The 144,179-nt window shown below is 47.8% G+C and overlaps 1 protein-coding gene across 2 annotated transcripts; it reads left to right on the top strand.

Annotated features, from left to right (window-relative positions):
• The first annotated feature begins 62,171 nt into the window (after positions 1 to 62,171).
• Positions 62,172 to 143,894, top strand: PIGA (phosphatidylinositol glycan anchor biosynthesis class A). 2 transcript variants are annotated; one of them, XM_063955793.1, is made up of 6 exons: positions 62,172 to 62,316; positions 100,943 to 101,671; positions 110,822 to 110,954; positions 113,653 to 113,785; positions 130,300 to 130,506; positions 140,682 to 143,894. In XM_063955793.1, the coding sequence occupies exons 2-6, from the start codon at positions 100,960 to 100,962 to the stop codon at positions 140,931 to 140,933; spliced, it is 1,437 nt and encodes a 478-aa protein (XP_063811863.1). In that variant the 5' UTR covers positions 62,172 to 62,316; positions 100,943 to 100,959; the 3' UTR covers positions 140,934 to 143,894. The 2 variants fall into 2 exon arrangements, with proteins under 2 accessions (XP_063811863.1, XP_063811862.1); XM_063955792.1 differs by having other exon boundaries at positions 62,172 to 62,324.
• The last annotated feature ends 285 nt before the right edge of the window (positions 143,895 to 144,179 follow it).

Raw genomic sequence — 144,179 nt, 5'->3', positions numbered from 1 at the left:
AATCTGTTCTCAGTATTGATAATCTGCATAATTGCCTAGCCAATCCCTTCCTTGCTGCAGGTATAAATACACTGTGCCTGAGCAAGGAAGGCGTCAGTGCTTTGGTTGTCAAACCTAGTTCCTGTTTGTCTCTCTCCTGTGATTGTCTTCCAGGTTCCAGCTCCTGTCTCAAGACTTCCACCATAGAGACCCGCACCAGCATTCCACCTGCGGTGTAGCCTGACTCTCCAATCCATTGTGGATTCATCTGTTTCCAGCTACAACATTGCCTGCTTCCAGCTCAGCTTCCAGCAGAGTACAGCTTCCCTTAAAGGGCCGGTGTCCTTTCTACACTTTACCACTCTCCACCGGTATTATTATTTCTCCGCTCTCAAGTTCTACATTTCAGTTCATATTTCATCGCTCCCAAGTTCATTTATTATTTAACTGGTTCCAGCCAGTATCCACTCCGTGCTAACAACAGTCTGGTTCCAGCCAGTATCCACAGCAGCTGTTTTATCTTCAGCAACCCAGCTTTTCCTGGAACACCAGCTGGCACAATCCTGGGTTATCTCCATTGCTACAGTCGGGCCTGGTAAGGACTTTCCATCTAGAAGATCATAAGAACTATCTCACACTACCAGTGCCCTGTGGCTCCTGCCATCCTGTAGTACCCAGGAACTGTATTTATTCTTTGCTGACTTTTACGTTTTCTTTTACTGCTGCTGTGTTGCGGAGTTGTCATAATAAACATCATTGACTTTTATCCAAGTTGTCGTGGTCACGCCTTCGGGCAGTTATTATTCATGTTACTTACATGTCCAGGGGTCTGATACAACCTCCCAGGTTCCGGTACATCTCAGCCCCTACAACTGAGGCTGCCTCCCGTCAGCTCAGGCCCTCAGTTGTGACAGTAAGCACTGACCTAATGAATCCAGCCGGAGACCAGGATCAAGCGGCCAGGCCGATGCAAGAACTGGCAGCCCGACTAGAACATCAGGAGGCTGCACAGGGCCACATCATCCGCTGTCTCCAGGATCTCTCTACTCGGCTGGATGGGATTCAGACAACTCTCCGTGGATCAGGCGCGTCTGGTGCGTCAACCACAGTGACTCCAGCTATAACCCCACCCACCTTACCCATTTCTGCTCCACGTCTTCATCTTCCAACGCCAGCAAAATTTGACGGATCTCCAAGATTCTGCAGGGGATTTCTCAACCAGTGTGAGATTCAGTTTGAGCTACAACCTGGCAATTTTCCCAGTGACCGTACAAAAATTGCCTACATTATTTCTCTTCTCAGTGGCTCAGCCCTTGATTGGGCATCACCGTTATGGGAGAGGTCCGACACCCTGCTATCTTCCTACACTGCCTTCGTGTCAACATTCAGGCGCATCTTCGACGAGCCAGGCCGGGTAACCTCAGCTTCATCCGAGATTCTCCGTTTACGCCAGGGGTCACGTACTGTAGGACAATATCTGATACAGTTCCAGATCCTGGCATCCGAACTGGCATGGAACGACGAGGCCCTGTATGCTGCATTCTGGCATGGCTTATCTGAGCGTATTAAAGATGAGTTAGCTACCAGAGACTTACCTTCTAAGTTAGATGAGCTAATCTCACTCTGCACGAAAGTTGATTTACGTTTCAGAGAGAGAGCAACTGAGCGTGGAAGATCATCTGCTCCAAAATCTTCTGCTCCTCCTCCTCGTCAACTGTCACCATCTAAAGATGAGCCCATGCAACTTGGCCGTTCCCGTTTAACTCCTGCTGAGCGCCGAAGACGTCTCTCCGAGTTTCTCTGTCTCTATTGTGCAGCTCCGTCTCACACCATTAATGCCTGTCCCAAACGTCCGGGAAACTCCAAATCCTAGCTCGCCAAGGAGAGGGCCGGCTAGGAGTAATGATCTCCTCTCCATCTCCTCAAGATTGTAATCTCCAAGTCTCGCTTCAAGTTGCTCAACGTTATCGGAACGTCATTGCCCTCCTTGATTCCGGAGCAGCTGGGAACTTTATTACCGAAGCCTATGTTAAACGGTGGTCCCTACCCACCGAGAGACTTCCTTCGTCCATTTCTTTAACTGCCGTGGATGGCAGCAAAATTTTTGATGCAGTTATTTCTTTAAGGACTCTACCAGTTCGTCTGAGAGTGGGAGTTCTTCATTCCGAACTTATTTCTTTTTTAGTGATTCCAAGAGCCACACATCCTGTGGTCCTGGGCCTTCCATGGCTCCGTCTTCACAATCCTACAATTGATTAGACGACTACGCAAATCCTGGTATGGGGTTCCTCCTGTGCTGAGACATGTTTGTTTAAAGTATTGCCTGTCTGTTCTTCCTCCCCCAGGTCGTCTGATGTTCCACCTCCTCCATATCAAGATTTCACGGATGTGTTCAGTAAAGCTTCTGCTGATATCCTTCCTCCTCATAGAGAATGGGACTGTCCGATTGATCTCGTTCCAGGGAAGGTTCCACCTCGAGGCCGAACTTATCCGTTGTCTCTGCCTGAGACGCATTCTATGGAGGAATATATTAAAGAGAACCTAGCAAAGGGGTTCATTTGACCTTCTTCTTCTCCAGCCGGCGCAGGCTTCTTTTTTGTAAAAAAGAAAGATGGTGGTCTGCGGCCGTGCATCGACTACAGAGGTTTGAACGACATTACCATCAAGAACCGTTATCCTTTACCCCTGATTACTGAGCTCTTTGACAGAGTTAGCGGAGCTACCATCTTTACAAAGCTGGACTTGCGAGGTGCATACAATCTCATCCGGATCCGTGAGGGTGACGAGTGGAAGACCGCCTTTAACACCCGTGACGGACATTATGAGTACCTCGTCATGCCCTTCGGATTGAGCAATGCTCTAGCTGTCTTCCAGCATTTTGTCAATGAGATCTTCAGAGACATTCTATACCGTCATGTCGTGGTCTATCTAGACGATATCCTCATTTTTGCCAACGATTTAGAGGAACATCGTTTTTGGGTTAAAGAGGTTCTGTCCCGTCTCCGTGTCAATCATCTCTATTGCAAATTAGAAAAATGCGTCTTTGAAGTCAAGTCCATTCCGTTTCTAGGGTACATTGTGTCCGGTTCCGGACTAGAGATGGATCCTGAGAAACTACAAGCAATCCAAAATTGGCCGGTACCCTTAACCCTCAAAGGGGTCCAGAGGTTCTTAGGGTTCGCCAACTATTACCGAAAGTTTATACGAGACTTTTCCACCATTGTGGCGCCTATTACTGCTTTCACTAAGAAGGGTGCTAACCCGTCCAAGTGGTCTGAAGAAGCCATGCAAGCATTTCATCTTTTAAAACAAAGGTTCATCTCTGCGCCTGTTCTGAAACAGCCTGACATCGACTCTCCTTTCATCTTAGAGGTGGATGCCTCCTCCGTTGGAGTAGGAGCGGTGTTATCTCAGAGGGCTAAAGATGGCCATTTACACCCTTGCAGTTTCTTCTCCCGGAAGTTCTCCCCAGCTGAGCGCAACTATGCCATTGGCGACCAGGAGTTGCTAGCCATCAAGCTCGCTCTAGAAGAGTGGAGGTATCTGTTGGAGGGAGCTTCTCATTCAATCACCATACTTACAGACCACAAGAACCTTTTATACCTGAAGGGCGCACAATGTCTCAACCCTCGTCAGGCCAGATGGGCACTTTTCTTTTCCAGGTTCGACTTTAAACTCCAGTTCTGTCCGGGCTCTCAGAATCGCAAGGCCGATGCCCTTTCCCGCTCATGGGAGCAAGAAAATGAGTCAGAGTCTTCAGACAAGCATCCTATTATAAATCCGTTGGCATTCTCCACGGTAGGGATGGACTCTACGCCCCCATCAGGGAAAAGTTTTGTGAAGCCGATGCTAAGGAAGAAGCTCATGCATTGGGCCCATGCTTCCCGTTTTGCCGGACATACAGGTATCCAAAAAACCCTGGAGTTTATCTCTAGGTCCTATTGGTGGCCAACTCTGAAAAAGGACGTCTTGGAGTTTATTGCATCTTGCCCAAAGTGTGCCCAACATAAAGTATCCCGCCAGTCGCCTGCGGGGCAACTGGTTCCACTATCCGTTCCCCGTCGACCATGGACCCACTTGTCGATGGATTTCATTACAGACTTACCCATGTGCAACAAGTTCAATACCATCTGGGTGGTAGTTGACCGGTTCACCAAGATGGCACACTTCATTCCTCTCACTGGTCTTCCGTCAGCTTCCAAGTTGGCTCAAGTATTCATACAAGAGATCTTCCGACTCCACGGTCTTCCTGAAGAAATTATCTCAGATCGAGGAGTTCAATTCACAGCCAAATTCTGGCGAAGTTTATGTCAAGTCCTCCAAGTCAAGCTAAAGTTTTCCACGGCTTACCATCCTCAGACCAATGGTCAAACCGAGAGGGTGAATCAGGACTTGGAGGCCTTCCTCCGCATCTATGTGTCCTCCTCTCAAGATGACTGGGTTCAATTACTTCCCTGGGCCGAGTTCTGTCATAACAACCAGTATCATTCTTCATCTTCTTCAACACCATTCTTCACCAACTTTGGATTCCACCCTAAAGTCCCTGAGTTCCAACCGCTTCCAGCAACTTCTGTTCCCGCAGTGGATATCACCTTGCATCAGTTTGCCAATATCTGGAAGAGCGTACGATCAGCTCTGCTCAAGGCATCGTTCAGGTACAAGAAGTTTGCGGATAAGAAGCGTCGAGCAGTTCCTGCTCTCAAGGTGGGTGATCGGGTATGGTTATCCACGAAGAATTTGAGGTTAAGAGTTCCTAGTATGAAGTTTGCACCTCGCTACATCGGTCCTTTTAAAATTGATCAAGTCATCAATCCTGTTGCTTACAGACTCCAGTTGCCTCCCTTCTTAAAAATACCCAGGACATTCCATGTTTCCCTGTTGAAACCGCTGATCTTGAATCGGTTTCATTCCTCACTTCCTCCAACTCCGAAAGTCCAAACTCAACGAGGCGTTGAGTATGAAGTGGCCAAGATCCTGGACTCACGTCACCGTTACGGTCAACTACAATATCTTATTGACTGGAAGGGTTATGGTCCTGAGGAACGTTCATGGACCAATGCTTCTGATGTCCACGCTCCTGCCTTGGTCCGGAGATTCCATTCCAAGTTTCCTCAAAAGCCAAAGAAGTGTCCTGGGGCCACTCCTAAAGGGGGGGGTGCTGTCACGATCCGGGTATCTGGACGCCATTTCTTACCCATCAGATGCCTCCTAAGGCTGGCTCAGCGCTCCAGGACCGGATCCCATCTGTTATCCTGATGTGTACATTCCTGTATCCTCTCCTGTCACTCTGGGACGCTGTCACAGTAAACGCCATATTACACCTGGCATGGCGTCTCCCGCGGCCTCCGCCGCCGTCCCTGAGCTTCTGCATGCAGAGTGTCTGAGTGGCGATTACGTCAGCCGCGGCCTCCGCTGTGTCCGCGTGGTTGGATGTGCATCTGTCAGCCTGGCGCCTCCTGTCTCCGGTGGCCGGCGCCGCCATTACTGTTTTCATTACCACATGGATTACAAACCAAACTTCCCTCCAAGTGTCTGCATGGGCGCAGCCATCTTGGATTCTGTCAGCTGATCATTTCCACCAATCTGTTCTCAGTATTGATAATCTGCATAATTGCCTAGCCAATCCCTTCCTTGCTGCAGGTATAAATACACTGTGCCTGAGCAAGGAAGGCGTCAGTGCTTTGGTTGTCAAACCTAGTTCCTGTTTGTCTCTCTCCTGTGATTGTCTTCCAGGTTCCAGCTCCTGTCTCAAGACTTCCACCATAGAGACCCGCACCAGCATTCCACCTGCGGTGTAGCCTGACTCTCCAATCCATTGTGGATTCATCTGTTTCCAGCTACAACATTGCCTGCTTCCAGCTCAGCTTCCAGCAGAGTACAGCTTCCCTTAAAGGGCCGGTGTCCTTTCTACACTTTACCACTCTCCACCGGTATTATTATTTCTCCGCTCTCAAGTTCTACATTTCAGTTCATATTTCATCGCTCCCAAGTTCATTTATTATTTAACTGGTTCCAGCCAGTATCCACTCCGTGCTAACAACAGTCTGGTTCCAGCCAGTATCCACAGCAGCTGTTTTATCTTCAGCAACCCAGCTTTTCCTGGAACACCAGCTGGCACAATCCTGGGTTATCTCCATTGCTACAGTCGGGCCTGGTAAGGACTTTCCATCTAGAAGATCATAAGAACTATCTCACACTACCAGTGCCCTGTGGCTCCTGCCATCCTGTAGTACCCAGGAACTGTATTTATTCTTTGCTGACTTTTACGTTTTCTTTTACTGCTGCTGTGTTGCGGAGTTGTCATAATAAACATCATTGACTTTTATCCAAGTTGTCGTGGTCACGCCTTCGGGCAGTTATTATTCATGTTACTTACATGTCTAGGGGTCTGATACAACCTCCCAGGTTCCGGTACATCTCAGCCCCTACAACTGAGGCTGCCTCCCGTCAGCTCAGGCCCTCAGTTGTGACACCCAGGTTCCAAGGCCAGTACTATAGAGCAAAGGGTTTCCATACGGAACTTGGAAACTTTCACAAACCTGTTCAATACCTTGAGGTTGAGAACGGGCCGGGAGGACCCATTCGGTTTCGGGACCAGAAACAGCGGAGAATAGTACCCCCGGGCCCTCTGAGCAAGAGGCACCTGTATTACGACTCCTGTATCCAGTAGGGTCTGTACCACCGAATGTAGAGTGTTTGCCTTTGTCTGGTCCAACGGGACGTCTGTCCGGCAAAATCGATGAGGGGGTCGGTTTTTGAAGGCTATGGCGTAACCTCGAGTGATGACTTCCCGTACCCAGGCATCTGAAGTGGTCTTCAATCATTCCTGGGTATACCCTAGAAGCCGGCCCCCCACCCTGGGATCCCCCAGGGGGAGGCCCGCCCCATCATGCGGCAGACTTATCTGTCTTGGAAGCTGGCTGACAGGCAGCCCAGGCTCTTTTGGGCTTCTCCTTACCAGGTTTGGAAGTACGGGCCTGCTTGTTGTACGCCTGACCTTTTGCTTTACCTGAAGGACGAAAGGGGTGAAAGGAAGTACCTTTAGCCTTCGACACAGAAGGAGCGGTACTTGGCAGATAGGCAGTTTTGGCAGTAGCCAAGTCAGCCACTATCTTATTTAAGTCCTCCCCAAACAGAATATCTCCCTTGAAAGGGAGTACCTCCAGGGTTTTTCTAGAGTCCAGATCCACAGACCAGGATCTCAGCCACAATATCCGGCGAGCCAGGACTGATGTAGTAGAGGCATTGGCTGCTAGGATACCGGCATCAGAAGCCGCCTCTTTAATATAGTGAGAAGCTGTGACAATATATGACAAACATTGTCTAGCATGGTCAGAAGAGATTTCAGCTTCTAACTCCAGGGCCCATGCTTCAATAGCCTCTGCAGCCCATGTCGCTGCAATAGTGGGCCGATGTGCAGCACCCGTGAGGGTGTAAATTGCTTTCAGACAACCCTCCACACGTTTATCCGTAGGCTCTTTTAGAGACGTGACGGTAGTGACAGGTAGAGCTGAGGAAACCACCATCCTAGCCACATGCGAGTCTACTGGAGGAGGCGCGAGGGGATAGCGAGCCAGCATCTTCTTTTGAGACACAACCTTCTTTCCCGGGTTTCCCCAGGGTTCCTGACGTATATCCACTAGGTGGTCAGAGTGAGGTAAAACTTGTTTAACCACCTTCTGACGCTTGAACCTATCTGGTTTCTTAGGATGGGCGGATGGCTCGGGATCATCCGTAATCTGTAAAATTAACTTAATAGCCTCCAAAAGATCAGGAACATCCACATGTGAACTACCCTCCCCATCAGCAGTATCTGTGTCAGAATCTGTGGGGTCAGTGTAAGCGCCATCTTCATCAGACGAGGCGAGCGAGGGTCAGAATTTTTAGTAGTCAAGGACTGGTTCAACTTCTTCAATTGAGCAGATAAATTGTCCGCCCATGGCGGGTTAGCTGCGGGGACCACATACAGTTGTACCAGCATAGGAGGTCCCATAGGGGGTGTTAGTTTATTAACTAGCATATGTAGAAGCGTGGAGAAAGAAGCCCACGGTGGGTCATTATGTACCCCCGTTGCCACAGTCCCACTGGGGGGCAAGGAGCCCCCAGAACCAGAGCCCACAGCTGCTATAGTCTCCTCATAGGGATCTGTGGCTTCAGCAACACCAGCAGTGTGTTCAGCCCCAGAACCGTTACCCTCAGAAGCAGACATGATATAACTTGCAGTATCAGGTAACACAGTACAATTGGCAGCAGCACAATACCTCTTATCCAAACCCCTGCGTAGTGTGGTCAGCACAAGCAGAGATACAGGAGAGATATGGTGACTAAAATAACAGAGAAAAATACGTATTAGTGTATATCTTGTGAAAATCCTACAGTATATAATTATAAAACCTGATGCACCAAGCCCCCTCAGGTTATAGAATATAGGGATAGCAAGTTGAGTGAGAGACACGAAATGGAAACCACTCAGCAAGCTAATGCACACACATATAGTCACAGTTAAACAATGCAGAGGTTATTACTAACAATAATACTGCACTGGACCAGCTTATATAGCTATGTAGTCAATAGATATAACACTGCACAGTAAGAACTGGATGTATATCACAGGGTACTTGTACCAGAGAACCCTGACTAAATGCACTCTTTCTTAACTAACACTGTCTAATTGACATAGTAACATACATAGTAACATAGTATCTAAGGTTGAAAAAAGACAATTGTCCATCGGGTTCAACCTATTTATGGTCTCCTATGCACAATTATTTTGTATAAAATTTTGACTGAAGTTGCTGACTGCCGTTCCGATTAACCCCTCTTTTTTATAATAACCATAGTGCGTGACTATGCCCCGTAACCCTGGATATCCTTATCCATTAGGAATTTATCTAACCCATTCTTAAAGGTGTTGACTGAGTTGGCCATTACAACTCCCTCAGGCAGGGAATTCCAAACACGTATCGTCCTTACCGTAAAAAAGCCTTTACGCCGTATTGTGTGGAATCTCCTCTCCTCTAACCTGGGCGAGTGTCCACGAGTTCTCTGTGTTGATCTAACCAAAAACAGGTCCTGCGCAAGATCTGTATATTGTCCCCTTATATATTTGTAAATGTTGATCATGTCCCCTCTTAATCTCCTCTTTTCCAGTGTAAACATGCCTAGTCTTGCAAGCCTTTCCTCATATTCCAGCATCTCCATACCCTTAATTAGTTTGGTCGCGCGCCTTTGAACCTTTTCTAGCTCCAGGATATCCTGTTTGTAGTAAGGTGCCCAGAATTGTACACAGTATTCAAGGTGTGGCCTCACAAGTGATTTATATAACGGGAGTATAATACTCTCGTCCCTAGCATCAATTCCCCGTTTTATGCATGCTAATATCTTATTAGCTGCAGTCCTACTTTGGGTACTACTGCTTAGTTTGCTATCTATGAGGACACCTAAGTCCTTTTCCAGTACAGAATCCCCTAATTTTACCCCATTTAGTAGGTAGGTGTTATTTTTGTTCTTGTTACCACAGTGCATTACCTTACACTTGTCTGTATTGAAGCGCATTCTCAATTTCGCTGCCAAAGCTTCTAATTTAACTAAGTAATTCTGAAGCGACTCAGCATCCCCCTCCGCATTTATAACTTTACACAATTTGGTATCATCTGCAAAAATTGACACCATGCTCTCTAGACCTTCTGTTAGGTCGTTAATGAAAATATTGAACAATAGCGGTCCTAATACTGAGCCTTGCGGCACACCACTTAGCACTTCAGTCCAAGTTGAAAAAGATCCATTAACCACAACGCACTGCACCTTATTATCTAACCACTTTTTGACCCAAGTGCATATTGTGCTTCCTATCCCTGATTCTTGTAGCTTGTAGATAAGTCTCATGTGTGGTACAGTATCGAACGCTTTGGCAAAATCTAAAAAGATTACATCCACCTCTTTACTCTGATCTAGGTTTGCGCTTACTGTTTCATAAAAGCCAAGTAAGTTGGTTTGACAGGATCTGTCCTTCATAAACCCATGTTGATTCCTTTTAATGACCTTATTGACTTCAAGGAACTTCTGAATACTATCTCTTAGAATACCTTCCAATACTTTCCCCACTATAGATGTAAGACTAACTGGTCTATAATTACCTGGTTCAGCTTTACTTCCCTTTTTGAATATAGGCACTATTTCCGCTATACGCCAGTCTTTGGGAACCATACCTGATATTACTGAATCCATAAAGATCAAAAATAGCGGCTTTGCAAGTTCAGAATGAAGCTCCATTAGAACCCTTGGGTGAATACCATCGGGACCTGGTGACTTATTAATCTTTAAATGTTTTAATCGGTCACAGACTACTTCCTCGCTTAAATAAGTACCTATCAGTGGGATATTCTCATTATTGAGATTATATGTTAGTCCCTGAATTGGGTCCTCTCTAGTAAATACTGTTGAAAAAAACTCATTTAGTGTGTCCGCTATGTCATTATCATTTTTGCTTAAGACTCCCAACTTGTCTTTTAAAGGGCCTATACTCTCCTTCTTTAATCTCTTGCTATTAATGTATTTAAAGAATTTTTTGGGATTCGCTTTGCTTTCCTTTGCTACTAGTTTTTCAGTTTCTACTTTAGCCGCTCTTATTTCCTTTTTGCAAATTTTGTTACATTCCTTATAGTGCTGAAATTACTCTGCTTCCCCATCAGATTTGTATTTTTTAAATGCTCGCCTTTTCTTGCCCATAAGTTCCTTAATCTTTTTGTTAAGCCACATCGGTTTATGATTTTTATTCCTTTTTTTGCTGCTCATAGGAATAAATTTGAGTGTATTTTTAGCTAGCAGGAATTTTAGTACCTCCCATTTCTCCGTAGTATTTTTTCCTAAAAACAAACCTTCCCATTCAATATCCCTGAAAAATACCCTCATCTTATCAAAATTTGCTTTGCTAAAGTTTAGAGTTCTAGTTGAGCCAGTATATGGCTGTTTATGGAAACTGATATTGAATGTGACCATATTGTGGTCGCTGTTTCCTATGGGTTCCCCTACTATAATACCTGATACCAAATCCCCATTGTTTGTTAATACCAGGTCTAAGATTGCATTGTACCTAGTTGGTTCCTCAATTAGTTGAACTAAGTAGTTATCATTAAGTGTGTTTAAAAACATATTGCCCCTAGCAGTATCACATGAATTGTTTTTCCAGTTTATCTCTGGATAGTTAAAATCTCCCATCACTACTATGTCTCCTACTCCTGCTGCTCTTTCAATTTGCTTTAGTAACAATTCCTCATCAGATGCGTTGATACCAGGCGGCCTATAGCATACACCCAATACTAACTTTTTTATTCCTTTTTCCCCGCATGCAATTTCTACCCATAATGTCTCGACAGTGTCTACAGTCCCCTCCTGAATATCTTCCCGTATATCAGGTTTTAAAAACGGCTTTACGTAAAGACACACCCCTCCACCCTTTTTATTTAGTCTGTCTCTCCTAAACAGTGTATAGCCCTCTAGATTGACTGTCCAATCATAAGATTCGTCCCACCAAGTTTCAGTAATGCCTATAATATCATACTGTTTGCTTGCTGCAAGTATTTCTAGTACATCCTTTTTACCAGTAATGCTTCTGGCTTTTACATACATACAACTAAGATAAGTATTTTCCCTTGCGTTAGGGACATCTTTCACCTTATGTAGCAATGATGACCTGTAATCGTCATTGGTTAGTGCTTTGATAAAATCTCTTTTAGTACCCATGTTAGTTACCTTACCGCCTGCTCTTTCCCTCCCCCCAACTTCTCCCCCATTTCGTGTACTACCGCCATCCCCACTATTCTCACTGCATGACCCGTAGTTTCTAGCTAAACCCTCCCCCAGGCTCCTAGTTTAAAATCTCCTCCAACCTTCTAACCATCCTTCCCCCCAGCACCGCTGCCCCCTCCTCAGTCAGGTGCAATCCGTCACGACAAAAGAGAAGGCGCCTGACTGAGAAGTCCGCCCAGTGTACCAGAAACACAAACCCCTCTTTCCTGCACCAATCCCTAAGCCACACTTTTACCTCCCTAATCTCCCTCTGCCTCCCTGGACTAGCGCGTGGCACAGGTAATAATTCCGAGAATATTACCTTAGATGTCCTTGCCTTCACTTTCTTTCCTAAATCCCTATAGTCTTTCTTAAGGACATCCCAACTTCCGCTAACTTTGTCATTGGTGCCAACGTGCACCAAGACCGCCGGGTCTTTCCCAGCCCCTCCCAACAATCTATCTACCCGGTCCGCGATGTGCCGTACCAGAGCACCCGGGAGACAATAGACTGTACGGCGATCACGATCCCGGTAGCAGATTGCCCTATCTGCCTTCCTGATGATAGCATCCCCTACCACCACCATCTGACTAGGTACCTCACTATCTTTTATCCCAACCGCGCCAGAGGGACCGCTCCTCTGGATGCTAGAGGGAGCAGTCTCCTCCGGCACCGTCATTTCTTCACTATCATCCTCCGATTCCTCGTCCAGTCGGGCAAATTTGTTCGGGTTTGATAGTTCAGAGATGTCGAGCCTCCCCCTCTTTTTCTTCCTTCTAACTGTGACCCAGCTGGCTATCTGATCATCATCCTCTTCTACCAGTGACCCCTCCCGCAACTTTTCCACCGTTCTGTCTAAACTTCGCTCGAGATTGTGAATCTCCCTCAGTCGCGTAACGGTTTGCTCTAGATCAGTTACCTGGGCTTCCAGGGCAACCGTTCGCACACACCTCGTGCAGATGTAATCACACTGGGCCGGTAGCTCCAGGTGTGCATACATCTTGCACGACATGCACTGAGTGAGGTCCCCAATCACAGCCCCTCCCATATTGTTTGTAAGGTCTAACTCCCTGTTACTCTCAAAGAAAAAGCAGCAAAAATAAAAAGTAGAAGACAAACAATCTCACTTATACAATAATTATGCTGGCTTATACTTATCTATCTTTGTGCGGTTCTTGGTTCTTCACTTTTATGCAGCCGTAGTACTCTCTCCTGCGGCACCTATACTCCACTTAGCAGTTGTTCCAGCTCACTGCACCTCCTTTTCACTCAGCTTCCAGCTCCTGCTTTTTCTGTTACCAACTCACACTTACAAATCCAAGCAGCACTTTAAAATACAAGCCCTTACAAAGAATACTTAAGTGTCATGTAAAGTCACAGCGCTGACAACCAGGCGGCTTTACACAGGATGATTTGCCCAAGCAGTCCCAGGAAGTGTAGCTGAGAGAAATGGCGCCCAAACACTGACAAGTGAGGGAGAGACAGAAATGCAGCTCCAGGGCGGGAACATTTGCTGGAAATGGCGCCCCGTGGCTGGGGGAGGGGCTCCAGGTCTAAGCCGTATCCCCTCTGCTGGCAAAACCACCAGGTACTGCGGGCTACAAATAAAAAGGTTTTACGGGAAAACCTGACCTGCACCCATGCCCTGGTGATCTAGTGGGATCGCCTGTACTGCCACAGTGTCCACCGGCCGCACCGGATCGCGATAAAGTACAGGTCCCGCGAGCGGGACCCACTCACCACCTCCCGAAACGCGACCACGCGATCCCGGAGAGCCCCCGTCGTGTGTGCCTGACCAGAAGTAAACCGGAGCCTCCTGCTGTAGTTACCCAGCAACCAGGGCTCGGGAGTGTACAGCGCCGCTGGGGAGAGATGGAGCTGCAGCAGTGAATGTCACTAGACATGTACACACTGCTGTAGCCCTTGAAGTCTTCACTTTTCTTCTCAAAAAAGCTCCTCTTAGGGCTGGCCGGAGCAGCCCCTCTGTTATGTGCCTGCTATCTGCGGCACCAACTACAAAACTCCTCCTGTGCAGGGAGGCGGGGTTATAGAGGAGGCGGCGCTATGCATTCTGGGAACAGTCAAAGCTTTTGAGCCTGTTGGTGCCTCGGATCAAGATCCTACTCTACACCCCTATGTCTTTCCTTGTGGAGCCCAGTGTACCCTGCAGCAGAAATCACTGTGTATCATTTTCAGTCCTGGAATTGAATAGGAAAAAACCCAGTGCTGCAGGGTTTTTCAAATTTCCTACTGGCAATTGAATCTACCCCATAGGCAGTGGTGGCGTAACTACCGTGAGTGCAGGGGGTGCAGCTGCTATGGGGCCCGAGCTGTCTCTTGGGCCCACTGCCCCCCATGTACCCAGTCACGCATGTATCAAACAGCCTTGTATTATTTTTTATTTTTTTATTAGAAATTCATCTTTACCTTTTTATATAGAACTAGTTATTTTGCTTCCTGTCACCCCTCATATGTCAGCAGCAAGTATAAACATTTTTAATAAAAACTGTATATAAAACTTCCACTCCAGTTTAAATCCTTCCTCATACAGACAGTGCACTCTCATCAATCTACATCATAAACCTTCCTTTTCCCCTGCCTTCTTTATATCAATTATCATCTTCCTCTCACTCCTATAAAGCCCCTTCAAGTACATTCACTGTGCTCTGGTTCACATATGAAACCTCTCCACTTTTCGCCTGTGCATTGCCTAAATCTCTTTCTCCCCCATCGCCCTTTTCATCATTTTCCTCTCCTCATAATCTCCTTATTAAGGTTTCTAAAGTTTTTTTGTTTGTTTTTTAATTCATGTTGTGCCCATCATAATTTTTATCCTTGCTTACCTATCATCATCATCATCATCATCATCATCATCATCATCATCATCATCATCTTCTATTCATTAGAGCCTAATCAACAAATAGACTGAAAAGGTTTCAGCCGAGGACACTGGAACTTTTGGGAGGTGGGTGGACTGGGGTGAAATGGTGATATACTGTAGACACACCTGCCAATGTCTGATAACTGGTGGCTTGCCCCTCCGCAGGGATTAGCCACCTTCATTTTTCAAAGCATTCCAGTGGATAAAAAGTTGTTTTGTACAACATTCCTGCATACCTCAAATATATACCCAGGGGGTCAGGTAGAGTAGCTGGACCTCCATAGTGTAACTCACTATCTATGCTGAGATAGAAAGATGAATACAGTAGAAAGCGCAGGGTAGAGAAGGATTAAGAACTGCAATGGACTATGACAGAATATAATAAGTATGAAAGAGGGAAAATTAGGAGAAGCTAAGAGAATAAATTGAAAAATTAAGAGAAATATGGAAGATAAGGATTTAAGGTAATAGGAGGAGACAGTGCCGTAACTAGGCATTTTAGCGCTGTGTGCAAGAAATGGCATTGGCGCCCCCCCCCTCCAATGCAAGACAGGGGAAGTGCGCGCCGCAGGCGCGCAAAAAATATATAGGGGCATGGCTTCATGGGGAATAATACCAATTCATACTACGGTGCACAGTAGCGCCACTACACCAGGTAGAGCCCCTTTTACACATTACGGCAGACAGCGTCCCCCTTTTTACACATTACGGCAGCCAGTCCCTCTTTTTACACATTGCGTCCTACAGCACATGAGCTGCTTCCTTCTGGGACCTATTCACCTGCGTTACATATTACATACTTGTATAATGACACAGCCCAGCCGGTGCCGCCCTCACTGCCACAGCACCATGCACAGCAGCACACCAGGCAGGGACACCTTATATATTACATGCTGCCCACAGCTACCTGTATGCTGCCCTCACTGCCACAGCACACCAGGCAGGGACACGTTCGAGTCGCTGGATGTGCAAGTGGGGAGAAGTTGCCGCCCGTGCAGAGAGCATCCCGCCGCTGGTGCCCTCTCACCTTTTGCTGCCTCCGTGTCATGTTGGTGGGCTGCTTGAAGATGCAGAGCTGCAGCCGGTTCTTCCGCTCCCTCTCCTCCCGCTGCACTTGTTCCTGCTCCTCTCTGCCCTCACTGCTGGGGCTGGCGGGCAGGGCTGCCATCAGAAATTGAACTGAGACTATAGGCAGGGCCCCCCTGGGGGTGAAGCTGTGGATAAAGTACGTATGGCATCAACTGGTGTGTAGACAAGTGTAAAAAGAAAAAGGCAAAATTTTGTCTTTGCATCGTGCACTAAAATGGGGGGGGGGGGGTCAGAGTGGAAGTAGATGGAGCAGGGTACAGGGCAGAGTGGCAGGGGGAGCAGGGTACTGGGCAGAGTGGCAGCAGGGGGAGCAGGGTACAGGGCAGAGTGGCAGTAGGGGGAGCAGGGCAGAGCGGCAGTAGGGGGAGCAGGGTATATGGCAGCATGGCAGTGGGGGGGGGCAGGGTGCAGTGCAGAGTGGTAGCATCCGGGTACAAGGCAGAGTGGCAGTAGGGGAGCAGGGTACTGGGCAGAGTGGTGGCATCAGGGTACAGGGCAGAGTGACAGTAGGGGGAACAGGGTACTGGGCAGAGTGGCAGCAGGGCAGACTGGCAGCACAGCACAGGGAAGAATGGCATTACTGTACACTATGCAGCACACTGGGGGGTATAGTTTGATATGCTGCTGCATAACACTATGTACACATCTGTACATGTGCAGGCCCCTGTGCACAGTGCTCACCTCCACACGCCAGGCACAGCAGCAGCAGAGACCAGCACTTCATCATTGGAGGTCCGCCAGCCCAGCTGCAGGAGCTGCCAACTCGGAGAACGTCAGCATGATTCTGGCAGCAGCACCAGGTGCAGGGAGGACGGAGTGCCGTGATCCTGGCAGCGGCAGCCGCAGCACCGGGTGCAGGGAGGATGGAGCGCCATGAGCCTGTCAGCGGCAGCTGCAGCACCGGGTACAGGGAGGACTGAGCGCCGTAAGCCTGGTAGCGGCAGCCGCTGCACCGGGTACAGGGACCGCAGCACCGGATACAGGGAGGACGGAGCGCCGTGAGCCTGGCAGCGGCAGCCGCAGCACCGGGTACAAGGAGGATGGAGCGCTGTGATCCTGGCAGCTGCAGCCGCAGCACCGGGTGCAGGGAGGGTGATCCTGGCAGCAGCAGCACAGGGAGGGCGGAGCTCAGCTGTCTCTCCCCGATGGTATCGCGGAAGCCAGCCGGCTGTGACAGTGGGATGACAGCCCCGATGAGTGAAGGGGCAGCGACCACTGAGGGGTGAGGGGGACATACTGGGTGCATGGGGCCCTTCCTCTAGGATGCTGCATGGGCGGCTGGCGGCTGAAGTACAAGGTGCGGCGGGGGGGGGGGGAGGGGGTGCTGCCGATAGTGCGCCTTCAGTGCATGTGCGCTGTGGGCAAGGCACCATCGGCACACACCTAGTTACGGCACTGGGAGGAGAAAACGGAGAAGAACCAAATGGGGAAAAGAAAGAAGAGGATGAATGAAAAGGAGATGGATAAAGACGGACCATGCCAGGTTAAGGTCCACATGGGCCTGGAGCTGAAATGTACAAAGGGCCTAACTGTGTGCCGCCACATGGGGTGTGGCTAGTGATGTGGGGGTGTGGCCTTCCTTCAGTAACCTTAATTGCCATCTCCACTTCACATATATCAACAGTGTAAGGTGAAAGTTAACAAACAAAAGGAAACCCCCTGTAAATAGCAGTGCCGCTTATACACATAATGATGCCAACAGTAGCAGTGCCTCTTATACACACAAGAATGCCCACAGGGTAAGGTCACGGTGGCGTTGCCCCTTATACACAAAATAATTCCCCTCAGTAGCAGTGCGTCTTATACACATAATAAATGTCCGCAGTAGCAGTGCCACTTACATACATAATAACGTCCACAGTATCAGTGCCGCATATCCCCATAATGCCCACAAGGTATCAGTGCCGCTTATACACATAATAATGCCCACACAGTATCAGTGTCGCTTATACACATAATAATGCCTGCGGTATCAGTGCCTCTTATGCACATAATAATGCCCACACAGTATCAGTGTCGCTTATACACATAATAATGCCTGCGGTATTATTGCTGCTTATACACACAATAATGGCCATGGTAGCAGTGCCGCTTATATGCATAATAATGCACATATATATTGGTAGATGCTCAATTAGCTTAGTGATATCATTCAGGTGCTCGAAAGGGAGGGGTATTTCTAAGCAAGAAAAAAAGGCATTGGCTTCCCCCAGCACCCTGAATGATAACCGTAACCAGATATAAATTCCACATGATAATAGAATTCAGAGATCTTCGTTACACATATTTGCGCAAATGTGTGAATAAGCCCCAAAGCCGCATCAAGGCGTCTCTGTATATTTGGGGTCCCTAGCGCTATATCTAGGTGCAGGGTGTGGCACCCCAAAACACCAGCATAAGCCAGAAAGCCCAGCGTAGCATACCAGTGAAAAAACTATAGTGTTAATAAATTAGTATTTAGGAAGCCGAAGCTATAGAGAAAGTGAAACAAAAATGAAATGCAATTAAAATAGAGAAATAGGGGTAAATTTACTAAGATTCGTGTTTTCCCGTTTGAGGTCAAAGTTCAATCACGAATGACATCGAAAGTGTAAATATGCAACTTTTTGAATTGATTACGACTAATTTACTAAGCTGCCGTATTCTGCATTTTCGGGTTTTCCGATGTCGATGTCATTCGTTTTTTTAGGCAGTGTTTTACTTGAGTGACTTGTAAAACACTGCCGACTTTAATGCAATGAATCTTGGCCGGATCTCAGAGATCCGTGCTGGGCTTCATTGTGCACCTTGTAAAAAAAAAAAAAAAATGTTTAAACTTTAAAAAAAAATTGCGTGGGGTCCCCCCTCCTAAGCCAAACCAGCCTCGGGCTCTTTGAGCCGATCCTGGTTGCAGAAATATGGGAAAAAAATGGACAGGGGTTCCCCCATATTTAAGCAACCAGCATCGGGCTCTGCGCCTGGTCCTGGTTCCAAAAATACGGGGGACAAAAAGAGTAGGGGTCCCCCGTATTTTTTAAACCAGCACCGGGCTCCACTAGCTGGACAGATAATGCCACAGCCGGGGGTCACTTTTATACAGTGCCTTGCGGCCGTGGCATCAAATATCCAACTAGTCACCCCTGGCCGGGGTACCCTGGGGGAGTGGGGACCCCTTCAATCAAGGGGTCCCCCCCCAGCCACCCAAGGGCCAGGGGTGAAGCCCGAGGCTGTCCCCCCCATCCAATGGGCTGCGGATGGGGGGCTGATAGCCTTTGTGATAAGTGTTTGATATTGTTTTTAGTAGCAGTACTACAAGGCCCAGCAAGCCTCCCCCGCAAGCTGGTACTTGGAGAACCACAAGTACCAGCATGCGGCGGAAAAATGGGCCCGCTGGTACCTGTAGTACTACTACTAAAAAAATACCCCAATAAAGACATTACACACACACCTTGACAGTATAATTTTAATACATCCATCCACACCTCCATATACACATACTTACCTTATGTTCCCACGCAGGTCGGTCCTCTTCTCCAGTAGAATCCATGGTGTACCTGTTGAAAAAATTATACTCACATAATCCATGGTTGAAGGCTCCTCTGTAACTCCTTTTGTAATCCACGTACTTGAAAAAATAAAAAAACGGACACCCGACCACGAACTGAAAGGGGACCCATGTTTTCACATGGGCCCCCTTTCCCCGAATGCCAGAAACCCACTCTGACTGATGTCTAAGTGGGTTTCTTCAGCCAATCAGGGAGCGCCACGTTGTGGCACCCTCCTGATCGGCTGTGTGCTCCTGTACTGTCTGACAGGCGGCACACGGCAGTGTTACAATGTAGCGCCTATGCGCTCCATTGTAACCAATGGTGAGAACTTTCAGGTCAGCGGTTGACCGAAAGTGACCTCACCGCTGACCTGAAAGTTCCCACCATTGGTTACAATGGAGCGCATAGGCGCTACATTGTAACACTGCCGTGTGCCGCCTGTTATACAGTACAGGAGCACACAGCCGATCAGGAGGGTGCCACAACGTGGCGCTCCCTGATTGGCTAAAGAAACCCACTTAGACATCAGTCAGAGTGGGTTTCTGGCATTCGGGGAAAGGGGGCCCATGTGAAAACATGGGTCCCCTTTCAGTTCGTGGTCGGGAGTCCGTTTTTTTATTTTTTCAAGTACGTGGATTACAAAAGGAGTTACCGAGGAGCCTTCAACCATGGATTATGTGAGTATAATTTTTTCAACAGGTACACCATGGATTCTACTGGAGAAGAGGACCGACATGCGTGGGAACATAAGGTAAGTATGTGTATATGGAGGTGTGGATGGATGTATTAAAGTTATACTGTCAAGGTGTGTGTGTAATGTCTTTATTGGGGTATTTTTTTAGTAGTAGTACTACAGGTACCAGCGGGCCCATTTTTCCGCCGCATGCTGGTACTTGTGGTTCTCCAAGTACCAGCTTGCGGGGGAGGCTTGCTGGGCCTTGTAGTACTGCTACTAAAAACAATATCAAACACTTATTACAAAGGCTATCAGCCCCCCATCCGCAGCCCATTGGATGGGGGGGACAGCCTCAGGCTTCACCCCTGGCCCTTGGGTGGCTGGGGGGGGGACCCCTTGATTGAAGGGGTCCCCACTCCCCCAGGGTACCCCGGCCAGGGGTGACTAGCTGGATATTTGATGCCACGGCCGCAAGGCACTGTATAAAAGTGACCCCCGGCTGTGGCATTATCTGTCCAGCTAGTGGAGCCCGGTGCTGGTTTCAAAAATACGGGGGACCCCTACTCTTTTTGTCCCCCGTATTTTTGGAACCAGGACCAGGCGCAGAGCCCGATGCTGGTTGCTTAAATATGGGGGAACCCCTGTCCATTTTTTCCCCATATTTCTGCAACCAGGATCGGCTTAAAGAGCCCGAGGCTGGTTTGCCTTAGGAGGGGGGACCCCACGCAATTTTTTTTCTGAAAATTTACAACATTCCCCCCCCCTTCCCACTGAAAAACATGCACGGATCTCATGGATCCGTGCATGCCTATACAAACACGGGATAAAAAAGCAGGTCTGGTTTTTTTTAGCACTTTTTCACGATTTGTATTTTATCACGGCAGTGTTTGGCTATTGTCGGCAGTGTTTGTGTTTTGCACTTTTTAGTAAATTCCCGATTTCTAGCAAATTGCAGGCGTATTTGACCGATGGTGTATTGATTCGTGATTTTTTCCTTGGACTTCCAAAATATTACGAATGCCCTCATCACTGCCGTGATTTTTGCTTAGTAAATTACCGAGATGACACTTTGATGAAAAAACGGCATCTCGGTCAAAATCGGGACCTTAGTAAATATACCCCATAGTGTTAAAAAATTAATAAGTGAAAAGTGTTAATAGAATGTAAAGGTATGCCACACTAAGGCCATCCAGCTCAGCCAGTCCAGAGGCACCACACCTCACACCTCCATTGCCCCAATCTGGGTCTAAGATTAACCAGCAAGGAGCCACATGATAATGGCTCCTTACTACAATATGTCTAAGCTAAAAGCTACCTACCTTGGAGCAACCCCATAATGCTCCATGTGGCATGTCAGGGCCTGCACCTGCTCCTAATGCAGGAATCTCTCTGCCTCTCACAACAAACATATATATTGGTAGATGCTCAATTAGCTTAGTGATATCATTCAGGTGCTCGAAAGGGAGGGGTATTTCTAAGCAAGAAAAAAAGGCATTTGTTTCCCCCAGCACCATGAATGATAACCGTAACCAGATATAAATTCCACATGATAATAGAATTCAGAGATCCTCGTTACACATATTTGCGCAAATGTGTGAATAAGCCCCAAAGCCGCATCAAGGCATCTCTGTATATTTGGGGTCCCTAGCACTATATCTAGGTGCAGGGTGTGGCACCCCAAAACACCAGCATAAGCCAGAAAGCCCAGCGTAGCATACCAGTGAAAAAACTATAGTGTTAATAAATTAGTATTTAGGAAGCCGAAGCTATAGAGAAAGTGATACAAAAATGAAATGCAATTAAAATAGAGAAATAGTGTTAAAAAATTAATAAGTGAAAAGTGTTAATAGAATGTAAAGGTATGCCACATTAAGGCCATCCAGCTCAGCCAGTCCAGAGGCACCACACCTCACACCTCCATTGCCCCAATCTGGGTCTAAGATTAAACAGCAAGGAGCCACATGATAATGGCTCCTTACTACAATATGTCTAAGCTAAGAGCTACCTACCTTGGAGCAACCCCATAATGCTCCATGTGGCATGTGCCACTCTCTTCTCATACAAACACTACAATCCCTAGGTCTTCAGGACACAGCCCTTTCTTGGTTCTCATCCTACCTATCTAATCGATCTTTCAGTGTTCACTTCTCTGATTCTACCTCCTCTTCTCTACCTCTATAAGTTGGAGTACCGCAAGGCTCAGTCTTAGGTCCTCTGCTTTTCTCAATCTATACCTCCTCTCTTGGTAAACTAATCAGCTCCTTTGGATTTCAGTAACATTTGTATGCTGATGATACTCAAATCTACCTATCCTCCCCAGATTTGTCACCACCAGTATTGGCTTGTGTCACTGGATGCCTGTCTGCCATTTCATCTTGGATGTCATCTCGCCACCTCAAACTCAACATTTCCAAAACCGAATTAATTATTTTCCCACCAGCTAAGAGTAGTTACCAACCTGATATCTCTATAACTGTTGACAATGCAACTATCCACCCCACCCCACAAGCTCGTTGCCTAGGTGTCACCCTTGACTCTGAACTGTCCTTTGTTCCACACATTCAATCTGTCTCTAAATCATGTTACATGCACCTTAAAAACATATCCAAAATACGCCCTTATCTTACACTGCAAAAACTCTAATCCATGCACTCATCATCTCCCGCATTGATTATTGTAATAGTCTCCTTACTGGTCTTCCCAAACATAGGCTATCACCACTTCAATTTTAAATGCAGCTGCGAGGCTAATCTTCCTCGCCAGACGTTCTTCATCTGCTGATCCGCTTTGTCAGTCCCTCCATTGGTTACCGGTATTCTACCGTGTCAAATATAAAATACTTTTACTTACATACAAGGCTATTAACCAAACTACACCATCATACATCTCCTCACTCATCTCAAAATATCTCCCTACCAGACATCTCCGCTCTGCACAAGATCTGCGTCTCTCATCCACATGTATTACCTGTTCCCACTCAAAATTACAGGACTTTACCCGGGCTTCACCCACTCTGTGGAATGCACTCCCACGCACAATAAGACTCTCCTCTAGTCTCCAAACCTTTAAACGTTCTCTGAAAACTCATCTCTTCAGACAAGCCTACCAAATTTCAGACCCACACACATAACCTTCACAGCTTCCCTATCAAGTTACATCCCCTCTGTACAGTCCACATAAACTCACATTTTGTCTTCCAACATTGCTGGGTGATCATATTATATACAACCCATTAAGAACCTAGCAACCTGGGGAACCATTATGTGACAGGTAGCATCTATCCTTGTGTATCAATGCCTATTTCCCTATAGATTGTAAGCTTGCGAGCAGGGCCTTCCTACCTCTGTCTGTCTGTCTCTGCCCAGTTTTGTTCTATAATTGTTGTTCTAATTGTAAAGCGCAACGGAATATGCTGCGCTATATAAGAAACTGCTAATAGATAAATAATAAATGTCAGGGCCTGCACCTCCTCCTAATGCAGGAACAGAGGCGTAACTAGGGTTTTTGGAGCCCAGGGCAAGATGAAGAGTGGCACCCCCCCCCCCCCCCCCCCCACACACACACACACACCCCGAAAAAAAAATAAGAATTTACTCACCGGTAATTCTATTTCTCGTAGTCCGTAGTGGATGCTGGGACTCCGTAAGGACCATGGGGAATAGCGGCTCCGCAGGAGACTGGGCACAACTAAAAGAAAGCTTTAGACTAACTGGTGTGCACTGGCTCCTCCCACTATGACCCTCCTCCAGACTTCAGTTAGGATACTGTGCCCGGAAGAGCTGACACAATAAGGAAGGATTTTGAATCCTGGGTAAAACTCATACCAGCCACACCAATCACACCGTATAACTCGTGATACAATACCCAGTTAACAGTATGATAACAACTGAGCCTCTCAACAGATGGCTCAACAATAACCCTTTAGTTAAACAATAACTATATACAAGTATTGCAGACAATCCGCACTTGGGATGGGCGCCCAGCATCCACTACGGACTACGAGAAATAGAATTACCGGTGAGTAAATTCTTATTTTCTCTGACATCCTAAGTGGATGCTGGGACTCCGTAAGGACCATGGGGATTATACCAAAGCTCCCAAACGGGCGGGAGAGTGCGGATGACTCTGCAGCACCGAATGGGCAAACTCTAGGTCCTCCTCAGCCAGGGTGTCAAACTTGTAAAATTTAGCAAACGTGTTTGACCCCGACCAAGTAGCTGCTCGGCAAAGTTGTAGAGCCGAGACCCCTCGGGCAGCCGCCCAAGAAGAGCCCACCTTCCTCGTGGAATGGGCTTTTACCGATTTAGGATACGGCAGTCCAGCCGCAGAATGTGCAAGCTGAATTGTACTACAGATCCAGCGAGCAATAGTCTGCTTTGAAGCAGGTGCACCCAACTTGTGGGGCGCATACAGGATAAATAGCAAGTCAGTCTTTCTGACTCCAGCTGTCCTGGAAACATACATTTTCAGGGCCCTGACTACGTCCAACAACTTGGAAGCCTCCAAGTCTTTAGTAGCCGCAGGCACCACGATAGGCTGGTTTAGATGAAAGGCTGATACCACCTTAGGGAGAAATTGGGGACGAGTCCTCAATTCTGCCCTATCCATATGGAAAATCAGATAAGGGATTTTACATGACAAAGCTGCCAATTCTGATACACGCCTGGCCGAAGCCAAGGCCAACAACATGACCACTTTCCACGTGAGATACTTCAATTCCACGGTTTTAAGTGGCTCAAACCAATGTGACTTTAGGAAATCCAACACCACGTTGAGATCCCAAGGTGCCACTGGAGGCACAAAAGGGGGCTGAATATGCAGCACTCCCTTAACAAAAGTCTGAACTTCAGGTAGTGAAGCCAGTTCTCTCTGGAAGAAAATCGATAGAGCCGAAATCTGGACCTTAATGGAACCCAATTTTAGGCCCATAGTCACCCCTGACTGTAAGAAGTGCAGGAAACGGCCCAGCTGAAATTCCTCCGTTGGGGCCTTCCTGGCCTCACACCACGCAACATATTTTCGCCATATGCGGTGATAATGGTTCGCGGTTACTTCCTTCCTAGCTTTAATCAGCGTAGGAATGACTTCCTCCGGAATACCCTTTTCCTTCAGGATCAGGTGTTCAACCGCCATGCTGTCAAACGCAGTCGCGGTAAGTCTTGGAACAGACAGGGCCGCTGATGCAGCAGGTCCTGTCTGAGCGGCAGAGGCCATGGGTCCTCTGAGATCATTTCTTGAAGATCCGGGTACCAAGCTCTTCTTGGCCAATCCGAAACAATGAGTATAGTTCTTACTCCTCTTCTCCTTATTATCCTCAGTACCTTTGGTATGAGAGGAAGCGGAGGGAACACATAAACCGACCGGTACACCCACGGTGTCACTAGAGCGTCCACAGCTATCGCCTGCGGGTCTCTTGACCTGGCGCAATATCTTTCTAGCTTTTTGTTTAGGCGGGACGCCATCATGTCCACCTGTGGCCTTTCCCAACGGTTTACAATCAGTTGGAAGACTTCTGGATGAAGTCCCCACTCTCCCGGGTGGAGGTCGTGCCTGCTGAGGAAGTCTGCTTCCCAGTTGTCCACTCCCGGAATGAACACTGCTGACAGTGCTAACACGTGATTTTCCGCCCATCGGAGAATCCTTGTGGCTTCTGCCATCGCCGTCCTGCTTCTCGTGCCGCCCTGTCGGTTTACATGGGCGACTGCCGTGATGTTGTCTGACTGGATCAGTACCGGCTGGTTTTGAAGCAGGGGTTTTGCCTGACTTAGGGCATTGTAAATGGCCCTCAGTTCCAGAATATTTATGTGTAGGGAAGTCTCCTGACTTGACCATAGTCCTTGGAAGTTTCTTCCCTGTGTGACTGCCCCCCAGCCTCGAAGGCTGGCATCCGTGGTCACCAGGACCCAGTCCTGTATGCCGAATCTGCGGCCCTCCTGAAGATGAGCACTTTGAAGCCACCACAGCAGAGACACCCTGGTCCTTGGAGACAGGGTTATCAGCCGATGCATCTGAAGATGCGATCCGGACCACTTGTCCAACAGGTCCCACTGAAAGGTTCTTGCATGGAACCTGCCGAATGGAATTGCTTCGTAGGAAGCTACCATCTTTTCCAGGATCCGCGTGCAGTGATGCACCGACACCTGTTTTGGTTTTAGGAGGCCTCTGACTAGAGATGACAACTCCTTGGCCTTCTCCTCCGGGAGAAACATTTTTTTCTGTTCTGTGTCCAGAACCATCCCCAGGAACAGTAGACGTGTCGTAGGGACCAGCTGTGACTTTGGAATATTTAGAATCCAGCCGTGCTGTTGTAGCACCTCCCGAGATAGTGCTACCCCGACTAACAACTGCTCCCTGGACCTCGCCTTTATCAGGAGATCGTCCAAGTACGGGATAATTAAAACTCCCTTCTTCCAAAGGAGTATCATCATTTCGGCCATTACGTTGGTAAAGACCCTCGGAGCCATGGATAGACCGAACGGCAACGTCTGGAATTGGTAATGACAATCCTGTACCACAAATCTGAGGTACTCCTGGTGAGGATGGTAAATGGGGACATGCAGGTAAGCATCCTTGATGTCCAGTGATACCATGTAATCCCCCTCATCCAGGCTTGCAATAACCGCCCTGAGCGATTCCATCTTGAACTTGAATTTTTTTATATATGTGTTCAAGGATTTCAAATTTAAAATGGGTCTCACCGAACCGTCCGGTTTCGGTACCACAAACATTGTGGAATAGTAACCCCGCCCTTGTTGAAGTAGGGGCACCTTTACTATCACCTGCTCGGAATACAGCTTGTGAATTGCCTCTATCACTGCCTCCCTGCCTGAGGGAGTTGTTGGCAAGGCAGATTTGAGAAAACGGCGGGGGGGAGACGTCTCGAATTCCAGCTTGTACCCCTGAGATACTACTTGAAAGATCCAGGGATCCACCCGTGAGTGAGCCCACTGATCGCTGAAATTTTTGAGACGGGCCCCCACCGTACCTGGCTCCGCCTGTGGAGCCCCAGCGTCATGCGGTGGACTTAGAGGAAGCGGGGGAGGACATTTGCTCCTGGGAACTGGCTGTATGCTGCAGCTTTTTCCCTCTACCTCTGCCTCTGGGCAGAAAGGACGCGCCTTTAACCCGCTTGCCCTTATGGGGCCGAAAGGACTGTACCTGATAATACGGTGCTTTCTTTGGCTGTGAGGGAACATGGGGTAAAAATGCAGACTTCCCAGCAGTTGCTGTGGAAACTAGGTCCGAGAGACCATCCCCGAACAACTCCTCACCTTTATAAGGCAAAACTTCCATGTGCCTTTTTGAGTCTGCATCACCTGTCCACTGCCGAGTCCATAACCCTCTCCTGGCAGAAATGGACATTGCACTTATTTTAGATGCCAGCCGGCAAATATCCCTCTGTGCATCTCTCATGTATAAGACTGCGTCTTTAATATGCTCTACGGTTAGCAATATAGTGTCCCTGTCTAGGGTATCAATATTTTCCGACAGGGAATCTGACCACGCAGCTGCAGCACTGCACATCCATGCTGAAGCAATAGCTGGTCTCAGTATAATACCTGTGTGTGTATATACAGACTTCAGGATAGCCTCCTGCTTTCTATCAGCAGGTTCCTTTAGGGCGGCCGTATCCGGAGACGGTAGTGCCACCTTCTTTGACAAGCGTGTAAGCGCTTTATCCACCATAGGGGATGTTTCCCAACGTGACCTATCCTCTGGCGGGAAAGGGTACGTCATTAGTAACCTTTTAGAAATTACTAGTTTCTTATCGGGGGAAGCCCACGCTTCTTCACACACTTCATTTAACTCCTCAGATGGAGGAAAAACTACTGGTAGTTTTTTCTCTCCAAACATAATACCCTTTTTTGTGTGCAACACATTTTTCATTGCCTCAATCATGTAACGTGTGGCCCTATTGGAAGTTACATTAGTCTCATCGTCGTCGACACTGGAGTCAGTATCCATGTCGACATCTGTGTCTGCCATCTGAGGTAGCGGGCGTTTTAGAGCCCCTGATGGCTTTTGAGACACCTGGGAAGGCACAGGCTGAGAAGCCGGCTGTCCCATATTGGGTATGTCGTCAAACCTTTTATGTAAGGAGTCGACACTGTCACGTAGTTCCTTCCACATAACCATCCACTAAGGCATCTGCTCCGCCTCCACATAAGCCTCCTCATCAAACATGTCGACACAGCCGTACCGACACACCGCATACACACAGGGAATGCTCTGACAGAGGACAGGACCCCACAAAGCCCTTTGTGGAGACAGAGAGAGAGTATGCCAGTACACACCAGAGCGCTATATAACACAGGGATCCCACTATAAATGAGTGTTTTTTCCCTTATAGCTGCTTATATACTTATATACTTATATACTGCGCCTAAATTTAGTTTATATATACTTATATACTTATATACTGCGCCTAAATTTAGTGCCCCCCCTCTCTTTTTTACCCTTATGTAGCTTGACACTGCAGGGGAGAGCCAGGGAGCGTCCTTCCAGCGGAGCTGTGAGGGAAAAATGGCGCCAGTGTGCTGAGGGAGATAGCCCCGCCCCTTTTCTGGCGGACTTCTCCCGCTTTTTCTGGAATTCTGGCAGGGGTATTTTTACACCTATATAGCCTTCCTGACTATATATGGTGTAGATTTGCCAGCCAAGGTGTATTATATTGCCCTCTGGGCGCCCCCCCCCCCCAGCGCCCTGCACCCATCAGTGACCGGAGTGTGAGGTGTGCATGAGGAGCAATGCAGCTGTGCGCTACCTTGTTGAAGACAGAAGTCTTCTGCCGACGATTTTCCGGAACACTTCTTGCTTCTGGCTCTGTAAGGGGGCCGGAGGCGCGGCTCCGGGACCGAACGATCGAGGTCGGGTCCTGTGTTCGATCCCTCTGGAGCTAATGGTGTCCAGTAGCCTAAGAAGCCCAAGCTATCTCCAGTCAGGTAGGTTCGCTTCTTCTCCCCTTAGTCCCTCGCTGCAGTGAGTCTGTTGCCAGCAGATCTCACTGTAAAATAAAAAACCTAAAATATACTTTCTTTCTAGGAGCTCAGGAGAGCCCCTAGTGTGCATCCAGCTCAGCCGGGCAAAAGGTTCTAACTGAAGTCTGGAGGAGGGTCATAGTGGGAGGAGCCAGTGCACACCAGTTAGTCTAAAACATTCTTTTAGTTGTGAGAAAAGAGATAAAAACATAACAGCACTATGTGCGCGCCTAAGGCATGCTCCCAAAGAATGGGCGTGGTCACATACCAGAAGGGCATGGCCACTGAAAATGGGGCGTGCCAACATGACTATCACCTACCCCCTGCGTCATCTCTCAGCACACTATCACCTACCCCCTGCGTCGTCTCTCAGTACACTATCACCTACCCCCTGCGTCGTCTCTCAGCTCACTATCACCTACCCCCTGCGTCGTCTCTCAGCACACTATCACCTACGCCCTGTGTCGTCTCTCAGCACACTATCAGCTACCCCCTGCATCGTCTCTCAGTTCACTATCACCTACCCCCTGCGTCGTCTCTCAGCACACTATCACCTACTACCTGCGTCGTCTCTCAGCTCACTATCACCTCTCCCCTCCATTCCTGCAGATATCAGTGAACTTGCTGTTTAACTACGAGAATAGAGCCCACACAGACATGCAATATTGTGTCTGCCTGCATAATAAATGGTATTCCATAATGGTTATTCTATAGAAAGTTAATTCACCATCAGGGCAAGGTCATTACTGAAGGCACTGGCAGCTGGGTGAGGGTGTCAAGCTGACAGTCGGCACGTTGGTACACACACACTAGAGTGCCAGCAGCTGCATGGGGTACTCACATGAAGACATGGTATATGAAGGTTCAGCCCCGGGGTCTCTCCAGCACGATGTACAGCTACTGTAGTTCTGGAGCTGCCGGTATCTCTTGTGCGATGTGGAGCTCCGCGGTGGCCCCAGGAATGGGGTGCCCTGCAATCCCAGGCGCATGGGGCTGCAGCTCTCCATCTGCACCGCAGCGAGGGCCACGAACTCCATGCCGCTCACTTTGCCAGATATCGAGGCCAGGGACAGGGAAGGCACCTGGCCATTGTCCTCCTGGGGCTGCGCCCCCACGGCCATCACTCCCTGTGGGGATGTGGGAGGCTTCCGCTCATCACCAGGGTGCGGGCTGCGGTGATCTGTGCCCCCAGAGGCGGCAGCCAGGTGTGTGCGGAGAGGAGCGGCGCTACGCTGCCGGGGAGCGGGGAAAGTTGGACAAGGGCAGAGCGGGGAGTGCAACGGCCACTCGCTGCCAGGAAAGTTTTGCTGACATCTCAGTTACCAGCCCGCGCCCCCCTGCACCGCCTCAATGCCCGCAGCCGGTGTCCACACCAGCAGCACCCGCACTTGCACATGCCCTGGCAGCAGCTGTAGTAGCAGGCTATCCTCTGCTGTTATATCCCGGCGCTCACTGTGCCCCTGTCACACGCTGTCCCGTCTGCCGCCGCCTCCTCCTCATACACGAAGAGAGATCACCCAACTTATCTCTCGGTGGGGTCCGACCCAGACCGGGCGCCCCCTGTGCTGCCAAGGCAAAAGGCGCCCAGGGCACGTGCCCTGCTCGAACCCCCTTAGATACGCCTCTGTGCAGGAACCTCTCTGCCTCTCACAACAAACATATATATTGGTAGATGCTCAATTAGCTTAGTGATATCATTCAGGTGCTCGAAAGGGAGGGGTATTTCTAAGCAAGAAAAAAAGGCATTGGTTTCCCCCAGCACCCTGAATGATAACCGTAACCAGATATAAATTCCACATAATAATAGAATTCAGAGATCTTCGTTACACATATTTGCGCAAATGTGTGAATAAGCCCCAAAGCCGCATCAAGGCGTCTCTGTATATTTGGGGTCCCTAGCGCTATATCTAGGTGCAGGGTGTGGCACCCCAAAACACCAGCATAAGCCAGAAAGCCCAGCGTAGCATACCAGTGAAAAAACTATAGTGTTAATAAATTAGTATTTAGGAAGCCGAAGCTATAGAGAAAGTGAAACAAAAATGAAATGCAATTAAAATAAACTACAATATGTCTAAGCTAAGCATTACCTACCTTGGAGCAACACCATAATGCTCCATGTGGCATGTCAGGGCCCGCACCTCCTCCTAATGCAGGAACCTCTCTGCCTCTCACAACAAACATATATAATGCCCACGGTATCAGTGCCTTTTATACACATAATGGCCACGGTAGCATTGCCACTTATTCCCATAATAATGGCCACAGTAGCAGTGCCACATATACCAATAATATTGCCCATGGGATCAGTGCCGCTTATACACATAATAATGCCTGCGGTATTAGTGCATCTTATATACATAATTCCCCATGGTAGTAGTGCCACATATACACATAACGCCCACAGTAGAAGCGCAATGTAATGTAGCTGTGTCTCTTATACACATAAGAAATGGCCACGGTATCAGTGCCTCACATTATACCACACAGTATGAGCCGAAATTCACATTATACCACACAGTATGAGCCACATTCATATTACACCTCACAGTATGAGCCAAATTCACATTACACCACACCACACAGTATGAGCCGAAATTCACATTATAGCACACGGTATGAGCCGAAATTCACATTATAGCACACAGAATGAGCCGAAATTCATATTATAGCACACGGTATGAGCCGAAATTCACATTATACCACACAGTACGAGCCGAAATTCACATTATAGCACACGGTATGAGCCGAAATTCACATTATAGCACACAGAATGAGCCGAAATTCATATTATAGCACACGGTGTGAGCCGAAATTCACATTATACCACACAGTACGAGCCGAAATTCACATTATAGCACACGGTATAAGCCGAAATTCACATTATAGCACACGGTATGAGCCGAAATTCACATTATAGCACACAGAATGAGACGAAATTCACATTGTAGAGTGACAGAGTGACCGCGAGAGGAAAATGACAGCAGGGACATGGAAAGTGACAGCAGGGACATACAGTAGGGACTAGGGAGAGAGAAAGGCAGCAGGGTAAGATTACCTGTTTAGCAGCGGCAGTGGTCTGCGGTGTGGTGGATGAGTAGGTTGTGGTAGGCGTGGAGTCTCCGAGGCTGTGAGCCTCGGAGATAGTGCGGAGGAGGAGGCTGTGGGCATGCAGAGGTCCGAGGGCGGGGCGGCAGAGGAGGCTGAGTGCGGCTGCAGTGAATCTGGAACCTGACTTGCTTTATTATCCCTGCCGCCGCATCGAGCTCCTGTGACCACGGTGCTAATATTTCAAAACTGCTGCGGACCGGCAGCCAATCAGCGACAGATTTGAACTAGTAGCGCCGCGGTCACAGGAGCTCGATGCGGCGGCAGGGATAATAAAGCCAGCCTGGTCCCAGATCCGCTGCAGCTGGGAGTCTGGAACCAGGGCTTCCAGTGTGGCAGCGATGGTAGGGGTGGAGCGACGGAGGGCGGACCGGGAGCTCAGCTTCTTTGTCGGCCCATACAGTAATGCCCACAGCAGTAGCACCCCTTATACTATGCCCACAGTAGTAGTGCCCCTTATGCAATGCCCGCAATAGTAGTGCCCCTTATGCAATGCCCGCAATAGTAGTGCCCCTTATGTCCCCAGGAGTGGTGCCCCTTGTGGAGTGTCCCCTTTACAATGCCCTCATTAGCAGTGCACCCCATCAGTAATGCCCTTAATGGTAATGCCCCTGTGTAGTATTGCCCCCAGTAGTAATGTTGCCTGTTGTAATGCCCCCAGTCATTTAGCCCCCTGTAGTTTAGCCCCAGTAGTCATGCCCCCACTGGTAATGCCCCTGCAGTTATGACCCCAGTAATTTATTCCCCCCCCCCTTTAGTTTAGCCTCCCAGTGGTAATGCCCCCAGTAGTTTTTACCTCATGTAGTTTGCCCCATGTAGTTTAGCCCCCAGTGGTACTGCCCCCTGCAGTTGTGCCCCCAGTTGTTTAGCCCCTGTAGTTTATCCCCCATGTAGTTTGCCCCCGTTAGTAATGCCCCCAGTAGTTTGCCCCCTTGTAGTAATGCCCCCTGTAGTTATACCCCCAGTAGTTTAGCTCTTGTAGTTATGCCCCCTTGTAGTTATGCTGCCAGTAGTTTAACCCCCCTGTAGTTTGTCGCCTTGTAGTAATGCCCCAAGTAGTTTGCCCCTTTGTAGCTTGCCCCCTTGTAGTTTTCCCCCCAGCAGTAAAGCCCCCCCAGTAGTTTGCCCCCAGTACTAAAGCCCCCCAGTAGTTTGCCCCAGTAGTAAAGCCCCCCAGGAGTTTGCCCCTCTGTAGTTTGCCCCCAGTAGTATAGCCCCCCAGTAACAGCGCCGCTACTAGTACACATATGGGAGGGGGGGGGGAGGCACCATACTTACCAAGCCCCGCTCCCGTCGCAGTCCTCTCTGGGTGTCCGCTCCTCGGCACTATGGGAGAGGCGTCATGATGTCTCTCCCATAGCACGTACTGACAGAGCCAGAAGCAGGAGCTCAGTAGTGAGCTCCTGCCTCCGGCTGCCGCTGTGCGGGGAGAGCCGGCCGCCACTGAGAACAGCAGGCGCCCAGCATCTCCCGCCGGGACATCGGGTTAGGTGAGCCGGGGGAGGCGGAACTGCGTTCCGTCTCCAAGTGGAACTGACGGAACGCAGTTCCGCCCCGTTCCGGCTCACTTTAACCCCTGATTATGTTAAGAACTCTTCGTTTACATGCACAACAGGAAAAACGAGTTTTATGGTAAGAACTTACCATTGTTAAATCTCTTTCTGCGAGGTACACTGGGCTCCACAGGGAATGACATTGGAGTGTACAGTAGGATCTTGATCCGAAGCACCAACAAGCTCAAAGCTTTGACTGTTCCCAGAATGCCTAGTGCCGCCTCCTCTATAACCCCGCCTCCGTGCACAGGAGCTCAGTTTTTGTTAACCAGTCCAATGCAGCAGCAGGCAAAAGAGACGACAACTGTTAGTGGCCACATACACTACACTCTCACGACAGGGGTGTCAACGGCTAATGCCATACCAACCCAAACAAGCTAAGTGCGTCAGGGTGGGCACCCTGTGGAGCCCAGTGTACCTCGCATAAAGAGCTTTAACAACGGTAAGTTCTTACCATAAATCTCATTTTCTGCTGCGGGGTACACTGGGCTCCACAGGGAATGACATTGGGGATGTCCTAAAGCAGTTCCTTATGGAAGGGGAAGCACTGTAGCGGGCACAAGAACCCGGCGTCCAAAGGAAGCATCCTGGGAGGCGGAAGTATCAAAGGCATAGACAGAGCCGGAAGCAGGAGCTCAGTAGTGAACCTTATGAACGTGTTCACTGAGGACCACGTAGCCGCCTTGCACAATTGTTCAAGGGTCGCACCACGGCGGGCCACCCAAGAAGGTCCAACCGACTGAGTAGAATGGGCCTTGATGGTAGCAAGAGCTGGAAGGCCAGCCTGTACATAAGCATGTGCAATCAACATTCTAATCCATCTGGCCAGGGTCTGTTTGTGAGCAGGCCAGCCACGTTTGTGAAAACCAAACAGAACAAAAAGAGAATCCAACTTCCTGATGGAGGCAGTTCTCTTCACGTAGATACGGAGAGCCCATACCACATCCAAAGACCGTTCTTTGGAAGACATATCAGGAGAGGCAAAGGCCGGAACCACAATCTCCTGATTAAGGTGGAAAGAAGACACCAACTTAGGTAAATACCTGGGACGTGTTCTAAGAACCGACCGATCATGGTGAAAAATCTGATATGGTGACCTACAAGACAACGCACCCAAATCCGACACCCGTCTAGCAGAGGCAGTAGCCAGCAGAAACAATACCTTAAAAGAAAGCCACTTAAGGTCTGCAGATTCAGGAGGCTCAAATGGAGACCCTTGCAACGCCTCCAGAACCACCGACAAGTCCCAAGGAGCCACCGGCGGGACATAAGGAGGTTGAATCCGCAACACACCCTGAGTGAACGTATGCACATCAGGTAAGGTCGCAATTTTTCTCTGAAAACAAACCGACAAAGCAGAAACATGAACCTTGACGGAGGCCAGACGAAGGCCCAAGTCCAGGCCTTGTTGTAGAAAGGCCAAAAGTTTGGCCGTACTAAACTTGTAAGCATCATGATTGTTAGATGCGCACCAAGCAAAGTAAGAATTCCAGACCCTATGATAAATCTGAGCACAAGCTGGTTTCCGGGCCTTCAACATGGTTTGAATGACCGCCTCAGAAAATTCTTTGGCCCTTAAGACGGAAGCTTCAAGAGCCACGCCGTCAAAGCCAATCGGGCTAAATCCTGATATACACAGGGGCTCTGAACGAGGAGATCTGGGTGCTGTGGAAATAGAAGGGGATGCTCTATCGAGAGACCCTGAAGGTCTGAGAACCAATGCCGTCTGGGCCACGCTGGAGCGATCAGAAGTAGGATTCCTCCTTCTTGCTTGAACTTCCTTAATACTCTGGGCAGGAGTGACACCAGAGGGAACACGTATGGCAGCCGAAAGTTCCATGGAATTGCCAGTGCATCCACGAACGCTGCTTGAGGATCCCTTGTCCTTGTTCCAAAGACCGGAACCTTGTGATTGTGTCAAGATGCCATCAGGTACACATCTGGAAGGCCCCACTTGTCCACGAGGAGTTGAAACACTTCTGGATGGAGGCTCCACTCCGGCGTGTATGTCCTGACGACTGAGAAAGTCCGCTTCCCAGTTTAGGACCCCCGGAATGAACACTGCCGATATGGCTGGCAGATGGCGTTCCGCCCACTGAAGAATCCGTGATACTTCCCTCATTGCCATGCGGCTTCGGGTGCCACCTTGATGATTGATGTATGCCACTGTGGTGGCATTGTCTGACTGTACTTGAACAGGTCTGTTCTGTATTAAATGCTGGGACAAGTTCAAAGAGTTGAACACCACCCGCAATTCCAGAATGTTTATCGGGAGGAGAGACTCCTCCTTGGTCCACTGACCCTGAAGGGAGTGTTGTTCCAACACCGCACCCCAACACCTCAGACTGGCATCTGTCGTTAGAAGGACCCAGTTGAAGATCCAGAAGGGACGACCCCTGCTCAATCGTTGGTCCTGAAGCCACCAGCTCAGTGACAGATGGTCCTCCGGAGACAATGAGATCATTTGAGACCTGATCCGGTGAGGCAGGCCGTCCCACTTGTCAAGAATCAGCCTCTGGAGAGGGCGGGAATGGAATTGAGTGTACACCACCACGTCGAAAGCCGACACCATGAGACCTACTGTAGCACTTGCATTGCCGAATGTATCGACACTTGCGAACGAGACAGGAAGCATTGAATCCTGTCCTGAAGCTTCAGGACTTTCTCCTGAGACAAAAACAACCGATGGTTGTGAGTGTCCAACAATGCCCCCAGGTGCACCATGCTCTGAGCAGGGACCAGGGAGGATTTCTTCCAGTTGATGAACCACCCGTGGGCTTGCAGAAACTGGATAGTCAGATCCAGATGGCGTAGGAAAATCTCTGGGGAATTTGCCAGGATCAACAAGTCGTCCAAGTACGGTAGGATCCTGACACCTTGACAGCGGAGTACAGCCGTCATTACCGCCATGATCTTGGTGAAGACTCGCGGAGCCGTGGTCAAACCAAAAGGTAACGCCTGAAATTGGTAATGGAGGTTGCCAACCGCAAACCTCAGGTACTGCTGATGCGACACTTCAATGGGAATATGCAGGTAAGCATCCTGTATGTCCAGTGAGACCATATAGTCCCCAGGCTCCAAGGCCAGAACAATAGAGCGAACAGTTTTGAAACGAAACTTGGAGACCTTCACAAATTTGTTTAAGGACTTGAGGTTGAGAATGGGCCGGGAAAACCCATTGGGTTTCGGGACTAGGAATAGCGGTGAATAGTACCCCTGTCCTCTCTGAGCCAGAGGCACCTGTACTACCACTCCTGTGTCCTGGAGGGACTGTACCACCGAATGCAGAGTCTTTGCCTTCACCTGATCCAAAGGTTCGTCTGTCAGGCAAAATCTATGAGGGGGACGATTCTTGAAGGATACGGCGTAACCTCAAGTAACGACTTCCCGTACCCAGGCATCGAAAATGGTCTTCAACCATTCCTGGGTAAACCCTAGAAGTCGGCCCCCCATGCAGCAGGCATGTCAGTTTTGGAAGCAGGCTGACGGGCAGCCCAGGCCTGTTTGGGTTTGGGGTTATTGGGTTTGGAAGTGCGAACCTGTTTTGAGTACGCCTGAGCTTTTGCTTTCCCTGAAGGACGAAAGGAGTGAAAGGAAGTGCTCTTAGCCTTTGGCACCAAAGGAGCAGTACAAGGAAGATATGCTTTTTTTAGCAGACGCTAAGTCAGCCACTAGGTCTTCTCCGAAAAGAATGTCTCCTTTAAAGGGGAGTACCTCCAGGGTTTTCTTAGAGTCCATTTCCACAGACCTGGATCGTAACCAGAGAATTCGGTGAATCAAAATGGACGTAGTAGAAGCCTTGGCCGCCAGAATACCAGCATCAGAAGCCACCTCTTTAATGTAATAAGATGCTGTAACAACGTACGACAGGCATTGTCTAGCATGATCAGAAGCATTGGAAGGCAACTCTGCCTCCAGCTCCTGAGCCCACGCTTCTGCAGCCCATGTCACTGCAATAGTGGGCCTAGGCACCGCACCGTTTAGGGTGTAAATTGCCTTCAAACAACCCTCCACACGCTTGTCCGTCGGCTCTCTCAAGGATGTGACAGTAGTTACAGGCAGAGCTGAGGATACTACCAGCCGCGCCACCTGCAAATCCACTGGCGGTGGGGAGGGGGGTTCCCAATTTTTACTAAGCTCCGTAGCGAGTGGGTAGCGAGCCAGCATATTCTTGTGAGCCTTGACTCCTGACGTATGTCAACTAAATGTTCAGAGTGAGGTAATACTTGTTTAACCACCTTCTGATGTCCAGTTTCTTAGGGGCAGTGTCAAGCTCCGGGTCATCATCAACCTGAAGAATGAGCCTGATAGCCTCTAACAAGTCAAGAACATCCACCTGTGAAACAACTTCCCCACCAGAAGCATCAAGATCAGAATCTGTGGGGTCCGTATAAACGCCATCCTCATCAGACGAGGTGTCTGGGACGTTGGTGGATTGTGAGGAAGTAATTGCCCGCTTAGAGGACCCCTTGGTCTTAGGTGGGCGTGGGTTAGACTTTTGAGCAGTCAGTGATCGGTTCAATTGCTGTAACTGATTGGACAGTTGATCTGACCACTGCGGGTTAACCGCGGGGACAATAAGTGATTGTACCGGCACAGGAGGTCCCATAGGGGGCGTTAGTCTAGTTACCAGCGTATTCAATAGCGTGGAGAAGGTAGCCCAAGGTGTGTCATTTTGCACCCCCGTTGCTACAGTCCCACTGGGGGGTAAGGAACCCCCAGAACCTGAACCCTCAGCTGCTATGTTATCCTCAAATGTGTCTGCAGCGTCAACACCAGGCCCGGCGCTACCCTCTCAGCAAAGGGATGCAGTGCAGGTAGGCGCCGGGCAGGAGAGGCGCCTTCACTGCTCTGCATCCCTGCTGACGCACCGTCCTGTCCCCCCTGCTGCTGCTGTGCCTGTCACACTGACAGGCAGCCGCAGCAGCGCCGGCAGCATGAAGCCTTCTCCTCTCTCCCCTTTGACAGTGAGAGGAGTGTCAGTGTTCGTTCTATCGAAAGGGGGTGGCGCTACATGGACCAAGGGGGAGGGGCTACATAGGACCAGGCTAGCAGACTGTGAAGATCTGGCCAGCAAGAATGTGGTAAGTGGATGTAAAAAGAGTGTGAGAGAGAAAGTGTGTGTGTGTGTGTGTGTGTGTATATGTATGTGTGTGTTTGCATTTATGTATATATGTACAGTATGTGTGTGTGTATCTGTGTGCAGAGCCGTAACTATGTGTGCCAGGTAGTGTGTGCAGGGCTGGTGTACATGAGTGTGTGAGAGGTGGCTGTGGTGTACTATACTGTCTGTGTGCTTGGTGGAGGGCTGTGGTGTATATGGCTGCCGTAATGTTTAAAAAGAAGGACACTGTCTGACGTAATGTTTAAAAAGGGGACGCTGTCTGCCGTAATGTGTAAAAAGGGGGACACTGTCCACTGTAATGTGTAAAAAGAGGACTCTGTCTGCCGTAATGTGTAAAAAGGGGGACGCGGTCTGCCGTAATGTGTAAAAAGGAGACTCGGTCTGCCGTAATGTGTAAAAAGAGCACTGTCCACCGTAATGTGAAAAAGGAGACTCTGTCCGCCGTAATGTGTAAAAAGGAGACTCTGCCGTAATGCGTAAAAAGGGGGACACTGTCCGCCGTAATGTGTAAAAAGGGGGACGCGGTCTGCCGTAATGTGTAAAAAGGAGACTCTGTCTGCCGTAATGTGTAAAAAGGGGACAATGTCTGCCGAAATGTTTAAAAAGGGACGCTGTCTGCCGTAATGTGTAAAAAGGGGGACACTGTCTGCCGTAATGTTTAAAAAGGGGACGCTGTCTGCCGTAATGTGTAAAAAGGAGACTCTGTCTGCCGTAATGTGTAAGAAGGGGGACACTGTCCGCCGGAATGTGTAAAAAGGGGGTCACTGTTCGCCATAATGTGTAAAAAGGAGACTCTGTGGTAAATTTACTAAGATTCGTATTTTCCCGTTTGAGGTCAAAGTTCAATCACGAATGACATCGCAAGTGTAAATTTGCAACTTTTTGAATTTATTACGGCTAATTTACTAAGCTGTCGTATTCTGCATTTTCCGTTTTACCGATGTCGATGTCATTCGTTTTTTTTGGCAGTGTTTTACTTGAGTGACTTGTAAAACACTGCCGACTTTAATACAATGAATCTCGGCCGGATCTGAGAGATCCGTGCTGGGCTTCATTGTGCACCTTGTAAAAAAAAAAAAAATGTTTAAACTTAAAAAAAAAATTGCGTGGGGTCCCCCCTCCTAAGCCAAACCAGCCTCGGGCTCTTTGAGCCGGTCCTGGTTGCAAAAATATGGGTAAAAAATTGACAGGGGTTCCCCCATATTTAAGCAACCAGCACCGGGCTCTGCGCCTGGTCCTGGTTCCAAAAATACGGGGGACAAAAAGCGTAGGGGTCCCCCGTATTTTTGAAACCAGCACCGGGCTCCACTAGCTGGACAGATAATGCTACAGCCGGGGGTCACTTTTATACAGCGCCCTGCGGCCGTGGCATTAAATACCCAACTAGTCACCCCTGGTCGGGGTATCCTGGAGGAGTGGGAACCCCTTAAATCAAGGGGTCCCCCCCCCCTCCAGCCACCCAAGGGCCAGGGGTGAAGCCCGAGGCTGTCCCCCCCATCCAAGGGCTGCGGATGGGGGGCTGATAGCCTTTGTTGAAAGTGTTGAATATTGTTTTTAGTAGCAGTACTACAAGTCCCAGCAAGCCTCCCCCGCAAGCTGGTACTTGGAGAACCACAAGTACCAGCATGTGGCGGAAAACCGGGCCCGCTGGTACCTGTAGTACTACTACTAAAAAAATACCCCAATAAAAACATAAGACACACACCTTGAAAGTATAACTTTAATACATACATCCACACCACCATATACACATACTTACCTTATGTTCACACGAGGGTCGGTCCTCTTCTCCATGTAGAATCCATGGTGTACCTGTTGAAAAAATTATACTCACAAAATCCAGGGTAGAAGGCTCTTCTGCTTGTAATCCATTTGTAATCCACGTACTTGTCAAAATAAAAAAACGGACACCCGACCTCGAACTGAAAGGGGCCCCATGTTTTCACATGGGACCCCTTTCCCCGAATGCCAGAAACCCCCTCTGACTTATGTCTAAGAGGGTTTCTTCAGCCAATCAGGGAGCGCCACGTTGTGGCACCCTCCTGATCGGCTGTGTGCTCCTGTACTGTCTGACAGGCGGCACACGGCAGTGTTACAATGTTGCGCCTATGCGCTCCATTGTAACCAATGGTGGGAACTTTGTGGTCAGCGGTGAGGTTACTTTCGGTCAACCGCTGACCACAAAGTTCCCACCATTGGTTACAATGGAGCGCATAGGCGCAACATTGTAACACTGCCGTGTGCCGCCTGTCAGACAGTACAGGAGCACACAGCCGATCAGGAGGGTGCCACAACGTGGCGCTCCCTGATTGGCTGAAGAAACCCTCTTAGACATAAGTCAGAGGGGGTTTCTGGCATTCGGGGAAAGGGGTCCCATGTGAAAACATGGGGCCCCTTTCAGTTCGAGGTCGGGTGTCCGTTTTTTTATTTTGACAAGTACGTGAATTTCAAATGGATTACAAGCAGAAGAGCCTTCTACCATGGATTTTGTGAGTATAATTTTTTCAACAGGTACACCATGGATTCTACATGGAGAAGAGGACCGACCCTCGTGTGAACATAAGGTAAGTATGTGTATATGGTGGTGTGGATGTATGTATTAAAGTTATACTTTCAAGCTGTGTGTCTTATGTCTTTATTGGGGTATTTTTTTAGTAGTAGTACTACAGGTACCAGTGGGCCCGGTTTTCCGCCGCATGCTGGTACTTGTGGTTCTCCAAGTACCAGCTTGCGGGGGAGGCTTGCTGGGACTTGTAGTACTGCTACTAAAAACAATATTCAACACTTTCAACAAAGGCTATCAGCTCCCCATCCGCAGCCCTTGGATGGGGGGGACAGCCTCGGGCTTCACCCCTGGCCCTTGGGTGGCTGGAGGGGGGGACCCCTTGATTTAAGGGGTTCCCACTCCTCCAGGGTACCCCGGCCAGGGGTGACTAGTTAGGTATTTAATGCCACGGTCGCAGGGCGCTGTATAAAAGTGACCCCCGGCTGTGGCATTAGCTGTCCAGCTAGTGGAGCCCGGTGCTGGTTTAAAAAATACGGGGGACCCCTACGCTTTTTGTCCCCCGTATTTTTGGAACCAGGACCAGGCGCAGAGCCCAGTGCTGGTTGCTTAAATATGGGGGAACCCCTGTCATTTCCCCCCCCATATTTTTGCAACCAGGACCGGCTCAAAGAGCCCGAGGCTGGTTTGACTTAGGAGGGGGGACCCCACGCATTTTTTTTTAACAAATTCAAACATTTCCCACCCCTTCCCACTGAAAAACATGCACGGATCTCATGGATCCGTGCATGTCTATCCAATCACGGTAAAAAAAAGCAGGTCTGTTTTTTTTAGCACTTTTTCACGAATTGTATTTCAGCACGGCAGTGTTTGGCTATTGTCGGCAGTGTTTGTGATTTGCACTTTTTAGTAAATTCCCGATTTCTACCAAATTGCAGGCGTATTTGACCGATGGTGTATTGATTCGTGATTTTTTCCTAGGACTTCCAAAATATTACGAATGCCCTCATCACTGCCGTGATTTTTGCTTAGTAAATTACCGAGATGACACTTTGAAGAAAAAACGGCATCTCAGTCAAAATCGGGAGCTTAGTAAATATACCCCTCTGTCTGCCGTAATGTGTAAAAAGGGGGACACTGTCCGCCGTAATGTGTAAAAAGGGGACTCTGCCGTAATGTGTAAAAAGGAGATGCTGTCTGCAGTAATGTGTAAAAAGGGGTACACTATCTGCCGTAATGTTTAATAAGGGGGACGTGGTCTGCCGTAATGTGTAAAAAGGAGACTCTGTCCGCCATAATGTGTAAAAAGGGGGACACTGTCCGCCGTAATGTGTAAAAAGGAGACTCTGTCCGCCGTAATGTGTAAAAAGGGGGACACTGTCCGCCGTAATGTGTAAAAAGGAGACTCTGTCCGCCGTAATGTGTAAAAAGAAGGACACTGTCCGCCGTAATGTGTAAAAAGGACACTCTGTCCGCCGTAATGTGTAAAAAGGGGGACACTGTCCACCGTAATGTGTAAAAAGGAGACTCTGTCTGCCGTAATGTGTAAAAAGGGGGACGCTGTCTGCCGTAATGTGTAAAAAGGGGATGCTGCCTGCCGTAATGTGTAAAAAGGGGACTCTGTCCGCCGTAATGTGTAAAAAGGGGATGATGTCTGCCGTAATGTGTAAAAAGGGGGACTCTGTCCGACGTAATGTGTAAAAAGGGGACTCTGTCCGCCATAATGTGTAAAAAGGGGGACTCTGTCCGCCGTAATGTGTAAAAAGGGGACTCTGTCCGCCATAATGTGTAAAAAGGGGGACACTGTCCGCCGTAATGTGTAAAAAGGAGACTCTGTCCGCCGTAATGTGTAAAATGGGGGACGCTGTCTGCCGTAATGTGTAAAAAGGGGGATGCTGCCTGTTGTAATGTGTAAAAAGGGGACTCTGTCTGCCGTAATGTGTAAAAGGGGCTCTACCTGGTGTAGTGGCGCTACTGTGTGGCATAGTTTGAATAATGGAGACTACTATAATATGTAATATGAATTGGTATTATTTTGTGGCCACACCCCTTCCCGTGAAGCCACGCCCCTATATATTTTTTTGCGCACGCCTGCGGCGCGCACTGCCCCTATTTTACAATCAGGTGTGGGGGGGGGGGCGCCGATGCCCTCTCTTGCACACAGCGCTAAAATGTCTAGTTACGGCACTGTCTGTGTGTAGGGCCGTAACTAGCGCTGCACAGAGTGTGTGTGGGCAGAGAGTTCACATCCATAGGCTCGCACGGATCTCCTGCAGCTTGGGGGCCCAAGAGGCCATGGTAGCCCCCTGGCCCTGCATGTGTAGTATGGGAGGGCGCAAATTTATATTTTGCAGGAGGGCACCGAACACCCTAGCACCGGCCCTGGTCAACACCACGCAATGTGGGATCAGCCCCAGCTCCATTGCCCTTTGCAGCTGACATAATCAAAAGCTCAATGCAAGGCAACACAGTACAATATCAGCAGCACAATACCTGACAAGAACCCCCTGTGTAGTGTATCAGCACAAACAGGGAATTTAAGCGGTATATGGTGACTACAAATCACAGAGAAAAATACACACTGAGTATATCCTGTGAACTGCCTATATTATGATAAACCTGACACACTTAGCCCCCTCAGGTTATAGAATATAGGGATAGCAATCTGAGTGAGATACATGAAATGGAGGTCACACAGCAGCTATATGCACACACAGAGTCACAGTTTGTACAATGCAGAAATTATGACATGCAATAAAACGGCACTGGACTAGTAATACAGAGTAGTACTATGCAGAGGCATCACTTACATGTTTGACACCCGGTGCGACTCCTGTTCAAAAAGGGGCGTGGCTTCGCGGGTGCAGTCAGAAGGGGCATGACTTTGCTAGATGGGAGCGTGGTTGCGCTGCACATGGGTGTGGCTACGCTTCCAGACCCCCGTTTCCGTGACTAAGGGGGTGCAGGTGGTGCTGGCTGACCCCGGAGACTGCAGTGTCGGCTTCTTCACAGTGACAGAAGCCGGGCACTGCAAGTAATGTTACAGTGCAGTACCTGGCTCCTGTCACTGAGCAGGAGCCGACACTTTGGTGACACCCCTCGGTGGGTGACACCCGGGTGCGGGCTGCACCCCCCACACCCCGCTTGTAACGCCACTGGTACTCTGTATAGCTATACACTTAATACAGTAGATATAACAATGCACAGTAAAGACTGGATGTATATCACAGGGTACTTGTACTAAATAACCCTGACTAAATACACTTTTTCTTAACTAACACTGTCAGCAGACACGTAGAATACTTAAATGTCCTGTAAAATGCACAGCGCTGACAGGCAGGCGACTTTACAGAGGAGGATTTGCCCAAACAGTCCCAGGATCAGCTCTGCTTGCTATAATGACGCCCAAACGCTGACAGGGAGTGAGGGAGAGAGAGTTATGCAGCTCCAGGGCAGGAACATTTACTCTAAATGGCGCCCTGTGGCTGGGGGAGGGGCTACAGGTCAGGCCTTTTCCCCCTGCTGGACTTCACCACCACGTACTGGGGGCTTAATAAAACGGGTTTATGAGAGAAAACCGATCTGTGCCCTTGCCCTGGTGGTCTAGTGGGGTTCCTGTACTACCACAGTGTCCACGCCAGCGTGCACAGCACGCCTCCCACCGGCCGTGTGGGATCGCGATTTACATCGAGGGGACCCCTTTCCTCCTCCCTGAGTGCGGCCACGCGATTCGGGAGAAAAGCGGTCGTGTGTGTGACTAACTTGGAAGAAAACCGGAGCCTCTGCTGTAGGTACCAGGCAACCAGGGTGCGGGAGTATACAGCGCCGCTGGGGGAGGTGATGGAGCTGCAGCAGAAGATGTCTGACTGACATCTAACACAGTCAGTGTCTCTGCTGCAGCCCTTGAAGTCTTCAATATTCTTTAAAAGCTTCTCTCAGGGCTGCTGGAGCAGCCCCCCTGTTATGTGCCTGCTAATTGCATGGCACCAACTACAAAACTGAGCTCCTGTGCACGGAGGCGGGGTTATAGAGGAGTCGGCGCTAGGCATTCTGGGAACAGTCAAAGCTTTGAGCCTGTTGGTGCCTCGGATCAAGATCCTACTCTACACCCCAATCTCATTCCCTGTGGAGCCCAGTGTACCCCGCAGCAGAAACTTGGGTATAACCTGGCGTTGTCATTAACCACTTGCCTGGCATGGTCGCATCATGGGCCCTCATTCCGAGTTGATCGGTCGCAAGGCGAATTTAGCAGAGTTACACACGCTAAGCCTACGCCTACTGGGAGTGAATCTTAGCTTCTTAAAATTGCGACCGATGTATTCGCAATATTGCGATTACAAACTACTTAGCAGTTTCAGAGTAGCTTCAGACTTACTCTGCCTGTGCGATCAGTTCAGTGCTTGTCGTTCCTGGTTTGACGTCACAAACACACCCAGCGTTCGCCCAGACACTCCTCCGTTTCTCCAGCCACTCCTGCGTTTTTTCCGGAAACGGTAGCATTTTCATCCACACGCCCCTAAAACGCCGTGTTTCCGCCCAGTAACACCCATTTCCTGTCAATCACATTACGATCGCCGGAGCGATGAAAAAGCCGTGAGTAAAAATACTATCTTCATTGTTAAATTACTTGGCGCAGTCGCAGTGCGAATATTGCGCATGCGTACTAAGCGGATTTTCATTGCGATGCGATGAAAAATACCGACCGATCAACTCGGAATGAGGGCCATGGTGCGGAGTTGAGCTATTTTTTTGGACTGCGCATGCCTCTGAGTCACACTGTGCATGCATGGACTAGCGATGGTGGTCGCAGTGAAGATTTGGACGCAATGTGATTGACAGTCAGTGTGTGTTTAGATATCAGGAGGTGGCTTGTCAAACACAGGCGTGTTGCAAACGTTTTCTGGGCTTGTCTTCATTCTCAGATGTACTGGCCCTGGTGTCTCAGGCCCAATGGTCATTCAGAGCAAGGCTGCTCAGAAGTTTGGTTGGGCAAGTAAACATGTAACTGATGTTGCCGATGATGCGTAAGTAAGCAGCAGATTATAGATGTCACCAGTGGTGTGTCTCTGTACAAATCCCTTTGGCTGCAACATTATATAGCATATTTTCACAGAACCGTTGTATATGAAACCACAATCACTATGGAATTTATGTGCACCTCTGGGAGGGACCCAGTGAAAGCCTAAACCTTAATCTCATTGATATTCTGTTTAATAATTAGATAATTTTCTTGTTCAAAACCAGTCTCCAATCAACCTGATGGAGCTTGAGCACCATTGCAAAGCAGAATTTGCAGTGTCCATATGGGCAAAATTGGCCAAACATACCTAAACAGACTCCCCACTATATCTACAGCTGAAGGTTCTTATTTCCAAGAATATAAATAGCGGGACTTATTCTTGTATGTTTTTAAATCAATTCCACAAACATAGCAACTAAAGACAGCTATATACAAGCCTCCAAATAAACAAACCAATATAGACAGAATAAAAAGTGAGTAGTACAATATAAACTGATCACGTTTATAAGTGGCAAATGGGACAAAAAGGGAGTAGAAATGTAAAGGAGAGGAGAAATCTTTAAGGTTAAGTATCCCACCCATCCTCTTCGCTCTGCTAATGCACGTCGCCTCTCCTGCCTACTGATTACTTCCTCCCACTCCTACCTCCAAGATTTTTCACGTGCTGCTCCCTATCTCTGGAATTCTCTACCTACCCCTATCAGACTCTCCGGCTCTCTATAAAACCATAAACGGTCTCTCACAGCCCACTTCTTCACCAAACCCAACCAACTCTCATCCTTACCCTCTGTTCCACTCTTACTGTATACCCGATCTGCGTCACCATTGTCTGTCTGTCCCTCCCCTTTAGACTGTAAGCTCTTATGTGCAGGGCCCTCTTCCCTCATTTGCCTTTAATTCTGTTACTTAAACCATCTTCTACTCCATATACCCCTCAACCGCACCAATCTCTTGCTTTTCTGCCACCCTGATACTTATTTCAGTGTCGTCTGCTGATGCTGCTAGGTTTATATACCTTGTACTTGTCCTATATTGTCTTGAACTGTAAGTGACTGTTTTATTGTTCTATTTCTTTATGTACTCTGTAACTGGGTGCTGCAGATCCCTTGTGGCGCTATATAAATAAAGGATAATAATAATAATAATAATAATAAAAAAGTATATTTTGTTTATCGGTGATAATATATTCCATTCAAATCCATTTTATTCCATGGTGTTAGAATAAAACGAGAAACTCATGAAAATGACAATCTGGTTTGAGGGTCAGGGACCTTACTAACTTATAAATGGCCACAGGCACCTTCTCTACAGTTCCTTTAACTACCAAGTATTTCAACTATGTAACTTCTGCATTTAAAGCAGGAGAGCATGGGCCCTCATTCCGAGTTGTTCGCTCGCTAGCTGCTTTTAGCAGCATTGCACACGCTAAGCCGCCGCCCTCTGGGACTGTATCTTAGCTTAGCAGAAGTGCGAATGAAAGATTAGCAGAATTGCGAATAGAAATTTCTTAGCAGTTTCTGAGTAGCTCGAGACTTACTCCTACACTGCGATCAGTTCAGTCAGTTACGTTCCTGGTTTGACGTCACAAACACACCCAGCGTTCGCCCAGACACTCCCCCGTTTCTTCAGACACTCTTGCGTTTTTCCCAGAAACGCCAGCATTTTTCCGCACACTCCCATAAAACAGCAAGTTTCCGCCCAGAAACACCCACTTCCTGTTAATCACACTCCGATCACCAGAACGATGAAAAATCTTCGTTAGGCCGTGAGTAAAATACCAAACTTTTGTGCTAATTTACTTGGCGCAGGCGCACTGCGAACATTGCGCATGCGCAGTTTGCGACTAATCGCTCCGTAGCAAAAAAAACTAACGAGCGAACAACTCGGAATCACCCCCATAGTCAATAACCCTTGTACATTCCCTACCAAGCAATTAGTAATGTTGGGGTTTCTGTAGCTAGACATATCTTCTCTACAGTACCGGAATGGTCTTAACAGCTCAAACAGAACATTTGTTATTCAGTGCCATCTTGCATTTGGGACACTACTGCACATAAGGGGGTTATACAGATCCCGAAGGATCTGCATCAGGATGCACAAAGTACCAATTGTAGTGTTGTGCATGCGCAGGACCCATTGTACGCATGCACAACCGGTCCAGCGACTTCTGAAGCAGTCAGGCATCAGACTGTCAGTGACTGACAGTTTGATGCTGATTGGGGGCGACGATGGTCTCCTTTTGTGATAACTGAGGCGTGTCACCGCCGTTTAAGGGGAGGGAAGAGGTCAGGGATCTCTGTGGTTGCACAGAGATTTCCTGGCCTCTGAGATGTGCAACTTGCGCATCACCATGGATGCCGCAAGCCACCCAATGGTGTGTGAGTGATCCTATGCCTGCATCCTAGAATGCAGGCCGGATCACTACTGCAGCAGGAGGCATCTGCTTTTAATAGATGCCTCCTACTGCATTATCATACAGTGCAATCACTGCTGCTTTCAAGGAAGAAGAAGTGATAGCAACTCCAACTACATCTCAATTAGGCCCATAGATGCCACTGTCTGTATTTTGACCATCTGCATCCTAACTGTAGGGCTCCAGTACCCAACCCAGTACATGTACCAGTGCCAGTAGACTTTGGTAAACTTTTATTGTAAATACTGGTCATCAGATAAACTTTCAACAATTCCATCAACACTCTGCATTTGGATACGCATCAAAATAAGTCATGTCTGAAATCTTTACAAAAATAACAGGTTTTACCCAGTTTTGGGGTAAGATATACTAAGCGGTGGGTTTCCTGGGGTATTGAAACCAACAGCATCTGCAGTGGATTGATGGTGGGTTCTAAACTCAAATACAGCATTTACTAAAGGTTGGTTTGAGCTTCTCCATTAATCGGTTTTAAATCCCCTATCCTTCTGCAAATCTGGTGGCTAGCCACCGATAGCCAACCCCCCAGTTACTGCCCAGGAACGGCATTTGAAATTGCAAGGAATCTCTATGCAATTCTGATGTGTCCCATGGTAGTAACCATCCAGTCACTCGTGCAATGCATCTATGATGCATGCGTAGAAGTAAAACAGTTTTACTTGAATCACCCCCTGTGTAACAGAATCCAGTCTCTGGTGACCAGTCTCATAAATAGTTCGCAACCAATCATGGTTTGTTACCTGCTACATTCATGTGCCCCATAGTAATGATGCCCATTAATGGTTTTCCATTGTAAAGTACCAATGACATTATCAATGGAGAACATTGATGGTAAACCATTTGATGGTCATCCCTGCTAATAGACCACATGTACCCTACAAAACCGATTCCTTGGTGGCCCAGTGTAGAATGCAAAACAAATGCACTGGTGGCCTAGAGTATAGTAAAGATCAGTTCCTGACAGCTCACTGTAAAATATATTGCCCAGTCTTTGGTAGGCCACTGTACAATACATTCCCTGGTGGCTAGTGTCATTACTACACACATTCTCCATTGGGCTTCTTTTCCACTCCTACACTAATCTCCCAATAGACAATTGGAGTTCAGTATAGGACAGAAAACAGATCACTGTGAGTCACTAACTGGACATTTCAGTCCTGCCAGTCCTACACTGAATTTGGCTGACATTATTCATTGAAGCAGAAAATCAGTTATGTGACCCAGGTGTGTGCATGCCAGAAAATGGTTGTGGCCATATGCCACACAGGGTATGGCCAATGAAAATGGGGGCGTGAAACACATATGGGGGGAGGCGACAGATATGACACCAATAGTGCAGTGCCAGATACACATATGCTTCCAATAGTGCAGTGCCAGATACACATAAGTCCCCAATAGTGCCAGATACACATATGCCCCCAGTAATGCAGTGCCAGATACACATATGCCCCCAGTAGAGCCAGATACACATATTCCCCCAGTAGTGCAGTGCCAGCTACACATATGCCCCCAGCAGTGCAACTCACAACTGCTGCCAAGGCATTCATCATGTGGGGGACAGTGGGGACTGGTGTCCCGGGCCCTTACAGAGTGGGGGGCCCACACCTAGCTACTACTGCCGATATGTGTGAGCTGCACCAGTCTATCAATCAGCATCTCCCTGTAAATAGTTTTTGTAAGTCCGCAACACTCTACCTATATGTAACGTTACAATGTATGACATCACATAGGGGTGGAGCAGTGCGGCAGAATCGTTTTTTTGGATGGAGGGGCTCTATTTTCAATTTCTGATGGCAGCCCTGACTGCTGCATGGGGCCGGCTCTGCTGCTGCTGTGTCCGTGCGGAGGACAATGGTCTAATTCCAGCTCACATTCCCTATTAGGTGAACAATCCAGCGCTTGGTGAATTCTGCTTTGCAATAGGAAGAACCAATAATAAAGAATCAAAAAGCATGTCGCTACGAAGCCTTAAAACTGATTCAGTTATGTGTTGTTGCCATTCAGTCCGTTGGCATTGCTTTGTGCTGTTTGGGGCATTTCTAAAGTTTGTGTTTCTGAGGTGAATGAACCCCCCTCCCCCGCGCTTTTCCAACTTTTTTTGCAATTTTCCATACATGGGGGATATTTATCAAAGCTTAGAAAGAGACAAAATGGTGAGAGCTAAAGTGCTAACCAATCAGTTTGTCATTCTACAGGCTGTACTTTAAAAATATACAGCAAGGAACTGATTTGTTGATACTTTATCTTCTTCCACGCTATGAAAAATCTCTCACTTGGTTCAGATTTTAGTGTCATCCTCTGACAAACTTGGATCTTTTTTATGAGGGTAAATTTTGTGTATATTCTTTGAACACTGGGCTTTGCAGACCTGGGCTTGGGGCCCCAAACTAGTCTAAACATTGCCCTGGTGATTTTGTAAGGTGCAGCAATCCTTGAAGGTACATTTACAAAAGTGTGTTTGGCATAGCAGTGTTCTGTTTTGTATTCTTTCTCTGAGCCATAGCTACATTTTATTTTACTCACAAATGTGATGCCCAGAGCAAATGTTTAAGTATTCAGATTTTTTTCATGCTGGACATAACTGCTATTTATACTGCTTTCCCACTCAAGCAATTGTTTTATATTATGTTGATTCTTTGGGGGATATTCAATTGTTTGAAAAGTCCGTTGGGTGTCTGTTTTCTCCTATCTAATAGACAGGAAAAAACAGACACCCAACCGACTGTTCAAACATTTGAATTCCCCCCTTTGTGTCCTTTTATGGGTTATATTTGGTTCTGTGAGGCTTGGATTACATCAATTGTATAGAAGTCCGGTTAGTGCAGAGCCGGATTAAGGAGGGGGGGAGGGGGTCCTGAGGGTACGTACCTCAGGCCCCCCTTTCTAAAAGGGGCCCCCTTCCACAGAACGGATCGCTTTTACCGGTCCGCTCTGTGGTGCTGCTGCGCTCCCGTCTCCCCGCAGCGGCAGCTCTCACAGGGAAAAACGATAAGCCGCGGCGCTGCATAGCAGAGAGTAGAGAACAGCTAAGCGACGGCTCAGCTGTCCAATAGCGGTTGAAGCAGCAGCCTGTGGCTCAGTCATTGGCTGGGCCAGCAGGCTGCAGGGAGGAGGAAGGAAGAAGAGACCGAACCCTTGCAGCATGTGGTGCCAGCCCAGCAGAGGCTGCCTGGTGCCCTTAACGGAGACTAGAGGCCGAGAGGAACGAGCTCTCGATCTCCTCTGTCTCAGCAGACACTGACAGCAGCCTGAGCAAGTAAGGCTGTCTATCTTGCATTGTTTTTTCCCTGCTGCTAAAAATGAAAAATGTAGGCTCTGGGCATGTGTGTGTGTGTGTGTGTGTGTGTGTGTGTGTGTGTGTGTGTGTATATATATATATATATATATATTGTAACACTGTAGGGGTGCAAGGCGCCTTTTCCTGGGGAATATGGCGGCACGCAGCAGCTATGGAACAACACAAGTCCAGTTTCTGGTACAACTGACCCCGGCCAGTTTTATTGAAACAGAAAATAAAACAAACCCCAAAATAAAAATACCTTGCCTGTCCGGCACTAACTAAACATAAGATATTCCTAACTGTCACTAAACAAAACACAGAGTTCTTCAGTACATACTGTATAGCTCACTTGCATCAGAAAGCGTGTCTCTCACACACAGATCCTGCAGCCTTCCCAGGCAGTCTGCCCATACTAATCAGGTTAGCAGCACTATAACACACTTACACAGCTGAAACCCTGATTAGCCCTCTGTGAGGCCAAAGACCCGAACTGGGCCCAATGTCTAGAACTCGCCTTATCTCTCTCTCAGAGCCTTTACCCAGCTTTTACAGCAAACTGAAAAGGTTCAGACAAAACAAAAAGCATTTTTCCTAGAAGTTAACATTTTCTAAAACATGTAAGACAAGAACCTGGGACAAATATACCTGCCCTCAAACACTATCCCAGTGTTCTTGTCACATATCCCCCTCCCCTGTTTCGACCTAGGGGCCGGAACACTTGTAGCCCCCAAACAGAAGATGCGAGACAATGCATCTGCATTGGCCAATTGTGTTCCCGGTCTATGTTCGACAGTAAACTTAAAGTCCTGCAACGCTAGAAACCATCTAGTTACACGAGCATTCTTGCCTCTATTTACATACATCCATTTTAAAGGGGCATGGTCTGTCACTAGTCTGAATTGTCTACCCAAGAGGTAATATCTCAAGGTATCTAGTGCCCACTTAATGGCCAAAGCCTCCTTTTCCACAATGGCATACCTTTTTTCATGCTCATTCAGTTTCCTACTCAAATAAATGATAGGGTGTTCGTCCCCATCTCTGGTTTGGGACAGCACAGCACCTATCCCTACCTCTGAGGCATCTGTCTGTACCACAAATTCTTTTGAAAAATCTGGCGTTATCAATACCGGTTGTGAACATAAAGCCACTTTTAACGCTTGGAACGCTTTTTCTGCATCAGGGTTCCATTTCACCATATTTGACTGCTTCCCTTTGGTAAGGTCTGACAACGGCACCGCTGTGGTCGCAAAATTGGGAATAAACCGTCTATAGTACCCAGTAATTCCCAAAAAAGCCCTTACCTGTTTTTTATTCACTGGACGAGGCCAGTTTTGAATAGCATCAACTTTATTCAATTGGGGCCTAATCAGACCTCTGCCTATGGTGAAGCCCAAGTATTTGACCTCCTCCATTGCGAGGCAGCACTTCTTTGGGTTAGCAGTTAACCCTGCCTCTCTGATTGAGTCCAGTACTGCTTGTACTTTAACCAAATGGGACCCCCAGTCTGTACTGTGAATTACCACATCATCCAAATAGGCAGCTGCATATTTTCTATGGGGCCTCAAAATTGTATCCATCGCCCGTTGAAAGGTTGCTGGAGCCCCATGCAACCCAAAGGGTAACATCTTATACTGGTACAGCCCCTCCGGAACCGAGAAGGCTGTTTTTTCTTTGGCGCTATCAGATAAAGGTATTTGCCAGTAACCTTTGGTCAGGTCCAATGTGGTGAGAAACCTGGCTGTTCCCAGCCTTTCTACAAGCTCATCCACACGGGGCATGGGGTATGCGTCAAACTTGGACACCTCATTTAACTTACGAAAGTCATTACAGAAGCGTATGCTACCGTCGGGCTTCGGGATGAGCACTATGGGACTGGACCACTCACTGTTAGACTCCTCTATGACTCCAAGTTCTAACATGGTTTTAACTTCTTTAGAAATAGCTTCTCGCTGAGCTTCAGGAATCCTATATGGCTTTAAATGAACCCTGACCCCTGGTTCTGTGACAATGTCATGTTTTATTATGGTCATTCGGCCAGGCAGCTCTGAAAATACCTCCCTATTTTGGATGAGAAATTCTTTAACCTGATTGTTCTGATCAGCTGATAATGTCTCTGACACCTTCACTGCGGGAAGCAACCGGGGTGAAGACACCGAAGAGCAAGGCTCCGCTGACAGAGACAACCTATCTTTCCAGGGTTTGATTAAGTTAACATGGTAGATCTGTTCGGGTTTTCTCTTTCCCGGCTGGTATACTTTGTAATTAACCTCATTCACTTTTTCCCTAATCTCAAATGGACCCTGCCATTTAGCTAGGAATTTGCTTTCCACAGTGGGTACCAAAACAAGAACTCTATCTCCAGGAGCAAATTCCCGTATCTTGGCACTCCGGTTGTATACCCTCTGTTGAGCACTTTGGGCCTGTTCCATGTGCTCTCTGACAATAGGTACCACAGCTGCAATCCTATCCTGCATTTGTGATACATGTTCAATAACGCTTCTATAAGGAGTGGGCTGTCCTTCCCACGTCTCTTTGGCAACGTCCAACAGCCCTCTGGGGTGTCTACCATACAACAAATCAAATGGAGAAAACCCCGTAGAGGACTGAGGAACTTCTCTGACGGCCATTAACAAGTAGGGCAACAAACAATCCCAATTTTTCCCATCTTTATCAACCACCTTTTTTAACATACTTTTTAATGTTTTATTAAACCTTTCCACCAACCCATCAGTTTGGGGATGGTAAATGGACGTCCTGAGGTGAGTGACCTTAAATAATTTGCACAATTCTTTCATGACCTTTGACATAAATGGAGTACCTTGGTCAGTCAAAATTTCTTTTGGTATTCCCACTCTACTAAAAACCTGCACCAGCTCCCTAGCTATCGCCTTGGTTGTGATAGTGCGTAAAGGGACAGCCTCAGGATATCGAGTGGCATAGTCCATTATTACCAGGATATACTGATGGCCCCGAGCGGACTTTAACAAGGGCCCCACGAGATCCATGGCTATTCTGTCAAACGGGACCTCTATAATAGGCATGGGAACTAGTGGGCTCCTGAAATGGGGTCTAGGGGCATGATACTGGCATTCAGGACAGGAAGAACAATATTCAGACACTTCTTTATAAACCCCTGGCCAAAAGAACCTTTGTAAAACTCTTTCAGTGGTTTTTTCTGCCCCTAAATGTCCTGCTGTAACGTGACTATGAGCTAAATCTAGCACCGTTCTCCGATAAGGCTGGGGTACTACCAGCTGTTCTACCACATCCTCACCCTTTTTGACAATGTGGTACAAGAGCTCATTACAGATGGCCATGTGGGGATACGTAACCCTGTCACCTGGTACCACAGGCTCCCCATTAACAATCTTAACATTCTCTCTAGCCTTTATCAAGGTAGGATCCTTTAACTGTTCAGATGCAAACAGATCCTTTTTTACTTCCAGGTCAGGCACGCTTTCGTTTCTAACCACTATGTCTCTGTTCCCAGCAAGAGGGTCCTCACTGGACTCCCCATCTGTCACTTCCCCAGCCAAACTGGCAAAAGGCAAAGGGTCAGAAAGTTCCGAAGACACACCTACATCCATACAATCACCGGTATTACCAACTGGCTCTTCACTTCTCACATCTGCTGATAAACGTGATTCCCACAGTTTCCAGAAATGAGGAAAATCCCTCCCTATTATGGCCTTATGCACCAAGGTGGGGACCAGTCCTACTTTAACCATTGCTGACCCACAACAAGTTTCTATATTCACTTCAGCAGTGACATAATACTGGGTATCCCCATGTATGCAAGTTACCCCAATAGGTATTTGCTGGACCTTTAAGGGGTTCACTAACCCAGTTTTCACGAGGGTAACTAAACTTCCTGAATCTAGCAAGGCCTCTACCCGGTTACCCTCTAAGAACACATCACACATTTGTTTTTCCAGCTCAGGTGAAGGTACCACAGTACAGGCTAACCTAGCAAAGAAAGACATTCTGCGACATTCAAAGGCAGCATCACATTGCATGGGTTCTTGCATGACTGGGCAATTGGCAACAACATGACCTGGCATACCACATCTAAAACATTTAACCACACGATTATCAACTCGTTTGGGCAACATAGACCGTTCTAGCCCCATTGGCCTGTCTCCAGGGCCAGTGTTTACAGTCTCTCCAGCCTTGCGTTCTCTTAACCGCCCAGCAACGTTTTCCCACGGAACAGTCTTACCAGTCTTTACTGAAGGGCGCTGTCGAGGATCTATGGGTTGCTGGGTGGTCATCAGTAGTTCCTCTGCTGCCAAATACCGCTCTACCATGTCCACTAATTGGTCAGCAGTACCCGGGTTTCCATGGCTCACCCACTTGCGCAGGACCATGGGCAAAGATCTCAAGTAGCGGTCCATGACGACTCTTTCAACCATCTGGGGACCAGTTAATGTCTCTGGCTGTAGCCATTTTTTTGTTAGCTGAATAAGGTCGTGCATCTGAGAGCGTGGAGGCTTCTCCATGGCGTACACCCAACGGTGCACCCGTTGTGCTCGTACTGACAGCGTGACTCCCAGGCGGGTCAGGATCTCAGTCTTTAGTTTATCATAGTCCCGAGCCTCAGCAGGGCTTAAATCAAAGTACGCTTTTTGGGGCTCAACTGACAGAAAAGGTGCCAGCAGACTGGCCCACTGTGCTTTTGGCCAGTTCTCACGCTCTGCAGTCCTTTCAAACGTGGTCAAGTAGGCCTCCACATCATCAGCCTCTGTCATTTTCTGCAGGAAGTGACTGGCCCGTATAGAACTAGAGCTGGTCGGAGCACTGACGGCCACATCTCCAATCCGGGCTGCAAGGCTCTGCACCACTTCTGTTAAGGCCTCTCTATCCTGACGCTGTTGCCTGTAAAGTTCGTCAATAGCCACCTGCTGCTGTCTCCTATTTTCCTCCATTGCCACCTGCTGTTGTCTCCTATTTTCCTCCATTGCCACCTGCTGCTGTCGGTTGGCCTCCTGCTGAGCCGCTGTAGCTTGCAGCAAGGCTTTAAGCAGATCCTCCATGTCGACAGATTTTTCAGGCGGCTTTGTAGCTGCTTTCACCCAGGACATATATCAAACCCTCAGGGGTGAGTCTCAGTAACTTCACACTGGGCTGTATCTGCATAAACCACCGTTTTCTGCAGGCCTCACAAAGCTGCTGCTTTCACTTATGCGCAGAACGGGGTTGCTCGCATTCTCCACCAAGTTGTAACACTGTAGGGGTGCAAGGCGCCTTTTCCTGGGGAATATGGCGGCACGCAGCAGCTATGGAACAACACAAGTCCAGTTTCTGGTACAACTGACCCCGGCCAGTTTTATTGAAACAGAAAATAATACAAACCCCAAAATAAAAATACCTTGCCTGTCCGGCACTAACTAAACATAAGATATTCCTAACTGTCACTAAACAAAACACAGAGTTCTTCAGTACATACTGTATAGCTCACTTGCATCAGAAAGCGTGTCTCTCACACACAGATCCTGCAGCCTTCCCAGGCAGTCTGCCCATACTAATCAGGTTAGCAGCACTATAACACACTTACACAGCTGAAACCCTGATTAGCCCTCTGTGAGGCCAAAGACCCGAACTGGGCCCAATGTCTAGAACTCGCCTTATCTCTCTCTCAGAGCCTTTACCCAGCTTTTACAGCAAACTGAAAAGGTTCAGACAAAACAAAAAGCATTTTTCCTAGAAGTTAACATTTTCTAAAACATGTAAGACAAGAACCTGGGACAAATATACCTGCCCTCAAACACTATCCCAGTGTTCTTGTCACAATATATATATATATATATATATATATATATATATATATATATATATATACATATATATGGCACGGAGCCCCTGTCATGAGGACACCATGTGTTCTGTGACGGGGTCCCTGTGCCCCCGAAATATTGATGATGAATTAAAATGCACCACTGTTTTATACCAGTCTGAAGAGTGCCACATTTACGGAAGTTTGTTTTATATGTATATTTATTTTTTCTTTGTTATATATACACTGCTCAAAAAAATAAAGGGAACACTTAAACAACACAATGTAACTCCAAGTCAAAGTGAGATCAAACTGTCCACTTAGGAAGCAACACTGATTGACAATATCACATGCTGTTGTGCAAATGGAATAGACAACAGGTGGAAATTATAGGCAATTAGCAAGACACCCCCAATGAAGGAGTTGTTCTGCAGATGATGACCACAGATCACTTCTCAGCTCCTATGCTATCTGGCTGATGTTTTGGTCACTTCTGAAAGCTGGCGGTGCTTTCACTCTAGTGGTAGCATGAGACACAGTCTACAACCCACACAAGTGGCTCAGGTAGTGCAGCTCATCCAGGATGGCACATCAATGCGAGCTGTGGCAAGAAGGTTTGCTGTGTCTGTCAGCGTAGTGTCCAGTGCATGGAGGTGCTACAAGGAGACAGGCCAGTACATCAGGAGACGTGGAGGAGGCCGTAGGAGGGCAACAACCCAGCAGCAGGACCGCTACCTCCGCCTTTGTGCAAGGAGGAACAGGAGGAGCACTGCCAGAGCCCTGCAAAATGACCTCCAGCAAGCCACAAATGTGCATGTGTCTACTCAAACGATCAGAAACAGACTCCATGAGCGTGGTATGAGGGCCCGCCATCCACAGGTGGGGATTGTGCTTACAGCCCAACACCGTGCAGGACGTTTGACATTTGCCAGAGAACACCAAGATTGGCAAATTCACCACTGGCGCCCTGTGCTCTTCACAGATGAAAGCAGGTTCTCACCGAGCACATGTGACAGACGTGACAGAGTCTGGAGACGCCAAGGAGAACGTTCTGCTGCCTGCAATATCCTCCAGCATGACCGGTTTGGCAGTGGGTCAGTAATGGTGTGGGGTGGCATTTCTTTGGGGGGCCGCACAGACCTCCATGTGCTCACCAGAGGTAGCCTGACTGCCATTAGGTACCGAGATGAGATCCTCAGACCCCTTGTGAGACCATATGCTGGTGCGGTTGGCCCTGGGTTCCTCCTAATGCAAGACAATGCTAGACCTCATGTGGCTGGACTGTGTCAGCAGTTCCTGCAAGACGAAGGCATTGATGTTATGGACTGGCCCGCCTGTTCCCCAGACCTGAATCCAATTGAGCACATCTGGGACATCATGTCTCGTTGCACCACAGACTGTCCAGGAGTTGGCGGATGCTTTAGTCCAGGTTTGGGAGGAGATCCCTCAGGGGACCATCCGCCACCTCATCAGGAGCATGCCCAGGCGTTGTAGGGAGGTCATATAAGCACGTGGAAGCCACACACACTACTGAGCCTTATTTTGACTTGTTTTAAGGACATTACATCAAAGTTGGATCAGCCTGTAGTGTGTTTTTCCACTTTAATTGTGAGTGTGACTCCAAATCCAGACCTCCATGGGTTAATAAATTTGATTTCCATTGATAATTTTTGTGTGATTTTGTTGTCAGCACATTCAACTATGTAAAGAACAAAGTATTTAATAAGAATATTTAATTCATTCAGATCTAGGATGTGTTATTTTAGTGTTCCCTTTATTTTTTTTGAGCAGTGTATGTATATATATATATATATATATATATATATACAGTTGTGATAGCCGGGCAGCAGCAGATCCATCAGTCATATTAAAAAGCATTGTCATGCCAGGCCGTCTCATCACATAAGCCAGCAGTTTATTCACAGTTCAGACAGGGTTATCACGACAGTAATATTTAACTTCTTTTTCTTCTCTCCAGCACAATATTCATATGGGTTACATCAGGTTACATCTCCTTACATTTGCTTCACTGGCAATAACAGCATTTACAGTGATGTGGCAGCATTACAGTACAGTACATACCAGCGCAGTCTCTGGGAATCAGTAGTGCGGCTTCCGCAAACTGAGATTCATTTCAGTGTGCTCTCCCCCATTCGCTAGGGGCTCTATCTAAACGGGATCTCTCATGGACACGTTACTGGAGGCCTTCCACCAAACGTGGTTCCTACCACTCACCCAGCTCGTCCTCTCCCGCAGACTCACACCTCCCATCCTGCTTCTTGGGTACCCCTGAAGGTGGGGATCCCCTTTGTTTCTTCCACTGATTGTTCATGCTGTAGCTGCTCTCACACTGCAAATCTGGATATCTCTTGCTCTTCCTAGCAGCACCTACATGCTGTTCTATAATGCCAGGGACTGTGGAGTTATAGATGCTTGTTCCACAGTCCCCAGACTGCGTTTCTCCTGGACACTAGCCTGTGCCCTCCATCTCAGTCCTCAGCTCACACTGAACTGTCCTGTGCTTTGTTCCTTTTGCTAAAATCCCCCTGCACTTCCTGTCCTAACCCCCTAGATGTTGCAGGGTCTGCCAGAACTGGTTTTGGGGCCATAAAACTCCCCCACTCACTGATAAGAATTAAATGGCTTTTGGAACTTTCCAATATCTCTTGTCTCCTAACATTCCAGTATGCCACATACACCCCTGCTAAAATCTTGCGTGTCCCCACGCAATATACCTATGAGCTTGCAAAAAGTCTAGCAAGGAACAGTCTCTTACTGTATACTCTACCTACAGCAAGGTCAAAACATAACACACAATAAACAAGCATAATTGCAGTATATATCACACACAGTGTAACAATCACATGAGCAGAAAAACATGGCATGCAAACACACAATATAACAATCACATGAGCAGAAAAACATGGCATGCAAAACATCACATGAAACACAAATCACATATACTGCTGCCTTTTTCCTCTGAATTACAGCCCTGGGTCACAGATGATCATGAATGTTCCAACATCTTCTGGCAATTGTGCCAAACACTTAGAACCTGCCCATGCAGGCTTTTTCTTCCCCAGTTCGCTGGGTCAAAAGAGGTAGGTGGCTTTCATGGGCCCCTCCCAATAAAGTTTTCCCCAAATTGTCAAATAAATCTTCGGTACTGATCCTGTTCGCGGACGCCAAGTTGTGATAGCCGGGCAGCAGCAGATCCATCAGTCATATTAAAAAGCATTGTAACGCCAGGCCGTCTCATCACATAAGCCAGCAGTTTATTCACAGTTCAGACAGGGTTTCTCACGACAGTAACATTTAACTTCTTTTTCTTCTCTCCAGCACAATATTCATATGGGTTACATCTCCTTTCATTTGCTTCACTGGCAATAACAGCATTTACAGTGATGTGGCAGCATTACAGTACAGTACATACCAGCGCAGTCTCTGGGAATCAGTAGTGTGGCTTCCGCAAACTGAGATTCATTTCAGTGTGCTCTCCCCCATTCGCTAGGGGCTCTATCTAAACGGGATCTCTCATGGACACGTTGCTGGGGGCCTTCCGCCAAACGTGGTTCCTACCACTCACCCAGCTCGTCCTCTCCCGCAGACTCACACCTCCCATCCTGCTTCTTGGGTACCCCTGAAGGTGGGGATCCCCTATGTTTCTTCCACTGATTGTTCATGCTGCAGCTGCTCTCACACTGCATCTCTTGCTCTTCCTAGCAGCACCTACATGCTGTTCTATAATGCCAGGGACTGTGGCGTTATAGATGCTTGTTCCACAGTCCCCAGACTGCGTTTCTCCTGGACACTAGCCTGTGCCCTCCATCTTAGTCCTCAGCTCACACTGAACTGTCCTGTGCTTTGTTCCTTTTGCTAAAATCCCCCTGCACTTCCTGTCCTAACCCCCTAGATGTTGCAGGGTCTGCCAGAACTGGTTTTGGGGCCATAAAACTCCCCCACTCACTGATAAGAATTAAATGGCTTTTGGAACTTTCCAATATCTCTTGTCTCCTAACATTCCAGTATGCCACACATATATATATATATATATATATTTATTTTATTTTTTTAATTAATCTACTTCCTCTGTAGTAAAGGCCCCACAGTCTGAGGTGCCCCACCCCACCCCACCCATCCACCCACCCATAGCCTTAATCCGGCTCTGGGTTAGTGCTATTCTAAGAGCTGTACATTTACAAATACTAACATGGAAACAGATGTCTCTCCATACATTTAGCCCTATGAAAAAGAAACCTCATGCCAGGAATATATTACTCTCTCCCTCACTACAAGCGCAGAACAAATGTGCTGCATCCTCCCACACTGACAGTGACAGCTGAGCCCATCTGCTCGAGTTTCGAACACCAGTACAGGCCAACACACTGCTGCCCCGCCCCCTGTGCACGCAGGCGCCAGCAGGAGCCCGTGACTAGCCAATCACAAGCGGAACGGTGTAAGGCAAATGCAGAAGCATGTAACATTCTCCAGGGTGTACCCGGAGCTGTGATTGGCCGAAGCTTTGTATAGTGAGTAACCAGGAAGCGCGCGCTGCATGGAGAGGGGTGAGAGTTGGTGTAGTAGGTGGATGCTGGGATCAGCCGCACGGGTGAGCCGGTAAGGGGAATACTGACATTATCCCTGGAACGTTTCATTGTATTCTTCTTTGTATCAGTCACACTGCACAGGGAATGCTTGTTGTTATTCAGGATCTATATACTGCAGCAGCAAAGGTCGTCAGGTGGTTTTTTAATTCATTCCATTGACGTTTGAGACAGTTTCTATGTACGGTAAATTACACAGAGAGAGCTGAGGTTGGTCTCTACAGACTTTCTTTTTTCCTTACAAACATTTACGTTGTCTGCTTTTGTTTATTTGTATTTTTTTTTCTTAAGTTTCCACATACATTCAGTATAACATAGTAATCTGATCCAAATTGAATTAGAAAAAAATAACAAAAACCTTTTTTAAAGAGACATTGTACCCTTATACAGTACTGCACCTTATCACTGGCAATGCTATGCAGATGTACTCCCACAGAGTTGTTGTACTGTACATGTTACTAGACAGCCCCAGGGAAGATGCATGTTTTGATATGGTACTTGTTCTTTATAGGCATGCCACTGCTGTGCCCTCTAACCAGATCACAGCTTCAGACAAGGGTGGCAGTGACAATAGGTTACAGATAGACAGAGGGTTCATGTAATGACAGACAGCAGGGTCAGGGGTTGATATGCTGTGTTTACAGGCAGACAGCGATTTCAGAGGGTTAAAGGCAGCGGGTTTAGGGGATACCGGACGAATAGACAGTGGTTTCAGGCGGAGACACAGGCATGCAACAAGTTCAGTGATGGCAGAGATTCAGTAGTTGGTTCATGGATTTACAGAGAGGCAGTGGGTTCAGGAGTTGGCAGGAATTAAGTTAAGGGGGGGATATTCAATTACCCGCACATACTGTCGGGTGCAAAGTATCGCCAGGGGGGTGGGCTATCTAATTAGCCCCGATAAGCCGGCGCGTGCCGTGGCTTATCTGGGATTTTGTTTCACCTTCCTCCGGCAGGCGAAGCAAAATCCCAGATAACAGTCCGGTTTTCATCTGAAAACGCACAGGTTTCACTGAATCTGTGTTTACGGGTGTAAATGTACTTTTTAACTGACAAGCTAATCGAATAGCCCGACCGCAAAACCTGAAGAAACCGGGGTTTTTTACACCGTATGTATGTTTGAGGCTAATTGAATATCCCTGAAGGTGTGATAGGGAGACTTGTAGGCATCAGGTTCAGGATACTGTCCTTAGGTCAACCTCACTTAAGTTAACACTCAACAGGTCGACCACTATTGGTCGACACCTGGAAAATGTTGACATGAGCATTAGGTCGACATGGCAAAAGTCGACACATGAAAAGGTCGACATGAGGTTTGTTTTCTCATTTTAAAAATAAAACTTTTATACTTTTTCGATCCACGTGGACTTTGATTGGGAATAGTAACCTGTGCCGAGCGCAGCGAGACACCTTGCCCGAAGCATGGCTTGCGAAGCGACCCATGCAAGGGGACACAGTGCACTAATTGGGGTTCCCCGTCACTCTATGAAGAAAATGACACCCCCAAAAATAAAATAAAAACTCATGTCGACCTGCCGACCATGTCGATCTTTTTCAGGTGTTGACCAATAATGGTCGACCTAATGAATGTCAACCTAAATATGGTCAACCCAACAAACCCATACCATCAGGTTACAGGCAGTGAGTCCAAGTGGTAACACAGACTAACAGTAACTTCAGTGGGTAATGGGCATTATGTGCGCTCTTGCACAAAAAAATGGCAAAATATTTTTGGCCTATATCTGTTTGCAAGGTGTGAATTGTATTTTCTCCAGATATAATAATTTTATCATTCAATATAAAGGAGTTTACAGTAAAACACACTTGGTGTAATAAAGCTGAATGCAAGTAGACAATTGCTTGCGCATTGTGTGCACAGAACTAAGACCCTCATTCCGAGTTGATCGCTCGCTAGCTTCTTTTAGCAGCCATGTAAATGCATAGTCGCCGCCCACGGGGAAATGTGTTTTCGCTTTGCAAGAGTGCGAACGCCTGTGCAGCCGAGCGGTACAAAAACATTTTGTGCAAAACAAGACCAGCCTTATTCTGTGGGATAATTGCTGCGACGAAGGTCCCCGGAATTGACGTCAGATACCCGCCCAGCAAATGCATGGACACGCCTGCAGTTTTTCCAAACACTCCCAGAAAGCGATCAACTGACACCCATAAACTCCCACTTCCTGTCAATCTCCTTGCGTTTGGCTGTGCGAATGGAATCGTCGCTAGAAGCATTGCAAAACAACGATGCTCTTTGTACCCGTACGCCACACGTGCGCATTGCGCCCCATACGCATGCATAGTTTTGCCGTTTTTTTAAATGATCGCTACGCAGCGAACAACGGCAGCTAGCGATCAACTCGGAATGAGGACCACAATGTGTATAGGGGTAATTCAGAGTCGATCGCAGCAACAAATTTGTTAGCAGTTGGGCAAAACCAAGTGCACTGCAGGTGGGGCAGATATAACATGTGCAGAGAGAGTTAGATTTGGGCGGGTTATTTTGTTTCTGTGCAGGGTAAATACTGGCTGCTTTATTTTTACACTGCAATTTAGATTTCTCTAACGTCCTAAGTGGATGCTGGGGACTCCGTAAGGACCATGGGGATTAGCTGCTCCGCAGGAGACTGGGCACAACTATAAAGAAAGCTTTTAGACTACTGGTGTGCACTGGCTCCTCCCACTAAGACCCTCCTCCAGACTTCAGTTAGATTCTTGTGCCCGGCTGAGCTGGATGCACACTAGGGGCTCTCCTGAGCACCTAGAAAGAAAGTATATTTAGGTTTTTTATTTTCAGTGAGATCTGCTGGCAACAGACTCACTGCAGCGAGGGACTAAGGGGAGAAGAAGCGAACCTACCTAATAGGTGGTAGTTTGGGCTTCTTAGGCTACTGGACACCATTAGCTCCAGAGGGATCGACCGCAGGACCCGACCTTGGTGTTCGTTCCCGGAGCCGTGCCGCCGTCCCCCTTACAGAGCCAGAAGCACGAAGAAGGTCCGGAAAATCGGCGGCAGAAGACTTCGGTCTTCACCAAGGTAGCGCACAGCACTGCAGCTGTGCGCCATTGCTCCTCATGTACACCTCACACTTCGGTCACTGATGGGTGCAGGGCGCTGGGGGGGGGGGGGGGGGGGGCGCCCTGAGGGCAATAAATAACACCTTGGCTGGCAAAATATACATCATATATAGTCCCAGAGGCTATATAGATGTAAAATTACCCCTGCCAGTATCACAGAAAAAGCGGGAGAAAGTCCGCCGAAAAGGGGGCGGGGCTTCTCACTCAGCACACTGGCGCCATTTTTCCCTCACAGTTCCGCTGGAAGGAAGCTCCCTGGCTCTCCCCTGCAGTCTGAGAATACTACAGAAGGGTAAAAAAGAGAGGGGGGGCACTAAATTTAGGCGCAGTATAGATATATATATGTAATATATATGAAAAAGCAGCTATAGGGAAAACACTCATTGATAGTGGGATCCCAGTGTTATATAGCACTCTGGTGTGTGCTGGCATACTCTCTCTCTGTCTCTCCAAAGGGCTTTGTGGGGTCCTGTCCTCTGTCAGAGCATTCCCTGTGTGTTTGTGGTGTGTCGGTACGGCTGTGTCGACATGTTTGATGAGGAGGCTTATGTGGAGGCGGAGCAGATGCCTGTAAATGTGATGTCACCCCCTGTGGGGTCGACACCTGAGTGGATGGTGCTGTGGAAGGAATTACGTGATAGTGTCGACTCCTTACATAAAAGGTTTGACGACATACCTAATGTGGGACAGCCGGCTTCTCAGCCTGTGCCTGCCCAGGCGTCTCAAAAACCATCAGGGGCTCTAAAACGCCCGCTACCTCAGATGGTTGACACAGATGTCGACACGGATACTGACTCCAGTGTCGACGACGAAGAGACTAATGTAACTTCCAGTAGGGCCACACGTTACATGATTGAGGCAATGAAAAATGTGTTGCACATTTCTGATGTTACCCCCGGTACCACAAAAAAGGGTATAATGTTTGGAGAGAAAAAACTACCAGTAGCTTTTCCTCCATCTGAAGAGTTAAATGAAGTGTGTGAAGAAGCGTGGGCTTCCCCTGATAAAAAGATGGTAATTTCTAAGAGGTTACTAATGGCGTACCCTTTCCCGCCAGAGGATAGGTCACGCTGGGAAACATCCCCTAGGGTGGATAAAGCGCTCACACGCTTGTCAAAGAAGGTGGCACTACCGTCTCCGGATACGGCCGCTTTGAAGGAATCTGCTGATAGAAAGCAGGAGGCTATCCTGAAATATATATATATATATATATATATATATATATATATATATATATATATATATATATATATATATATATATATATATATATATATATATATATATATATATATATATATATATATATACACACACACACACACACAGGTGTGATACTGAGACCGGCTATAGCTTCAGCCTGGATGTGCAGCGCTGCTGCTGCGTGGTCAGATTCCCTGTCAGAAAATATAGATACCCTAGACAGGGACACTATTTTGCTAAACGTAGAGCATATAAAAGACGCACTTTTATACATGAGGGATGCACAGAGGGATATTTGCCGGCTGGCATCCAAAATTAGTGCAATGTCCATTTCTGCCAGGAGAGGGTTATGGACTCGGCAGTGGACAGGTGATGCAGATTCCAAACGACACACGGAAGTTCTGCCTTATAAGGGTGAGGAATTGTTCGGGGATGGTCTCTCGGACCTCGTTTCCACAGCAACAGCTGGGAAGTCTACATTTTTACCCCATGTTCCCTCACAACCAATAGGGGCAAGCGGGTTAAAGGCGTGTCCTTTCTGCCCAGAGGCAGGGGTAGAGGGAAAAAGCTGCAGCATACAGCCAGTTCCCAGGAGCAAAAGTCCTCCCCCGCTTCCTCTAAGTCCACAGCATGACGCTGGGGCTCCACAGGCGGAGCCAGGTACGGTGGGGGCCCGTCTCAAAAATTTCAGCAATCAGTGGGCTCGCTCACGGGTGGATCCCTGGATCCTTCAAATAGTATCTCACGGGTACAAACTGGAATTCGAGACGTCTCCCCCCCGCCGTTTCCTCAAATCTGCCTTGCCAACCACTCCCTCAGGCAGGGAGGCAGTGTTACAGGCAATTCAAAAGCTGTATTCACAACAAGTGATAGTAAAGGTGCCCCTACTTCAACAAGGAAGGGGTTACTATTCCACAATGTTTGTGGTACCGAAACCGGACGGTTCGGTGAGACCCATTTTAAATTTGAAATCCTTGAACACATATATAAAAAAATTCAAGTTCAAGATGGAATCGCTCAGGGCGGTTATTGCAAGCCTGGACGAGGGAGATTACATGGTATCGCTGGACATCAAGGATGCTTACCTACATGTCCCCATTTACCATCCTCACCAGGAGTACCTCAGGTTTGTGGTACAAGATTGTCATTACCAATTCCAGACGTTGCCGTTCGGTCTCTCCACGGCTCCGAGGGTCTTTACCAAGGTAATGGCGGAAATGATGATACTCCTTCGAAGGAAGGGAGTTTTAATTATCCCGTACTTGGACGATCTCCTGATAAAGGCGAGGTCCAGAGAGCAGTTGTTGGTAGGGGTAGCACTATCTCGGGAAGTGCTACAACCGCACGGCTGGATTCTAAACATTCCAAAGTCACAGCTGGTCCCTACGGCACGCCTGCTGTTCCTAGGGATGGTTCTGGACACAGAACAGAGAAAAGTGTTTCTCCCGGAGGAGAAGGCCAAGGAGCTGTCATCTCTAGTCAGAGGCCTCCTAAAACCAAAACAGGTGTCGGTGCATCACTGCACGCGGATCCTGGGAAAAATGGTAGCTTCCTACGAAGCGATTCCATTTGGCAGGTTTCATGCAAGAACCTTTCAGTGGGACCTGTTGGACAAGTGGTCCGGATCGCATCTTCAGATGCATCGTCTGATAACCCTGTCTCCAAGGACAAGGGTGTCTCTGCTGTGGTAGCTGCAGAGTGCTCATCTTCAAGAGGGCCGCAGATTCGGCATACAGGACTGGGTCCTGGTGACCACGGATGCCAGCCTTCGAGGCTGGGGAGCAGTCACACAGGGAAGAAACTTCCAAGGACTATGGTCAAGTCAGGAGACTTCCCTGCACATAAATATTCTGGAACTAAGGGCCATTTACAATGCCCTAAGTCAGGCAAAACCCCTGCTTCAAAACCAGCTGGTACTGATCCAGTCAGACAACATCACGGCGGTCGCCCATGTAAATCGACAGGGCGGCACGAGAAGCAGGACGGCGATGGCAGAAGCCACAAGGATTCTCCGATGGGCGGAAAATCACGTGTTAGCACTGTCAGCAGTGTTCATTCCGGGAGTGGACAACTGGGAAGCAGACTTCCTCAGCAGGCACGACCTCCACCCGGGAGAGTGGGGACTTCATCCAGAAGTCTTTCAAATGATTGTAAACCAGTGGGAAAAACCACAGGTGGACATGATGGCGTCCCGCCTAAACAAAAAGCTAGAAAAATATTGCGCCAGGTCAAGAGACCCGCAGGCGATAGCTGTGGACGCTCTGGTAACACCGTGGGTGTACCGATCGGTTTATGTGTTCCCTCCTCTTCCTCTCATACCAAAGGTACTGAGGATAATAAGGAGAAGAGGAGTAAGAACTATACTCATTGTTCCGGATTGGCCAAGAAGAGCGTGGTATCCGGAACTTCAAGAAATGATGTCAGAGGACCCATGGCCTCTACTGCTCAGACAGGACCTGCTGCAGCAGGGGCCCTGTCTGTTCCAAGACTTACCGCGGCTGCGTTTGACGGCATGGCGGTTGAAAACCGGATCCTGAAGGAAAAGGGCATTCCGGAGGAAGTCATTCCTACGCTGATAAAAGCTAGGAAAGAAGTAACCGCGAACCATTATCACCGCATATGGCGAAAATATGTTGCGTGGTGTGAGGCCAGGAAGGCCCCTACGGAAGAATTTCAGCTGGGCCGAATTTCAGCTGGGCCAAAGAGAATTGGCTTCACTACCTGAAGTTCAGACTTTTGTTAAGGGAGTGCTGCATATTCAGCCCCCTTTTGTGCCTCAAGTGGCACCTTGGGATCTCAACGTGGTGTAGGATTTCCTAAAGTCACATTGGTTTGAGCCACTGAAAACCGTGGATTTGAAATATCTCACGTGGAAAGTGGTCATGTTGTTGGCCTTGGCTTCGGCCGGGCGTGTTTCAGAATTGGCGGCTTTGTCATGTAAAAGCCCTTATCTGATTTTCCATATGGATAGGGCAGAATTGAGGACTCGTCCCCAGTTTCTCCCCAAAGTGGTATCGGCTTTTCATCTGAACCAACCTATCGTGGTGCCTGCGGCTACAAATGACTTGGAGGCTTCCAAGTTGTTGGATGTAGTCAGGGCCCTAAAAATTTATGTTTCCAGGACAGCTGGAGTCAGGAAGACTGACTCGCTCTTTATCCTGTATGCGCCCAACAAGTTGGGTGCACCTGCTTCTAAGCAGACTATTGCTCGCTGGATCTGTAGTACGATTCAGCTTGCACATTCTGCGGCTGGACTGCCGCATCCTAAATCAGTGAAAGCCCATTCCACGAGGAAAGTGGGCTCTTCTTGGGCGGCTGCCCGAGGGGTCTCAGCTCTTCAACTTTGCCGAGCTGCTACTTGGTCAGGGGCAAACACGTTTGCAAAATTCTACAAATTTGATACCCTGGCTGAGGAGGACCTTGAGTTCTCTCATTCGGTGCTGCAGAGTCATCCGCACTCTCCCGCCCGTTTGGGAGCTTTGTTATAATCCCCATGGTCCTTACGGAGTCCCCAGCATCCACTTAGGACGTTAGAGAAAATAAGAATTTACTCACCGGTAATTCTATTTCTCATAGTCCGTAGTGGATGCTGGGCGCCCATCCCAAGTGCGGATTGTCTGCAATACTTGTATATAGTTATTGCTTAACTAAAGGGTTATTGTTGAGCTATCTGTTGAGAGGCTCAGTTGTTATCATGCTGTTAACTGGGTATTGTATCACGAGTTATACGGTGTGGCTGCTATGAGTCTTACCCGGGATTCAAAATTCTTCCTAATTGTGTCAGCTCTTCCGGGCACAGTATCCTAACTGAGGTCTGGAGGAGGGTCTTAGTGGGAGGAGCCAGTGCACACCAGTAGTCTAAAAGCTTTCTTTATAGTTGTGCCCAGACTCCTGCGGAGCCGCTAATCCCCATGGTCCTTACGGAGTCCCCAGCATCCACTACGGACTATGAGAAATAGAATTACCGGTGAGTAAATTCTTATTTTCAGTTTGAACACACCCCACCCAAATCTAACACTCTTTGCACATGTTATATCTGCCCCCCCTCCCTGCAGTGCACATGGTTTTGCCCAACTGCTAACAAATTTTTTGCTGCGATCAACTCTGAATTAGGCTCATATTCACGTGCAGTCAGCGGAGTCAGAGCTTTAGTCCTAAATGGAGATAAGATTGAAATGTGTCCGAAGCTGCATCGCCTGTATTTCTGTACCATTGGTTCTGCACTATGCGCAAAGTGAAAACACTTCAATTGTGATACAGTAGATTTTCAAACAGTCCTTCTGCTTTTTGCACTGTGCCCACTGGATATCGGGCTGGCAATTTGTCAGTGTGCATGTTTATGGAGAGACTGATGTAGATGCAATAGTATAGTTATGGATAAATGTGTTCTTGATAATTATTTGGTAAATCCATTTTCTCTGACGTCCTAGTGGATGCTGGGGACTCCGTAAGGACCATGGGGAATAGCGGCTCCGCAGGAGACTGGGCACAAAAGTAAAGCTTTAGAACTACCTGGTGTGCACTGGCTCCTCCCCCTATGACCCTCCTCCAAGCCTCGGTTAGATTTTTGTGCCCGAATGAGAAGGGTGCACACTAGGTGGCTCTCCTGAGCTGCTTAGTGAAAAGTTTAGTTTTAGGTTTTTTATGTTCAGTGAGACCTGCTGGCAACAGGCTCACTGCATCGAGGGACTAAGGGGAGAAGAAGCGAACTCACCTGCGTGCAGAGTGGATTGGGCTTCTTAGGCTACTGGACATTAGCTCCAGAGGGACCGATCACAGGCCCAGCCATGGATAGGTCCCAGAGCCGCGCTGCCGGCCCCCTTACAGAGCCAGAAGAGGTCCGGAAAGTCGGCGGCAGAAGACGTCCTGTCTTCAACAAGGTAGCGCACAGCACTGCAGCTGTGCGCCATTGCTCTCAGCACACTTCACACTCCGGTCACTGAGGGTGCAGGGCGCTGGGGGGGGGCCCTGAGACGCAATAAAAACACCTTGGATGGCAAAAAAATGCATCACATATAGCTCCTGGGCTATATGGATGAATTTAACCCCTGCCAGAATACACAGAAAAACGGGAGATAAGGCCGCCGAGAAGGGGGCGGAGCCTATCTCCTCAGCACACTGGCGCCATTTTCCCTCACAGCTCCGTTGGAGGGAAGCTCCCTGGCTCTCCCCTGCAGTCACTACACTACAGAAAGGGTTAAAAAAGAGAGGGGGGCACTAATTACGCGCAGTATTAAAAATACAGCAGCTATAAGGGGAAAAACACTTATATAAGGTTATCCATGTGTATATATATAGCGCTCTGGTGTGTGCTGGCAAACTCTCCCTCTGTCTCCCCAAAGGGCTAGTGGGGTCCTGTCCTCTATCAGAGCATTCCCTGTGTGTGTGCTGTGTGTCGGTACGTTTGTGTCGACATGTATGAGGAGAAAAATGATGTGGAGACGGAGCAGATTGCCTGTAATAGTGATGTCACCCCCTAGGGGGTCGACACCTGAGTGGATGAACTGTTGGAAGGAATTACGTGACAGTGTCAGCTCTGTATAAAAGACAGTGGTTGACATGAGACAGCCGGCTACTCAGCTTGTGCCTGTCCAGACGTCTCATAGGCCGTCAGGGGCTCTAAAGCGCCCGTTACCTCAGATGGCAGATATAGACGCCGACACGGATACTGACTCCAGTGTCGAAGGTGAAGAGACAAATGTGACTTCCAGTAGGGCCACACGTTACATGATTGAGGCAATGAAAAATGTTTTACACATTTCTGATAATACGAGTACCACCAAAAAGGGGTATTATGTTCGGTGAGGAAAAACTACCTGTAGTTTTCCTGAATCTGAGAAATTAAATGAGGTGTGTGATGATGCGTGGTTTTCCCCCGATAACAACTGATAATTTCTAAAATGTTATTGGCATTATATCCTTTCCCGCCAGAGGTTAGGGTGCGTTGGGAAACACCCCCTAGGGTGGATAAAGCGCTCACACGCTTGTAAGAACAAGGGCTCTACCCTCTCCTGAGATGGCCGCCCTTAAGGATCCTGCTGATAGAAAGCAGGAGGGTATCCTAAAATGTATTTACACACATACTGGTGTTATACTGCGACCAGCAATCGCCTCAGCCTGGATGTGCAGTGCTGGGTTGGCGTGGTCGGATTCCCTGACTGAAAATATTGATACCCTAGATAGGGACAGTATATTATTGCCTATAGAGCATTTAAAAGATGCATTTCTATATATGCGTGATGCACAGCGGAATATTTGCCGACTGGCATCAAGTCTAAGTGCGTTGTCCATTTCTGCCAGTAGAGGGTTATGGACACGACAGTGGTCAGGTGATGCGGATTCCAAACGGCATTTGGAAGTATTGCCTTATTAAGGGGAGGAGTTATTTGGGGTCGGTCTTTCAGACCTGGTGGCCACGGCAACAGCTGGGAAATCCACGTTTGTACCCCAGGTCGCCTCTAAACATAAGAAGACGCCGTATTATCAGGCGCAGTCTTTTCGTGGGCAAGCGGGCAAAAGGTTCCTCATTTCTGCCCCGTGACAGAGGGAGAGGAAAAAGGCTGCAGAAATCAGCCAGTTCCCAGGAACAGAAGCCCTCTCCCGCCTCTGCCAAGCCCTCAGTATGACGCTGGGGCTTTACAAGCAGAATCAGGCACGGTGGGGGCCCGTCTCAATGAATTTCAGCGTGCAGTGGGCTCACTCGCAAGTAGACCCCTGGATCCTTCAGGTGATATCTCAGGGGTACAAATTGGAATTCGAGACGTCTCCCCCTCGCCGTTTCCTAAAGTCGGCTTTACCGATGTCTCCTTCTGACAGGGAGGCAGTTTTGGAAGCCATTCACAAGCTGTATTCCCAGCAGGTGATAATCAAGGTACCCCTCCTGCAACAGGGAACGGGGTATTATTCCACACTGTTGTGGTACCGAAGCCGGACGGCTCGGCGAGACCGATTCTAAATCTAAAATCTTGAACACTTACATACGGAGGTTCAAATTCAAGATTGAGTCACTCAGAGCAGTGATTGCGAACCTGGAAGAAGGGGACTACATGATGTCTCGGGACATCAAGGATGCTTACCTTCATGTCCCAATTTACCCTTCTCACCAAGGGTACCTCAGGTTTGTGGTACAGAACTGTCACTATCAGTTTCAGACGCTGCCGTATGGATGGTCCACGGCACCCCGGGTCTTTACCAAGGTAATGGCCGAAATGATGATACTCCTTCGAAGGAAGGGAATTTTAGTTATCCCTTACTTGGACGATTCCCTGATAAGGGTAAGATCCAGGGAACAGTTGGAGGTCGGTGTAGCACTATCTCAGGTAGTGTTGCGGCAGCACGATTGGATTCTCAATATTCCAAAATCGCAGCTGATTCCGACGACTCGTCGTTTGTTCCTAGGGATGATCCTGGACACAGTCCAGAAAAAGGTGTTTCTCCCGGAGGAGAAAGTCAGGGAGTTATCCGAGCTAGTCGGGAACCTCCTATAACCGAGCCAAGTCTCAGTAAATCAATGAAAGGGTTCTGGGAAAAATGGTGGCTTCCTACGAAGCAATCCCATTCGGCAGATTCCACGCAAGAACTTTCCAGTGGGACCTGCTGGACAAATGGTCCGGGTCGCATCTTCAGATGCATCAGCGGATAACCCTGTCACCAAGCACAAGGGTGTCTCTCCTGTGGTGGTTGCAGAGTGCTCATCTTCTAGAGGGTCGCAGATTCGACATTCAGGACTGGGTCCTGGTGACCACGGATGCCAGCCTGCGAGGCTGGGGAGCAGTCACACAGGGAAGGAATTTCCAGAGCTTATGGTCAAGCCTGGAGACATCACTTCACATAAATATCCTGAAGCTAAGGGCCATTTACAATGCTCTAAGCTCAGCAAGACCTCTGCTTCAAGGTCACCCGGAGTTGATCCATTCGGACAACATCACGGCAGTCACCCACGTAAACAGACAGGGTGACACAAGAAGCAGGAGGGCAATGGCAGAAGCTGCAAGGATTCTTCGCTGGGCGGAAAATCATGTGATAGCACTGTCAGCAAGTGGGGACTTCACCCAGAAGTCTTCCACATGTTTATAAAACTCGACAAGTATTGCGCCGGGTCAAGGGACCCTCCGGCAATAGCTGTAGACGCTCTGGTAACACCGTGGGTGTACCAGTCAGTGTATGTGTTCCCTCCTCTGCCTCTCATACCCAAGGTACTGAGAATTATAAGATGGAGAGGAGTAAGCACTATATTCGGGCTCCGGATTGGCCAAGAAGGACTTGGTAACCGGAACTTCAAGAGATGCTCACGGAGGATCCGTGGCCTCTACCTCTAAGAAGGGACCTGCTCCAGCAAGGACCCTGTCTGTTCCAAGACTTACCGCGACTGCGTTTGACGGCATGGCGGTTGAACGCCGGATCCTGAAGGAGAAAGGCATTCCGGATGAAGTCATTCCTATCCTGATCAAAGCCAGAAAAGATATAACCGAAAAACATTATCACCGCATTTGGCGAAAATATGTTGTGTGGTGCGAGGCCAGTAAGGCCCCGACGGAGGAATTTTCAACTAGGTCGATTCCTACATTTCCTGCAAACAGGAGTGTCTATGGGCCTGAAATGGGGGTCCATTAAGGTTCAAATTTCGGCCCTGTCAATTTTCTTCCAAAAAGAACTAGCTTCAGTCCCTGAAGTTCAGACGTTTGTGAAAGGGGTACTGTATATACAGCCTCCTTTTGTGCCTCCAGTGGCACCTTGGGATCTAAATGTAGTTTTTGGGTTCCAAAAGTCACATTGGTTTGAACCACTTAAATATGTGGAGTTAAAATATCTCACATGGAAAGTGGTCATGCTGTTGGCCCTGGCCTGGGCCAGGTGCGTGTCAGAATTGGCGGCTTTATCCTGTAAAAGCCCTCATCTGATTTTCCATTCGGACAGGGCGGAATTGAGGACTTGTCCTCAGTTTCTCCCTAAGGTGGTTTTCAGCGTTTCACCTGAATCAACCTATTGTGGTGCCTGCGGCTACTAGGGACTTGGAGGACTCCAAGTTGCTAGACGTTGTCAGGGCCCTGGAAATATAGGTTTCCAGGACGGCTGGAGTCAGAAAATCTGACTCGTTGTTTATTCTGTATGCACCCAACAAGCCTGGGTGCTCCTGCTTCTAAGCAGACTATTGCTCGTTGGATTTGTAGTACAATTCAGCTTGCACATTCTGTGGCAGGCCTGCCACAGACAAAATCTGTAAAAGCCCATTCCACAAGGAAGGTGGGCTCATCTTGGGCGGCTGCCCGAGGGGTCTCGGCTTTACAACTTTGCCGAGCAGCTACTTGGTCAGGAGCAAATACGTTTGTAAAATTCTACAAATTTGATACCCTGGCTGAGGAGGACCTGGAGTTCTCTCATTTGGTGCTGCAGAGTCATCCGCACTCTCCCGCCCGTTTGGGAGCTTTGGTATAATCCCCATGGTCCTTACAGAGTCCCCAGCATCCACTAGGACGTCAGAGAAAATAAGAATTTACTTACCGATAATTCTATTTCTCGTAGTCCGTAGTGGATGCTGGGCGCCCATCCCAAGTGCGGATTGTCTGCAATACTGGTACATAGTTATTGTTACCAAAAAAATCGGGTTATTGCTGTAGTGAGCCATCTTTTCTAGAGGCTCCTCTGTTATCATGCTGTTAACTGGGTTTAGATCACAAGTTATATGGTGTGGCTGGTATGAGTCTTACCCGGGATTCAAAATCCTTCCTTATTGTGTACGCTCGTCCGGGCACAGTATCCTAACTGAGGCTTGGAGGAGGGTCATAGGGGGAGGAGCCAGTGCACACCAGGTAGTTCTAAAGCTTTACTTTTGTGCCCAGTCTCCTGCGGAGCCGCTATTCCCCATGGTCCTTACGGAGTCCCCAGCATCCACTACGGACTACGAGAAATAGAATTATCGGTAAGTAAATTCTTATTATCGCTTTTGCAAAGTAATCAGGTCCCTGGAATGACAGATGGAAAGACTGAACACCTCAGGCCCTGCTGTATCTCATACTATGCAGCTTTATTCAGTTTCTTCATGTAGGCCAGTTTGTGTTGGTTTGTTTTTGTTTTTTAGCTATGAACCTCTATCAAAATATCTAATTAACGTAAGGTTACTAGGCTTAAATAAAGTTACAATTGTGCATTTTATATTATTCATGGGTGTGGTATTGAAGGTCGACAGTGTCTAGGTCAACCACTATTAGTCGACAGTAACTAGGTCAACAGGGTCTGTAGGTCGACATAGCCTAGGTCAACAGGTCGACATGAGGTGTGTTTTTTTTTTTAATATATATAATTTTTTAGTTTTGTTTTCTCCGTACAGTGACCGGGAACCCCAATTAGTGCACCGTGTCCCCTTGCACTTCGGGCAAGGTGTCTCGCTGCGCTCGGCACAGGTTACTATTCCCAATCCTAGTCTGCGTGGATCGTAAAGTATGAAAAAGTTTAAAAAAATGAGGAAGAAATGTGAAAAACCCATGTCGACCTAGAGACCCTGTCGACCTAGTTACTGTAAACCGAGAGACCGGATAACATTATTCAGACACTAGTAGTGTTTTATTCTAGCACCTTTCAAAATCCAAACAGTTACTTTTTCCTGTCTGTGGTGTTACTCTCTGCTGTGGTGTTCCTGGCACAATGTGGTTTGCACTGAGATATAGATCAGAGTGTGCTAGAAGCACCACAGCAGAGACTGACACACCAGGCAGGAAAGAGGAACTGAATAGGTTTTGAAAGGTGCAGGGTGCTAGAACGAACACTACAGTAGGTATGTACTTACCTGGAAGTATAAATTACAATTACCATATTCATCCAAAAACACTATACTATGTAAATTCAGCCACATAATTTCTAGTTAATGTGCCAATAGGTGAGTGGTGAAAATTAATAGCCTGCGAGCTGCAGGCTGTGCATGACTTTGGGCCTAATTCAGGTTTGTATGCAATGGTCGAAGCTTATGCAATGCACATGCATGAGGGTGCCGCTGTGTCCTCGCTCGCCCTTAAACCTTTTCTTAGAGTGATTGACGGTAATACCCCTTTCACACCAGAAATGCAGGAGCAAATCCCGGGAATTCTGCCACGGGCTCATGCAGGGACATTCCCAGGTTGGCACCTTTCACACCAGCATTTTTTGCCGGAACATCCCGGGTCTGCACCTTTCATACTGAACCCGGGATGGCCCTGCATTTTCTGAAAATGGGCGTCTCCGAAAAGACACAAGACCAGGAAGTGCCCTGAATAGCCAATCAGCATCAGTATAGGCAACCCGGGAAGGTGGGACATGTCCCTGCACCATTCACACTGTCCAGGGATCATCCCGAGACCAACCCTGGTCGATTGCAGGGTTGAAATGCGGGGACAGAAAACCCGGGTTTTTGTCCCTGTACCCTTTCACACCAAGAAATTTCCCGGGTTGATGCGCGTTCATGTGTTTTAACCCGGGAAATTTATGGCAGTGTGAAAGGGGTATTAGTGGCCGCATGCTGGTGGTAATGGGGAGTTTAAGGGGAGTGGTTGGGTATACGCCATTTCTCCGGCAGGGTCCACAGGTTATCCACAGGATAACAATGGGATATGATGGAGCGACAGCGGATTGGCACCAAACGATCTCAAGCTTTCAGTCCTCCCAGGATGCAATGGGCCCATCCATATATCCCCGCCCACTGGCTCAGGCAAATCAGTTTTTTTGTTTGTTGCGGCAGGATCCGGACCATGGTCAGAGGGCTGCTGTTCTTGGCAGCCCTAAGCTTTCTTATTTTATTTTTATAGTCTCACTATGTTTTTGAGCGATACGCATATTGGAAAGAGTCACTCCAACAACTCTCCGCCAGGTCGCAACAATGCTTACCTATGTGTACAGTGCTGTCTTGACGGGCGTCTGTGTCGGATATACTAGCAGGTCCAGCAGACGTTACCAGGCTGTGGCCGGAGCACAGGGAGAAGGTAAGGCATCGGTTCCACGTAGTCGGGGAATTTGGACACAGCCGCACTGTATTGGGAGGAGTCTACCAAGCAGTAGCTGACGCGCCGCCACCACGGGTGCTCCAGCGCTAGGCCTTAGGGAGCATAAGGCACCAGGATTAGTATGAGGCTGCGATCCCTAGGGTTGATGTCAGCGGTGGGGAGTTAGACGCTCTCCTGGTCGCCCCTCCCCCCAGTTCATAACCAGTTTCCGTGAGTTTCCCGCCATGGACTGTTGCCTCACTTACATCTCAGACGCTACCACGAGGAGTCTCGTTCTCAGCATAGGCCGCTGCGTCTGTGTTCACTAAACGCTACCGCGAGAAGACCCGGTCGCAGTACAGGTGTCTGTATGACCGGTGCGTCTGTGTCCACTTAGAGTTCCCGGAGCGACAGTGTACACTAGTAGTGTCTGGATCCACTCAGCGTTCGCTAACGTATTGATCGATCTTGGAAGTGAGGTGAGTCTCCCTGTATCCCACTCTACTGAGTACGGGTTATACAGCACTAAATTTCTATCTACTTTATCAGTATGAATAGTTAAGTTTAAGTGTCTATTGCATATGAGTCTGTGTACATTACTGTGGTTTTCTTCGCATTGCGTCTGAATACTCAAGATCTGTTTAAAACAGAATTTGGTTATATGTACTCCTACATACTTTACAATGTGTTTGTAGTTGATTATGTGCTCATATGACTAATATATAACATGTGACTGACTGCTAGTGTGATTGCTGACTTTATATATGTTTGTCAGTTGCTTCTTCTGGTCCTTAATGCTGGTGCATGGGTAGGGTCAGATTGATATCACTTTAGAAGGTTAAAGTGATTACAGTCACAAATTGTATAGTACACTGTTAAATTGCTTTATCATGTCTAAGAACGGCAAAGGTGACGAGGGTACACTCACAGTAACATCAACACTCATATCATGTTTGTCTTGCAAAACTGTATTATCCTCTCAGGATCTGGTACAGGATGGTTGGTGTGCAAATTGTTTTGCGTTTCAGCAGATTACAAGGCAGATCCCTGTTCAATGTCAGGTACAGATAGATCCACCTTTGGCGATGTTTGTACAGACCTTGTCCAGTATAGCTGAACGGGTAATTCCTACAGCTTCGCTACCAGGAATGGGGTACACTAATAACCCATACATGCAGCTCCCTACCTATGGTATACCATTTCCCTCACCAGCTTCTCCAAAGAGGCAAGCTGATAAACCAAGTGTAAGTAAACCGTCAACTTCACAGGTTACACAGGATAATTAATCGGACGATGAAAGCTCTATATACCCTACTTCGGCATACGAAGAACAAGTAGAACGTCTCGGCTGAGTTAATTAGAGCAACAAAAGCCATTCTATGCTTAGAGGATTCAGCAGAGCCTGTGTTAAAAGCCAAGGCACCGGTGTTTAAACGGCCCAAAGTAGGTAAGACTGAGTTTCCAGGGTCAGAACAGCTAACGGAAATCATGGAGGAGGCTTGGGCTACACCCAGTAAAAAATATAGAATTCCCAAAAAATGGGATTCCAATTATCCTTTTCCAGCTGGGGACTGTTTAAAATGGGAAATGGCTCCCAAAGTAGATACGCATGTCATTCGATTAGTGCGAAAATCTATATTGCCTTTGCAATCAACATTATTGGATGATGTCACGGATAGAAGAGTGGATGGTTTTCTGAAAACCATATTTTCTCTGGGGCAGTCATAAGGCCAGCCATGGCTTGGATGGATAGAGGTACTAGAAGATGGTCTTTCAGCACCTTCAAGGGAGCAAGAATCCTATATAGCTCATATAAAACAGGCTGCAATATTCTTGGAAGAGCAGCATTAGATATGGGTAATATCGCCTCCAGGGCATCAGCTTCAACAATAGCTGCTCGCAGAGCAGTTTGGTTACGTGCATGGAAAGCTGATTCAGAATCTAAGAAGGTTCTGGAATCTTTGCCTTTTACGGGAAGTATTCTGTTTGGTAAAGAATTGACAGATATTCTGGAGTCAGAAGCAGACTCCAAAAAGGTAAAATTTCCTTCCACATATAACCTCAAACGTAGGGGTCCTGCTTTTCTGCCCTTTGGGTCACAAGGAAAAGCAAAAGGAAAAAGTGATCGTAAGCAGCCGCAATATAATAAATTTGGTAAGGCAAAAAAGCAATGGGCTACCAGAACGGCAGCATCCAAACCAGAGAATAAGCCGTCAGCCTGATGGTGCGGGCCTCCTCCTGGGGGACCCCATGGTTGGGGGCCGACTTCTTCAGTTTTCACAGATATGGCATCAGTCTACAACAGATGCCTGGGTGCAAGAAGTGGTATCTCTAGGTTATGTTTTTCCCTTGAAGAAGCATTCTCCTCGAAGGCTGGTGCAGAAGAACCTATCTCAGGTAGAGATGAAGGCCAGTGCTTTGCAAGAAGCCGTTCAGAAATTGCTTCAGTCAGGAGTAATCATTCCAGTACCTCCTGCACAACGGGGACAGGGGTTATACTCCAACCTGTTTTTGGTTCAGAAGTCAAATGGTCATTCCGGCCAATTCTCAATCTCAAAATGCTGAACAAATACATTTGGGTCCCACGGTTTAACATGGAGACGTTACGCTCCATAGTTTTGGCCATGGAACCAGGGGATTATATGGTATCCCTGGATATTCAGGATGCTTACCTACATGTTCCTATAGCACTTTCCCATCAGTGCTATCTCAGGTTCGCTATCCTCCAGCAGCATTTTCAGTTCCAGGTATTACCGTTTGGGTTAGCTAGGGCACCCAGAGTATTTACCAAAATCATTGTGGTTATGGCAGCTTATCTTCGCAAGCAGGGGATAAGAATTTTTCCATACCTCAACGACCTGTTAATTCTAGCACAATCACTGGAAATGCTATTGGACCATCTCCAACAGACAGTAACATGTCTGCAGAGGCACGGATTGCTCATAAATCGGGCAAAATCGTCTCTAGTTCCATCACAACGGATGACTCACTTGGGGGCTGTACTGGATTTGAGTCTGCAGAAAATATTTTTACCTCTGGACAAGATAGCCAAGGTACAGTCAAGGACTCGGGCGTTGTTACACAGTCAAACAATATCCATCCACGCAGCGATGCGACTGTTGGGTTTGATGGTGTCAACATTCGACATGGTGGAGTATGCACAATTCCACTCAAGACCTCTGCAGCGTCTGATACTGGCCAGATGGAATGGAGTACATCAGACAATAAAGAAACAGACTATGGTACTTTCACACAAGGTAAGAAAGTCATTAGCCTGGTGGCTACTGGCATCCCATCTAGACAGAGAGACCCTTTTGGATATCAGATTGGGAGATCCTGACAACAGATGCCAGTCTTCAGGGCTGACGAGCAGTGTCCGGAAGAATATGGTTCCAGGAACAATGGAACACAGAAGAAAGTCACCTGCCAATAAATCTGTTAGAACTTTGGGCCATATACATGGCACTGATTCAGGCAAAGGACACTCTCTTCAAGGAAGACCAATCCAGATCCGCTCAGACAATGTAACAGCGGTAGTATACCTCAACCATCGGGGAGGAACGCGCAGTCAAACAGCAATGAAGGAGGTAAGTCACATACTAAAATGGGCAGAACTCCATCTTCCAGCATTGTCCGCAGTATTCGTTCTGGAAGTCCTAAACTGGGAAGCGGACTTTCTCAGTCAACACGCCATTCAGGCAACGAATGGGCTCTACACCCAGAGGTCTTTCAGGCTCTAGTAGACAAGTGGGGATTGCCAGAGAGAGCTCTCTTGGCGTCCCGTCTGAACAACAAAGTACCCGTATACAGGTCAGGAACAACGGATCCCGGAGCGATCTTTGCGGACTCCCTGTCAGTGAAATGGGACTTTCTTCTGGCGTATCTGTTTCCTTCGATCATCCTGCTATCCAGGGTGGTGAGGAAGATAAAAGAAGCAAAAGGTGCCGTGATTCTAATAGCTCCGGCTTGGCCCAGAAGGCATTGGTACACAGATCTGCAGAGAATGTCGATGGATGCTCCACTTCGTCTTCCTCAATGTCCAGATCTGCTAATGCAGGGTCCTTGTTCTCACAGGCATCTGGATCGACTATCGTTGACGGCGTGGCTCTTGAAACCTCTGTCCTGAAGTCAAGAGGATGCTCACAACAGGTAATTCAAACAATGGTCATAGCAAGGAAACCCTCCTCAGCTCGCATTTATCACCGAATATGGCAGGCCTATATTCATCGGTGCAGTGAAACCCAAAATCTTTTCAAATTTCTAAGGTCTTAGATTTCCTTCAGGCGGGAATGGATAAAGGTTTGAAGGTGGTTTCCTTGAGAGTACAAGTATCAGCATTGACTGTATGGTTCCCAAAGAAAATTGCCAATTTACAGGATATGCGTACTTTCTTCTAGGGAATGCTGCGCATTCAACCTCCTTATGTTCCTCCTACAGTGCCTTGGGACTTAAATTTAGTCCTGAAAGCCCTTCAAGTTGCTCCATTTGAACCACTTAATAAAGTGAATCTTAAATGGTTGACAGCTAAAGTTCTCTTTATACTGACTATGGCATCAGCTAGAAGAGTGTCAGATTTAGGAGCGCTGTCATGTCGTTCTCCTTTTCTTATTTTTTTTTTTTTCTCTAACATCCTAAGGTGGATGCTGGGGACTCCGTAAGGACCATGGGGAATAGCGGCTCCGCAGGAGACTGGGCACATCTAAAGAAAGCTTTAGGATTATCTGGTGTGCACTGGCTCCTCCCCCTATGACCCTCCTCCAAGCCTCAGTTAGATCTTTGTGCCCGAACGAGAAGGGTGCACACTAGGGGCTCTCCTGAGCTTCTTAGTGAAAGTTTTAGTTTAGGTTTTTTATTTTCAGTGAGACCTGCTGGCAACAGGCTCACTGCATCGAGGGACTAAGGGGAGAAGAAGCTAACTCACCTGCGTGCAGAGTGGATTGGGCTTCTTAGGCTACTGGACATTAGCTCCAGAGGGACGATCACAGGCCCAGCCTGGATGGGTCCCAGAGCCGCGCCGCCGGCCCCCTTACAGAGCCAGAAGGCAGAAGAGGTCCGGAAAATCGGCGGCAGAAGACGTCCTGTCTTCAACAAGGTAGCGCACAGCACTGCAGCTGTGCGCCATTGCTCTCAGCACACTTCACACTCCGGTCACTGAGGGTGCAGGGCGCTGGGGGGGGGGCGCCCTGAGACGCAATAAAAAACACCTTGGATGGCAAAAAATGCATCACATATAGCTCCTGGGCTATATGGATGCATTTAACCCCTGCCAAAATACATAAAAAAACGGGAGATAGGCTCCGCCCCCTTCTCGGCGGCCTTATCTCCTCAGCACACTGGCGCCATTTTCCCTCACAGCTCCGTTGGAGGGAAGCTCCCTGTCTCTCCCCTGCAGTCACTACACTACAGAAAGGGTTAAAAAAGAGAGGGGGGGCACTAATTACGCGCAGTATTAAAGATACAGCAGCTATAAGGGGAAAAACACTTATATAAGGTTATCCCTGTATATATATATATAGCGCTCTGGTGTGTGCTGGCATACTCTCCCTCTGTCTCCCCAAAGGGCTAGTGGGGTCCTGTACTCTATCAGAGCATTCCCTGTGTGTGTGCTGTATGTCGGTATGTTTGTGTCGACATGTATGAGGAGAAAAATGATGTGGAGACGGAGCAGATTGCCTGTAATAGTGATGTCACCCTCTAAGGGGTCGACACCTGAGTGGATGAACTGTTGGAAGGAATTACGTGACAGTGTCAGCTCTGTATAAAAGACAGTGGTTGACATGAGACAGCCGGCTACTCAGCTTGTGCCTGTCCAGACGTCTCATAGGCCGTCAGGGGCTCTAAAGCGCCCGTTACCTCAGATGGCAGATATAGACGCCGACACGGATACTGACTCCAGTGTCGACGGTGAAGAGACAAATATGACTTCCAGTAGGGCCACACGTTACATGATTGAGGCAATGAAAAATGTTTTACACATTTCTGATAATACGAGTACCACCAAAACAAAAAAGGGGTATTATGTTCGGTGAGGAAAAACTACCTGTAGTTTTCCTGAATCTGAGAAATTAAATGAGGTGTGTGATGATGCGTGGTTTTCCCCCGATAACAACTGATAATTTCTAAAATGTTATTGGCATTATATCCTTTCCCGCCAGAGGTTAGGGTGCGTTGGGAAACACCCCCTAGGGTGGATAAAGCGCTCACACGCTTGTAAGGGCTCTACCCTCTCCTGAGATGGCCGCCCTTAAGGATCCTGCTGATAGAAAGCAGGAGGGTATCCTAAAATGTATTTACACACATACTGGTGTTATACTGCGACCAGCAATCGCCTCAGCCTGGATGTGCAGTGCTGGGTTGGCGTGGTCGGATTCCCTGACTGAAAATATTGATACCCTAGATAGGGACAGTATATTTTTGCCTATAGAGCATTTAAAAGATGCATTTCTATATATGCGTGATGCACAGCGGAATATTTGCCGACTGGCATCAAGTCTAAGTGCGTTGTCCATTTCTGCCAGTAGAGGGTTATGGACACGTCAGTGGTCAGGTGAGGCGTATTCCAAACGGCATTTGGTAGTATTGCCTTATTAAAGGGAGGAGTTATTTGGGGTCGGTCTTTCAGACCTGGTGGCCACGGCAACAGCTGGGAAATCCACGTTTGTACCCCAGGTCCCCTCTCAACATGAGAAGACGCCGTATTATCAGGCGCAGTCTTTTCGTGGACAAGCGGGCAAAAGGTTCCTCATTTCTGCCCCGTGACAGAGGGAGAGGAAAAAGGCTGCAGAAATCAGCCAGTTCCCAGGAACAGAAACCCTCTCCCGCCTCTGCCAAGCCCTCAGTATGACGCTGGGGCTTTACAAGCAGAATCAGGCACGGTGGGGGGCCCGTCTCAATGAATTTCAGCGCGCAGTGGGCTCACTCGCAAGTAGACCCCTGGATCCTTCAGGTGATATCTCAGGGGTACAAATTAGAATTTGAGACGTCTCCCCCTCGCCGTTTCCTAAAGTCGGCTTTACCGATGTCTCCTTCTGACAGGGAAACAGTTTTGGAAGCCATTCACAAGCTGTATTCCCAGCAGGTGATAATCAAGGTACCCCTCCTGCAACAGGGAACGGGGTATTATTCCACACTGTTGTGGTACCGAAGCCGGACGGCTCGGTGAGACCGATTCTAAATCTAAAATCTTTGAACACTTACATACAGAGGTTCAAATTCAAGATTGAGTCACTCAGAGCAGTGATTGCGAACCTGGAAGAAGGAGACTACATGATGTCTCGGGACATCAAGGATGCTTACCTTCATGTCAAAATTTACCCTTCTCATCAAGGGTACCTCAGGTTTATGGTACAGAACTGTCACTATCAGTTCAGACGCTGCCGTATGGATGGTCCACGGCACCCCGGGTCTTTACCAAAGTAATGGCCGAAATGATGATATTCCTTCGAAGGAAGGGAATTTTAGTTATCCTTTACTTGGACGATTCCCTGATAAGGGTAAGATCCAGGGAACAGTTGGAGGTCGGTGTAGCACTATCTCAAGTAGTGTTGCGGCAGCACGATTGGATTCTCAATATTCCAAAATCGCAGCTGGTTCCGACGACTTGTCTTCTGTTCCTAGGGATGATCCTGGACACAGTCCAGAAAAAGGTGTTTCTCCCGGAGGAGAAAGCCAGGGAGTTATCCGAGCTAGTCAGGAACCTCCTAAAACCGAGCCAAGTCTCAATGCATCAATGCACAAGGGTTCTGGGTAAAATGGTGGCTTCCTACGAAGCAATCCCATTCGGCAGATTCCACGCAAGAACTTTCCAGTGGGACCTGCTGGACAAATGGTCCGGGTCGCATCTTCAGATGCATCAGCGGATAACCCTGTCACCAAGGACAAGGGTGTCCCTCCTGTGGTGGTTGCAGAGTGCTCATCTTCTAGAGGGCCGCAGATTCGGCATTCAGGACTGGATCCTGGTGACCACGGATGCCAGCCTGCGAGGCTGGGGAGCAGTCACACAGGGAAGGAATATCCAGGGCTTATGGTCAAGCCTGGAGACATCACTTCACATAAATATCCTGAAGCTAAGGGCCATTTACAATGCTCTAAGCTTAGCAAGACCTCTGCTTCAAGGTCAGCCGGTGTTGATACAGTCGGACAACATCACGGCAGTCACCCACGTAAACAGACAGGGTGGCACAAGAAGCAGGAGGGCAATGGCAGAAGCTGCAAGGATTCTTCGCTGGTCGGAAAATCATGTGATAGCACTGTCAGCAGTATTCATTCCGGGAGTGGACAACTGGGAAGCAGACTTCCTCAGCACGACCTCCACCCGGGAGAGTGGGGACTTCACCCAGAAGTCTTCCACATGATTATAAACCGTTGTGAAAAACTCGACAGGTATTGCGCCAGGTCAAGGGACCCTCAGGCAATAGCTGTAGACGCTCTGGTAACACGTGGGTGTACCAGTCAGTGTATGTGTTCCCTCCTCTGCCTCTCATACCCAAGGTACTGAGATTGATAAGATGGAGAGGAGTAAGCACTATATTCGTGGCTCCGGATTGGCCAAGAAGGACTTGGTAACCGGAACTTCAAGAGATGCTCACGGAGGATCCGTGGCCTCTACCTCTAAGAAGGGACCTGCTCCAGCAAGGACCCTGTCTGTTCCAAGTCTTACCGCGGCTGCGTTTGACGGCATGGCGGTTGAACGCCGGATCCTGAAGGAAAAAAGGCATTCCGGATGAAGTCATCCCTATCCTGATCAAAGCCAGGAAGGATGTAACCGCAAAACATTATCACCGCATTTGGCGAAAATATGTTGCGTGGTGCGAGGCCAGTAAGGCCCGACGGAGGAAATTCAACTGGGTCGATTCCTACATTTCCTGCAAACAGGAGTGTCTATGGGCCTGAAATTGGGGTCCATTAAGGTTCAAATTTCGGCCCTGTCAATTTTCTTCCAAAAAGAACTAGCTTCAGTCCCTGAAGTTCAGACGTTTGTAAAAGGGGTACTGCATATACAGCCTCCTTTTGTGCCTCCAGTGGCACTTTGGGATCTCAATGTAGTTTTTTGGGTTCCAAAAGTCACATTGGTTTGAACCACTTAAATCTGTGGAGTTAAAATATCTCACAGGGAAAGTGGTCATGCTGTTGGCCCTGGCCTGGGCCAGGCGCGTGTCAGAATTGGCGGCTTTATCCTGTAAAAGCCCTTATCTGATTTTCCATTCGGACAGGGCGGAATTAAGGACTCGTCCTCAGTTTCTCCCTAAGGTGGTTTTCAGCGTTTCACCTGAGCCAGCCTATTGTGGTGCCTGCGGCTACTAGGGACTTGGAGGACTCCAAGTTGCTGGACGTTGTCAGGGCCCTGAAAATATATGTTTCCAGGATGGCTGGAGTCAGAAAATCTGACTCGCTGTTTATCCTGTATGCACCCAACAAGCTGGGTGCTCCTGCTTCTAAGCAGACTATTGCTCGTTGGATTTGTAGTACAATTCAGCTTGCACATTCGGTGGCAGGCCTGCCACAGCCAAAAATCTGTAAATGCCCACTCCACAAGGAAGGTGGGCTCATCTTGGGCGGCTGCCCGAGGGGTCTCGGCTTTACAACTTTGCCGAGCAGCTACTTGGTCAGGAGCAAATACGTTTGTAAAATTCTACAAAATTGATACCCTGGCTGAGGAGGACCTGGAGTTCTCTCATTTGGTGCTGCAGAGTCATCCGCACTCTCCCGCCCGTTTGGGAGCTTTGGTATAATCCCCATGGTCCTTACGGAGTCCCCAGCATCCACTTAGGACGTTAGAGAAAATAAGAATTTACTTACCGATAATTCTATTTCTCGTAGTCCGTAGTGGATGCTGGGCGCCCATCCCAAGTGCGGATTGTCTGCAATACTGGTACATAGTTATTGTTACCAAAAAAAATCGGGTTATTGCTGTAGTGAGCCATCTTTTCTAGAGGCTCCTCTGTTATCATGCTGTTAACTGGGTTCAGATCACAAGTTGTACGGTGTGATTGGTGTGGCTGGTATGAGTCTTACCCGGGATTCAAGATCCTTCCTTATTGTGTACGCTCGTCCGGGCACAGTATCCTAACTGAGGCTTGGAGGAGGGTCATAGGGGGAGGAGCCAGTGCACACCAGATAATCCTAAAGCTTTCTTTAGATGTGCCCAGTCTCCTGCGGAGCCGCTATTCCCCATGGTCCTTACGGAGTCCCCAGCATCCACTACGGACTACGAGAAATAGAATTATCGGTAAGTAAATTCTTATTTTTTTTTTATCCAGATAAAGCAGTTCTCAGAACTAGATCTGGGTATCTTCCTAAGGTGGTATCTAAATTCCACCTTAATGAAGAAATTGTAGTCCTGGCTTATCAGGTATCGGGACTTTCTGCGGGAGATGCGTCGCTGGACGTAGTCTTGGCATTAAGGATCTACGTGGATCGTACCAGTGCCGTCAGAAAGAGATTCTCTCTACATTCTCTACGGATTTCACAAGAGAGGGTGGCCTGCTACCAAACAGACGCTGGCAAGATGGCTTCGAATGACTATTTCAGAAGCATATTCTCGAGCTGATCTCCCTGTTCCGGCTAATGTCTCTGCTCACTCTACTCGTAAGGTAGGTCCTTTATGGGCAGCACTAAATGGTGCTTCAGCAGAACAGATATGTAAGGCAGCCACATGGTCTTCCATTAACACATTCATTAGACATTTTTCCTTAGATACTTTTGCCTCTCATGACGCTGAATTCGGGTGAAAGGTTCTCCTGTCTAATCAGGAGCGTCCCCACCACTAAATTGCTTTGGGAAATCCCATTGTTATCCTTTGGATAACCTGTGGACCCTGCCGGAGAAATATACGTTATGGTAAGAACTTACCGTTGATAACGGTATTTCTCCTAAGTCCACAGGGATCCCACCCTGACGCACCTGATTTGAAGATCTTTCTATTCACTAAACCTCTTCCTTCTTGTATGTAAGGGTGTGCATGTGTGTTCTTCTCGCCTGATTAGGGCTCTACATGATGCTCCTGCCTAAATGCTTTGGAATACAACTGATTTGCCTGAGCCAGTGGGCTGGGATATATGGACGGCCTGTTGCATCCTGGGAGGACTGAAAGCTTGTGATCGTTTGGTGCCAATTCGCTGTTGCTCCATGATATCCCATTGTTATCCTGTGGAACCTGTGGACTTGGGAGAAATACCGTTATCAATGGTAAGTTCTTACCATAATGTATATTTTTGGGGCGTGTATCTTCTGATGGCTTTGTGATCGTACATGCAAATACATGGTATACGAGTCGCTACTGCTGTGGCCAGTCTGCGTAGCCATAAACCAGCCCTTAGCTTCGATGTTCTCTGTAATTTAGTATAGTTACTAATGTGTGCGCAATTTGCTATTGAGCTTGCGATGAGTCCAGGGGGCGTCTCATTTCATTCCTAGGCGGCAGCTTCACTTACTAACATAAGCAGCTCGTAGCATAGAGAATAGCAGTTGTTTAGGCCCTTTGTGTGAGTCTGCCCGTGTTTTAAAGTGGCAATCATTCACACAGCAAAACCAGGTTGGTTAGTATAACAAGATTAGCAATTGACAGAAATGCAAATAAATCTCGTTCATATTGCTTGATGTGCATTCTACTTTATTGTGGTAACTTGGCAAATAAGGAAACTGCATTGTGAGTAAATACCCATAATTCTTTATTGTCATGTTGGTGTACATGTAATACATAACTCTCAGAATGGATAACACTGTCGGTAAGAGTGAGGAGGGGCACGCATCATATTCTTGCCAGGGTTTTAAAAGGATTTTTATTAGCAGTCATTCTGGCATAAAGCAAAGGGCAACAGAAGCTGTATTTCTGGATCATAGGTTTTAAAAGCTGTTTTCCTGTTTGTAATGTAAATTAATGTCTTATTGGACGCCACGCAAACATTGGTGTGAATAATAAGATTTTAAACCTACCGGTAAATCTTTTTCTCGTAGTTCGTAGAGGATGCTGGGGACTCCGTAAGGACCATGGGGATAGACTGGCTCCGCAGGAGACATGGGCACTTTAAGAAAGACTTTGGATCTGGGTGTGCACTGGCTCCTCCCTCTATGCCCCTCCTCCAGACCTCAGTTAGAGAAACTGTGCCCAGAGGAGACGGACAGTACGAGGAAAGGATTTTAGTTAATCCAAGAGCAAGATTCATACCAGCCACACCAATCACACTGTATAACTTGTGATATACTATCTAGTTAACAGTATGAAAAAACAACATAGCATCGGTCCAAAACCGATGAAACTATAACATAACCCTTGTGTAAGCAATAACTATATGCAAGTCTTGCAGAAGTAGTCCGCACTTGGGACGGGCGCCCAGCATCCTCTACGGACTACGAGAAAAAGATTTACCGGTAGGTTTAAAATCTTATTTTCTCTAACGTCCTAGAGGATGTTGGGGACTCCGTAAGGACCATGGGAATTATACCAAAACTCCCAAACGGGCGGGAGAGTGCGGATGACTCTGCAGCACCGATTGAGCAAACAGGAGGTCCTCCTCAGCCAGGGTATCAAACTTATAGAACTTTGCAAAGGTGTTTGATTCCGACCAAGTAGCAGCTCGGCACAGCTGTAGTGCCGAGACCCCTCGGGCAGCCGCCCAAGAAGAGCCCACCTTCCTAGTGGAATGGGCCTTAACCGATTTTGGTAACGGCAATCCTGCTGTAGAATGCGCCTGCTGAATCGTGTTACAAATCCAACGAGCGATAGTCTGCTTTGAAGCAGGAGCGCCAACCTTGTTGGCTGCATACAGGACAAACAGTGCTTCTGTCTTCCTGACTCTAGCCGTTCTAGCCATGTAAATTTTCAAAGCCCTGACCACATCAAGGGACTCTGAATCTTCCAAGTCACGCGTAGCCACAGGCACGACAATAGGTTGGTTCATATGAAAAGATGAGACCACTTTAGGTAGGAATTGAGGACGAGTCCGCAATTCCGCCCTATCCATATGGAAAACCAGATAGGGGCTTTTATGTGATAAAGCCGCTAATTCCGAAACTCGCCTAGCCGAAGCCAAGGCTAACAACATGACCACCTTCCAAGTGAGATATTTCAACTCCACCGTTTTAAGTGGCTCAAACCAATGTGACTTAAGGAAACTTAACACCACGTTAAGGTCCCAAGGCGCCACCGGAGGTACAAAAGGAGGCTGAATATGCAGTACTCCCTTCACAAAAGTCTGTACTTCTGGGAGAGAGGACAATTCCTTTAGAAAGAAAATGGATAAGGCCGAAATCTGAACCATAATAGATCCTAATTTTAGGCCCAAATTCACTCCAGTTTGTAGGAAGTGAAGAAAACGGCCTAGATGGAATTCTTCCGTAGGAGCATTCCTGGCCTCACACGAAGAAACATATTTTCGCCATATTCGGTGATAATGTTTTGATGTCACGCCCTTCCTAGCCTTTATTAGCGTAGGAATGACCTCATCCGGAATACCTTTTTCCGCTAGGATCCGGCATTCAACCACCATGCCGTCAAACGCAGCCATGGTAAGTCTTGGAACAGACAGGGCCCCTGTTGCAACAAGTCCTGTCTTAGAGGAAGAGGCCACGGATCTTCTGTGAGCATTTCCTGCAGATCCGGATACCAGGTCGTGGCCAATCTGGAACAATGAGGATTGTTCTCACTCCTCTTTTTCTTATTATTCTCAACACCTTAGGTATGAGAGGAAGAGGAGGAAATACATAGACCGACCGGAACACCCACGGTGTCACTAGGGCGTCCACAGCTACCGCCTAAGGGTCTCTTGACCTGGCGCAATACCTTTTTGTAGCTTTTTGTTGAGTCGGGACGCCATCATGTCTATTTAAGGCAGTCCCCACTGACTTGCAATCTGCGCGAAGACTTCCTGATGAAGTCCCCACTCTCCCGGATGTAGGTCGTGTCTGCTGAGGAAGTCTGCTTCCCAGTTGTCCACTCCCGGAATGAACACTGCTGACAGTGCGCTTACATGATTCTCCGCCCAGCGAAGAATTCTGGTGGCTTTCGCCATCGCCACTCTGCTCCTTGTGCCGCCTTGGCGGTTTACATGAGCCACTGCGGTGACGTCTGACTGGATCAGAACTGGTTGGTCGCGAAGTAATGCCTCTGCTTGACGTAGGGCGTTGTATATGGCCCTCAGTTCCAGGATGTTGATGTGGAGACAAGTCTCTTGACTTGACCAAAGACCTTGGAAATTTCTTCCCTGTGTGACTGCTCCCCAACCTCGGAGGCTCGCGTCCGTGGTCACCAGGATCCAGTCCTGAATGCCGAACCTGCGGCCCTCTAGGAGGTGAGCACTCTGCAGCCACCACAGGAGAGATACCCTGGCTCTGGGGGACAGGGTGATCCGCTGATGAATTTGTAGATATGATCCGGACCACTTGTCCAGTAGGTCCCCTTGGAAAGTCCTTGCATGGAACCTGCCGAAGGGGATGGCTTCGTATGTCGCCACCATCTTTCCCAGGACTTGAGTGCAATGATGTACTGACACTTGTTTCGGCTTCAACAGGTTTTTGACTAGACTCATGAGTTCCTGCGCTTTTTCGATCGGAAGAAAAACCCTTTTCTGGTCTGTGTCCAGAATCATGACCAAGAAGGTCAGACAGTAGGATTCAGCTGCGACTTTGGAATATTGAGAATCCAGCCGTGTTGCTGTAACACCTTCAGTGAAAGTGATACGCTGTTCAGCAACTTCTCCCGTGATCTCGCTTTTATGAGGAGATCGTCCAAGTATGGGATAATTGTGACACCCTGCTTGCGCAGGAGCACCATCATTTCCGCCATTACCTTGGTGAAAATCCTCGGGGCCGTGGAAAGCCCAAACGGCAACGTCTGAAATTGGTAATGACAATCCTGTACCACAAATCTCAGGTACGCCTGATGAGGAGGATATATGGGAACATGCAGGTATGCATCCTTTATGTCCAGAGATACCATAAAATCTCCCCCTTCCAGGCTGGCGATGACCGCTCTGAGCGATTCCATTTTGAACTTGAACCGTTTTAAGTAAAGGTTCAGGGATTTTAAATTCAAAATGGGTCTGACCGAACCGTCCGGTTTCGGGACCACAAACAGAGTTGAGTAGTATCCCTTCCCTCTTTGAAGCAGGGGAACCTCGACCACCACTTGTTGAAGACACAATTTGTGAATCGCATGTAACACTATCTCCCTTTCTAGGGGAGAAGTCTGTAGCGCCGATTTGAAAAACCGGCGAGGGGGCACCTCTTCGAATTCCAGCTTGTATCCCTGAGAAACAATTTCTATTGCCCAGGGATCCACCTGTGAGTGAACCCAGATGTGGCTGAAAAGTCGAAGACGTGCCCCCACTGGAGCGGACTCCCTCAGGGGAGCCCCAGCGTCATGCGGTGGATTTTGCAGAGGCCGGGGAGGACTTCTGTTCCTGGGAACTAGCTGTGTTGTGCAGCTTTTTCCCTCTGCCCTTACCTCTGGCAAGAAAGGACGATCCACGTACTCTTTTTTTGCTTTTATTTGAACGAAAGGACTGCATTTGATAATGAGGCGCTTTCTTAGGTTGTGAGGGAATATAAGGCAAAAAATTTGATTTACCTGCCGTAGCTGTGGAGGCGAGGTCCGAGAGGCCTTCTCCAAATAATTCCTCATCCTTGTAAGGTAAAAAACTCCATATGCCTCTTTGAGTCGGCATCGCCTGTCCGCTGTCGGGTCCATAAGACTCGCCTAGCAGAAATAGACATAGCGTTTATTCTGGAACCCAGTAAACTAATGTCTCTTTGAGCATCCCTCATATATAAGACAGCATCTTTTATATGCCCTAGGGTCATTAAAATGGTATCCTTATCTAGGGTCTCAATTTCCGCTGATAAGGAATCTGTCCATGCTGCTACAGCACTACAAACCCAGGCCGACGCAATTGCCGGTCTGAGTATCGTACCAGAATGTGTGTAAATGGACTTCAAGGTAACCTCCTGCTTGCGGTCAGCAGGTTTCTTGAGGGTAGCCGTATCTTGGGATGGCAGCGCTATCTTTTTTGATAAGCGTGTCAATGCTTTGTCTACCCTAGGGGAGGATTCCCACCGTATTCTGTCCTTTGGCGGGAAAGGATACGCCATAAGAATCCTTTTGGGAATCTGCAGTTTTTTGTCTGGAGATTCCCAAGCTTTTTCGCATAATTCGTTCAGCTCATGTGAGGATGGAAAGGTGACCTCAGGCTTCTTTCCTTTATACATGTGTACCCTCGTGTCAGGGACAGGGGGTTCCTCTGTGATATGCAAAACATCTTTTATTGCAATAATCATATATCGAATACATTTAGCCACTTTTGGCTGTAATTTTGCATCATCGTAGTTGACACTGGAGTCTGAATCCGTGTCGGTATCTGTGTCAACTATTTGGGATAGTGGGCGCTTCTGAGACCCCGAAGGTCCCGGCGACATTGGGACAGACATGGTTTGACTCCCTGACTGTTCCCTAGCCTCAGCTTTGTCTAATCTTTTGTGCAATAAATTTACATTGGCACTTAAAACATTCCACATATCCATCCAGTCAGTTGTCGGCGCTGCCGACGGAGACCTTACATTCATACACTCCCCCTCCTCCTAAGGTGAGCCTTCAACCTCAGACATGTCGACACACGCGTACCGACACACCACACACACACAGGGAAGCTCTTTTCTGAAGACAGGTTCCCCACCAGGCCCTTTGGAGAGACAGAGAGAGAGTATGCCAGCACACACCCCAGCGCTATATGACCCGGGAAAAACAGAATGTTGACCCAGTAGCGCCTTGTATGTATGTATGTATGTATGTATGTATGTGCGCCAATTATATGCCCCCCCTCCCCCCTCTTGAAAACCCTCTGTCACCGTGAGTAAGCAGGGGAGAGTTCGGGGATCTTCCTCTCAATGCTGTGCTGTGGAGAAAATGGCGCTGGTGAGTGCTGAGGGAGAAGCCCCGCCCCCTCGGCGGCGGGCTTCTGTCCCGCTCAAAATTCTTAAAAACATGGCGGGGGCTCTTTATATACATGTACAGTGCCCAGCTGTACATGTATATATGTACTTTTGCCACAGGAGAGGTTTATATTGCTGCCCAGGGCGGCACCCCTGCGCCCTGCACCCTTACAGTGACAGATGTGTGTGAGGTGAATGGGAGCAATGGCGCATAGCTTCACTGCTGTGCGTTACCTCTAAGAAGATCAAGATGTCTTCTGCCTCCTCTGAAGTCTTCTTTTCTTCTCATACTCACCCGGCTTCTATCTTCCGGCTCTGCGAGGAGGACGGCGGCGCGGCTCTGGGACAGACAGCGAGGGTGAGACCTGCGTACCGATCCCTCTGGAGCTAATGGTGTCCAGTAGCCTAAGAAACAGAGCCGTGAAACTCAGAGAAGTAGGTCTGTTTCTCTCTCCTCAGTCCCTCGATGCAGGGAGTCTGTTGCCAGCAGGCTCCCTGAAAATAAAAAACCTAACTAAAATACTTGCTGACAGGAAACTCGGGAGAGCTCCCTGAAAGCACCGAGTCTCCTCTGGGCACAGTATCAAACTGAGGTCTGGAGGAGGGGCATAGAGGGAGGAGCCAGTGCACACCCAGATCCAAAGTCTTTCTTAAAGTGCCCATGTCTCCTGCGGAGCCCGTCTATCCCCATGGTCCTTTTGGAGTCCCCAGCATCCTCTAGGACGTTGGAGAAATATTTATTTATTTTTTCTGCATATGTAATAGACAGAGCCGGATTAAGGGAGGGGCGACAGGGGCAGCCGTCTCGGTCCCCCTACAGTGGGCTTTCTAAATAGGAGCAGTCTCCCTCAGCAGCCACCAATGAGCTCCGTGTACACACTCAGTAACACATGCCGGTGGCTCATCCTCAGTGAGTATCTTGTTGGATTTCCATTTACTATCCTGTGAGACACTGACTTAGTTGCTGGTGTGCGCTGCTGTGCTGCTCTGAGTGTGTGTGTGCTGGGGAGTGTCTTTTGGCTGCAATTTTAGTAGTGGGGACCCCACACGTTTGTTGCCCGAGGTCACCACCAACCTTAATCCCGCCCTGGTAACAGATATAATTAGAGGTACACAACGCCAAATGTAGTTAATACAGTACATATACCTCTCTTAGGTGTGCAGTCGAGCTCTGGTATAAGCACAACTTGGTGTGTGTTGTTACACAAGAGGTGAAGGCTGAATGCATTCAATCACCCAAGGCGTGTGTATATCAGGGTGTGACGGCACACCCAAGAGTGGTATACCTGTCTTATAAAATGTCCCGTTATACAAAACTAGGTGATTCATCGCGCCCTACGGGCGCTCTTCACACTGTCGTAAGGGGCTACGCCCTCTTAACCCTTGCATGCCCTTGTGGCATGCAATATTTGTATTACATGGAGTATTACCTCAATCTTAATTGTATGAGTGGTTACATTTTGCACGGACCAAGGGTATGTGATGGTTAAGGGGTCGTAGCCCCTTGCAATGGTGTGAACAGCATACGCAGGGCATGATGAATCACCTAGTAGATGCTGTGGTTGGGGTAGTGGGTGCAGGGGAGAAGCGAATGGGGGAGGGGGCCCAGGGGTGCCTGCGGGTGGGGGAGGGACGGTTGCAGGGGTGCTGGGGTAGGGGCTGGAGGGGTGAGTGCCGCGGGTGGGGGTCCGAAGCCACCGCGGGTGGGGGAGGGGTGGGTGCAGTGGTGCCGTTGGTGGGGTAGGTGGGGGTGCTACGGGTGGGGGAGGGGGGGTGGATCCACCGCGGATGGTGGAGGGGGGTGTGTGTGTGGGTGCCGCGGATGGGGCCCAGAGGTACTGCAAGTGGGGGAGGGGCGGGTAATGCTTCTCCTCCTGGAAGCGGCTAAGCTACTGTCCTCCCTTTGGCAGTGGCTCTCCTGGAGACTCGCACAGCAGGCAAGCAGCCAGTCACTATTGTTAGCGCCGGTCTCCCAACGTGCCGCATTACAGGGAAGAAGACGCACTCAATAAACTACAGCTCCCAGCAGCCCTTAGCGCCAGAATGCTTCTGCGCTAAGGGCTGCTAGGAGCTGTAGTTTATTTAGTGCGTCTTTCCTGCGGCGCAATGGGACACCGGCACTAACAATAGTGACTGGCTGGTAGAACTGACTGGCTGAATCAGTGTAAAAGGTGAGAATGCTGGGCAGTCAGTGACACTGCACACCCACTGCACTGCACAGCACTGTCACCTTTTACATTGATTTAGCGTCCAGACATTACCCTCCGTGATATCACCCACTCTATCCATTACATTAGCCATCTGTACCCGTAACCACGCCCCCTTTTTGAATTTGTAGCAATTTTTATGTGTAAATTGTTGGAGGGTGTGTTGCTGCAGATGCAGTGGGCCTATTTTGGGGTGTGGGCCTGAAGCTGCAGCTTCATCAGCCCCATTGTTAATCCTGCTCTGGGAACACACAGCAGCCAAAGGGCTGAGCCTCCCATTGGATGTAACCTGTGTGGGAGGGCTTTTGTCGCCCAATCAGCTGTGGACTGGGTGTGATAGACCTGCTGCTAACCCAATGAGAGCTCCTAGCCACGCCCAGCATTATACACACAGGCACAGAGTCACAGATCTGGGCTATTATATAGGAGATGGGGCAAAACAGATACAGGAGGAAAAAAATAGTTAGAATTAGCTGTTTTAATTTGCTTTATTTTTAATTATAAACATTTAACTGGATAACGTTGTAAAGGCAGAATTAAATTAATTATTTTTTACACCCATAAGTAATGGGCATCCAATGGAGCTATACCATTGTTCCGTCGAACGGGTGTGGCTACATTATTTCTGCTTGCACCCTCCTGAGGTGGTGAGGAGAAATCCGTGGCAAGCCGGTTTCTGATTTTCTTTGTGTTTTTGGGGTTTTGTGGTGACATCTCTGCTGCTTTTTACACAGTGGACCACTCTCTCTCCTTGGGCCTAATTCAGACTTGATCGCTAGCTTGCGTTTTTATGCATCCCTGCGATTAGGTAGTCGCCGCCTACAGGTGGAGTGGGAACTCGCTGTGCAGGGGTGCGATCGCATGTGCAGGAGAGCTGCACAAACAGAAGTTTGTGCAGTCTCTGCACAGACCAAGACTTACTCTTCCAGTGCGATGATCAGGGCCGGAGCTGACGTCAGAAACCCTCCCTTCAAATGCCTGGTCCCTCCTGCGTTTCTCTGGACACTCCTTAAAAATGGTCAGTTGCCACCCACAAACGGCCTCTTCCTGTCAGTCACCTTGCCGTCGCTTTTCTCGCACCATCCTGTCGCTGCCCGGCGATCCCTGTCACTGTGGACCGACGCGCCTGCGCATTGCGGTGCATGTGCAGTTCAGATCTGATCGCAGGCTGTACGAAAATGCAGCCTAGCGATCAAGTCTGAATTAGGCCCCTTATGCAGTCCTTCACTCCATTGGTCTGCATGATACTGCCCTCTCTTGACTGTCTTCCTACCTCTCTAACCGTTCCATCTCTGTCTCGTCTTATGACTCCACCTCCCCCCTACTTCCACTAACTTTTTAGGTGTCCTGCAAGGTTCTGTTCTGGGTCCTTTTCTTCTCTCTCTCTCTCTCTCTCTCTCTCTCTCTCTCTCTCTCTCTCTCTCTCTCTCTCTCTCTCTCTCTCTCTCTCTCTCTCTCTCTCTCTCTCTCTCTCTCTCTCTCTCTCTCTCTCCTCTAGATTAACTCATTAGTTCGTTTGACTTCCAATATTATCTCTATTTTGATTATACTCAAATCTACCTTTCCTCCCTGGACCTCTGCCCTGCTCTCCTCACTCGTATCTCCAACTGTCTCTTTGCTATCTCTTCCTGGATGTCCCAGCGCTTTCTTTAAACTTAATATGATCATCTTCCCACCCTCCTGCACAAACACACTTCTCACAATTTCATTATCTATTGAGGGCACAACTATCTCCTCTAGCCCCCAAGGGGGTCATTCCAGGTTGAACTTTTTGCTGCTCGTGCGATCAACTAGACGCCGCCTATGGGGCGATCGCTTGTGCAGCCCTGCTATGTTAAAAAAGTTTTGTGCAAAACAAGACTAGCCCTGCAGTTACTTACCCTGTGCGATGGATCCAGCGATGAAGGTCCCGGAATTGATGTCAGACATCCGCCCTCCAAACGCCTGGACACGCCTGCGTTCGCTGCTCCACTCCCAGAAAACGGTCAGTTGACGCCCCGGAACGCCTTCCGCCTGTCACTCTTCTTGCGATCGCGGCAGTGATCGCTTTCTTTGTTATTCTTGTTGTTGCCCAGCGACAAACAGCAGCGTGCGAACGGGTCAGAGATGACCCCCCAAGCGCGCTGCCTTGGAGCAATCCTTGACTCCTCCCTCTCCTTCAAGCCACACATTCAGCACCTCTAACAAACCTGCCGTTTTAATCTAAAAAATATTTCCAGGATCAGACCCTTTCTGGCCCAGGATGCTATTAAGACCCTTATCCACTCACTAGTCCTCTCCAGACTAGACTACTGTAATCTGCTCCTGACTGGCACACATGACAAATGCCTCTCTCCACTCCAATCTATCCTGAATGCTGCTGCCTGGCTCATCTTCCTCACCAAACGCACTATTTCCACCTCCCCTCTCCTACAAGTCCTTCACTGGCTTTCCTTCCCTTTCAGAATCCAATTCAAACTTCTCACACTCTCCTACAAAGCCCTTACCCACTCCTCTCCCATTTACATCTCTGACCTTATCTCCCTTGACACGTCCACCCGTCCTCTTCGCTCTGCTAATGCACGCCGGCTCTCCTTACTGATTACTTCCTCCCACTCCTATCTCCAAGATTTTTCACGTGCTGCTCCCTTTCTCTGGAATTCTCTACCTCTCCCCCTCAGACTCTCCACCTTTCTACAAAACTTCAAACGGCTCTCAAGACCCACTTCTTAACCAAACCCAGCCAAATCTCCTCCTAACCCTCTGTTCCACGCTCTGACTACCCCATCTATGTCACCCCTTTCAGTCTTCCCTCCCCTTTAGAATGTAAGCTCTCACGAGTAGGGCCCTCTTCCCTCATGTGCTTATCCTATTCTTACTTTAATAGTCTTCAACGGCACCAAATTCCGCTGTCTTCTGCCACCTGATACTTATTTCAGTGTCTTCTGCTGATGTAACTATGTTTAGTTACCCTTTACTTGTCCTATATTGTCTTCAACTGTAAGTCAATGTTTTCCTGTTTTGATTATTTATTTACTCTGTAATTAGATGCTGCGGAACCCTTGTGACGCCATATAAATGATAATAGTAATGACAATAACACTTTGTGTGAGTTAGCTGCACCCTTATCTGAGTGCAGAAGGTTTTTTTTCTTGGTTTACTGTATATAGGCATACTCCATTATTCTATTAACAACTGCTTGTTTTATATAGGCCTACTCCCATTATTTAATCTATTATCACTTATTTTTTCAACTGAAATAGTCTATGCTTTTAATGTATGTGTTTTCTCTGTAGATCCACCCGTCTCCGCCATGTTTCACATCAGAGTGGGAGGGGGCAAGTGGTGTTCCCAGAGCAATTCTCCCAGCACCACAGAAGATGTACACTCCCCTCCCAGGACCCATAGCATATGTATGGTCTCTGACTTTTTTTATCCAAACATGGGCGGGGTGGAAAGTCACATTTATCAGCTCTCGCAGTGCCTGATTGAGAGAGGACACAAGGTTATAATCGTCACTCACTCATATGGGGACAGAAAAGGAATCCGTTACCTCACCAATGGTCTGAAAGTATATTACTTGCCTCTAAAGGTCATGTATAACCAGTCCACAGCCACTACATTATTGCACAGTCTACCTCTCCTCAGATATATATTTGTAAGGGAGCGTGTTTCTGTCGTCCATTCACACAGCTCTTTTTCTGCCATGGCCCATGACGCTCTCTTCCATGCTAAGACTATGGGACTCCATACGGTTTTCACCGACCATTCACTGTTTGGATTTGCTGATGTCAGCTCTGTGCTCACTAACAAACTTCTCACAGTGTCTCTGTGTGACACAAACCACATCATCTGCGTTTCTTACACCAGCAAAGAAAACACTGTGCTCCGTGCTGCACTTGACCCCGAGATCGTGTCTGTGATCCCCAATGCTGTGGACCCCACAGACTTTACACCGGACCTTCATAAGGAGAAGAGTAATAAGATTACCATTGTGGTGGTCAGCAGACTTGTTTACAGAAAAGGTAACAGATTGGCATAGTTTGGTTTAAGATATGCTGTCTAGCCTTTATAAAGTATATGGTTACATCGGCTGCCATTCACTTTCTTCCACATAGTTACAAATTAAATTAGGAGTTCTACCCTCGGATAACTTTGCAGAACAGTGAGAGTGATGAGGTGGTTGATAGCATCCGGTGATTGGAAATAGCCACTGGTTACCCGCCATGCGCACCCTGTTTTCTAGGAGTCCACATAGCTCCATGGTTAGTATCCTCTCTGGAGATAGTAGTAAACATATCGCTCTCTATTTAAGATTAGTCATTTAATTAAAAAAAATGGCCCTGTAACTGCTCCACCCAATAGTAACCCAGCATAAAATCACTTTACACTGTTGTGTTGACAGGCTTCTTTTTATTATGTTTGTAGTTACTGGCCAGCAGAGGGCAGACATTCTCGCTTGTCAGCACTTCTGAAGGCAGGTGCGCAGTTGCGGAACTTGTGAGTGGTGGGCCCAGGTGCAAAACTATGCTTTGGGCCCCTCCTTATACACCCCACCCCAAGTTCACAATATACGTCACATGGCAATGTGTGACAGGGAGAGGTACAGGGTGATGGGATGAGACAGAAAGTGACGTGGAGAGACTAACAGAGAGACACCGAGTTGGTGTAAGTGACGGTCAATGGGTGACCGGAAAAAGGTTACAGGAAGAGGCTAAAAGGAAGAAGCAGTAGGCGACAGTGAGAGGCATTGCAGGATGGAGAGGGTGACAGGGAGAAGGTATGAGAGGTCTCTGTAGGAGGGAGTAAATGGGGTAACTTGGGTTGAAAGGGTTCACTGGGAAATGAAGGCAAAGGTGGGTATTCAATGCTTGTCGGATCCATTCCGATGGTAAGAATCTGACAATGCAGTATTAAATGAGCGGCCATTCCCGACAATGCCAATCTGACTTTCTCTGACGTCCTAGTGGATGCTGGGAACTCCGTAAGGACCATGGGGAATAGCGGCTCCGCAGGAGACTGGGCACAAAAGTAAAGCTTTAGGACTACCTGGTGTGCACTGGCTCCTCCCCCTATGACCCTCCTCCAAGCCTCAGTTAGATTTTTGTGCCCGGCCGAGAAGGGTGCACACTAGGGGCTCTCCTGAGCTTCTTAGTGAAAGTTTAGTTTTAGGTTTTTTATTTTCAGTGAGACCTGCTGGCAACAGGCTCACTGCATCGAGGGACTAAGGGGAGAAGAAGCGAACCTACCTAAGTGGTGGTAGCTTGGGCTTCTTAGGCTACTGGACACCATTAGCTCCAGAGGGACCGAACACAGGCCCAGCCTCGGAGCTCGGTCCCAGAGCCGCGCCGCCGGCCCCCTTACAGAGCCAGAAGCAAGAAGAGGTCCGGAAAAATCGGCGGCAGAAGACATCAGTCTTCAACAAGGTAGCGCACAGCACTGCAGCTGTGCGCAATTGTTACTCAGGCACACTTCACACTTCGGTCACTGAGGGTGCAGGGCGCTAGGGGGGGGCGCCCTGAGCAGCAATGTAAACACCTTGGCTGGCATAAATACACCACATATAACCCCCAGGGCTATATGGATGTATTTTAACCCCTGCCAGAACTCACCAAAAAGCGGGAGAAAAGGCCGCCGAGAAGGGGGCGGAGCCTATCTCCTCAGCACACGGGCGCCATTTTCCATCACAGCTCCGCTGGAAGGACGTCTCCCTGACTCTCCCCTGCAGTCCTGCACTACAGAAAAGGGTAAAAAAGAGAGGGGGGCACTAATTTGGCGCAGTTTTGATACAGCAGCTATAAAGGGGAAATCACATTTTATAGTGGTATTCCTGTCTATATATAGCGCTCTGGTGTGTGCTGGCATACTCTCCCTCTGTCTCCCCAAAGGGCTAGTGGGGTCCTGTCCTCTATCAGAGCATTCCCTGTGTGTGTGCGGTGTGTCGGTACGATTGTGTCGACATGTTTGAGGAGGAAAATGAGATGGAGGCGGAGCAATTGCCTATTATAGAGTTGTCACCCCCTAGGGAGTCGACACCTGAGTGGATGAGCTTATGGAAGGAATTGCGTGACAGTGTCAGCTCTTTACGACAGACAAATGGCAGACACAGACACGGATACTGACTCCAGTGTCGATGATGAGGAGACAAACGTGACTTCCACTAGGGCCACACGTTACATGATTGAAGCAATGAAAAATGTATTGCATATCTCTGATAATACAAGTACCACTAAAAAGGGTATTATGTTTGGTGAAAAAAAAAAAAACTGCCTGTAGTTTTTCCTGTATCCGAGGAATTAAATGAAGTGTGTGATGAGGCGTGGGTTTCCCCCGATAAAAAACTGATAATTCCTAAAAGGTTATTGGCATCGTACCCTTTCCCGCCAGAGGATAGGGCACGTTGGGAAACACCCCCTAGGGTGGATAAAGCGCTCACACGCTTGTCTAAACAGGTAGCACTACCCTCTCCTGATACGGCCGCCCTAAAGGAACCTGCCGATAGAAAGCTGGAGAATATCCTAAAATGTATATACACTCACACGGGTGTTATACTGCGACCAGCAATCGCCTCAGCCTGGATGTGCAGTGCGGGCCTGGCGTGGTCGGATTCCCTGACTGAAAATATTGATAAAATTATTATAACCGTAATATAATATTTGAGGTTCTTGGCATATATTGGCCAGTATATGAGCCTGCCCACCTGCTTCACGGTGACCTCATCGGACAGGTCCCTAACACTATAGGGGTTCACCTCCGGGACGCAGAGCACCCCCAGACCACCCCAACTAAACCACCCCAGGGCATCACACAGAAAAAGGATAGGAGTGAAAGATCAGTGTTAAGCAAATGAAAGAGGCTGCTGAATATGGTCCCTATAGTGTTAGGCACATCCCATTATAATAAGCCAGGGTGTGCAGTCCAGGCCCCGTTTCCATATAGTCTATATTATGTGTGTGTATACACACCTGAGGGATTGGGACAGCCCTCATTTCTGGATTAGCACCCCACCCACTGCCTCTCATGATTTTAAACCGGGAACCAGCACATTCTGACTGCACAAAAGACACAGGTATGATCCTTTTAATTATATACAAAGTCAGTTTGGGGGTGAGCTTTTGGGGCGTGGGGCTCCCTGTATTGCTCTGGCTGGGCCACCTTGGGGCATCACCACCTTACATTTACTTTTAACACTTATATCACATTGTGTTTGTTTTATATTTATGTCGCTTTTTTCACATATCTCTTACACTTATAACACTGCTCAGCTAAACTTCACATTCTGATACTTTACTGCTGTCCTCCTTTTCTTTTATATTCAGCAGCCTCTTTCATTTGCTTAACACTGATCTTTCACTCCTATCCTTTTTCTGTGTGATGCCCTGGGGTGGTTTAGCTGGGGTGGTCTGGGGGTGCTCTGCGTCCCGGAGGTGAACCCCTATAGTGTTAGGGACCTGTCCGATGAGGTCACCGTGAAGCAGGTGGGCAGGCTCATATACTGGCCAATATATGCCAAGAACCTCAAATATTATATTACGGTTATAATAATTTTAATGGTGTATGGTGCACCTGCACCCTTTGTTCCTATGTTCTAGTACTACAGTACTTAGTCCCAGCAAGGTAGCACATCCCATTATAATAAGCCAGGGTGTGCAGTCCAGGCCCCGTTTCCATATTGAAAATATTGATACCCTAGATAGGGACAGTATATTACTGACTATAGAGCATTTGAAGGATGCATTTCTATATATGCGTGATGCACAGAGGGATATTTGCCGACTGGCATCAAGAGTTAGCGCGCTGTCCATTTCTGCAAGAAGAGGTTTATGGACGCGGCAGTGGTCAGGTGATGCGGATTCTAAAAGGCACATGGAAGTATTGCCTTATAAGGGGGAGGAGTTATTTGGGGTAGGTCTATCAGACCTGGTAGCCACGGCAACTGCTGGAAAATCCACATTTTTACCCCAGGTAGCTTCTCAACCTAAGAAGACGCCGTATTATCAGGCGCAGTCCTTTCGGCCCCATAAGGGCAAGCGGGCAAAAGGCGCCTCATTTCTGCCCCGTGGCAGAGGGAGAGGAAAAAGGCTGCAACAAACAGCCAGTTCCCAGGAACAAAAGCCCTCTCCCGCCTCCGCAAAGTCCTCAGCATGACGCTGGGGCTTTACAAGCGGACTCGGGCACGGTGGGGGCCCATCTCAAGAAGTTCAGTGCGCAGTGGGCCCACTCGCAAGTGGACCCCTGGATCCTTCAGGTGGTATCTCAGGGGTACAAATTGGAATTCGAGACGTCTCCCCCTCGCCGTTTTCTAAAGTCTGCTTTACCGACGTCTCCCTCAGACAGGGAGGCAGTATTGGAAGCCATTCACAAGCTGTATTCCCAGCAGGTGATAATCAAGGTACCCCTCCTACAACAGGGAAAGGGGTACTATTCCACACTATTTGTGGTACCGAAGCCGAACGGCTCGGTGAGACCAATTTTAAACCTAAAATCCTTGAACACTTACATACAAAGGTTCAAATTCAAGATGGAGTCACTCAGAGCAGTGATTGCAAACCTGGAAGAAGGGGACTATATGGTGTCTCTGGACATCAAAGATGCTTAACTACATGTCCCAAATTTACCCTTCTCACCAAGGGTACCTCAGGTTTGTGGTACAGAACTGTCACTATCAGTTTCAGACGCTGCCGTTTGGATTGTCCACAGCACCCCGGGTCTTTACCAAGGTAATGGCCGAAATGATGATACTCCTTCGAAGGAAGGGAGTTTTAGTTATCCCTTACGTGGACGATCTCCTGATAAGGGCAAGATCCAGGGAACAGTTGGAAGTCGGAGTAGCACTATCTCAGATAGTGCTGCGCCAGCACGGTTGGATTCTCAATATTCCAAAATCGCAGCTGATCCCGACAACACGACTTCTATTCCTAGGGATGATCCTGGACACAGTCCAGAAAAAGGTGTTTCTCCCGGAGGAGAAAGCCAGGGAGTTATCCGAACTAGTCAGAAATCTCCTAAAACCAGGCCAAGTCTCAGTGCATCAATGCACAAGGGTCCTGGGAAAGATGGTGGCTTCTTACGAAGCAATCCCATTCGGCAGATTCCACGCAAGAACCTTCCAGTGGGATCTGCTAGACAAATGGTCCGGGTCGCATCTTCAGATGCATCAGCGGATAATCTTGTCACCAAGGACAAGGGTGTCTCTCCTGTGGTGGTTGCAGAGTGCTCATCTTCTAGAGGGCCGCAGATTCGGCATTCAGGACTGGGTCCTGGTGACCACGGATGCCAGCCTGAGAGGCTGGGGAGCAGTCACACAGGGAAGAAATTTCCAGGGCTTGTGGTCAAGCCTGGAGACATCACTTCACATAAATATCCTGGAGCTAAGGGCCATCTACAATGCTTCAAGGTCAGCCGGTGCTGATCCAGTCAGACAACATCACGGCAGTCGCCCACGTAAACAGACAGGGCGGCACAAGAAGCAGGAGGGCAATGGCAGAAGTTGCAAGGATTCTTCGCTGGGCGGAAAATCATGTGATAGCACTGTCAGCAGTGTTCATTCCGGGAGTGGACAACTGGGAAGCAGACTTCCTCAGCAGACACGACCTCCACCCGGGAGAGTGGGGACTTCACCCAGAAGTCTTCCACATGATTGTGAACCGTTGGGAAAAACCAAAGGTGGACATGATGGCATCCCGCCTCAACAAAAAACTAGACAGGTATTGCGCCAGGTCAAGGGACCCTCAGGCAATAGCTGTGGACGCTCTGGTAACGCAGTGGGTGTACCAGTCAGTGTATGTGTTCCCTCCTCTGCCTCTCATACCCAAGGTACTGAGAATCATAAGAAGGAGAGGAGTAAGGACTATACTCGTGGCTCCGGATTGGCCAAGAAGGACTTGGTACCCGGAACTTCAAGAGATGCTCACAGAGGACCCGTGGCCTCTACCTCTAAGAAAGGACCTGCTCCAGCAGGGACCCTGTCTGTTCCAAGACTTACCGCGGCTGCGTTTGACGGCATGGCGGTTGAACGCCGGATCCTGAAGGAAAAAGGCATTCCGGATGAAGTCATCCCTACCCTGATCAAAGCCAGGAAGGATGTAACCGTACAGCATTATCACCGTATTTGGCGTAAATATGTTGCGTGGTGCGAGGCCAGGAAGGCCCCTACAGAGGAATTTCAACTGGGTCGTTTCCTGCATTTCCTGCAAACAGGACTGTCTATGGGCCTAAAATTAGGGTCCATTAAGGTTCAAATTTCGGCCCTGTCGATTTTCTTCCAGAAAGAACTGGCTTCAGTTCCTGAAGTTCAGACGTTTGTCAAGGGGGTACTGCATATACAGCCTCCTTTTGTGCCTCCAGTGGCACCTTGGGATCTCAATGTAGTTTTGGGGTTCCTAAAATCACATTGGTTTGAACCACTCACCACTGTGGACTTAAAATATCTCACATGGAAAGTGGTAATGCTGTTGGCCCTGGCTTCAGCCAGGCGTGTCTCAGAATTGGCGGATTTATCCTATAAAAGCCCTTACCTAATTTTTCATACGGACAGGGCAGAATTGAGGACTCGTCCTCAATTTCTCCCTAAGGTGGTTTCAGCGTTTCACTTGAACCAGCCTATTGTGGTACCTGCGGCTACTAGGGACTTGGAGGACTCCAAGTTGCTCGACGTAGTCAGGGCCCTGAAAATATATGTTTCCAGGACGGCTGGAGTCAGAAAATCTGACTCGCTGTTTATCCTGTATGCACCCAACAAGCTGGGTGCTCCTGCTTCTAAGCAGACTATTGGTCGTTGGATTTGTAGTACAATTCAGCTTGCACATTCTGTGGCAGGCCTGCCACAGCCAAAATCTGTAAAAGCCCATTCCACAAGGAAGGTAGGCTCATCTTGGGTGGCTGCCCGAGGGGTCTCGGCTTTACAACTTTGCCGAGCAGCTACTTGGTCAGGGGCAAACACGTTTGCTAAATTCTACAAATTTGATACCCTGGCTGAGGAGGACCTGGAGTTCTCTCATTCGGTGCTGCAGAGTCATCCGCACTCTCCCGCCCGTTTGGGAGCTTTGGTATAATCCCCATGGTCCTTACGGAGTTCCCAGCATCCACTAGGACGTCAGAGAAAATAAGAATTTACTTACCGATAATTCTATTTCTCGTAGTCCGTAGTGGATGCTGGGCGCCCATCCCAAGTGCGGATTGTCTGCAATACTTGTACATAGTTATTGTTACAAAAATCGGGTTATTGTTGTTGTGAGCCATCTTTTCAGAGGCTCCTCTGTTATCATGCTGTTAACTGGGTTCAGATCACAGGTTGTACGGTGTGATTGGTGTGGCTGGTATGAGTCTTACCCGGGATTCAAAATCCTTCCTTATCGTGTACGCTCGTCCGGGCACAGTATCCTAACTGAGGCTTGGAGGAGGGTCATAGGGGGAGGAGCCAGTGCACACCAGGTAGTCCTAAAGCTTTACTTTTGTGCCCAGTCTCCTGCGGAGCTGCTATTCCCCATGGTCCTTACGGAGTTCCCAGCATCCACTACGGACTACGAGAAATAGAATTATCGGTAAGTAAATTCTTATTTTTCATAAAGTCGGATTGACATTGTCGGAAACAGGGCCAAAACCTGTCGGATTTGGCCGCAAAATCTGACAAAACATGTGGATCCGCGGCTATTCTGCTGATCCACATGTTTTCTACAAGTTGGAATTGCCGACTTGTCGGAAAGTATTTAATAGGTCGGAACAGTTACCGTTCTAAAATAGGCGGAAACGTCAGTTTCCGACTACAATTGAATACACCCCCAAAGTATCGGTGTAGGAGACAGGCAGGCAAAAAACAAAAAAAACAAGCAACTTTAACATGAGAGATGAGGAAAGACAATGCTAGTGGTAGAATTTACTAAAGGGATAGAAGAGGAATTATGTCAGGGGAGAGGCAACCGAGAGAGAGAGAGAGGGGGGGAGCAGAGAGAGAGAGAGTAGCTGAGAGGGAGAGAGGGTTGGGGGTGTGTGGAGGTTAAGAGAGAGAGTGTGGGGGGAGGGGGGGTGGCTGAGCAGCACTTGCCACTTGTACTACACTTACGGGGGGGGGGGGGTCTCTACCTGGTCTGGCATCAGTGGTTGCTGCTGCGGTGGAAGGAGATGCCCTCTGCTTCCCTCCGATGAGTTAGTAGTAGTGCCCCTTACACATAATGCCATAGTAGTAGTATAGTTCCTTACACATATGCCACAAAGAGTAGTAGTATAGCACCTTACACATGTGCCAGAGTAGTAGTAGTAATGGCCCTTACACATAATGCCAAAGTACAGATGTGTCCTCACACATGTTGTTCGCGCACCGTCACAACCACAACCAAGCCGGTCATAACTGTGGGTAGCAGAAGCATAACATTCCGCTACCCGGTCCTGTAAAGTGCCACTGGCTGCGCCTTCGTATGCAGGCAGCGGGTAGCGACATAGTCCGTTTTCCTGCGACCGCATTGATGTGGTTTAATTTTAAACAGCGGATGCGTGCCCGCAAATGCCACGGCTTGCCGCTATCTTTGTTCAACGATGCAATCGCATCTAGGGCAGTTGTAAGGAGACACATCTGTAGTAGTAGTGCCCCTTACACATGTGCCACAGAGAGTAGTAGTGCCATGCCAGTGCCCCCCATATCACCCTGTGTGTAGCATTAACCCGGTGTGTCTGGAGTCGGGGGGGGGGGGGGGGGGTCTATCGCAGTCTAATCGCAGCACCACCCATGTAGTTAGTATCTGCACGCTCTCCAAGCGTGCAGATCAGCTGCTAGAGCCCCGGCAGGTCTTAGTGCCCGCCGGCTCTAGCGAATCTGACGGAGACATCGCTGCTGCTGCCACTCTCCGTTTAAAAAAATAAATAAAATAAAAATGCCAGAAATGAAGTGGGGACACGGTGGGTGGCAGTATATAATGAGTCATTGTAATACCAGCTGCTGCGGGCCTAGGTGCAATGCACCGTCTGTACTGGCGCTAGTTCCACCTCTACAGTTGCGGCTCCTGCATGTCACACAGTGTACAGTATTTGCATGGCCCATGTTTCATGTCGGAGAATAAATATATATTCTAAATGCATGTTCATAGACCAGGTAGAATTAAAAAAATAAAATTAAATGCAGGCTTTCATTTAAACATTTGCCAGTGTTCTGTATGAGTTTTCCCCTCTACTGTTTCTTACAGGAATTGACTTGCTGAGTGGAATCATTCCTGAAATGTGCCAGAAATACCCAGAACTGCAGTTTCTTATTGGAGGAGAGGGGCCCAAGAGAATAATTTTGGAAGAAGTAAGAGAAAGATACCAGCTACACGACAGGTAACACAGCAATGGTTTTGAATCTACTTGAAACAAGTTAATGTATGTGCTTGGGTTACCATCTCTCAGGGGTCTGACTAATGCCGCTGAGTTACAAACAGGACCATAACTAATAGTCCTGTAAAAATAGGTTTTCACCTAAAAATAATTCCAACCGTTTTGAAACTTGGCACACTTACTTAGAGGTGTCAAGTGATGAATTACACAAAAGTCCTGATGAATCGGAGGTGAGCTCTAGCGGCACTAACGTGAAACATGTCACTTTTTGCGTTTTTTTGTTTTTATCTCGGAAACTGTTGGTCCTAGCAAATATGTAGTCGTATACAACAATAAAGCTTATCAGTCATAATAGGTTTTCACCTAAAAATAATCGATGATAATAAAATTTGTTTCACAGCTTTGAAATTAATTACTTAAACAAATCCCAACCGGGGACTTAGAGTTTCAATGGCTGCGACCACTCAGCTGAAACACGGCCCCTTCCAGAACGCATATCTTAATCTTCCAGGGGTCCTAGGAACCCCAGAAGGACACTTGCTGTACCAACCTACTGAGTTTCATAATTTTAAGAATCCAGAAAGGGTACCGGCAGGGGGCAATCCTCCCCGGGACCTACCTCCCCCAAAATGGGGTCTAGAAACTTGGGGTCACCGGTTTGGGATAGCCAGTCGCCCAGACTACCTGGACACTGTTGGGGGTCAAGCTCTCTGGAGGGTCTGAGTACCCCAAACTGTGAGCCTAAAACACTGCACAATATGATTTATATCCCGCAATTGGCTCTGTTGTGCTCACCCTTTGCCAGCATTCTGTGCTCAGGATGCTGACCTCCAGGATCCCAACCGCTGGCATTACAGCCCCAACCGTTCAGATTATAAATACACATGGTGGCATATGTAACAGGGTCCGTGTTTGCCTAGGATGTGGGGTGCCGGCCAATCTCAGACGTTTAAAAAAAAAAAAAAAAAACCTGCAGGTGAGTAGGACTAATCATGGGAGCAATGGGAGCAGCCTCCAGAGCTAGTTTAGTGGTTTCTTGGATTCAGTGAAACAGAATCTGTAGAAGCGGATTATATTCTTTATATTTAATAGGTATTTTATGGTGCTCATTCAATCAGGAGCAATGCAAAATCGTTTCATTATGGTGCAGTGTATGGGAGATTTGCAGTGCGCATCAGTGTCCTACATACAGTACCTCAATTTACTACATTTTATATGCACCCTTTTGGGACTGCAGATTAAAATGTGTGTCCCAGTGGCTCATTGCCCCTAATTGAATCAACACCATTCTGACTATAAAAGAGGTTTGTATGGTGCATCTGCATTTTATAACCACTGCTTGTTTCTTTTGGCTGTTATTTTCCAGCTTGGGAGGAGACCGTAATTGTGATGGGGGGGAAGAGGAGGGGGGAACAAGCCACATAAAGGCACATATGATTGTTGTTGCCAGCGTTAGGGTGCAGCATGTGATTGCTTGCTGCTGACATTAACATGATCCTCCCATTTTAATGTAAACCATTGCAGTGCAAATCACTGTCCGTGCAAGGACACTATAAAACACCATGGGGGAGATGTATGAAGTAGTGAAAAGAGTGGAGAAGTGAGCCAGTAGAGATATTGCCCATCTCAACCAAATCATCAACTTTGAGATAATATTTTATCAAGTGCATTCTGTAAAATTATAGGTAGCAGCTGATTGGTTGCCATGGGCAAATTCTCCGATGGCTCACTTCTGTACTCTTTTCACTGCTTCATACATCTCTCCCCACCCACCCCACCTGATATACTGTGCAGAGAGGGTCTTGTACCCTCAGATTATTGTCTATCCCTTAAGATTTACCATTTGTATTGTTGTTTCTCTGCAGCATCGTTCCGTATATTTTGGTAGTACATTTATCTCATCAGACAGTTGTTTATGTTTGTTTCCCTGGGCTCATGTACTAAAGATTTAGTTTAATTTGGCTTTGCGGCTGAAATGTTAAATTTTTTTTGTAGTAATTCAAAAAGACATGCTTACCTACTGAGGTTTTCCGCAGTAGGTAAGCATGCAGCATCCTTGTTCTCCGGGGAACTCCTGAAAAGCCCTTGGTAGGGGTTGGGGCTGGGAGACCGGCGCTGGGGATCCCGGCAGTCAGCATATCGACCCCGGGATCCTGGCAGCAGAATGCCGGCGGGGGAGGCAAGCCCCGTGTCCTGTCCAGCCATCTCTTCACAGAGGCATTACTTAGGAGGCGGCGATGTCCCAGCAGGCTCAGCATGGCCACGCCTCCTCCCAGTAATGCATCTGAGAGCCAGCTAGGACAGGAGGACATGGCGCCGGAGTTTTGAATCAGATTCTCTGCGGTGATCTGGGTGGTAAGTGCTCCCCGCGTGGGGTGGATAATCGTGGGGGGAGGGGGAGGGAGTGCCCCCCCAACAACAACATGTTCTGGCACCCCTGGTCTAGATCACGTGTGCAGAGAGTTGCAGTTGTGTTTGAAGTGCACGGCAGATGCACAATCTCGGAAATGTTTTGAAAATGTATTGGATGCTACCGGGCGGTAAGAGGGGGACGGCTAAGCCAGCGCACAGAGTTGCCCATCTTATGGGTGTGTCAATGGCCTGTTACTCATGGTACCAAATGGTATTTCATCGTATATGGATGCTGAAAGTCTGCGTCTTTGTCCTAATAAATCGCTTGTTTTTATGATGTGCTTTTTAGAGTGCGGCTACTAGGTGCTCTAGAACATCAACAGGTGCGGAACGTCCTTGTGAAAGGTGACATATTCCTCAACACATCGCTTACTGAGGCTTTCTGCATGGCAATTGTGGAAGCTGCTAGCTGTGGACTGCAGGTATATTGCTGAAATATTACATTTTATTTAGCTCTTGTTTCTTAATTTCCTTCATCAGATCATTATTTTTTATTGTCATGCTTATGAACAATGCACAGTGGTATAGACTAATTGCAATGTAACATAGTAACATAGTATCTAAGGTTGAAAAAAGACAATTGTCCATCGGGTTCAACCTATTTGTGGTCTCCTGTGCACGATTATCTTGTATAAAATTTTGACTGAAGTTGCTGACTGCCGTTCCGATTAACCCCTCTTTTTTATAATAACCATAGTGCGTGACTATGCCCCGTAACCCTGGATATCCTTATCCATTAGGAGTTTATCCAACCCATTCTTAAAGGTGTTGACTGAGTTGGCCATTACAACTCCCTTAGTCAGGGAATTCCAAACACGTATCGTCCTTACCGTAAAAAAAGCCTTTACGCCGTATTGTGTGAAATCTGTATTTTATTTGTAATGAACTCTGTTAGATTATTTAATGATCAGGCTAAAAAAAATAGTGTTTCCAAATGAATCCTTAGTGATGGTGCATCATGCACTGCAATCCGCTCTTCTCCATCTATGAATACTGACAAAGGGCCTAATTCAGACCTGATCGCTCGCTAGGGGTTTTTTGCACTGCTGCGATCAGATAGTCGCCGCCCATAGGGGAGTGTATTTTTGCTTTGCAAGTGTGCGAACGCATGTGCAGTCGAGCAGTACAAAAAAGTTTTGTGCAGTTTCTGAGTAGTCCAGGACTTATTCAGCCACTGCGATCACTTCTGCCTGTCCGGGCCCGGAATTGACGTCAGACACCCGCCCTGCAAACGCTTAGACACCCCTGTGTTTTCCAAACACTCCCAGAAAACGGTCAGTTGCCACCCACAAATGCCTTCTTCCTGTCAAGCTCTTTGCTATAGGTTGTGCGAATGGATTCTTCGTACAATCCATCGCACAGCAACGATCAGCTTTGTACCCGTGCGACTCTCCTGTGCGGTGCATACGCATGCGCAGTTCTGACCTGATCGCAGCGCTGCGAAAAATCCTAGCGTGTGATCAGGTCTGAATGACCACCAAAGTCCTATTGATCAGCTTTGGCTTCTGAAAAAGTTTGTGTGTGGTCTAGGGAATTTACTTTGCATGCTCCAATGGGGGGTAATAAATGATTGCACGTTCTTTGTACAGTGCTGCATAATATAAGCGCTATATAAATAAATTATGGATTTAACTATTAACACCCTATAAAGTATTAAAACATTTTTAAAAGATATTGTTGATAAAGGATGTAATGTCTGCGCAGAACAGGTATTGTATCCCAACCTGGGCTTTGAAGTAGAGCAAGAAGGGTGGTGCAGCAACAGCCCAAAAAATCTACATTTTATAAGCAGAAGTTCCGTTGAGTGTACTGTGCTCGGAGCAGAGGCGTCGGAACGGGGAGGGCAAGGGGGCAGCTAAAACCCCCCCCCATCCCACAAACATGATGGAGGCGTGGGTGCGGGGGAGAGCTCACTTTCTGATCCCCTCAGGCGTTTTTATACTTAAAAGTAGTCTGCTGTCTCATCCCTCGGTACCAGCCTGCGGTCTCTTCAATGACTCATCAGTGGGGGAGGCGTGGCTGTGATCCCGGGATTTGCATGGCCACGCCTCCTCCCAGTAATGTATCGGTGAAGTGACAGCCGGCTAGTACAGAAGGGGGGACCCACTGCACCCTGCTACAGCAGACTGCTTTTACAGGTGAAGCCGCACAAGTAGATGCGGAGTATACACTGAGGGGTGGGGGATATGTATGTGGTTGAAGAGGAGACCGCATCAGGGGCGCCAGAATGAAATCCTAACTTTGCCCCCTTCCCCAGCCTGAAATCATTCTGACGCCCCTGGTTCAGAGGACTTACACTTAGGGACATGCAAATAAGTTACTGAGGAGCATAGACTTCTGGGTACATGTAAATTATTTCAGTCCCTGCCAACATAGACATATGACATAGACTCAGTCTCATGCTGAAAATTAGCATCTGCCTGTTACTCTTCATCTCCAGATTGACGAATTGGATGTTTCATCAGCAAAAGGCACATAAAGTATAATATTAGAAATCAGATCACAGATAAGTTAAGACCAAATTAATCAGAATGTGCAGTATGGGTGTATAGTGTGTCGTGTTTATTTTGGTATCTGTATAGAAATCACTCCAAAGGGTGGTGCTGGTTATGCAGTACAATATATAAAGAAATATAAATCCTAGAACATCATATGGTAAAATGAAAAAAGCAACCCCAGCAGAACTTGTCCAAAAAGATGTGTTGACATATATAAATAATATGTGTAACGTAGCATAGCTGCACTTGGCAAGTCTGCATTCCAGCTTAGGGTGGTGTTGCATAGTTGAGACTAAACTGAAAAGTTACGTGAAGCATCATAAAAACTTTTCTCTGACGTCCTAGTGGATGCTGGAGACTCCGTAAGGACCATGGGGAATAGCGGCTCCGCAGGAGACTGGGCACAGCTAAGAAAGATTTAGGACTACCTGGTGTGCACTGGCTCCTCCCACTATGACCCTCCTCCAGACTTCAGTTAGAATCCTGTGCCCGGCTGAGCTGGATGCACACTAGGGGCTCTCCTGAGCTCCTAGAGAGAAAGTATATTTCTCTAACGTCCTAGTGGATGCTGGGGACTCCGTCAGGACCATGGGGAATAGCGGCTCCGCAGGAGACAGGGCACAAAAGCAAGCTTTTAGGATCACATGGTGTGTACTGGCTCCTCCCCCTATGACCCTCCTCCAAGCCTCAGTTAGGTTTTTGTGCCCGGCCGAGAAGGGTGCAATCTAGGTGGCTCTCTTAAAGAGTTACTTAGAAAAAGTTTTTAGGTTCTTTATTTTCAGTGAGTCCTGCTGGCAACAGGCTCACTGCATCGAGGGACTTAGGGGAGAGATTTTCAACTCACCTGCGTGCAGGATGGATTGGATTCTTAGGCTACTGGACATAGCTCCAGAGGGAGTCGGAACACAGGGCTCGCCCTGGGGTTCGTCCCGGAGCCGCGCCGCCGACCCCCCTTGCAGACGCTGAAGATGAAGAGGTCCGGAACCAGGCGGCAGAAGACTCTCAGTCTTCATCAGGTAGCGCACAGCACTGCAGCTGTGCGCCATTGTTGTCAGCACACTTCACACAGCGGTCACGGAGGGTGCAGGGCGCTGGGGGGGGGCGCCCTGGGCAGCAATGTATAATACCTGTATGGCGAAAAATACATCACATATAGCCCTTGAGGCTATATGGATGTATTTAACCCCTGCCAGATATCTAAAACTCCGGAGAAGAAGCCCGCCGAAAAGGGGGCGGGGCCTATTCTCCTCAGCACACAGCGCCATTTTCCCCTCACAGAAAGGCTGGTGGGAAGGCTCCCATGCTCTCCCCTGCACTGCACTACAGAAACAGGGTTAAAACAGAGAGGGGGGGCACTGATTTGGCGATATGTATATATATTAAAATGCTATAAGGGAGGAACACTTATATAAAGGTTGTCCCTGGATAATTATAGCGTTTTGGTGTGTGCTGGCAAACTCTCCCTCTGTCTCCCCAAAGGGCTAGTGGGTCCTGTCCTCTATCAGAGCATTCCCTATGTGTGTGCTGTATGTCGGTACGTGTGTGTCGACATGTATGAGGAAAATATTGGTGAGGAGGCGGAGCAAATTGCCTGTAATGGTGATGTCACTCTCTAGGGAGTCGACACCGGAATGGATGGCTTATTTATGGAAATTACGTGACAATGTCAACACGCTGCAAGCCGGTTGACGACATGAGAGGGCCGGCGAACAAATTAGTATCTGTCCAGGCGTCTCAAACACCGTCAGGGGCTGTAAAATGCCCATTTACCTCAGTCGGTCGACACAGACCCAGACACGGACACTGATTTCAGTGTCGACGGTGAAGAAACAAACGTATTTTCTTTTAGGGCCACACGTTAAGGGCAATGAAGGAGGTGTTACATATTTCTGATACTCCAAGTACCACAAAAAAGGGTATTATATGTGAGGTGAAAAAACTACCTGTAGTTTTTCCTGAATCAGATAAATTAAATGAAGTGTGTGATGATGCGTGGGTTTCCCCCGATAGAAAATTATTGGCGGTATACCTTTTCCCGCCAGAAGTTAAGGCGCGGTGGGAAACACCCCTCAGGGTGGATAAGGCGCTCACACGCTTATCAGAACAAGTGGCGGTACCATCTACGGATAGGGCCGTACTTAAGGAGCCAGCTGATAGGAGGCTGAAAAATATCCTAAAAAGTATACACACACATGCTGGTGTTATACTGCGACCAGCGATCGCCTCAGCCTGGATGTGCAGAGCTGAGGTGGCTTGGTCGGATTCCCTGACTAAAAATATTGATACCTTTGACAGGGACAGTATTTTATTGACTATAGAGCATTTAAAGGATGCATTTCTATATATGCGAGATGCGCAGAGGGATATTTGCACTCTGGCATCAAGAGTAAATGCGATGTCCATATCTGCAAGAAGATGTTTATGGACACGACAGTGGTCAGGTGATGCAGATTCCAAACGGCACAAAGATGTATTGCCGTATAAAGGGGAGGAGTTATTTGGGGTCGGTCCATGGGACCTGGTGGCCAGGGCAACTGCTGGAAAATCCACCGTTTTTTACCCTAAGTCACATCTCTGCAGAAAAAGACACCGTCTTTTCAGCCTCAGTCCTTTCGTCCCTATAAGAGTCATATCTGCCCAGGGATAGAGGAAAGGGAAGAAGACTGCAGCAGGCAGCCCATTCCCAGGAACAGAAGCCCTCCACCGCTTCTACCAAGTTCTCAGCATGACGCTGGGACCGTACAGGACCCCTGGATCCTACAAGTAGTATCCAAGGGGTACAGATTGGAATGTCGAGAGGTTTCCCCCCTCGCAGGTTCCTGTAGTCTGCTGTACCATTGTCTCCCTCCGACAGGGAGGCAGTATTGAAAACAATTCACAAGCTGTATTCCCAGCAGGTGATAATAAAATTACCCCTCCGACAACAAGGAAAGGGGTATTACTCCACACTATATGGTGGTACTGAAGGCTAGGTGAGACCTATTCTAAATCTGAAAAATTTGAACACTTACAAGGGTTCAAATCCAGATGGAGTCACTCAGAGCAGTGATAGCAAAGAACAAGGGGACTATATGGTGTCCCGGGACATCAGGGATGCTTACCTCCATGTCCCAAAATTTGCCTTTTCTCACCAAGGGTACCTCAGGTTCGTGGTACAGAACTGTCACTATCAGTTTCAAGACGATGCCGTTGGATTGTCCAAGGCACCCCGGGTCCTTACCAAGGTAATGACCGAAAGGAGGATTCGTCTTCAAAGAAAATGGACGACCTCCTGATAAGAACAAGGTCCAGAGAACAGTTGGAGGTCGGAGTAGCACTATCTCAAGTAGTTCTACGACAGCACGGGTGGATTCTAAATATTCCAAAACCGCAGTTGTTCCGACGACACGTCTGCTGGTCCTAGGGATGATTCTGGACACAGTCCAGGAAAAGGTGTTTCTCCCAGAGGAGAAAGCCAGGGAGTTATCCGAGCTAATCGGGATCCTCCTAAAACCAGGAAAAGTGTCAGTGCATCATTGCACAAGAGTCCTGGTAAAAATGGTGGCTTATTACGAAGCGCTTCCATTCGGCAGATTTCACGCAAGAATTCTTCAGTGGGATCTGCTGGACAAATGGTCCGGATCGCATCTTCAGATGCATCAGCGGATAACCCTATATCCAAGGACAAGGGTGTCTCTCCTGTGGTGATTACAGAGTGCTCATCTTCTAGAGGGCCGCTGATTCGGCATTCAGGATTGGATGCTCGTGACCACGGAGGCCAGCCTGAGAGGCTGGGGAGCAGTCACACAAGGAGTGTGATCAAGTCTGGAGAATTCTCTCCACATAAATATACTGGAGCTAAGAGCAAATTTATAATGCTCTAAGCTTAGCAAGACCTCTGCTTCAAGGTCAGCCGGTATTGATCCAGTGGGATAACATCACGGCAGTCGCCCACGTAAACAGAAAGGGCGGCACAAGAAGCAGGAGGGCAGTGGCAAAACTGCAAGGATTTTTCGCTAGGCGGAAAATCATGTGATAGCACTGTCAGCAGTGTTCATTCCGGGAGTGGACGACTGGGAAGCAGACTTCCTCAGCAGGCACGACCTCCACCCGGGAGAGTGGGAACTTCATCGGGAAGTTTTCCGCATGATTGTGAACCGTTGGGAAAGACCAAAGGTGGACATGATGGCGTCCCGCCCGAACAAAAAATGGGACAGGTATTGCGCCAGGTCACGAGACCTTCAGGCGATAGCTGTGGACGTCCTGGTAACACCGTGGGTGTAACAGTCGGTGTATGTGTTCCCTCCTCTGCTTCTCATAACCAAGGTATTGAGAATTATAAGACATAGAGGAGTAAGAACTATACTCGTGGCTCCGGATTGGCCAAGAGGGACTTGGTAACCGGAACTTCAAGAGATGCTCACAGAGGACTAATGGCCTCGGGAGCTAAGAAGGGATTTGCTTTCAGCAAGTACCATGGCCCTCATTCCGAGTTGTTCGCTCGGAGTTTTTCATCGCATCGCAGTGAGAATTCTCTTAGTGCGCATGCGCAATGTTCGCACTGCGACTGCGCCAAGTAACTTTACTATGATGAAAGTAAGTTTACTCACGGCATTTTCATCGCTCCGACGTTCGCATTGTGATTGACAGGAAATGGGTGTTACTGGGCGGATGCACGGCGTTTTAGGGGCGTGTGGCTGGAAACGCTACCGTTTCCGGAAAAAACGCAGGAGTGGCCGGAGAAACGGTGGGAGTGCCTGGGCGAACGCTGGGTGTGTTTATGACGTCAGCCAGGAACGAAAAGCACTGAACTGATCGCACAGGCAGAGTAAGTCTGAAGCTACTCAGAAACTGCTAACTCGTTTGTAATCGCAATATTGCGCGTACGTCGGTCGCAATTTTAAGAAGCTAAGATTCACTCCCAGTAGGCGGCGGCTTAGCGTGTGTAACTCTGCTACATTCGCCTTGCGAGCGAACAACTCGGAATGAGGGCCCATGTCTGTTCCAAGAGGAACCGTGGCATCGGCCTTTAAGAAAGGACCTGCTCCAGCAGGGACCTTGTCTGTTCCAAGACTTACCGCGACTGCGTTTGACGGCATGGCGGTTTGAACGCCGGATCCTAAGGGAAAAGGCATTCCGGAAGAGGTCATACCTACCCTGGTCAAAGCCAGGAAGGAGGTGACCGCACAACGTTATCACCACATGTGGTAAAAATATGTTGCGTGGGTGAGGCCAGGAAGGCCCCACGAAAAAATTTCAACTAGGTCGATTTCTGCACTTCCTGCAAACAGGGGTGTCTATGAGCCTTAAATTGGGGTCCATTAAGGTTCAAGTTTCGGCCCTATAGATTTTCTTCCAGAAAGAATTGGCTTCAGTTCCTGAAGTCCAGACGTTTGTCAAGGGAGTATTGCATATACAGCCCTTGTGTGCCTCCAGTGGCACCGTGGGATCTCAACGTAGTGTTGGGATTCCTCAAATCATATTGGTTTGAACCACTCAAATCTGTGGATTTGAAATATCTCACATGGAAAGTGACCATGCTGTTGGCCCTGGCCTCGGCCAGGCGATTGTCAAAATTGGCGGCTTTGTCTTACAAAAGCCCATATTTGATTTTCCATTCGGGACAGGGCAGAACTGCGGACTCGTCCCCAGTTTCTTCCTAAGGTGGTGTCAGCGTTTCACCTGAAACAACCTATTGTGGTGCCTGCGGCTACTAGGGACTTGGAGGACTCCAAGTTGCTAGACCAGGCCTGGCCAACCTGTGGCTCTCCAGATGTAGTGAAACTACACATCCCAGCATGCCCTGCCACAGTTTTAGCATTCCCTAATAGCAAAACTGTGGCAAGGCATGATGGGACTTGTAGTTTCACAACAGCTGGAGAGCCACAGGTTGGCCAGGCCTGTGCTAGACGTTGTCAGGGCCCTGAAAATATATATATATATATATATAATTCCAGGACGGCTGGAGTCAGAAAGTTTGACTTGCTGTTTATATTGTAGGCACCCAAAAAGCTGGGTGCTCCTGCTTCTAAGCAGACTATTGCTCGTTGGATTTGTAGTACAATTCAGCTTGCACATTCTGTGGCAGGCCTGCCACAGCCAAAATCTGTAAATGCCCATTCCACAAGGAAGGTGGGCTCATCTTGGGCGGCTGCCCGAGGGGTCTCGGCTTTACAACTTTGCCGAGCTGCAACTTGGTCAGGGGCAAACACGTTTGCTAAATTCTACAAATTTGATACCCTGGCTGAGGAGGACCTGGAGTTCTCTCATTCGGTGCTGCAGAGTCATCCGCACTCTCCCGCCCGTTTGGGAGCTTTGGTATAATCCCCATGGTCCTGACGGAGTCCCCAGCATCCACTAGGACATTAGAGAAAATAAGATTTTACTTACCGATAAATCTATTTCTCATAGTCCGTAGTGGATGCTGGGCGCCCATCCCAAGTGCGGATTGTCTGCATTACTTGTACATAGTTATTGTTACAAAAAAATCGGGTTATTATTGTTGTGAGCCATCTTTTTTAGAGGCTACTTCATTGTTATCATACTGTTAACTGGGTTCAAATCACAAGTTGTACGGTGTGATTGGTGTGGCTGGTATGAGTCTTACCCGGGATTCAAGATCCTTCCTTATTGTGTACGCTCGTCCGGGCACAGTACCTAACTGAGGCTTGGAGGAGGGTCATAGGGGGAGGAGCCAGTACACACCATGTGATCCTAAAAGCTTGCTTTTGTGCCCTGTCTCCTGCGGAGCCGCTATTCCCCATGGTCCTGACGGAGTCCCCAGCATCCACTACGGACTATGAGAAATAGATTTATCGGTAAGTAAAATCTTTTTTTTAGGTTTTTTATTTTACAGTGAGATCTGCTGGCAACAGACTCACTGCAGCGAGGGACTAAGGGGAGAAGAAGCGAACCTACCTAACTGGTGGTAGCTTGGGCTTCTTAGGCTACTGGACACCATTAGCTCCAGAGGGATCGACCGCATGGAACGGGCCATTGGTGTTCGGTCCCGGAGCCGCGCCGCCGGCCCCCTTACAGAGCCAGAAGCAAGAAGAATCCGGAAAATCGGCGGCAGAAGACATCAGTCTTCACCAAGGTAGCGCACAGCACTGCAGCTGTGCGCCATTGCTCCTCATACACACTTCACACTCCGGTCACTGAGGGTGCAGGGCGCTGGGGGGAGGGCGCCCTGAGAAGCAATAAATACACCTTGGCTGGCAAATATATCACAATATATAGCCCCAGAGGCTATATATGTGATAAATACCCCTGCCAGAATCCATAAAAAAGCGGGAGAAATGTCCGCCGAAAAAGGGGCGGAGCTATCTCCCTCAGCACACTGGCGCCATTTCTCCCTCACAGCTCCGCTGGAAGGAAGCTCCCTGGCTCTCCCCTGCTGTCTACACTACAGAAAAGGGTCAAAAAGAGAGGGGGGGGGGGCACTAAATTTAGGCGCACTATACATATAGCAGCTATAAGGGGATATAATTTAGTTAATCCCTGATTTATATAGCGCTCTGGTGTGTGCTGGTATACTCTCTCTCTGTCTCCCCAAAGGGCTTTGTGGGGTCCTGTCTTCTGTCAGAGCATTCCCTGTGTGTGTGTGTGGTGTGTCGGTACGGCTGTGTCGACATGTTTGATGAGGAGACTTATGTGGAGGAGGAGCAGGTGCCTATAAATGTGTTGTCACCCTCTGCGGGGCAGACACCGGAGTGGATGGACTTGTGGAAGGAATTACGCGAAAGTGTCGACTCCTTACATAAAAAATTTGACGACATGCCAAATGCGGGGCAGCCGGCTTCTCAGCCCGTGCCTGCCCAGACGTCTCAAAAGTCATCAGGGGCTCTAAAACGCCCGCTACCTCAGATGGCAGACACAGATGTCGACACGGATACTAATACCAGTGTCGACGACGAAGAGACTAATGTAATGTCCAATAGGGCCACTCGTTATATGATTGAGGCAATGAAAAATGTTTTACACATTTCGGAGGTGACCCCAGGTACCACAAAAAAGGGTATTATGTTTGGGGAGAAAAAACTACCAGTAGTTTTTCCCCCTTCTGAAGAATTGAATGAAGTGTGTGAACTAGCGTGGGCTTCCCCCGATAAAAAATTGGTTATTTCAAAAAAATTACTAATGGCGTACCTTTTCCCGCCAGAGGATAGGTCACGTTGGGAAACACCCCCTAGGGTGGATAAAGCACTTACGCGCTTATCAAAAAAGGTGGCACTGCCGTCCCAGGATACGGACACCCTAAAGGAACCTGCTGACAGAAAGCAGGAGGCTCTCCAAAAAGCTATATATACACACACTGGTATTATACTGAGACCAGCTATTGCCTCAGCATGGATGTGCAGTGCTGCAGCTGCATGGTCAGACTCCCAGTCCGAAAACATTGACACCCTAGACAGGGACACTATATTGCTAAACGTAGAGCATATTAAAGACGCTGTCTTTTACATAAGAGATGCACAGAGGGATATTTGCCGGCTGGCATCAAAAATAAGTGCACTGTCCATTTGTGCCAGGAAAGGGTTATGGACCCGGCAGTGGACAGGTGATGCAGATTCTAAAAGGCACATGGAAGTTTTGCCTTATAAGGGTGAGGAGTTGTTCGGGGATGGTCTTTCAGGCTTAGTGTCCACAGCAACAGCTGGGAAGTCAGCATTTTTGCCACATGTCCCCTCACAACCAAAGAGAGCACCGTATTATCAGGTGCAGTCCTTTCGCCCCCAAAAGAGCAGACGGGGTAGAGGCGCGTCCTTTCTGCCCAGAGCCAGAGGTAGGGGAAAAAAGCTGCAGCATACAGCCACTTCCCAGGAACAAAAGTCCTCCCCCGCTTCTTCTGCTAAGTCCGCCGCATGACGCTGGGGCTCAGCAGGCGGAGCCAGGTATGGTGGGGGGCCGTCTCAAAAACTTCAGCAATCAGTGGGCTCGCTCACAGGTAGATCCCTGGATCCTTCAAGTGGTATCTCAGGGGTACAGGCTGGAATTCGAGACATCCCCCCCCCCCCCGCCGTTTCCTCAAATCTGCCTTACCAACGACTCCTTCAGAAAGGGATGCTGTGTTAGAGGCAATTCACAAGCTGTATTCCCAGCAGGTGATAGTCAAGGTGCCCCTACTTCAACAAGGACGGGGTTACTATTCCACAATGTTTGTGGTACCGAAACCGGACGGTTCGGTGAGACCCATTTTAAATTTGAAATCCTTGAACACATATTTAAGAAAATTCAAGTTCAAGATGGAATCGCTCAGGGCGGTTATTGCAAGCCTGGAAGAGGGAGATTACATGGTATCTCTGGACATCAAGGATGCTTACCTGCATGTCCCCATTTACCATCCTCACCGGGAGTACCTCAGATTTGTGGTACAGGATTGTCATTACCAATTCCAGACGTTGCCGTTCGGCCTGTCCACGGCACCGAGGGTATTTACCAAGGTAATGGCCGAAATGATGATACTCCTTCGGAAAAAGGGAGTTTTAATTATCTCATACTTGGACGATCTCCTGATAAGGGCGAGGTCCAGAGAGCAGTTGTTGGTCGGCGTAGCATTATCTCAGGAGATGCTACACCAGCACGGTTGGATTCTGAATATTCCAAAGTCTCAGCTGGTTCCGGCGACACGTCTTCTGTTCCTGGGGATGATTCTGGACACAGTCCAGAAAAAAGTGTTTCTCCCAGAGGAGAAAGCCAAGGAGCGGTCGTCTCTAGTGAGAGGCCTCCTGAAACCAAAACAGGTGTCGGTGCATCATTGCACGCGAGTCCTGGGAAAGATGGTAGCTTCCTACGAAGCGATTCCATTCGGCAGGTTCCATGCCAGAACCTTTCAGTGGGACCTGTTGGACCAATGGTCCGGATCGCATCTTCAAATGCATCGGTTGATAACCCTGTCTCCAAGGACCAGGGTGTCTCTGCTGTGGTGGCTGCAGAGTGCTCATCTCAGAGAGGGCCGCAGATTCGGCATACAGGACTGGGTCCTGGTGACCACGGATGCCAGCCTTCGGGGCTGGGGTGCAGTCACACGGGGAAGAAACTTCCAAGGACTTTGGTCAAGTCAGGAGACTTCCCTACATATAAATGTTCTGGAACTGAGGGCCATTTACAATGCCCTAAGTCAAGCCACAGGTGGACATGATGGCGTCCCGCTTAAACAAAAGGCGATAGCTGTGGACGCTCTAGTGACACCGTGGGTGTACCGGTCGGTTTGTGTTCCCTCCTCTTCCTCTCATACCCAAGGTACTGAGGATAATAAAGAAAAGAGGAGTAAGAACTATTCTCATTGTTCCAGATTGGCCAAGAAGGTCTTGGTACCCGGAACTTCAAGAATTAATCTCAGAGGACCCATGGCCTCTGCCGCTCAGACAGGACCTGCTGCTGCAGGGGCCCTGTCTGTTCCAAGACTTACCGCGGCTGCGTTTGACGGCATGGCGGTTGAACACCGGATCCTAAAAGAAAAGGGTATTCCGGAGGAAGTCATTCCTACGCTTATTAAAGCTAGAAAAGATGTAACCGTACAACATTATCACCGCATATGGCGAAAATATGTTGCGTGGTGTGAGGCCAGGAAGGCCCCAACGGAGGAATTCCAGCTAGGTCGATTTCTGCACTTCCTACAGTCAGGGGTGACTATGGGCCTAAAACTGGGTTCCATTAAGGTCCAGATTTCGGCTCTGTCGATTTTCTTCCAAAAAGAACTGGCTTCACTGCCTGAAGTTCAGACATTTGTCAAGGGAGTGCTGCATATTCAGCCTCCTTTTGTGCCTCCAGTGGCACCGTGGGACCTCAACGTGGTGTTGGGTTTCCTAAAGTCACATTGGTTTGAGCCACTCAAAACCGTGGATTTAAAATATCTCACGTGGAAAGTGGTCATGCTTTTGGCCTTGGCTTCGGCAAGGCGTGTGTCAGAATTGGCGGCTTTGTCATGTAAAAGCCCCTATTTGATTTTCCATATGGATAGGGCAGAATTGAGGACTCGTCCCCAGTTTCTTCCTAAGGTGGTATCAGCTTTTCACTTGAACCAACCTATCGTGCTGCCTGCGGCTACTAGGGACTTGGAGGACTCCAAGTTACTGGACGTAGTCAGGGCCTTGAAAATGTATGTTTCCAGGACGGCTGGAGTCAGGAAGACTGACTCGCTATTTATCCTGTATGCACCAAACAAGATGGGTGCTCCTGCTTCAAAGCAGACTATTGCTCGCTGGATTTGTAGCACAATTCAGCTTGCGCATTCTGTGGCTGGCCTGCCGCAGCCTAAATCTGTAAAAGCCCATTCCACGAGGAAAGTGGGCTCTTCTTGGGCGGCTGCCCGAGGGGTCTCGGCTTTACAACTTTGCCGAGCTGCTACTTGGTCAGGGGCAAACACGTTTGCAAAATTCTACAAATTTGATACCCTGGCTGAGGAGGACCTTGAGTTCTCTCATTCGGTGCTGCAGAGTCATCTGCACTCTCCCGCCCGTTTGGGAGCTTTGTTATAATCCCCATGGTCCTTACGGAGTCCCCAGCATCCACTAGGACGTCAGAGAAAATAAGATTTTACTCACCGGTAAATCTATTTCTCGTAGTCCGTAGTGGATACTGGGCGCCCGTCCCAAGTGCGGACTGTCTGCAATACTTGTATATAGTTATTGTTAACTACAAGGGTTATTGTTGAGCCATCTTTTGAGAGGCTCTGTTGTGTTCATACTGTTAACTGGGTATATTATCACGAGTTATACGGTGTGATTGGTGTGGCTGGTATGAGTCTTACCCGGGATTCAAAATCCTTCCTTATTGTGTCAGCTCTTCCGGGCACAGTATCCTTACTGAAGTCTGGAGAAGGGTCATAGTGGGAGGAGCCAGTGCACACCAGGTAGTCCTAAATCTTTCTTAGCTGTGCCCAGTCTCCTGCGGAGCCGCTATTCCCCATGGTCCTTACGGAGTCCCCAGCATCCACTACGGACTACGAGAAATAGATTTACCGGTGAGTAAAATCTTTTTTTTTTTTATTTAAATGCAAGGTTATGCATTTCGGGACTAAAAACAAACTTGCATCCCACATATTAAACGGGGAAAGTCTAGGAGTAACAGTTTTGGAAAAAGATTTGGGGGTATTCATTGATAATAAACTTAATAACCATATACAATGTCAAAGCGCAGTAAAGAAGGCAAGCAAGGTGTTAGCGTGCATAAAAAGGGAAATTGAGACACGGGACGAGGATGTAATTCTGCCGCTGTACAAATCATTGGTACGTCCACACCTGGAATATTGTGTTCAGTTTTGGGCACCACTGTATAAAAAAGATATTGGAGAACTCGAAAGGATTCAAAGGCGAGCTACTAAATTGATTAAAGGGCTAGAGGGACTGGATTACGAGGAAAGGCTTACTTGGTTGAATATGTATACACTGGAAAAGAAGCATCTAAGAGGAGACATTATTAATGTCTTCAAATATGTAAAGGGGCACAACAAAGAGTTATCAGAGGAATTATTTATTAAAAGAACTCTGTTTAGGACACGTGGGCACTCGCTGAGGCTGGAGGAGAGAGAATTCCGTACGCCACGGAGGAAAGGGTTCTTCACTGTTAGGACAATAAGGATTTGGAATTCCTTGTCAGGGAAGGTGGTAATGGTGGACTCTGTAAATGCATTTAAAAGGGGATTGGATGAATTTCTGATTGAAAAGGATATCCAAGGTTACAACAATTAAAATATTGATGTTAATCTGGGTGTAACATGATTTGTAGTTGTTAACTAGTCCATAAACATTCTTCAGCAGGTACAGTAAAATCCACTCAACTTAATACAAAATACAGGTTGAACACGATGGCATTTTCCCTCTTTTCAACCTCAATTACTATGTTACTATGCATTTTGGGCCTGTGCTGGTAAGAGGGTTAGCGGTCTGTGGCGCCACCCTGAAGACATTAAGAACAACTTCTTTCTATATAGATGTAGCCACACTCATCATTACTGCGCCATACAAATAGTGCAGGTAGGTGAAATAACGCGTGATTAGGCATAAGAGGATACACAGAATGCAATACACAGTACAGTACTGAATAGTAGAAGATGGATATGGCACTACAGAATACTGACAAGTGGCCCAGTGCACAATAAATACAGTAGTTCTTTTTTTATACAATGATACTGCAGGGCAGAGTACAAAATCACCAGGGGTGTAGTATTGTATGCCGGCGGCTGGGCTCCCGACGACCAGCATACCGGCTCCGTAATCCCGACCGCCGACATACCGACAGCGTGGCGAGCGCAAATGAGCCCCTCGCAAGAGGGAGATAAAGTGTCGGTATGCCGGCTGTCGGGATTCCGGCGCTGGTATACTGTGCGCCGGGATCCCGACAGCCGAAAAAATGAAGACCACCCATCACCGGAATGGCAGGCACCCAGTGACAACATGCCGTAAAACTGAAAGCTCCCCTGGTGTGCTGTATAAAATGATCCCTACATTAAGTAGAAATGTAAACCTAGAAAGAGATTTGCTCAGCGTCTGCAACGCCCACAAAGAAAATCACACTTCAGAGTTCTACACAGGTCTCCTAAAAGAAAAAAAACCCATTACAATCAGCGATAGAGTTGGGACACACAGCACTATATAAAAAAAAAAAAAAATACAATGAACAACATTATTAGGTTACTGCAGGTGTCAGACACCTGTCTCCGTGGCTCTCTTGGTGTAGTGGTATTGCCAAAGGTTAACATGCCTGTGAGCTAGGGTTTGATTCTCGCAAAGGACACACTTGTATTGTATATCTGTGTAAAAAGTAGCATCCACTACTTTTTTTCTAATTTTCCCAAAACAAGTTCTGTTGTGCTTCGTATACAGACTCAGACATGCACACAGATATACAGTCAAAATTAGAAAAAAGCTCTGGATGCTACTCTTTACACAGATATACAATGCAAGTGTGTTCTTTGCAGGAATCAAACCCTAGCTCACGGACATGGTAATCATTAGCAATATCATTATTTTTTTCTATAGTGCTGTGTGTTCCAACTTTATTGCTGAAAGTAATTTTTTATTTTTTTTTCTTCTTTTAGAGAGCTGTGTAGAACTCCTGAACTGTGCTTATCTTTGTGTGCATCGGAGACGCTGAGCAAATCTTTTTCTGTGTTCACATTTCTACTTAATGTAGGGATCATCTTAAAAAAAAAAGTAATTCTTAAACTACAAACATCATTTGACTTTACAATGGAGACTTCACACACGTGCAATGGTGGTTTTCAAAAGCGATACCTGTTGGACAAACTCCAGTAGTGCACCTGCGGGACACTAAATTCATTACACTGTGACTGAATACGCCATGCTGCGGCATGGTGCAGGTAAATGTAATGTGATTAGTTTTTCGCACTACGCACCACGTAGAGGATAGATAAGCTACATCTTTAGCTTTAGTGCCATGCGCACGAGTAGAACAAAGTACACTTTTCAGCTTACAGCTTTGTGTTACTGTAACAGGTGGTGAGTACGAGAGTGGGAGGAATCCCAGAGGTTCTGCCTGAGAATTTCATCATCCTGTGCGAGCCCTCTGTAAAGTCTCTATGCGCTGGCTTAGAGAAAGCTATAGACCAATTGGAAGCAGGAACATTGCCATGCCCTGAAGCTATCCACAACACTGTTAAAACTTTTTATACGTGGAGAGAAGTCGCTGGGAGAACTGAAAAAGTGAGTTCATAAGTCCAACTTCAAAGTGTTTTGTATTTTTTTCTTCTTTGTTTTTGTTTTGTTTTTTTAGCACCACAGAACATTTATGCAAAATTCAAACACTCAATTTATAATGTATTATATTGGGAATAGATGTTTTTTACATACACTTAATATAAATAGTCTTTACAAAGGATTATGTCAGTTTTCTCCATTTTGTTATCCATAATAGGAATACAATTAAATAATTGTATTTGTAATCTTAGACATTGGTTTTAAAAGTTAATTTTAATGGCTCAATCAATGCAATTTCAGTCTACTCTGGAAAAGGATCTGTTTGCTATGTCCAATTCTCACTATGCGACGGGCTAGTTTGGCACATAATCAGTATCGCAAGCACACTCATTATGTGCTTGCGATACTGACTATGTGCGATTTTGGCTAAGTGTCAATTTCTCCGGCAGGTTATCCACAGGATAACATTGGGATATGATGGAGCGACAGCGGATTGGCACCAAACGATCACAAGCTTTCTGGCCTCCCAGAATGCACTGGGCTCGTCCATATAATCTTCTATAAAGATAGTCAAAATTGACTTGCTTGCACAGTCTATCTATTCTTGCAATGCCGACCGCGCATCGGCATCGAATCGGGATCGCAAGGTGACTTTCACCTTGCGATCTGCACTAACTTTTCTTACGATTTTGACTATATAGTCAAAATCGTAAGAAAAAATCTCACCGTGTTTACACACCATAAGAATGCGATTTCTTTGCAAGAAGGAAGCTGTTGTACACTTCATAGTGTTATGTTCCTTATATATTGGCTGTAGAAGTCTATAGCACCTTACAGATATTTGTATTAAAAAGTAACATTGAAAAGGAAACCTAATTCTTGTCTGATTGAAGTTATACTGTCCCACTGCATGTCACATTAGCTTCACCCGCACATAAATTGTAGAGCTAGAAAAAGGTAGTGTCATCACTCTACTAGTGAACACACCGCTGGTCCAGCTACTGGTTAAAAACACCCTTGCTAGGTTGGTATAAAAAGACTTTGGGGCATATTTATTCAGTTAATTTTGTGGTAAAACGTCTTTTTGGCGGAATACCAATGACATTTTAGCATCTCCGTGATGTATTTCAGACATACTGTTATTTGCTGTGGTTCCCTCATTTCCAATGCAGTAGCATCCTCTATAGGGTTCTGCAGGGGCTGCTAGTATGTTATGAGACTTACCAAGCTCCTAAAATGTGAATTATTCCGGAGTTTTGCCCCAGTAGCTAACTCTGGCTTGAGATCAGTGGTGTATATCTATAATGGGTGCGGTGCACACGGGCCCCTGGGTCCAGAGGGGGCACACACTGCACCCACTTCTCCTATACTTACCTTTCTGGTGTCCGTGTGTGGGCCCCCTCCTCTCCCGAGTTCCGTAGCCAGCAGTTAGCGCTCTGAGTGAGCACTAGAGACTCTGGCACAGTGCCGGACTCTACAGCGCATGCGCAGTTCTCCGAAAAAATGGCTGCCGCGCCATTTTTCCGGAGACCTGCGCTTGCGCTGTAGACTCTGGCACAGTGCCAGAGTCTCTAGTGCTCACTAAGAGTGCTAACAGTGCCACCGCTGCCGGCTTCGGGACGGGAGAGGAGAGGGCTCACACATGGAGACTGCACACGGCTCCCTTCCTCTCTAGATACGCCCGTGCTTGAGATGGATTTAGACATTGTAGCCTACAGCCTATACACTGCAACATTTTCTTGCTGATGAATCCTTAGGATCCCTCCCCAGCTATGGCTGCTCTCACAGCTGTGGAATGACAACTACGCATGAACAGTAGCTCGGCTGGAACCCAGATTACACAGTAAAGTGATCGCATTAGCAATCACTTTACTTTTACACCTCACAGGGATGGGCCCCTGTCCCTGCGTGTGTTTTTTGATACATAATTTATTATTGCCGCGATAACAAATTTATAATTATTAGGACTAAACCCCCAATAATTAATAATTAGACCACTTTTTATGTTTTTTTTTTTTTCCTAAGTAAGCAAGCAAGCACGTTAATAATCCAGAGCAATGTATCATGTTATTTGCAGCTGGTCAGTGGTTTTTATTTGAAGTATTCTGCAATCTCACAAAACTGTTCTGGTACTTGCTGCTGTTTTCTGGAGTGCTTTGCTTGGCACTTTCTTGGATAAGAGTCCTTCCTATACATTGAAGCACTAGGTCTAAAAAAATACTATAGCATATTGGATAAGGCTCCTGGCTTTTTTTTAATTTTTTCAGCCCTTGTCAACATTTTGTTACTGACCGCAGTAAGGAGCACGCAGTGATTTGTCTGTCTGTGCATATATTATCTAACAAGCTTTTCTCTGACGTCCTAAGTGGATGCTGGGGACTCCGTCAGGACCATGGGGATTAGCGGCTCCGCAGGAGACAGGGCACAAAAGTAAAAGCTTTAGGATCAGGTGGTGTGCACTGGCTCCTCCCCCTATGACCCTCCTCCAAGCCTCAGTTAGATTTTTGTGCCCGGCCGAGAAGGGTGCAATCTAGGTGGCTCTCCTAAAGAGCTGCTTAGAGTAAAAGTTTGTTAGGTTTTTTATTTTCAGTGAGTCCTGCTGGCAACAGGCTCACTGCTACAAGGGACTTAGGGGAGAGAAGTGAACTCACCTGCGTGCAGGATGGATTGGCTTCTTAGGCTACTGGACACCATTAGCTCCAGAGGGAGTCGGAACACAGGTCTCACCCTGGGGTTCAGTCTTCATAAGGTAGCGCACAGCACTGCAGCTGTGCGCCATTGTTGTCAGCACACTTCATAGCAGCGGTCACTGAGGGTGCAGGGCGCTGGGGGGGGGCGCCCTGGGCAGCAATGATAGTACCTTATTCTGGCTAAAAATACATCACATATAGCCCCTGGGGGCTATATGGATGTATTTAACCCCTGCCAGGTCTCAGAAAAACGGGAGAAGAAGCCCGCCGAAAAGGGGGCGGGGCCTATTCTCCTCAGCACACAGCGCCATTTTCCCTCACAGAAATGCTGGTGGGAAGGCTCCCAGGCTCTCCCCTGCACTGCACTACAGAAACAGGGTTAAAACAGAGAGGGGGGGCACTTATTTGGCGATATGTATATATATATTAAAATGCTATAAGGGAAAAACACTTATATAAAGGTTGTCCCTGTATAATTATAGCGTTTTTGGTGTGTGCTGGCAAACTCTCCCTCTGTCTCCCCAAAGGGCTAGTGGGGTCCTGTCCTCTATCAGAGCATTCCCTGTGTGTGTGCTGTGTGTCGGTACGTGTGTGTCGACATTTATGAGGACGATGTTGGTGAGGAGGCGGAGCAATTGCCTGAAATGGTGATGTCACTCTCTAGGGAGTCGACACCGGAATGGATGGCTTATTTAAGGAATTACGTGATAATGTCAACACGCTGCAAGGTCGGTTGACGACATGAGACGGCCGGCAAAACCTGTCCAGGCGTCTCAAACACCGTCAGGGGCTGTAAAACGCTCATTTACCTCAGTCGGTCGACACAGACACGGACACTGACTCCAGTGTCGACGGTGAAGAAACAAACGTATTTTCCTTTAGGGCCACACGTTACATGTTAAGGGCAATGAAGGAGGTGTTACATATTTCTGATACTACAAGTACCACAAGAAGGGTATTATGTGGGGTGTGAAAAAACTACCTGTAGTTTTTCCTGAATCAGATAAATTAAATGAAGTGTGTGATGATGCGTGGGTTTCCCCCGATAGAAAATTATTGGCGGTATACCCTTTCCCGCCAGAAGTTAGGGCGCGTTGGGAAACACCCTTTAGGGTGGATAAGGCGCTCACACGCTTATCAAAACAAGTGGCGGTACCGTCTCCAGATAGGGCCGCCCTCAAGGAGCCAGCTGAGAGGCTGGAAAATATCCTAAAAAGGTATATACACACATACTGGTGTTATACTGCGACCAGCGATCGCCTCAGCCTGGATGTGCAGCGCTGCGGTGGCTTGGTCGGATTCCCTGACTGAAAATATTGATACCCTTGACAGGGACAGTATTTTATTGACTATAGAGCATTTAAAGGATGCATTTCTATATATGCGAGATGCACAGAGGGATATTTGCACTCTGGCATCAAGAGTAAGTGCGATGTCCATATCTGCCAGAAGATGTTTATGGACACGACAGTGGTCAGGTGATGCAGAAGGAGTTATTTGGGGTCGGTCCATAGGACCTGGTGGCCTCGGCAACAGCTGGAACATCCACCTTTTTTACCCCAAATCACATCTCAGCAGAAAAAGACACCGTCTTTTCAGCCTCAGTCCTTTCGTCCCCATAAGGGCAAGCGGACAAAAGGCCAGTCATATCTGCCCAGGGATAGAGGAAAGGGAAGAAGACTGCAGCAGGCAGCCCATTCCCAGGAACAGAAGCCCTCCACAGCTTCTGCCAAGTCCTCAGCATGACGCTGGGGCCATACAAGCGGACTCAAGTGCGGTGGGGGGTCGTCTCAAGAGTTTCAGCGCGTAGTGGGCTCACTCGCAAGTGGACCCCTGGATCCTACAAGTAGTATCCCAGGGGTACAGACTGGAGATTCGAGACGTCTCTCCCTCGCAGGCTCCTGATGTCTGCTTTACCAACGTCTTCCTCCGACAGGGAGGCAGTATTGGAAACAATTCACAAGCTGTATTCCCAGCAGGTGATAATCAAAGTACCCCTCCTACAACAAGGAAAGGGGTATTATTCCACACTATATTGTGGTACTGAAGCCAGACGGCTCGGTGAGACCTTTTCTAAATGGGAAATCTTTGAACACTTACATACAAAGGTTCAAATCAAGATGGAGTCACTCAGAGCAGTGATAGCGAACCAGGAAGAAGGGGACTATATGGTGTCCCTGGACATCAAGGATGCTTACCTCCATGTCCCAAATTGCCCTTCTCACCAAGGGTACCTCAGGTTCGTGGTACGGAACTGTCACTATCCGTTTCAGACGCTGCCGTTTGGATTGTCCACGGCACCCCGGGTCTTTACCAAAGTAATGGCCGAAATGATGATTCTTCTTCAAAGAAAAGGCGTCTTAATTATCCCTTACTTGGACGATCTCCTGATAAGGGCAAGGTCCAGAGAACAGTTGGAAGTCGGAGTAGCACTATCTCAAGTAGTTCTACGACAGCACGGGTGGATTCTAAATATCCAAAATCGCAGCCGTTTCCGACGACACGTCTGCTGTTCCTAGGGATGGTTCTGGACACAGTCCAGAAAAAGGTGTTTCTCCCGGAGGAGAAAGCCAGGGAGTTATCCGAGCTAGTCAGGAACCTCCTAAGACCAGGCCAAGTGTCAGTGCATCATTGCACAAGAGTCCTGGGAAAAATGGTGGCTTATTACTTACGAAGCGATTCCATTCGGCAGATTCCACGCAAGAACTTTTCAGTGGGATCTGCTGGACAAATGGTCCGGATCGCATTTTCAGATGCATCAGCGGATAACCCTGTCTCCAGGGACAGGGGTGTCTCTCCTGTGGTGGTTACAGAGTGCTCATCTTCTAGAGGGCCGCAGATTCGGCATTCAGGATTGGATGCTGGTGACCACGGAGGCCAGCCTGAGAGGCTGGGGAGCAGTCACACAGGGAAAAAATGTCCAGGGAGTGTGATCAAGTCTGGAGATTTTTCTCCACATAAATATACTGGAGCTAAGGGCAATTTACAATGCTCTAAGCTTAGCAAGACCTCTGCTTCAAGGTCAGCCGGTATTTATCCAGTGGGACAACATCACGGCAGTCGCCCACGTAAACAGACAGGGCGGCACAAGAAGCAGGAGGGCAATGGCAGAAACTGCAAGGATTTTTCGCTGGGCGGAAAATCATGTGATAGCACTGTCAGCAGTGTTCATTCCGGGAGTGGACAACTGGGAAGCAGACTTCCTCAGCAGGCACAACCTCCACCCGGGAGAGTGGGGACTTCATCGGGAAGTCTTCCACATGATTGTGAACCGTTGGAAAAGACCAAAGGTGGACATGATGGCGTCCCGCCTGAACAAAAAACTGGACAAGTATTGCGCCAGGTCAAAAGACCCTCAGGCAATAGCTGTGGACGTTCTGGTAACACCGTGGGTGTACCAGTCGGTGTATGTCTTCCCTCCTCTGCTTCTCATACCCAAGGTATTGAGAATTATAAGACGTAGAGGAGTAAGAACTATACTCGTGGCTCCGGATTGGCCAAGAAGGACTTGGTACCCGGAACTTCAAGAGATGCTCACAGAGGACTCATGGCCTCTGCCGCTAAGAAGGGACTTGCTTCAGCAAGTACCATGTCTGTTCCAAGACTTACCGCGGCTGCGTTTGACGGCATGGCGGTTGAACGCCGGATCCTAAGGGAAAAAGGCATTCCGGAAGAGGTCATTCCTACCCTGGTCAAAGCCAGGAAGGAGGTGACCGCAAAACATTATCACCACATGTGGCGAAAATATGTTGCGTGGTGTGAGGCCAGGAAGGCCCCATGAAGAAATTTCAACTCGGTCGTTTCCTGCATTTCCTGCAAACAGGAGTGTCTATGGGCCTCAAATTGGGGTCCATTAAGGTTCAAATTTCGGCCCTGTCGATTTTCTTCCAGAAAGAATTGGCTTCAGTTCCTGAAGTCCAGAAGTTTGTCAAGGGAGTACTGCATATACAACCCCCTTTTTGTGCCTCCAGTGGCACTGTGGGATCTCAACGTAGTTCTGGGATTCCTAAAATCACATTGGTTTAAACCGCTCAAATCTGTGGATTTGAAATATCTCACAGGGAAAGTGACCATGCTGTTGGTCCTGGCCTCGGCCAGGCGAGTGTCAGAATTGGCGGCGTTTGTCTCAAAAAGCCCATATCTGATTGTCCATTCGGACAGGGCAGAGCTGCGGACTCATCCCCAGTTTCTCCCTAAGGTGGTGTCAGTGTTTCACCCGAACCAGCTTATTGTGGTACCTGCGGCTACTAGGGACTTGGAGGACTCCAAGTTGCTAGATGTTGTCAGGGCCCTGAAAATATAGGTTTCCAGGATGGCTGGAGTCAGGAAAACTGACTTGCTGTTATCCTGTATGCACCCAACAAACTGGGTGCTCTTGCTTCTAAGCAAACGATTGCTAGTTGGATGTGTAGTACAATTCAGCTTGCACATTCTGTGGCAGGCCTGCCACAGCCAAAATATGTAAATGCCCATTCCACAAGGAAGGTGGGCTCATCTTGGGCGGCTGCCCGAGGGGTCTCGGCTTTACAACTTTGCCGAGCTGATACTTGGTCAGGGGCACACCCTGACTGAGGAGGACCTGGAGTTCTCTCATTCGGTGCTGCAGAGTCATCCGCACTCTCCCGCCCGTTTGGGAGCTTTGGTATAATCCCCATGGTCCTGACGGAGTCCCCAGCATCCACTTAGGACGTCAGAGAAAATAAGAATTTACTTACCGATAATTCTATTTCTCGTAGTCCGTAGTGGATGCTGGGCGCCCATCCCAAGTGCGGATTGTCTGCAATACTTGTACATAGTTATTGTTACAAAAATCGGGTTATTATTGTTGTGAGCCATCTTTTCAGAGGCTCCGCTGTTATCATGCTGTTAACTGGGTTCAGATCACAGGTTGTACAGTGTGATTGGTGTGGCTGGTATGAGTCTTACCCGGGATTCAAAATCCTTCCTTATTGTGTACGCTCGTCCGGGCACAGTATCCTAACTGAGGCTTGGAGGAGGGTCATAGGGGGAGGAGCCAGTGCACACCACCTGATCCTAAAGCTTTTACTTTTGTGCCCTGTCTCCTGCGGAGCCGCTAATCCCCATGGTCCTGACGGAGTCCCCAGCATCCACTACGGACTACGAGAAATAGAATTATCGGTAAGTAAATTCTTATTATTTTAATATGATTTAATAGTTTCGTGGGGCAGATGTATTAACCTGGAGAATGCATAAGGAAGTGATAAACCAGTGATATGTGCAAGGTGATAAAGGCACCAGCCAATCAGATCCTAACTGTTAATTTACATATTAGAACTGATTGGCTGGTGCGTTTATCACCTTGCACATATCACTGGTTTATCACTTCCTTATGCCTTCTACAGGTTAATACATCTGCCCCAGTGTTTGCTAATATTTAAACAGAAGAGGAACAAGTTTACGATACACCTGCTAGTTGCAATGTTAAGCTTTCGTGTACATACTTTTTTAGTTAGTGCCTTCTACTTTAAGGATAATAATATTAGTGTGTTAGAGTAATGATGAATATTTTAGAAAATTAAGGATAGGAAGCAGTTGTCCCATTATTTTGATATAATATGCATTTTTACAGTTCATAAAATATTTGTCCTACTTCTACTGTATAGGACAGTCAATAGTCTCTAATGCATGGGATGAAGTAATAGGGTGTGAGAATCATAAATTGAGAGATTTTGTGAGTTTGCTTGGTTTTTTAAAGTGGCAACAATTTACACAGCAAAAACAAGTTGATTTTGCCATGTAAATGATTGCCACTTTAAAAAAAAAAAGAAAAAAAAAAGGGAAAATCCTCACAAAGGGATATATTCAATTAAAGTCGGATCCATTCCGAAGTGTATTTGTCGGAATGGATCCGACAACCCCTATTCAATCCCATCTTAATTCGACTTTTTCAAGTCGAATTAAGATGGGACGCAGAGGAGGAGAAGGGGGGCGAGCCGCGGGGGGACAGCCGGCGGGCATACAGGGAGATCGTAGCGCTGCAGCAGGATGTCACTCAACCGCCCGACCTCACGGCAGCTTCCACCCGGCTCCAGCAGCATGCTGGAGCCGGGTAGAAGCTGCCGTGAGGTCGGGCGGGTGAGTGACATCCAGCTGCAGCGCTACTGTAGCACTGATCTCCCTGAATGCCCACCGTCTGTCCCCCCATCTCCCTGCGGCTCCCTCCCCCCTTCCTCGCCTTCTCTCATTCCGACATCATTTTTATGTTGGATTGAGATGGTCAAAAAGGGGGCCAAAACCTGTCGGTTTTGGCCCCGTTTTCGACATCAACACATGGATCGGCAGCTATTCCGCCAATCCACGTGCTTTTCGACAAGTCGAATTTATCGACTTGTCGAAAAATTTAGCAAAATATTGAATAGGTCGAATCTGGATTCGACCTTCAAAAAGTCGAAAACTGACATCTTTTCGACTTCCTACTTCTACTGTATAGGACAGTCAATAGTCTCTAATGCATGGGATGAAGTAATAGGGTGTGAGAATCATAAATTGAGAGATTTTGTGAGTTTGCTGGGTTTTTTAAAGTGGCAACAATTTACACAGCAAAAACAAGTTGATTTTGCCATGTAAATGATTGCCACTTTAAAAAAAAAAAAGAAAAATAAAGGGAAAATCCTCACAAAGGGATATATTCAATTAAAGTCTGATCCATTCCGACGTGTATTTGTCGGAATGGATCCGACAAACCCTATTCAATCCCATCTTAATTCGACTTTTTCAAGTCGAATTAAGATGGGACGCAGAGGAGGAGAAGGGGGGCGAGCCGCGGGGGGGACAGCCGGCGGGCATACAGGGAGATCGTAGCGCTGCAGCAGGATGTCACTCAACCGCCCGACCTCACGGCAGCTTCCACCCGGCTCCAGCAGCATGCTGGAGCCGGGTAGAAGCTGCCGTGAGGTCGGGCGGGTGAGTGACATCCAGCTGCAGCGCTACTGTAGCACTGATCTCCCTGTATGCCCACCGTCTGTCCCCCCATCTCCCTGCGGCTCCCTCCCCCCTTCCTCGCCTTCTCTGGGTCCGCATCTCATTCCGACATCATTTTTATGTTGGATTGAGATGGTCAAAAAGGGGGCCAAAACCTGTCGGCTTTGGCCCCGTTTTCGACATCAACACATGGATCGGCAGCTATTCCGCCAATCCACGTGCTTTTCGACAAGTCGAATTTATCGACTTGTCGAAAAATTTAGCAAAATATTGAATAGGTCGAATCTGGATTCGACCTTCAAAAAGTCGAAAACTGACGTCTTTTCGACAAACGGCAGTTTTCGACTTCAATTGAATATACCCCAAAATCTCTCTCTTTCTGATTCTCGGACCCTATAACATTCCCCCCAGTGACCGTGAAAAGGCCACACTCCACCTCACTACATACATTGGCTTCAGCTATAATAGGCCACACATAACAACTATGTAAACGTCAATCTTATATTGCATTTGACATGCCTAGTTTTTTTGTTTTTGTTCTCCTCTTAGGTATATGATCGCGTGGCTAATGAGACCGTCTTACCTATGAATGAAAGACTTGAGCGACTGGTAAATCACTGTGGTTTAGTTACTGGCTGCATCTTTGCCCTGTTTGTAGTAATTAGTTTTTTATTTCTACTCTTCTTGCGATGGACAACTCCAGACTACCTGATTGACATCGCAGTTAATGCCACAGGGTCAGAAGGAGCTTGGTCAAGAAAACACTGTTCTAGAAAATCACAAAAAAAATGTCCATTATAAAACTGTGAAGAGGCAATTTTGTTCATGTATCCGCTTCCGTTTATTCTTCTGGAGTCCACTGGAAGATGTGCTGTAGTCCTTTTCATATTATAGCACATATAATCTCTGCCATCACATCTTTTGACCTTCAAAGTATTTTTTCAGCAAATGCTACTGTTTACAGAAAAGTAATCCTTTTAGTCACACTTTCCCAGGTTCTCATAAACCTATGTTTCCTCCTGCCTCTGAATGTCTTTGCTTGTTGGTTAGCAACCTTACGTTGCACTTTTGCTGCCTATAATTGCACTGTGTTGCTATCGCCATGTTAAATGTTTAAGAGGTTCTAACCCCCTAAATGACTTACTGGGTTTACCCTGTCATTGATTATAAAGCTGGCACATTCCCTTACGTCTTTGGTGAAGATAAGATTTGTCAGTATTTGTACAGGTTTAGGGTACAGTGCAGTTAGAACACATACAGTATGTACATACAGTAGTCTCATTACTACCAAATACTGCACTGCATATACGGATGAAAGATAGCCATGCTTTTATGGTAACAAATTGTACCTACACATATATAGCGAGGGTTATTTGCCAACAGAAACTAATGTGCATATTACAATCGGACGTTTCCTTGTTTTGTTTTTAGATTAATTACGAACATGAAATTCTTTATCAACATGGTACAGTGAGCAATGATGTGCTGTAATTAATATGAAACACTCTGATATCAGTGTAGTGAAGGCGGACTAAGAAGATTTGTTGCTATTGGTTAAAGTTCATGTTCAACTTACACTTGTTTCTTAAATATGCCTGATGTAATAGTGCAACTGTACAATTATCCATGGCAACCGCTGTCATTAGTCTGATAAAAGTAAAGGTCTTATCTGATACTGTGGGGAAGATGTACCAAGCCTAAAGAATGGGTAAGTGGAGAAGTTGCCCATAGCAACTAATTCGCTTCTAGCTAGTATTTAGAAGTACATTTTACAAAACGATGGTTATGCTATGGACAACTTGACCACTTCCCCACTGTTTAGGAGGCTTGATACACCTCCGGTTATGTCTTACAATTCCACCATGTCACTAAGGGGGCAGTACGATTCCCTACAATGTGCAGCTGCACACATTATTGCTGATTACAGTGAGGAGTCTTCATTCATTTTTATGCATATCTGTATAGGGTGGAAGAAAAAATTAGCAGTTATACATCACTTAAGGAGGCATAGTGCAGAGATCTGAATTGCCCCCCTTAGTGATCAGCATTGTTTAGCAAGCACTGAGTAGCATTATGAAAGCTGATTGGATGTAATGTGTAAGTATTTGGCACTGAGGCTAAGGGTAAATCTTCTTAATGAGGGCTTTGGACTTAAACTAGGCCTAGTTTATAAAAATCATTGCAGAAGGCAAAACGTACTGTATATCCATGCCATATGTTGTAGTATAATACTTTTGTTGCACCATATCACAGTTTAAGGGACCTATAATAAGCTTATACTTTATATCAGGGTGCATACACATTGAAAAGTTCTATCTGCACATTTTTATGATTTAGTATTAAAATGTCAGACTAAGGAGTGTATTCAATTATGGTGGGTAATTCAGACCTGATCGCTCGCTAGCGTTTTTTGCAGCGCTGCGATCAGGTCAGAACTGCGCATGCATATGCATCGCAATGCACAGGCACGTCGCACGGGTACAAAGCAGATCGTTGCTGTGCGATGGGTTTTATGAAGAATCCATTCGCACAGCCGATCGCAAGGAGATTGACGGGAAGAAGCGTTTGTGGGTGGCAACTGACCATTTTCAGGGAGTGGTTGGAACAACGCTGGTGTGTCCAAGCGTTTGCAGGGCGGGTGTCTGACGTCAATTTCCGGCCCCGGACAAGCTGAAGCGATCGCAGCATCTGAGTAAGTCCTGGGCAACTCAGAAACTGCACAAAGTTTTTTTTTGTACCGCTCAGCTGCACATACGAGCGCACACTTGCTCTGCTAAAATGCACTCCCCAGTGGGTGGAAACTATGCGAACACAGGACTGCAAAAAACAGCTAGCAAGCAATCGGGTCTGAATTACCCACATAGTCGGAACTGCCGTCTTGTCTGAAAGATGGCAACTTCCGAATTGTGATTCGACCTATTCAATGGGGCTGCCTTTTTTCTGACAGGTTGGCAATTCCGACTTGTCAGAAAACACATGGATCAGCGGTTTAGCCGCGGATCCACGTCTTTTGTCAGATTTGTGGCCAAATCCGACAGCTTTTAGTCTCGTTTTCGACCATGTCAATCCGACTTTAAAAAATGTCGGATTGACATCGTCAAGAACGGCCAAAACCTGTTGGATTTGGCAGCAAATTGAATACTGCATTGTCAGATCCTTTCCGTCAGAAAGGATCCGACATGCATTGAATAGACCCCTATGTCAGCATGTATTATCATATTTATTTATTAACCGTTACTGACCAGACTGCAAATTTGATGGCCAGTTAGGTTCTTTTAGATTTAATTAGCTGTCATTTGCAGCATTGCATTACATAGTTATCTTATTCTAGATATAGGATAGCTGCAACCAACTATTCTTATTTTATTACAAGGTTTTGATTATTTTTTTTAGATCATACATGATTTCAGTGCTGCAAATTTTTTAGCCAGAAGATTGAACAAGAGATGATAAAAAACAAAATGCTTGATGCAAACGTTCCAAAAACACAGCAGATGATATGTTGTCCATGTACAGAATTCCTTGTAAAATGTATAATGGAAGTACTTGGTGATCCTATTTTTTAGAATTTGGTAATATTAGTTAATGCAATATTACTACAGAACCTGTATGCAGAAGATTATCTTTTTAAAGTGAATACATATCCCAATCTCCATTGCCAGTGTACTGTACTGCCAGCAAGTTCATGTAAAGGAAAACCACTTTAAGTTTTGTTTTGTTTTTTGAGCTTTGTTTCTCATGGAATAAATGTTGATACTATAAGAGCTCTTAGACTACCTATCCTGTCTGCAGGCATTGCTAAATAGAAAGCTGTGTGGAGCACTTGCCTGTCTTGTTCAGGTCATATCCAGTGACATCAAGTTTGTGACATGGTTGACGAGTGCTCACCACGGCCTGGTCTACCTGAACAGTCCACTTGAACATGACTGGACTACAAGGCAGGTAATGCTACAGTGGTGCCAGAAAGTTTGTCAGCCCAATGTTTGGAATTTCTGTATAAATGTGACCATAAATACCAGCCTGTGCTTCTCTGCAGCGCTATGAAGC

Source organism: Pseudophryne corroboree, chromosome 2, assembly GCF_028390025.1.
Source record: "Pseudophryne corroboree isolate aPseCor3 chromosome 2, aPseCor3.hap2, whole genome shotgun sequence".
NCBI classification, from domain to species: Eukaryota; Metazoa; Chordata; class Amphibia; order Anura; family Myobatrachidae; genus Pseudophryne; species Pseudophryne corroboree.
The sequence above is the reverse complement of the archived record's forward strand: the minus strand, read 5'-3'. Positions and strand labels throughout refer to the sequence as shown.

What these genes read in the sequence shown, in the direction of transcription:
- PIGA (XM_063955793.1), top strand. Translation starts at nt 100,960, where the DNA reads ATGTTTCACATCAGAGTGGGAGGGGGCAAGTGGTGTTCCCAGAGCAAT. An exon ending in AGATACCAGCTACACGACAG is followed by an intron (nt 110,955 to 113,652) that starts GTAACACAGCAA and finishes TGTGCTTTTTAG; the next exon opens with AGTGCGGCTACTAGGTGCTC. An exon ending in CTGCTAGCTGTGGACTGCAG is followed by an intron (nt 113,786 to 130,299) that starts GTATATTGCTGA and finishes TTACTGTAACAG; the next exon opens with GTGGTGAGTACGAGAGTGGG.